Source organism: Denticeps clupeoides, chromosome 12 (assembly GCF_900700375.1).
Source record: "Denticeps clupeoides chromosome 12, fDenClu1.1, whole genome shotgun sequence".
NCBI classification, from domain to species: Eukaryota; Metazoa; Chordata; class Actinopteri; order Clupeiformes; family Denticipitidae; genus Denticeps; species Denticeps clupeoides.
In genome coordinates, this window is record NC_041718.1 from 13,528,697 (window position 1) to 13,637,602 (window position 108,906).

The 108,906-nt window shown below is 41.9% G+C and overlaps 1 protein-coding gene across 1 annotated transcript; it reads right to left on the bottom strand.

Annotated features, from left to right (window-relative positions):
• Positions 1 to 41,051: 41,051 nt before the first annotated feature.
• Positions 41,052 to 102,692, bottom strand: LOC114800707 (chemokine-like protein TAFA-2). Its single transcript, XM_028998410.1, has 5 exons — positions 102,206 to 102,692; positions 63,858 to 63,970; positions 49,187 to 49,339; positions 48,343 to 48,467; positions 41,052 to 41,735 (listed from the first exon to the last, which is right to left on the bottom strand). Exons 2-5 carry the CDS (start codon positions 63,967 to 63,969, stop codon positions 41,724 to 41,726), a joined length of 402 nt encoding a protein of 133 aa, XP_028854243.1. The 5' UTR covers position 63,970; positions 102,206 to 102,692; the 3' UTR covers positions 41,052 to 41,723.
• Between the last annotated feature and the right edge of the window lie 6,214 nt (positions 102,693 to 108,906).

Below are 108,906 nucleotides of genomic sequence, written 5' to 3' on the forward strand. Positions count from 1 at the left end.
ATATTGTACTATATTGTACTATATTAAATATAATTGCATTGCTATTTTTCTTCATTCTTGTAGTGCACAATTCTAGGCACCTTAGACTAAACAGTTTACCAGAACAGTAAGGTATTTTTTGCAGGATTTATTTGACATTAAGAGAAAAAGACAAGCTGTCTCGACTTGGCTCTGCTGCCTCTGTTCTCTGAGGTGATCAACCCAATCCTGTCTACCAGCGTTGTTTCTCAAAAGTCATAGATGTGTTAACACTCTACAGAAGCAGGGGAAGCATACAGTATCTGTTTTTCTCTCATCACTGCAGATGCCAATCATGTTTCAGAAAACAGAAATTACATTTTTGGTTTATAGTTTTAAATGTTATTTGAGGATTCATTTATTTTCCCTAGAATCAGATTTCATAAAAGGTAAGCTTATTACATGTTCTTTTTTTGTGCACTCTATATGTATTTATTAGACTTTTTATCAACACAAGAGCAACACTGAAAACTTCATGTTAATGAATAATAAAAGAAATATTATTTTACAGTGTATTAGAGTAATACTTAGCCTTAAGTATACTTAAGGCTATGACAGAGACAAGTCTGGTAAAGGAACAAGAGATTATCTGGTCATCTGTTTTCAAAAAAAAAAAAACACCAGCAAATAAATTCATGCAAATTACTTAGGTTTTCTCAGTACGCTTTTATTTTCAAATATTTCCGCCTAATGCCTGATTCAAATGATGCGCCCCGATACGCCTGATTTCCAGATTCCCACTGGCGTCCAGATGCAGGTTCATTGCAAACACAGCGTAAGCACATTACTGCCATGTTTGAGCATTAACAATGTGTCCCCATTTGAAAATAAGATGTGTCATCTGAATCAGCCCCCTCCCAAAAAGATCCTTCAGTGTCCATCGCCACCTTTATGGAGGGATTGTCCCCAGCTAGGATGAATTTTAAATCTATGTCATTGGTCAGACCCACACACAACGCATATGATATGAACTTGAACAATGACGTTTTAATGCTTTCTTAACAAGAGTAATTTCATGGTAGAAAATAATATATTATTACATATACTACTACAGATATTCTTCTCATCCTTGTTTCCAGCATTCTACATGCCTGACAAAAATGTTTGCCTTATGTAAAAAAAATAATAAATTACACCATGAGCATGCTATAGATTGCCCCTAAACCTCCAAAAACTTCTACTTCAAGGTCACTGATGTCTGTGTTGTGGCAGCATTGTTAGAGAGCAAAAAGCAGCCAAAAATAGTCAGGATTCCTGTCCTTTGTCCTGACAGGCATCTCCATTTCCCTGTGGGCTGGGGAGCGATAGAGATCTAAGAGTCGGCAGCATGATAAAGATCACACATCGACTGGGAAACCTCCCCCCGGAGTTAATTGAAGTCAAAGCCAGTCGTTGCATCTCAGATCTAAAAGATGACCCATGCAGCACTCCATCTCCTTGCACCCGCTTCATTTGATCAACATTTCGCTTTGCTCTTTAAGTGGACAATATGGGATGCCTCCCAATGTCAATGGACTTGACAGTCAGACAGACCACCTTGGTAGGTTCAACATTCCCAGTTGAGTATTACACATGAAGAAATGCTCAACACTCAAACTGAAGTAAATCCAAACTTTGTGGAACTATTGATTTGCTTGTTAACAGTAAATGATGAGAATATGGATGTGTTGTTGAAAAGTTTATTTCCAGGAAACTGTACAGAAAAATGTCTCAGACAAAATAATGTTGTGGGCCATCTGGGATTTTAAACATGTTACCTGGAGGCAAAGACAAATATGCTCAGTTATATAAACTTAAAAAAAAATATTCTGTATTATAGAATTAGAGTAACAACATTTGGTGTCCAGAGACTACAATTCTACTGTTGGGCATCCAAACAAATTGAATCTAAACCAGTGGTTAGTCTCGGAATGATCCATCTGAATAATGCATGTAACGTCCACCCGTAAATGCTTCCCAGGTTACATCGGCCCCACAGGCCATACATCCTAATGTTCCTGTGACATGCACTGAGCTGTCACTGTAGGACAAGACATCCATGATTGATGCATCTGCCGGAGTCGAGGATTGCTGTGTTGAGGTGCTTCATGCACCAATAAAGGCGCATGATGGAAACCCCTTTCAAGATGTCACAATAGGAAATGAAGATGAATTGGGTCCTGGATGGAAGTTGATGTTGAGCTGGAAGTTAAGGGCAGTTCTGTTGTTATTTCGGTGTCCCTTAGCGCAGTATGTTGATGCGTGTTGCATTACGTGCATGTCGGGTGAATTTCACATTATCTTTCTGTCTACATGAGCAGCATTGCTCAGCAGAGGACAAGTGAATTGAGCAACGAGGGCACCCTCATATGAATAATTTTACTTATTAAATGAATACCATCCAGCTGCAAACAGCAATGGCAGGGTCCAAGCACCGTGAGACCTTCATGAAGCTCAACCAGACTTGCTTACATCATAAGGGATGAGAATCATTTGAGCTTAATTAACATTTCAAATTAAAGCTCTTGATCAGACCTTTCTACTAGCTCAAGTATATGAATAAATTCTTAATAAATAAACCTAATATAAAATAAAAATAAGTAAAGCAAAAGTGTTTAAAAATGTAAACAAAATCTTTTGGATTTACTATAAAACATTATCCCATGTATTTAAAAGTTGTTTTTCTCTGGGATGAGTCCTAAAGATGTTAGATGAATTCTCCTGAGATTTGGAATGAAATGTGTAGCGAAGCCTCGGTCTGAGACAGATCCTTCTAAGGAACCTTTTAATTTGTCAAAAAGGATCAGCACTTTAGCTAGGCGACTTTAATTTGTCAAAACTGTTCTGCAGACTATTACAGCCATGTAATGCAAGAACAGACAAATAATGAAAAATATACGAATGGTAAAGGAAATAGGGACTTGCATGGAAAGATCGTTAATATGGGGAGAGGGATTCTATGCAGATTCATTATTCCAGTTTTCCTTGTAAATCAATTATGCCTACATGCAAATGCTGTGAATTCCACTGTTAAAAATGAATAATTCAAATATTTACTCAGCTAGAAAGCCGTATGACAGGGAGCAGCATGATTCTCACCCTGACTGTGAGCAATTGCCACTAACCAAACCACCTCCTTCCCCAATAGATATCAACAGATATGCTATATATTTCTGAGTTCTGGGCTTAAATCAGTTCTGAGACTTCTAGAAAAAAGTTCAAATCTGCCAACAAAATACACAATACGTTTCATAGTAAGCTGTTCCTGAACATTTTATGCATAGAAACAAAATTATTATTGAACAACCTTACATTTTGTTACAGCAACTTTCTCCCCTGTTTATATTTCAAGCTAAAGTGGTGATGAAAGTAAACAACCGATTCAATTCCTCCTCAAAGGGAGCACAGTTCAATTGTTTTGATTTTAAATTTTTTTTGCTGAGCCGGCTTTTTCTTCAGCGCAGTCACGTGACGTCTTCCACATGCTGAGTGTCAGTCCAAAGGCCCGAGTCCGACAGCAGAGCTTGGCCGGCTGTAGCAGACAGCACAAGGGAATCGATAACTGTCCTTATTCATAATCTATACATCACAGCACCGCACTTGTCCATTTACAATACCATTAAAATACCAGGCTTACTCTGGCTAAAGCGTTTTGAGTTAAACGCTATATGAAATCAGATAAAATGTACTGCTCTGTGGGCCAGGTGATCAATGCAACCAATGAGGTCAGCTGGGTGCATCGGCACAGTCATCAATCAGACGCTCACATATATAATCCATACCTCCAATCACTTTTTTTTTTACAGAGAGGCAGCCTGGAAGGATTGACTAACGTCCTGAAGGTGCTGGCATTCAAAGCAATAAAACCACATGAAACAACCTGAGGCTTTTGAAAGCCTGAAAACAAACAGCAGCGACTTAAATGTCAGGCCTGGAGCAACATGACCATGAGACCAGGCATAATTTCCACAGATTACCTGAAGTAACCAGGGGCTCAAAGATAAACAGCAGCTAAAGGGGTCAGGAGGAACTGAGCGATGTCACACGGCAATGTGATGGGGCCACGGAGCTCCATGAAACAAAGAGCAGAGATGACAAGGACACGTCTTCCTCACTGTCCTCATTTAAATCCCACGGTGCAGGCCACCACACCGAGTCAACATTCATTAGTGTCACTGGCATCTATCAGGAGGAATTAATTGCACACCTCTTAATGGCAGGGCAGGCTAATGTCTGCCTGCGATACCCATCTGTGTTCAAAGTGTCACTTAGCTGGCTGCTTTATCCACTGGACATCAGACCTCTACCTGGGGATATTTGCATTACAGGATGTAGTTTTTAAAATATAAAGAGCATCATACCTCCAGCATGATGTCGGTAAAAAGTATTTATGTTGTCATATACATATAACAGGGTTTGAATTTGTCGAAGCTCTTGTTTGACAACCCAGTAAAGGGTAAAACAACATTCTAGACATGAACACTTATTAGACACATTTATACTTGACACTTCAAATGTCATCGTCATTTTTAATTAAACATGTTGCTTACTAATCAGAAACAGAGGTTTTCTGATCTTGATCAGATTGGCCTCCAAAAACCTTGAACCTCTGTGTGTAGTGAACAAAATTTAGATGTTATTCTAAGGAATTATAAGACTCGTCATTTTTGCCAGTTGGCAAATTATTCAACTAAATATCAAGTTTCACAATTTATTCTCAGAAATTGCTATGTCCCAGCCTAAGCAGACCTTGTCCAATAGGGATTGCTACTGACTCGCCCTAACTTCACGTAATTACTATAATTTTTATTACAAATATAAATGACCAAATATTGATTAAATAATGTGAAAAAACACCTCAGACTGTTTAAGCAATTTCAGTCCAGCTCTATGTTCCTCCACTCTGTGGAAGCATCAACCAGAGCTTTGAGCTTCAGTGAGAAGACATCTGAAATAAACTTCTGAGTAGGATTTGAAGCAGGGATGAGGAAAAATGACATGATGGGGTTAATTACATTAAAGACATAGAAAGCCAGGGTGCAGACTCATTGCTTGATTCCGTTCTTCTCACAGCGAATTGTGGAGTGGTTATCAGGTCACGTAGATTGATATGATAATCCCAAGGGCACGGCATGAAAGGCAAGGCTAACGCTGCATCGGCAGCGGGCAAGGCTCAAAAAGCGAGATAGATAAAACTCCTCTGAAGTCTGAGTAACACTCGGGGCCCTGAGCACAGCTTGACTTTGAGAGAGCGCCACATTTTCACCCCATATATCCACCGCATTGCCCTCCCTTCATTAACGTCAGTGCAGATCTGCTCTAGATGGAGGTGAGCGGTGCTGTGGCACCTGAGATGACATGGAAGGGTGCAAGGCTCCTGGAGAATAGAAAAGAGCTGGGCTAATCTCTACCAGTGCGGAGGTGTTGCCGTTGGACAGGGTGGGTGAAAATGACAATGTGTGAAAGGTTCTGTGGAAAGCCAGCCTCAGTCAAAAAGCCTCTTGTGAACTAGAGGAGCATTTTATATGTATCCTAGCAATATTCATCAATCAAAAACAATATTTGCACAGACAAGGGCCCTGTTGTTCTTTTCTTCTTTTTTGCCTTTGCATTGCCACCAGAAAGATAAAAAAGAAAGTAGCCATGTGTAAAAACATAGAGAAAGCAGAAACTGTACCCTTTTTTGAGCCAATACGTGCAAAAGCAGTCATTTCCAAGGAAAGTCCAGGTAGGGGAAAAAATAATTCAGCTCAAAAGAACTGACATCAAACAAAGAACTGATACATGCCAAAACGTGTCTTGCACAAACATGGGTTCAATGGATTCAATGAGAACATAACACCCTAAATCCCAACCTTATTCTGGGTTCAAATGCATGCCCACTTCTTGTCATTGAAGGGGTGTTAATTGTCATTTCATATTTCATATTTAGATGTAGATTTTTTTTTTTTTTTTAGATTATAAAATACAACCATAATATGTGTACTATTATGTATGTTTTTGAGGTTCTATAATGCACATGAAAAGGGAAGGAACATGAAAGCTCTACTCAAGTCATGCCCAGATCAGGACTTTTTTTTTTTTTTTTGTATGGCAACTGCAATACTCCATACATGGTTTATGGATAATGGTTGAAAAGATTGCCCTACTAACGGTGCAGCATCTGAGCACTATTACCAACAGACCCCAGATTCCCATAACTGGCATTTAGATTCAGGAAAAATTGTGTATTATCATACCTGCATGATGCTTTGATACACAGCAACCTGACAGAAAAAGGAAAAATAATGATCTTTCGAAATGCAAATTACTGCTGCTTAGAATTCATTTTTAGACTGTTTGCAAACATTTTGATTGGTTCTGTTAACTATGTGTCAGCTGCAAGCCACGACCTGTCTGAATCTAGTGGAGCAACAGTGTGAATTTATATTAATGTAAGCCACCTTTCTTCATTTGTGAGTTGCAAACAAAGCTTTACTGCATTGTGTATCACTTTAAGAAACCAGAATCCAATTCAGCGGAGGAGGGCGGACATCAGAGGTTGCGTTAACCTTGATAATCTGACGCCATTAGCAATGTATTTTAACTCTTCTTTAACTCAAAATATTGAGGCATGACACAATAACTGTTACAGAAATTTGCAGTTTCTAATGTATTGACACTGATAGATTAATATTGTAATCACATTGAATTATTATATGTAAATGCTACTAATGTTACAGAAATCCCAGAATGAGAGAGAAGAAAAAAGTGAGATGGTGTAGAATTAGCAAGGAAAAAACTCTAGAGAGGGAGCAAGAACCAGACAAAATATATAAAAGAAGCATGAGGGAACAAACGAAACAGGTAGGTACTTCCTCATCCCACGGAACACCTGAATCAGCGGGATCGCCTCTCGTTTTGGTCTTAAATCAGAGGGGAAGGGTTAAAAGGGCCCAGCAGCCAAGCTGGAAATAGGAAAACACACTATCAGATGCATTTCAGACACCATGAAGTGACTCTCCTTTGGAGAGGACCAGTTCGACCTTTTCAGTATTCATCCCCAGATAGCATCTGTCAGCCGTAAACCAATCAAGGGATGGGAATTTGCAAGTCGTCGTAACCAACCACCGAGGAAAGGTCAGCTCGGAGCAGCCAAAGTGCCTAACGTGCTGAAAGCAGAGCACTTATCTAGAAGCAGAAAATAAGATGTAATATGTGCACACTGTTGGGAGCAGCTGAATTGGGCTTTTTTTTTTTTTGCAGGGGGGCTGTTAAGCAACTGGAGCAAATGGAGAGTTCCAAAATGTTAGTAAATGGAGTCATGAAATGTAAATGTTGCAGTAGAAACTTCCGTTTTATGTCATGGGGGGGGATCTTAGTTTTTATATAGTGAATTTTTTTTCTAATTCTTATGTGAACTGTCATTACTAGTTAAGATTGTGATGGTGTAGAAAATGATAATAACACATTACTGAAAATGTGTATTTAAATAATCGTAACAGCCTTATATTAGCACATTTTAGTTTTATTTAAGGCTATCAAAAAAAAGATGAATTTAAACAATCATGTTAAAATGAATGAATGAATCTTTGTTCCATCAATGCTTGACAATGGACATTTAGGACGCATGTTTCTAAATAATAAAAAAGGATGCTTAAAAAGTCTTGGACAAACTCAGAAATGCGGTTACATGACTTCTTCATTTGTAAAACTAGAATAAGGAAAGCTGTACTGCAATGGTTTATAGGTTTTGCTGAATGGTATTTATACTATATTTAAATGTCAGTGTAACTGAATAAAAATAGCCAAGCAGTGAAACCAGTAAACTTTGCCCTGTCATGTGTCTCAAAAAAAATAAATAATGGTACTTATCAAAAGAGCCTGCCGGTCAAAATCAATGCTGAGTAAGTCGAGTAAATGTCTGCCTTCATTTTGATCCTGTGTGCAGGTGGGATTCGGGGTAAGGGGGGGTTGGAGCCTCGGTGGAGAAAGGTAGGATGTTGGTTTGAGTCTCTGAAGCCTACAGGCCAGGTCAGCTCATGAAAGTGAGCCCGGGTGTTTGACCATGAGGGATTTGCGTGCTCCCTCAGCCAGGATCCATCGATCCCCCAAGCCCGAAGGTAATCACAACTCTGTCTCTACCTGTCAGGCACACTAACACATACACCATCACATACACACACACACACAAACACACACACATACCTGACCTTTGATGCCAGAGGTGCGTTATGCAGCTCCTGCCTTCCTTTCTGGGCTGTGTGTCTCACTTTGAACTCTCACCACCCATGGGGCAGCGGGTGCTTTCTGAGTTTGCTGGTTCTAAATGTGCTATTGGTCCACGATTTTCAGAACAAGACAGACTTATTTACAAAAAGCAAAGGATTAGATAGCAAGTGATGCATACTGTAAAACATTAACAGTGAAAGCATTTAGATTTTTTAAAGAACTACCTTAACACCAAAAATAAGGAAATCACATATATAATTCTAATTTGCCTTGCAGCTAGATTTGACTGATATAATTGATGTCACATGAAAAATAAAGTCTTTTGACATAATCATTAATTCATGGAAGCAAGGTGAAAGTAGATTTTCCTGCATAAAGCTAACCAACTCCGCTATTCATAAAAATACTTTCCTTCCTTTTTTTGTTCTCATTCTCTTCCCCAAAAGAATGATGCATCTTAAAATGTTTTATTCACAATTTAACAACAATTTCCTTTTTTCATATACAATTCATTTTATTTGTAAGGAGAAAAGGAGCCCTGTTGCTCGCCGAACAGTGCACTGGCCCCAGAGGCTAAATTCAAATTACCTCTGTGCATCTCTCGTTATGTATGAATTCATAGCGTATAATATCCCACCTTACCTCGGCAATCCAAGTTGCTATATTTATCCCCAGCGCCCACACTTCTGCTCTGCCGCATGCAGGTGTCAGCACACTCAGTAACCGCCCGCGATTCTAACGTCTGAGGTTACGCTCTTTTATGCCCTTACACCATTTCACCTTTTTAGCAGGACAGTCTGACGTTGGTTTGAGTGATGAAGGATAACAACACTGGACAACAGATTAAAAGCAGATGAAAGATGGGCTATGTGGAGAAGTCAAAAAGCCAATCAATCAAAAGCCAGTTTTGTAAAGTTTAAAAATATATACAGTATTTTTTCATTTACATTTACATGTACAGCATTTATCAGAACGGCTTACAATCAGTAGTTACAGGGACAGTCCCCCCCCTGGGGCACTATCTTGCTCAGGCACACAATGGTAGTAAGTGGGTCTTCTGGTTCATAGGCTTCTACCACCCTCAATTGTGTTTAATAACATATTAATAACATATCGGTAGGTTTTTGGAAGAATACGTTAAACAATTTAACATGGAAGCACAGTTTGTGCACCAATGTAAGCTTTTATGTCCAATTTCTACTTTTGCCAGTAAAGCTGAACATTGTTCTCTATAGAACATGTCTTAGCCAAAGTAAACATCTATATGGTGAGACAAGAGGATATGGTTCTTAGAGTATAAAAAAACAAGTGAAATATAGAAATGTATTTTGAATACAGATCATATTCAGGACTTGTGCGTGCTATATGCTCCAGTGGTTGTTAAAAGTGCAGTAATGATTCTCTACCCCTTTATTTAGATTAAGAGTCTGATCTTGTTAGAACAAAATAAGGAGATGGCTGCGGAGTGGCAAGCCTTGCCTATAAGGACCTGACATTCAGCGCAAGTCTCAGTAGACACTTGTAGTAGGAGGGTTTGCAATCTGCCAGCTTGCAGCCAGGTGTTACTTTGGACATCTTTTTTTATTTTCCATTTTGCAATTGTTTAATAATGGCCAAGTTTAGACAATATTTTACGTCTCAGTTTCTTACTCATTTTGAGAAATTGACTGTATAAACATGCCTCATGACCGGTATCGGAGCTATATAATGTCCTGGCCTCGGACCGGACCCATATGTGGATTTTACCCAGACACTGCTCCATCCTGCTGCGCATGAGGGAAACACAACAGCTGCACACAAAATGAGTTCCAGAGAGAGTAATAAGTGAGTGGGCAGATAAACAGTTGGAAATGAGAATCGCCGTGAGGGCGGTGAGGCTGGCAATGAGACAGGGACACGGCACACACAGAGCCGGTGACCTCCAAGTGGCAGGGCTCGGAGTCCGGAGTGGCCACTAATACTCCTCTCCCGGATATTTAATCACCTAATCAATCTTGCGTTGACAAAGGCCCCCTCAGAAAGAACATCCCTGCCCACAGTATCCACCTGACGTCTCCAGACTGATGTAGCTGTTGTCGGCGATGGCTGTCTTCTGTTTGTGTGCGTGTGTGTGAGGGAGGGGAGGTGCTTAATCTCCTGATTCACTTCCTGCCAATGCATGTCGAGCCGGCTTTCCATCAGAGAGAGGACACATGGACGGAGCATGCAGGCGAAACCTGGCAGACCATTTTCACATTTTCTCCAGACTCCTCTTTCCTTCACACTCCCCCCTTCCGCCTCACCTTCACCATGATGAAAATGAAGCCTGAAGGAAGCAAGAGCTGCTTGATACATGACAAAAGGCAGCAACCAGTTATGATCAACCAAAATGTATTTTGCTCATTAGGCAAAAAATAAAACATCACATTCATTTGATGAGATATTATTTTACGTACTGTGTTGTCTACACCAAAACACTATAGACCATAAACAACATGTTCATGTTTTTTAAAATGCCTTCATTGAGGTACTATACAAATGACAACACATATCTACAATTCCTGAGTTGCTTCTGTCATATTTTATATCATTTTTCGTAGAGAATGTCTCTATTTTCTACTCCATAACAGAATCTGAGTCTTGATGTTCATGTGAAAGCGTCATATTCTTTCAGTTTTCTTCATCTTTTCCTCATTCCTCATCTAATTTTGAGACCAGTCTCCATTATCTGTACGAGAACATCCCATACTGTGCTATTTCCTCATTCTATTAGAGGTCTCAGGTTGTTATATTTAAGATTTTTCACCTGATATGTGAACGGCAATTCAGATAGCTCTCCCAGTTCTCCGGTTTTGGTTCTAGTACAACCTGCAGCATGAAACTTTAGGGAATTCTGTACCTTTTGCCCTTTTGAAAGCTTGTCTTCCTCACCCCCACTTCTGTGGTCTGAACTGAAGTCAGGAAGGTACCTGTTCCTACCTGGGTGCTGTGGACATGATGCTCTCTTCGGTCTCTAGTGCCTTGTTAGGGTTGCATTCCAGGCTCCTGAACCTGCCCTGGTCCTTCTGTTCTGCAGATATTGAATTGGGAGGAAACACCAGGACTCCCAGTGTGATTTCAGGATTGTGGAGGTGAAGGAGAGGTATAATTCTTCCCTCACCAGGTAGAAGACCCACTCAGGCTATTTTTACTTGCCCCACAATTGCTTTTAAGCCATGCCGAGGGGCTAAGATCTGGCCAGTCTACTGCTCGTTTTCTTAAGCCACTGACATTTTTTGAAAAAGCATTAAACTATCATAAAGATGCATCAGCAGTGCAATACGTTTGAGATGAGCATAACATGAACAATGAAAAATATATTTTTTTAGATTCACAAACACAACTACCATGTTATATTGTTAATGGTTAAGTATTAAAAGTACTTCTAAATACACACACATTCTAATTCAATGCACCAATATTACAATATCACAAGGACTAAAATTAGTGCATTGATGTATACTTTCTGCATTACTTAATGCATACTTACACATTAGCCAATTTTTGTTTTAAAATACATTCTCCATTTTAATTTTGTAAATCTTTCATTTCATTTCCTGACTGCATATGACATCTGCGCATTGTATTTGCATGGAGCTGTCTGTGGTGCTGATCACACTTTTTCAAGGGTATTCAAAATAAATAAATAAAACACCTTGTATGATTAGATATTTTCATTTTGGCACTAAAATATGCATAAAACTGTGATGACAGGTGTCAAAAATCAATGATGAAGAATCTGAAACAAATGAAGTCCTGCAAGAAGAAAAAAAAAGAGTTTTACCATTAACTGAGCATTCACAAGAACTAAGCAAGGCAGCACAAAGATAATAAGGGGCAAAGCCACGCAGTTCAACACTGAGGATGCTGAACAGGATGGATTTCAAGGATGACACATTCTCATGACAGTTCCAATATGTAGAATCCTTTTTTTCTACGAGACTTTTTTCACGGATGCATCTGTCTCCTCGGTGTTCATGAAACACCCACGCAATTCTATGCAAATGACTCCTGCATACTTGCTTGACTTTTCAGCTGTGTGTTTTCTAAATTCTAAATAAGACTCTAGCCTTGCCCCTGGAGGAGCCGACTTTAAAGTACCCAACGGCTCAAGGCTTTGCACTGAATGAAGCCAGGCAGGTTGACAAGTGTCCAAGGGAACGCTTGTGATTAGTGGCCAGGGCTGTAACCAAATTTGTAACCATATTTTTTTTATCCAGCACATTTCGGTATTTTCCACATTTCAAAAAACAAAGGAGGTCTTTGTTTGTCTCTCAGGTTAATGGCCTCTTATTTAGACTATGCAGTGCTGAGATGGCAGGGACATAATCTAATACTCTGCAGCTTACTGAAGGTCCTAATTAAGAGGCTGCTGCTAGCATTGTGCCTGATGCTTTGGGCTCTGGATGTTTGCTGGCATTGTATATAGGATTTGTCGCCGGCATATGTGACTTCCTCTCAGCTTTCTCCCCAGCCCTCCATCTCAGTGCCAGCTCTTTAGCCTCTCTATAGCCACTGAACACGATTAAGTGGCTTTGAACCTGTAATGAGGACAGTTATAATTCCCAGAAGATGTCACACTATTTCACTGGCTTGAGCATTTAAATAAAAGCAAAATCTAGGCTGAGTTACTTTTTTTCTGCTTTCATGTTCTGCAATGAAAACATATCCTTCTAATTCATCTTTAAAAAACATAATTTGTTCCACATAATTGATATGTTTTAACTTTAGTTGCCTGAGATTTTGCCTCAGTGACTATAAGAAAAGCTCATACAAAAATGTGAAAACAGTCCTGGAAGACGTGTTTGACAAACCAAGAAGCGATTAATCCACATCAAACTCTATTATAAGATTAGTTTATTGCAGTGCATTGAACTCCCTGAAGGTTTTGCATGGATGTGGTTGTAAGGTCTTAAATAAAGTGACTATATTAATATTAATGTATGAAAAATGCAATGTATAATGTGAATGAATGAATTTGGCAACATTAAGATGTAACTGCCAATGTGATTCTGCTCTTTTAGTGGTGCTTAAAAAAAGTCAGTTACAAAAGGCATTGAGATTCCCCAAGGCTTCGGGGCAAATTGGGGAATAATATTAAAATGCTGCAGGTACTGATGGTCTTTTTTTCCTCCCAGTACCCATTACAAGTCAGTAAAAAGGCAGTTACAGCAATGCCCCTGGTGTACTTTTTTCATGAGGTAACGTCCTCATTTGTGTGACCAACTGCTGCCTGCATGACTTAAGGACAGTTTAATCTGAAATAAAATATTTTACCATGTAATCTATCTCTAAAATTTTTAGTTACTGGGCCTAAAATGTAAAATTTCTTGATGCCTGCATGCCTGATGGATTTTTGTCTGTGGGGTGAGGGGACATAGACCCCCTTTTTTTTATCAGCACCATGGGTGTGCATAATTGTGAGTGTAATTATAAAGACTTTCATATGTGTAAATGCTGCTGTAATGTGCATTCCTTACACTGCCATAAACTGTCTGTATGAAATGCGTATAGCTGAGCTTTTAGTATCTGATAATCATTAGCAAGCGTCAGGGCCCAGGGCTTAGATCTCTGGATGTGTGTGAATGTCTCAATTATTAATAAACAAAGAGAACACAAAATGACTCTAGCACCTCATGTAGCAACCTCCCACCACACAAAAAATAATAAAAACAGTAAGGAAACAGTGAGGAAAAGTTCCCACAGCTTGGCTTTTGGCACATTTGCTTCATGATTAACTGGGCTGCAGACAGTCGGGACTAAATAACATGAGAGAAAATTGCAGCAGCTACAGAATTATGTCAAGTTCAACTGGAAGGAGCTTTCCTGACAAATTAAAATCACATGCAAATCTCAGTCAGTGGCACTCTGGTTTATTCACAGCAATTTCACATTCTTTATATAGCCCCTGGCCATTGGAGGAAACGAGTTTATCTCATCCTCGTCCAACAATTCATCACAGATGAAGTCTAAGTGATCTGCGCCCCAGAATGAGAGGCAAGTGAGAGCCTGACAAATCAGGAAAGTGTTTACCTGCAATGCCAATCATTCAGGGAAACGCGACGCCAGACAAGGTCATTGCTGCGCTGCCCATTGCATAAGGCACTGATTTGGAAACTAAATTGACTTGTTCACTAAACGTGATAATTTTTTTTTTTACATGCAAAATGATGTTACAGTAATTAATACACCGCAGTGCATTAACCTGTCATGAAGCGAACCACATGCTTTCCTGTTCCCTCTCCAACAGCTGTAATACGGACCTTAGAGAGTTGCCATCAAAGGCTAAAAGCTCCTACCAGCTCATTACCACTCCACCCAACAACATATGAGAGTAGTAACATGAGAGAGGTTGATGAATCCAGTCCAGTAAAACTATATGAGGAACTCAGCTGCATCGCATCCATATGCCTGCATGCGCTTCGAAAGCTCCCTTATGTATCAGATTAAAGTGGTGACCCTCATTTCCTGCCGGAGCTCTTTACCGTACGCCGTTTCTGACCCCCTTCTCTCCAAAAGCCCTGCTGGAATACCAGATCATCCTGGCAGTGCGGTGCAAGATGTAAACACCCAGCAAATGCTCCCCTGAGCTCTTTTATCAGTCTGATGGGAGGTGTTATTTTTAAAGCAGACAGCCAATATCCATGCGATCTGTCAAAGAAGGGCCAAGGAAGCGCAAGGCAAGGCGGACAGCAGTCCCTGCAGTCATGGATTGATTTGCAGCATCAATAAAGTATCCAGTGATTATATAAAGGAACTGCATTATTCAATGCCCGTGGCTTTAATTGACACAATCTAATTTTGCGGCACGGCCTGATGATTCACAGTTATGGGTTTCCTACTGAAAGCTGGGTTCATGCCTAAATAATATTGGATTGACATTACCATGAGATACCACACATCTAGGCCAGTAAGTCTTGCAAACAACTTGAAAAGTCAAGACTCGCCATTTTCCACATAAGTAAAAAAAAAAAAAAAAGACAGCATTAAGAGACTTCAGGCCATTAATGCATGAGCATGAAATATGGATTTTAGCTGATGATGTCCATCAACAAGATAGAGATTAAGACACAACAGATCCTGCTGAGAGGACTCACTCAGCACAGTCAATGAAATCTTCTCCCCGCTGAATAAATGCACTGGTTGTTTATATGTAAATGTTGCTGGGGATTTTATGGATCTCACTGACCCTTTTCTTGCCCTCTTTTCTGTGGTCCTAATGCTCCCCTCTCCAAATCGATTGCATTACACTTCATAAATTTGCCTGCTGCTGAAAATCATCCGAGTAATGATTATGTGATTTACTGTGTCGTGATGTGCATTTCATTACAGGAAGGCCTGGAATGAGACAAAGGCATTCCATATGAGAGCAGTGCAATTAATACTTGTTTAAAATCAAAAGCCATTTGAAACAACAGTATGGGGAGCCTCCTGTCATATAACAAGATGATACTGAAATCATGATGCCTGTTCCCACATGAAGTCAGAAGAATGCTAGTGCAATAACAAAATATGAAGTTTAATAAACCAAAGCAAATATGGTCCCCAAAATAGTTGTAATATAAGACCCATAAAACCCATGTGCCAGAGTGGCCTCTAGTGAATGGGAGCCGCTACTGCTTATTCAGCAATTACTCAATGGTAATCTATTTAACCATATCAACTGAAAAGAAGTATTCATTCTTCAAGCACTGCATTTTTTAACTGTTCCTTCAGTTCCTCCTTATACAAAGTAAAGTATGGAGAAAAAAGACTCACAACAGTGCATGAAGGCGCTCTTCCTCGTCGCTCTTCATATTTCTTCTTCTTTCTGTCTTCCCCTCTGTGGTGGATGTCCAGGATGGGGGCCCAAGAGTGGGTGGCCTGCTGTCACCGCCCGAGGGGGATCTCAGCAGAGAGCTGGAAGTCAGGACTTCATGGTTAGCTGCTCACACAATCTGCTTAACCTCCTAAGAACAGGCCACACAGCTGGGAGGAAGGACACCAGGAGAGACGACCAGAATATCTCGGCCCTGTCCCTCTGTCTGTGAGTGACATTCAGATTTGTAAAAGAAAAAAAATGAACTACTTTCAGGCAACCACTAACAATCGTGTTGTAGCTTTGTGCCAACAATGAAGTTAAATAAATTCTATAAATGTGGGTTCTGTTCTAGAGGAAGCAACAAGCACCGGCTCCTCACCAGATGCATAATTCATGCCTTGCACCTGCTATTCTTTGTTGCATTCCTTTTCGCCGCTCGCCTTGTTTGTTAGCGCATCATGATTATTCATTACAATAGACTTCCATCTGCGGTGACAGTTTTTATTGTGACGGAGTGCGTCTCGATGTTCTCATCGCCGGCTCTTCTGCCCTCGCCGCTGAGCTGCAGCCCGTTCAGCAATGCAGGTGTGACGTAGCAACAGTTAGGCTCAAAATCCACAGAGCGCTCTCATTTTTCACACTGTCTCCGATGTACATTGTAAGTTCACAGGGAGAGGGAAAGAGGGAAAAATGGCAAAATTAGTTATTAAAGGCAAACTGAGGCATCTGGTTTGCATGCTTCGCGCCTGTAAAACTTCCAAAGACAAGCTGCAGTTTTTTTTTAGTGGCATCTGGCTGTTGGGCCTTTACATTAATGAGGAATGTATATGTGGTTGGATTATGTCACTGCATAGATACAGTGTGCTACCTGTCATCAAAGGGTCATTCCATGTCAAATCATCACATTTTCAGATCAAACACTCACTGGCATTTTACTTTTTCACTCAGCTGTCAAAAAATGTCGGCGGCGTGATTAATATTGGGATGAAAGCGCCTCCGGTCTTTTAAAAGGCTTAAAAGTTTGAGGCCCTCTGCGCTGTATCGTGGTGTCCTATAAAAGTTTACACCAGCCTGGTGTCATTTTTTTAATTAGAACTGTGTAGCACGGTGTCAGACAAGCCGTATAATGATATTTATTGGTGGCAAGTAAATATGGGGAGTGGTTGCTACAGGATAATTATGCGCAAGTCACTGGATGAAAGCAGGTTTCCATCCATGGATGAGCCCACAAGGTGCAATCCATGAACATCTGTTTACTTCTGTCATCCCTGCAAAACTGGCAAACACAGAGTGCACACAAACAAAACGACTGTATGTTTGTTGTGGTGTATTTGTCTATTTAATTTGTCTATTACTCTCTCCTTAACAAATTCATGACAATAAATACACAAGCACACACGCAAACACAAATGCACGGTCAGATGTGAAACATGAGCATAATGTTGAACACAATCACATGGTTTTTGGGGTGTAGTGACATTTTTGGTAGGGTGGTAGTAGCCTAGGGGTAACACACTCGCCTATAAACCAGAAGACCTGGGTTCAAGTCCCGCTTACTACCATTGTGTCCCTGAGCAAAACACTTAACCCTAAGTTGCTCCAGGGGGGGACTGTCCCTGTAACTACTGATTGTAAGTCGCTCTGGATAAGGGCGTCTGATAAATGCTGTAAATGTAAATTTTTCATCTCTTTCCTACAAAAGAACTATTTTGCCATGTAAGACAGAACTACAGTCATATGTAAAATGTTGGTGACAAATGTTAAGTTTTGGTGACAAAAAAAAACATCTCAAAGGTCTCCACTTCTCTCACCTACATTTAAACGACTGTTTCCAAGAATAAATTAGTTGTCACACACAGTGTGGGGCAGCAATGTGCAGATCAATAATTTAAATGCAACTGTGAGGCAACTCTCACACGCTCAGGCTGTTGTATCAAATCGGGCAAAGCGATGACAAAGTCTGTGCTCCTCTGTGATTTATTATGAAAGGGAAAAGGAGGAAGGATCCATTAACAGCGGCAGCGTCTTTAATATCCACTGTCAGCTCAACATGGCTAATGTCAGCTATTTGTGTGACATTTCATTATACCTGCTAACTGCAAGGGGGCGTAATTCATTTGAGTGATTGGGTAATGACTCAAGGTCTTATTGAATTACTAATAAATTTGCAGCTGGTCACGGCTATATTTCGGTCGCACTGGGCCTTGTAATACCTTCCTCCCCGAGCCTTTGGTAACAGTCATGTTTTATAGATGAAATAAAAAGCTAATAACTGCTGTGGCTGTTCTGCGGTTTAATTTTATTGAATGAGCTCACTCACAGGTGGGCGGAGGTGGGGTCGGGTAAAAATAACTTTGCTGAATTTTAACTTGTACCTGTGCCATTTAGAAGGGGAGGCGAGGCATTTGTTGTCCTCCAATAGCCTGTCTCCATGCTGAATAGCACAGTGGTGTGAACTCTCTGTGCTGGCTGTGACAGGACGTGTGCGAGGTAATTCCTTGACGGGCCAAGGGTCAGCACCAATCACAGACTGTTTGGTATTCTTGGGGCTCAGCTGGTCCCTGGTACCCTACTCTGGGGTCATGCGGATCAGGCGATGGGTATTGCATAGCAAAAGAGTCCTGTAGGGGTGTGTGGGTGTGTGTATGAGAGTGTGTGTTTGAGTGGGAAAGGGGGGGTTGGCAACATGGGTTTATCTTCATCAGTCTCTCTGTCAGCACGCTACAGGAAGATAAATCAGCCCGCAAGGTTCTAGAGGTGAAACTAGTATTAAGTGTTCTCTCTTTTTTTTTAGGGATCCTGTCAGTTGCTTCTGTTCGCCAAAGCTGAGGATGATGAGATTTTTTTTCTTCTTTTCACGAGCTGAATTAGATTGCAGCACTTGAAAGTGGCGAATAAGGCAGTTACTGTAAATCCATGCAGCACATTCTTGCAATGTTATAATTATCCTCCTTGAGGGAAAACATCTATTCATATTCATAGTGCCACAAGACTTATGTGGCGAGAGCTTTTACTGTTTAGTCATAAGCTGGGCTCAGTAAATTACTCATTAAAGCATTCTGCTGCGGGCCACTGATGCCTGCATCAGACAGTAATCAGCAACACAATCTATGGGATTATACAAGTAATGTATCTTGATTGCTTTAGCTCTTCTTTAAATACCTTTTTAGTGTTATCTGAAAAGATGACACCGAATACAGTTTATACTGGCATCCCACTGAACATAAATCCTGCCATGTGATGGATAAACATAATTAATCATAATTTAAATTGAACGCAAACACCGCTTTCAAAGTAGCTCTATTACTTTATTCTTTATGGCCCCTTGCACATTATTTATAGCACGTTATTAATTATTGACAATGAGCATGTCACATGGTATTGTGTGCGTTTAAATATTTTTGCGTGGCAGCGGCTGAGTGCCTTGGCTCCAGGGAGATGCCTTGGCTTCATTTGAAAATAATGTAAAACTAATTTAATGTCCGTCTCCATTTTTACAAAGCTGGCCCCATGCTACCGTTCTGTCCAAGATGATATTTAAATTAATTGCAGCAAATAAAGCATGGCTTTGAGGACCCAAAATAGATAAATAGAACATTTAAACGGTTTTTCAGACTTTTAACCAGTATAACCCTCTTCTTGAAGTTGATGTTTAGCACACCAGTCCAACACAACAAATAACTGCTTTAAGCTTCTGAGGCAGAAGCTTCAAAAAGTTCAGAAGTGCAGCTTAAGACCTTTTGCAGGAGATCAGCATGGAGGAGGCTCAGGGATGCGTGCGGACATGGCAGCATCACCTGTAGGTTGTCAGGGCAATGATCCGCATCGGAGAGCGAGCCCCGAGCGATGCTTCCTCTCGGAACGCTCATGGTCTGCACCCCCAGCCAGGAGCCCTTTCCCCTCAGATGAAAGCACAACTCACATTTCAGACTGGAGAGTCAGAGCGAAGCAGGGAGTGGAAGGTATGAAACGGGCAACATGTTTACGTCTGAGTTACTTTGAAGAGTTTTAGGTGAAATGTGCACATTTGTAGCAGATTATCCTGAACAGGTCGTTTTTATGGGGCAGTGGTGGCCTAGCAGTTAAGGCAGTGGCCCCGTAATCCGAAGGTTAAAAATCCCGATCCTCCAAGGTGCCACTGAGGTGCCACTGAGCAAAGCACCGTACCCACACACTGCTCCCCAGGCGCCTGTCATGGCTGCCCACTGCTCACCAAGGGTGATGGTTAAAAGCAGAGGACACATTTCGGTGTGTGTCACTGTGTGCTCTGCTGTAATGTATCACAATGACATTCACTTGACTTTTATGTCCCACTCCCCATTGGTGATGCAGTTATAGCTCAATACACTCTCTTGTTTTCCCAGGCCAAGAATTAACGGCTTTGTTCCTCAAGTAGGGCTTGAATGTTCTCAAAACACCCCAAAACCTATCCTTGTGACCGTTTACTTCAATGACCGAATTAAATATTATTATATATTATTTCTGCCTGGATAAAGAGCAGATGTTACCTGCTTCCTTTGAACTTGTTGAACTGTTTCCCTATATTTCCTTTATTCGGGCTGTTTCAGTCGTAGTTAAAAGCAGGATAAAGAGACAGGCTTACTGAATTCCAACATAAACCCAAGTAGAACAGTATGAGAAGAAGTAGAACATCACAAGAAATGCCACATAGAACAGGAGACAAGGAAATTCAATTTAGGATAACAATGAAACAATCATTCTCAGGTGGTGCAGTGGAGGGAGGGTGTGATCCATATCCATGCATTTAATTCACACTATCAATAATAACAATAAAAATAATGATAATACAATGAATATTGTTGAAAGCCTTTTATATTATTTAGCAACCCAACAACATTAAGTCTTCAGTTGGAACAGAAGGTAGGGTGACTCATGCACATGGATTGATAGCTGCAGGGTGAGCATATGGTGAAATAAATAAATGATATGGAACGTTCTAAATAAACAACGCTGGCTGATATTAACTTGAGGGGGCCGGACAGCAACGCCGTGCCGTTAAAGCAGAGATACCCGAAGCAAGCACATATCTAGACTCGTGTCAGGCAGATGCATAGCAATCAGCCTGTGGCCACAAAATGCAAGTTTCTCCTGATTTCTTTATCGCCTTGCTGCAAACAAACTGCCACTTTGAAGTTTTTTCAGACGAACAGACGAGTATCTGTGTCTCATCAAGTCCCACGCTATCTCCCACCCCAATGCAGGTTTTCATGCTGATATACCCTCACGTGGTGTACGCTATGTCTGAAAATGCAGTCCTCTCATGTGCAGCGAACATTTCATCAGAGTAGGCATATGTTCTTGCTGAATAATTGATGGCCAGTGGCTTCTACCTAGAATGCTGTTGGATACAGTACAGCAAAGGCCTTCGTTTAACATTGAGATATATAAAAATATAAAACTTAATTCATAAAAGGTTACAAAAATAAAGGGTAATGTTTTTTAAAAGGGAAACTTTAATCAGAGATCCTCCACTACAGCAGGTCATACATAAATGATACCAGAGTTCTCTGCTCTTGTGTCTTTAATGCAATAATTATCAGTTCCATTGAGGGTCCTGAGGCAAAGTGGGATAGAGTTGGACCCCCCCCATGCTGCTTCTCAGCGGACACAGATGGAGGTCCTCAAAAGTCCAGTGCAATAACGTAAGACTTTGAGTCCTGAATGATTTAATATTGCACTCATTTTCACCACACCACTTTCATTTGAGGGTCTCTTCAGGAGAGCTCGACCAATGAGAGACCGGGAAGTAAAGACTGAACTTGTTCTCAGGAAAAGAAACCATATAACAAAAATTGTCAGTCTGTAGAGCTAAAACGATGAACATAATTCATGTGTTGATCCATCATTGACAACAATCGAAAAGTGTGTTTTGCAAAATATTAAAACAATAAACAAAACAAAAAAAGCTTTTTCACCATATTTAAATATGAATGCACTAGAATTCTAAGTTAAGTTAAGTATTGTGATTGTCACATGTGATACACAGCAGCACAGCACACGGTGCACACAGTGAAATTTGTCCTCTGCATTTAACCCATCACCCTGAGTGAGCAGTGGGCAGCCATGACAGGCGCCCGGGGAGCAGTGTGTGGGGACGGTGCTTTGCTCAGCGGCACCTCAGTGGCACCTTGGCAGATCAGGATTCGAACCGGCAACCTTCTGATTACGGCGCCTCTTCCTTAACCGCTAGGCCACCACTGCCCCTATGTGCACATCACACGAACTTCCTCAGCATTCGTTTGAATACGCATGTTGGAGCTATGATGGAAATTCAACATCAGTGTTGTTTGATGGAAATATGATGATAACAAAATAAAAAATAAGGCACATGCCATTGTTAACAAATAAAATGAGAAAACACAGCAGCTATAGAAACACTTGGTAAGGCATTAAAAAGGTATGACATCACTAATATGATAAGAAGACTTAATTACTGAATAATGAACAAAATTTCGAATTTTTGGCGCTAAACCTGCAATGAAACATGGCTAAGAGTCATCAGACAAGTGTAATTTTTTGAATTTCTTTGTTTTTCTTATGTTCCATCAGCTTTAATCCCATGTGATGCTGTTTTTATTCGCTTGGCATTTTTGATTATCTCGCCCTAGCATCACACAGAAACATGCTAAATTATATTTGTCTGGAGCAGCACTTGCTGATTGGCTGAGCCAAGTTTCTGCACCACCTTTGTGTTTACACCTCCGATTCACTGTCCTGTTTTATTAGCCCCATGAAAATGGTGCAAATCAAAGCTAGCCAGGGTTTTTCACACATTGTGCGAAAATACACTGGCTTTGACAGCAGAACAATGGCAAGAGAAATTGGATATACAAGGACGTCTTAAAAAAAGGAAAACACTTCCTAAATTGCCAAAACCCTGAAACCTGACGAAACTCACTGTTGCAGAAACCAGCTCTTTGATCATTAGTTCCACTGCCAATCTATCTACAGTAACAGAGTACCTGCCAAGCTGTCAGAAAGCTGCCTCTGTTCATTTTCTCCTTCTCAATGTGGCCATTTAAATCTGACAGCCCTGCATTAGGAAGACTCGGACGGCGCAAGTGATGGACACAGGGACAAAATGTCTCTTACCGGGACACCGGCAGCATCTCTCAGATGAGGTATAAGGTCAAGAGGGGAGTATTGATAGTTTCTAAAAACACTCTTTCTTGGCCGGACTTTCCGAGAGCAAGTGGCTCACTGAGGAAACCGGAAACGTACATGATATTCCAGCAGGTTGAAGGCACCTGGTCCTACCACAGCGAATGTGTGAAAGAAGACCAAAAAACAACAACACAATAACCATCACCACACAATAACAACAACAACAACAACCAGAGGCTGATGAATGAGCTCTGGCGAGAGGCAGGGAATCGAAGCGATTGATCTGAGTCCAGTATCTCACTGGTGCTTTTGCCCCTTGTCAAACGTGTGCTGGAGGGAGATTGATTCTGTCTGTTCAGGCAGTGGATTAATGGAGGGGGGAGTCAGGTGGGCCTGTTACAGAGTACAACCCCATGGGCTTTTTTGTGTATGTTTGTGTGTGTGTGTGTGTGTGTGTGTGTGTGTGTGTGTGTGTGTGTATACAAAATATATATACAGACAGAGAGAGAAAGAGAAAAAGAAAATAGGGCCTGTCACATTACTGTGATTGTCATTGTGATACACAGCAATCACAGCACTCAGTGACACAACGATGTGTCCTCTGCATTTGTGTCCCCCTTGGTGAGCAGTGGGCAGCCATGACAGGCGCCCGGGGAGCAGTGTGTGGGGATGGTACTCAGTGGCACCTCAGTGGAACCTTCCGATTATGGGTCTGTTTCCTTACCATATAATGACAGGAAAGCTGTTTGAGGACACTTTTAGAATGTACATTAACATTATTTTAAAATTCAGACACACTGCACATACACTGGAATTGTTTAGATAGAGACATGATTTACAGGCCAAAAGTTTGGACACACCTTCTCATTCATTGTGTTTTCTTTGTTTTCTTTTCCATTTCCATTGGTAGATTCTCACTGAAGGCATCAAAACTATGAATGAACACATGTGGACTTATGTACTTTACAAAAAAGGTGAAAAAACAGATTTATATTCTAGTTTCTTTAAAATAGCCGCCCTTTGCTCTGATTACTGCTTTGCACACTCTTGGCATTCTCTCGATGAGCTTCAAGAGGTCGTCACCTGAAATGGTTTTCCAACAGTCTTGAAGGAGTTCCCAGAGGTGTTTAGCACTTGTTGACCCCTTTACCTTCACTCTGCGGTCCAGGTCACCCGAAACCATCTCGATTGGGTTCAGGTCCAGTGACGGTGGAGGCCAGGTCTCCGCTATTTGTTAAGTACATAACTCCACGTGTGTTCATTCATAGTTTTGATGCCTTCAGTGAGAATCTACCAACGTAAATGGTCATGAAAATAAAGAAAACAAATTGAATGAGAAGGTGTTTTGGTCTGTACTGTATAACGTTGTTTACAGCCTTTCTGGGTGCATCATCTGGATTAATAACCTATGTACTAAAATAGGTTGTACTATAGCTAAATTATGTATTTTTTTTTATTATTTATTGTCAGTGTTTTTATTTAAAAAAAAGACCAAATCATCAGCCTCTTTCCCTCACTTGTCTCTGTAATAGTTTTAAATTAGCATAATAATTACCTTTAGCCAACCAATTAAAACATGTTCTAACCTTCTGAGTCTAAACTGTGTTTGCTATTTGGTATTTATTATTAAATAAAGATTTTACATTATTACATTTGTCACACTTAAATAATTAAATTAATAATTACATCTCATAATAATGACACAATTACACAAGTTAACCCCTGGTTTATTAACACCAGTAATTAAATATATACAGACTCTGTTTGCAGGAACTGCCTAATCAGAAAATGCAACAGGGATTGTTTCATTCTTTGTACTGGTTGATTTACACATGGGCAATTTTAATTTTCTTTAAATAAAAAATTCACCCTGAGTCAAAGAGGGAAGGTAACAGTATAAGCAGATTCTCATTTTAACTTTAGTACAAAAAGCTGTTTCCTCTTTGTTCCAGAGCATTCCACAGAGAGCAGAACCAGGACTGGAGATATTGTTAGCATTCAGGAAGGCACAGTTGGCACCACTCAGCTCTGCTTCAGCAATTTCATACTGCCATGGAAGAAGTGAGAATTTTCTCAGAAATAAAAGAAAAAATTCTCTGTCAGCCCCGGAAGACAACAGGGTGTGCTCACCCTCTAGATTAATGAGGAGTAAAATGTGAACAGACAGCGATTGAATTAACAAGAGCCATTTCGGAGCACAACAGTTCTCCCTCCCTCCCTCCTCTTTACAAATTCTCATCTGCTGATATCTAATTAAAAAAAAACTGCACTGCACTATAAAATGTGCACTTCACACTTTTTTTTCTTATATCCGTCAGCTTCTGTTGCTTATAAAATTGCCATGCTGTTTTTTAGAGGTTATAGGAGAAAACATATAATATCCTATAAAATCTTTTATTTCATCTCTACTAAGAGTATGTGTTCACGGAATTGTTTAATAATCCAGATCTGTTAGCACTATGGCACTTTGTACAATCTGGCACTTGTAGGTTAATGTCAATGGCTTCTTCAGGATTTGCATGAATAAACAGTTAAACAAGAAAGAACCACTCGGTTGTAATCAATATCTTAAACTAATTAACCTTTTTGATTGTTTCTTTTACCCAAAACATGCTCTTTAATGATGTTTGTGCAAATGATACATTGGTGGGTTTGGGTCTAAGTCATCCAGAAAGGAGAAGATGATCTTTCAATCATCAGCCTTTATAAAAACTTCATTAGAGTCTGTGTTTTTGCTCAGCACCAGCTATTTTGCTTAGCACCAGTTAGAAAATAGTGAACATAGACATTATTTCTTCCTTTCTTCATGGGTACAACAGATACCATTAGAAGGTAATAAATAGCTCATGAGTTAATATTTTACAGAGAGTGCTATTTGTCGTTTTCCATCAAACTGTTGTGTTGCCCACCCATATGCAAGATATATATTTTTAATCTCAGCATCAAAACAGTCTACCTAAATATTCGTTTTCAGAGAAAGCACAGCTAAATTATGGCGGCATAGTAATGAATAAACTAATAAGGACCTGAGCTGCATCAGTATTTCTGGTTTGTCTCTGATTTCTGATATTTCATCTGAAGCTCTGCTGTCCTTTTTCAAGGCCCCCCGTCACAAGAAATAAATTGCCCTAGTCCTCAACAGGTCAAAACAACAGAGATGTCATTATTTCACAGCAATTGATCATTGCTTTGGTGACAAAAATCAATAATATCTATGATTGTTCTGAGTCTCCAACCAGACAAGTTTTTTTCACCACCACCCCCCCCCCCCTTCATTTTTTTCTAAAATGTGTTTATTTTCTTCCAAACAGAGAGGTGGTGATACAGCCTCAATCTATTAAATTAATAGGGAACAATGGTCCAACACTGGGTCTATGGCTTCAGTTTTCAGATAGTAGACTGCGATGTGATGGAGCAGATCCCAACCACACCAGTTTCCTAAAGATCCTAATGTTCCTACTCGTTACAAAAAAAAAAAAACACTTTTAACCCCTTCAATGCTGCCGGTGCCTACACAGTTCCTGGCTATGCCATAACAAGACATCCCATTCGTAAGCCATGGCTTGGATCTGCCGCACCAATGAGTCCAGGCACCATAACTCAGAGCTACACTCTGCTAAGGTCAGCTTCCATAGCCCAAGATTTGACTTCTCTGACTGATCGGCTAAGGTCAATGTCATCTGCCGCCTCCTCTGAGCATGGGTGGTGGAGTTGCTAATGCATGCACTCAAAAAAATGCACGTATTTCAATTATGACACCTGTTTCCACACATTTGAATAGGACCCTTCTATTTGCCTGCCTTAGTTCCAAATAGCATAATTCATGTATTCTTTATAATGACTGATTATTGGTTTGTTGGTTTCACATTTGAGTAATTTCAATTTTCTGTTAACAGGCATATCTAGCTGTGCGCCAACACATAATACATAAGACTGGGTTTGGAATTCACTGGGGGAATGGAATGTATTTGTAATATCCATTATCTATGTAAAATGTGCCTTTATTCTCTGATTACCTTTCCATTCTTGTATAAATCGGCAGTGCCTTTGTAAACTTTTCATTCAGCAGGCACAGAAATATATCCCTGCCTGTCAATGTTATTAGCCCCCCAAAGTAACCATCTGCTCATGTGAATTTACTTTATGCACAAAATACCAGCCGATCCTTGGCAAAAGGCCCTCACTCGCAGCTTCACATACATCAAAGCTAATTAATGAGTTACCTGAGAGAGAGCTTGAATCGATCTCTTATGCAAGCCTGATGGGAAATTAAAAATGGCTACCATCACACCAGCCAAATAGAGACTGCTGCCACAGCCTTTTTTTGGGCAGCACAGGGGGACGTACTCTTGTGTAGACACACCTACACATGCATAAGCATGCGCACACACACACACACACAACCTTAACTTTCCCTATGCCCCTGTCCCAAAGGATGTTATTAAAAATAGAGGCAGTCAGATGGAAATGAATTGGGACCCCAATTTGGCCACAAATATGGAAAGGAATATATATCATATTCCTCCTATGTTTTTCCTACCCCTGTTGAAAGAGGACAATTCCTCTAGTTAGATTCATTTCCATGGACTGATGAGATTCACATTTCGGTGTATGAACAGCATGAGGGTGATGCATTAACGGGAGAACACTGCAAAAGTCACATTTAATTCATTTGCAGCACAGCATTGTCCTACTTATTCGCTTTTCACCGCGCCAAATCATATCTTCATTGCTAAAAATATATGCTTTATCTTTTTGAATGTGCTCATATTTTTTTGAGCTATGTAATCTGCCTTGTACACATTCTGTTAAAAAAACAACAAAGCAGGGTGCTGTGTGCCTAATTGTAGGTGCTGTCACAGTTTGGGTGTAAGAGCCGGGTGCCGTGCGGTTTCTCAGCTGAGGACAGCAAACACATGACCTAATAAGAAGCAGTGACACCCCCCACACACCTACGAAGCTCTCAGTTGTGCTGTAGGGTGAGCGTCAACACAGTCTTTGAGTGTCAGGCACTTATTTCTGTGCATAAACTACATTCTGTGGCACAAACCAAAAAAAAAGTCATCACATTGTTTCGTCGACAAAAATCTGTATGAATTTATGAATTGTGCACTGAACTGAAATCTGCACCTTCCATTCAGTGGACAACAGGCTGGGTGTATCTGTATTTCTGTCATTTTCAGGAAGTCCTGTTTTTCAGCAACAGATGGTCATTTTCTTCATAGAAGGTTTTTTGCCCAGTCACAGATTCATTTTCCTTGGGTGCATGGTATGGAAAAAGCATTTTGTGAACAAAATTAAGTTCTGTAGTTGACCAGTATTCAATTTAGTGAACTGTTATTCAACCAAAAGCTTCTAGGAAATGAAATTACTTTTTATGTTGTTGACAAAATGCATTGGAGGTCAGAAAAATCTTCTTATATTAAAATACATATTTGCTCTTTCTCTACCTCTGAACATCACAGGGACCCAACACATGTAGTGCAAGTAAAGCAAATCATAATGGACACTCCCTCTGCCCATCTGTTTATTCCTTTTCCCTTAAGACACTTCAATCTTGTCTCAAGATTTTATCCATCTTCTGTTCCATTTTCCCAACCGGAACCCAAATGGGGCTCAGTCTTTCAGATGATGACCTCTTCTTAGCAGTGCTGTCACTTCATGTTACCAAGATTAAACGATCTCCCTCCTGACTGGCATGATTTGAAATATTCAAATGATGCTCTGAGCAACTTTAGCTCGAATGTGTTCTGCTTGTAAATTCCTAATTGCAAACATGAATCATTTGTGAAAATGTCTGTGGATTTAGGTGAAAAGCAGCGTAAAAATGTCATTAAGGTGTGGAAAGATTTTAAAAAGGGTTTTACTGCCGCCATTTGTGTGGATAATCAAAGTGTGTTTTTTATGCTGAGCCTGTAACAATCGGATTATATTACTGCATATGCTACATATTACTGGTGATGTGCCTCTGCCATTAACTGCTTCATTAGTGCGAACGTTTCTGTACATTTCATCCTTGCGGTGCTTCAGGTAATCGCTTTCAAGTGGGCTATTACAGCACCATTTCTGTTGCTGGCTCATTCAATATGCATATTCATTACAGGTCTCCTCCATTCATTACCACTCTACACATAATAAACCTGACCACCATTATCTCTACTCAGAATTACGATGCTCTCTGCCCAACCAGGGTCTATTAACTGATAATCCCATCATGTAATGGTGCAGAACCCTGCACCGATGGGTTTCTGCCAAATAGGATCCATATCAAGTCTATGGCAGGCGTTATTATATGTATTTTGTGGTCATCTGCTACCCCATTAACTGTGTGTTAACACAGCCATCCTGCCTACCTCCTCAGGCACTGCCCTACTGTACTCTGTGTGCCTTGGCAGAGACTGGGCAACACGCCTTCACTGCTCAAATCTGGGCAAGCCGCGTCCCTCGCAGATGGAGAACCATGCCCCAGGTACCGCAAGGCAAAGGTGGAGATGAGCAACACGGATGACCGGCCTCTCGCAGGAAGCCTGCAGCGGGCTTCGGGACTCTGCGCTACAACAGATAATTAGTGCTGAACATCTGCTGGAGGAGTTTTCCTAAACCACACCGGGGTTTTTGGATCTTAAATCACTGGCTGGACGAATCGAACGCCTTTATTACTCTCTCTATGATGAATTGTGCTGTAGCAGTGATCAGGGCTCTGGTTTAACATATGGGTAAGGAAAGTGTATCTTTAAACAAACAGGCTGCAGCTTGTGCTGACTTTACACACCGTATACCTTGCTGCAGGGGGTAAAAAGTAAAAATAGAGAGAAAAAAATCTGATAAAACATAGAATGAAATATTTCAGCCTTCTTCACTCTCTGTGAGACCTAATCTGATCTTTACAGTAGGACTTCTGATCTCACACTGGAATGAAACAGCTTCTCTTTTTTGGAATTGAACATTCTGTGACGTGATGCAATCTTCTCCTGAGTGCCGAGTGCATTGGAAAATGTTGGCACGTTATCGCTGTAAAATTACATCAAAAGGAAGAGTATCCCTCCCCACCCTGCCTCTTACATAACCAGTTTTTTTATGTGGTGAGTGGTGCAGTGTGCATGGTACTCCAACTGCAACAGAAACTGTGATTTAATTTCAATTACAACACAAGTAATTCTGAATCTCAGTGTTCCAAACCATGAATCAACAAAGCATCTATTAAGACCTTACAATGACATCTGATAGTCATCATAATTTGTTGAAAGAGAAAGTAATAGCCTCTTCATTATTTCGTTTAGTAGAAAGTGTCCATAATAAAACATTCATCCAACCATTTCATGAACTGCTTTGCCAGGTCACGGTCAGAGAAAAGATGGATCATATCCCAGCCATCTATTGGCAGCCCGGCATGACTATCCACATGTGCCTCTGTAATTCGCCTCTTTGTGACCCTGTAAGAAAACCTACATGGGACAATACATATGTCCACACAGAAAACACATGACCCAATCCAACCCAATCCCAGGTCTCCATGCAACAAAAAGCTGTGCTAATAATCTCAGATACTGTCACACCACAGAAGGGAAGACATGACCAGTGCTGATCTGCATGTATGTGTCTTAATGGAAGACTATTTAGCTTTCAAGAAAAAGTCAATATGTTTACAGCTTCTGCAAAACGTGCACCACTTTGTGCACAATTAAATGTGTTCTCTGCATTTAACCCATCACCCTTCATGAAATGCAATGACGTCCCCAGACGTCTGGGGAGCAGTGTGTGGGGATGGTGGCACCTCAGTGGTACCATGGCAGTTTGGGATTTAAACCGACAACCTTCTGAGTCCCATCCTTACCACTAGGCCAACCACTGCCCCAGTGTTATGGAACAGACAAAAACTATGCTTGCCATGGATAGGAACCTTCAGAATCGAGGTTGACGTTCCTCATGCAATCTAGACTGCAGTGAAGAGATACTGTACCAATAACATTAATGCTAACGTCATTCTGTATAAAAGCTAGAACTAAATTTAGTCAGCTAAACCGTGCATTCTGAATCTTCCATAAATGATTTAGGACCTGTCTGTTTCTACAAACAGCATGAGCAGCACATCAGGCAGCACATCATACCTGACCCACCTTATGATAACTTGTCCATTACACAAAATTGGCTTTTTCCTCAAGATCTATTTACTACATTGAAAAATAAAAAAACAAAAAAGTTAAAAATGGGGCCAAGGAGAAAAAGGATGTTAGAAAGCCATCAGATTGCCATTGCTTGTGTGTTGTGAGTGTGTGTGTCTCTTTCCCAGATAGGTATCAGCTCATTCTGTAGCTCCCATTAACCTGTTTGCATGTTGCAGAGAAAAGGAGGGAAGAATGGACAGAGTTTTTTTCCATTTTATCCCACCCCCTCATTCGCTTCCATCTCTCTCAGTACGTATCACAAAAGATCATTTCCTTTTCAAATTACACTGGCCCCTTCATCTGACCCCTGGGCATTGTGATAATGCAGTGCAGGAAAGGCAACTGGCTTTGATGAAAGCTTGAAAAGGCTTGAGGCCTGCATAGAAAACCACACCCCAGTGCATTCATTAAAGAAAGTTCACCCGCATGTTTAACAAAGCGGCTGTAAAACAGCAAAAATCACTTGGAGTGTATGGGTCATATTTCCCCCTTCACTATTGGTGTTCAAGTTTGGGATGCAATGGAATACAAACCAAATTCCATAAAAGCTGGGATGCTCCATAACTTTGAATAAAATAAAAAGTACACATTTTATGCTCAGTATGAGCTAATTTCAAATTTCAGGTTTTGGTCCCATTCTTGCATGATATAGGTTTCCAGCTGCTCAAGAGTTCGTGGTCAACGTATTTTTCATTTAATTGTGTTTTCTGTAGGTGAAAAAGCTTGACCGCAGGCAGGCTGGGGCTGTTTGACAAAGCCATGCTGTCGTAATAGCCTCAGTATGTGGATTTTCATTGTCCTGCTGAAATATTCAAGGCATTCCCTGAAATAGACATTGTATGTTGCTCTAAAACCTTTATGTACCTTTCAGCATTCATAGTTCTTTCCAAATCATGCAAGCTGCGAATGCACGTATTCACCCCTTATACCATCAGAGGTGCTAGGTTTTGAATCCACCACACAACCCAGACCCATTACCCATTAACCCATGTTATCTATTGTGAATAAAATATTGGCTCATGTGATTTGAAAGTCTTTTAGTTTTCATTTCACATGTAAGAATAAAAAAAGCACAGTTCTTGCCACAGGGTTCAGCCCCAAAAGTAGGTGTGGTGAACACTGTCACTGTGCCCACCCTCCCGCATACCACCTGCCTCAATTAAATTGCTATAATCAGCCTCGCCTCCATTTTGGTTGTGAAACAAAGCCTTGATGCTTTTTTTCTATTGGTCTATTGGTAGTTTCTATTGGTTGTTTGACCAATAGACTAATGCAACACAACACACAATTTCTAGACCAAACATAAAAATCTGACATTCAGCGAATGCACTGCTCTTGCCATGGGATTCAGCTCAAGAAGTAGGCATGACCTAGTGGCTAAGGAAGCAGACTTGTAACGAAAAGGTTGCAAAGCATCAGGGTGCCACTGAGGGGCTCTTGAGGAAGGTACCATGAACAAGGGTAGTAGCAGTCTAGTGGGTAACACATTCACCTCTTACTACCATTGTGTTCCTGAGCAAGACACTTAACCCTCAGTGCTAAGTGTCTTGGATTGTGGATTGTCCCTGTAACTACTGATTGTCGCTCTGAATAATGGTGTCTGCTAAATGCCATAAATGTAAATGTACCGCCCCACAAATTGCTTTCCGAGTGCCTTTCAAGGCTGCCCAGTCCCCACAATGTGATGGGTTAAAGGCGCCATGTGTTGACACAAAAATCACTTTCACTTTAATTTCAATACACCACACTCTAGTGAGAATCAAAATAGCATTCAGTAACAGGTAGAAGCATTTATATGCCATCATAGGCATTAAATGCCTTGCAGTCATGGCCTAAAGTTTTGAGAAATCTTTAGGCGCAATGTTTGCTGCTTCAGTGTTTTTAGATGTTTTTGTCAGTTGTTTCTGTGGTGTATTGAAGTATAATTACAAGCATTTTGCAAGTTTCAGAGGCTTTTATTGACAATTACACCAAGCTTATGCAAAGTCAATATTTGTGGTGTTGGCCCTTTTTTTCAAGACCTCTGCAGTTTGCCCTGGCATGCTGTCAATCAATGTCTGGGCCAAATCATGACTGATGCCAACCCATTCCTTCATAATCAGTGCTTGGAGTTTGTCAGATTTTTTTTTTGTCCACCCGACTCTTGAGGACTGACCACAAGTTCTAAATTGGATTAAGGTCTGGGGAGTTTCTTGGACCCGAAATTTCAATATTTTGTTCCCTGAGCCACTTAGTTCTCACTTTGGCCTTGTGGTACGGTGCTCCATCATGCTGGAAAAGGTATTGTTCTTCACCAAACTGTTCTTGGATGGTTGGGAGAAATTACTGTCGGAGGATGTTTTTGCACCATTCTTTATTCATGGCTGTGTTCTTAGGCAAAATTGTGAGTGAGTCTACTCCCTTGGATGAGAAACAGCCCCACACATGAATGGTCTCAGGATGCTGTACTGTTGGCATGAGACAGTACTGATGGTAGCACTCACCTTTTTGTCTCCAGACAATAATTTTTCCAGATGCCCCAAAAAATTGGAATGGGGCTTCTTCGGAGACTTTATGCCAATCCCGCAGCTGAATCATCTTTAGGAGGCGGTCCTGGCAGTTTGCTAGACTTTCTTGGGAACCCTGAAGCCTTCTTCACAACACTTGAACTTCTCTCCTTAAAGTTTTTGATGATCTGATAAATGGTTGATTTAGGTGCAATCTGAGCAGCAGCAACATCCTTGCCTGTGAAGCTCTTTTTATGCAACACAATGATGACTGTACATGTTTCCTCACAGGTAACCATGGTTAACAGAGGAAGAATAATGATTTCATGCATCACCCTCGTTTTAAAGCATCCAGTCTGCTATTCTAACTCAACCAGCAGGACAGAATGATCTCCAGCCTGGTCGTCAAAACTCTCACTTGCGTTTACTAAAGGATCACTGAAATGAGTAATTAAGTTTATTTTCATAGCAAAGAGGAACCTTGCAATTCATCTGATCACTCTTCATAACATTATGGAGTATATGCAAATTAACATAATAAAAACAGAAGCAGCAAACTTTGTGAAAACCAGTATTTGTGTCATTCTCTAAACTTTTGGCCACGACTGCACTGTCAAACGCTATAAAACTTAACATGATCTTCTGTGTGCCTTCCTGCCTAGTTTATTCCATAAGAGCAAGATTTCTCTGCAAGTCTGAACCAATTTCTTAGTATGAATAAACTGTGACTGAAATACCCTTAATTTTTTTTTGTCCAGTTTTCTGCCACTAATGTGCCTGTCCTTGTGGCCAAAGATTACATGCTCATGTGTTAGTGTGGGATTAACATTTTTTAATGAATGATTTAGTGAATACATTTATGATGATGCATTCAACTTTTGCATTCAATGATGGATCAACTTTTGAGCACTTTGACCCAATCCTAATGGCTGATAGCTGACCAAAAACGCTCTATCAAGCAAGCCAGTCCTTTCTGTTTAAGTCCAGAATACATGTGCAAACATGTCCCATATGCTAATTTATCTTGGGATCTCTGAAAAGAAAATGTCCAGGGCAAATGGTTATTATTCAATTTATGTGAAAAGAAAACACACTTTTTAGCATCATTGCATGTGATGCATTACAATTTGAAACGGTTCTGTTAAACTGGAATAGAAACAATGATTTGTCCGCATAACATTTTGAACATTTTTCTTCAGTTACCGTAATCCAGTTCTTTATAAAAACCCGGACCATTTTTTTCTTTTCCAAAGCACTTAAGTTGTATTTGCCTAAATATGCCAATTTATGGTTACTTGCCATATCACACATGCCATGGCAATATTGGTGGTAAGTATCATTCTGCCATGACATACCTGTAAATTTACATTTACAGCTTTTATCAGACGCCCTTATCCAGAGCGACTTACAATCAGTAGTTACAGGGACAGTCTCCCTAGAGCAACTTAGGGTTAAGTGTCTTGCTCAGGGACACAATGGTAGTAAGTGGGATTCGAAGTGGGGTCTTCTGGTTCATAGGCGAGTGTGTTACCCACCAAAATTTACCCTCATAGGTGACAAACTTGCCTTGGACAAGATGACCACAGATAAGATAATGTAATTGTAAGATAAATGGAATGTATATAAACCTTTAAAAGTGTACAATGTCATGTGAGTAATATTTAATACACAATTGAAACAACAGATGGTAAAGAAAGGCCTGCAGAATTACCAGGTTTCCTGGTGCAGTTTGCTACAGAATCCTGCAGGTAAATTACATTTGTTCCTGCAGTCAAGGAAGATGCGAAGAACAAAAAGTCAGGTGGAGCAAAATAAAGGTTGATATTAAAATTCCAAGCCATATGTCTCACTCAGAGTGAGATAATCCCATCATGCTTTGGGTCACAGTGGAATCGCCAGTGAGGCTGAACATGCTCAAAAAAATAAACAGCTTAAAACCAGAATGAACACCAGCTAGCAGCGGCCAGAATAACATCACGCCACAACTAAAACCAAATTATACATCCAATTTAGAGAACGAAAGTTATCAGGGTATTGAGGGGGGTGGAGAAGGGCAACAATTAGATCACCATGCAGCAACTTTTACGAGTCAGACATTTCCAGTTCATCTCACGCCTTTTCAGGATCCAATGGTTTTTCATTACGCTCTGTCAAGTTTTATTACAAAGTGGGAGAATCTAATTCTGTTTCGTGTATCTGACAGTATTTCAAACTAATTCATCTTGCCAAGGTGCAGCCGCGACAAACTCGCCAGATGGTGTTTATGTAAGCCAGCGCTTTGTTTTCTGCCCAGGAGTTTGTGGAAAGGGCAAGACTGTGCGCGGTACTTTGTTTAGCTCATGAGACTGCTGGTGTAACATTATATTTTTTGGCTGAGACTTTAGAGAAGCTAAGGTTCTGCTGCCAAGGGCCAGGCTAAAGCTGGCTATTTCTGTCCTTGCTGTTTCACGCAATGAACTATCATACTATTGAGGTATTCCACAATGCTGTTGATAATACATGTACTATTATAGCATCAACTGGTCACTATGCATCATGTTCCTTTGAATGACAGTTTCCTGGGTATTAACTAACCTCATTTTTGCAGAAAGTTCTGGTATGCTTGTAGGCATTTATCATAAAATTGGAGACCCTTGGCAGCCTGTACCTAACATGATTGGCTATTCTTGACTATTGAGTGTTACAGGTTTATTCATTGACTATGTGATGCCTAGGCAGTCCAGGGCGAGCCACACAAGGGTTCTAATCACCCCCAGCTTCTGATGGGATAACTTTAGAAGTTAGTTTCTCTCTCAAGCATTTGCGCCTCATCCTTTTCACTCTGTGGAATGACAGACCATTGTAGGTAATGAAGTATATTCTCAAGAATTTCAGCACAATTTATATAATTCTATTGTAAACACCCAAGAACTTTGGGATTAGGTGAAAGCATTTTGTTTCAGTCCATGTTCCATTTCCTAGCAGTGTTTAGAATCACTTTTAATTTACTGTTTAGTTTACTCTTCACCAGGCATTCCCATAAATCTTTTGAAAATAAAAAAGTGAAGTCAGGAGATCCATAGTTCTGTTGAATTATTAATGGCTTATTACATTGTGGTAAGGTGGTGCCCTGAGGGTTCTTGTTGCAACTGTGCTGGGGTTAGGAGGGGCTCAAAGATTAATTTTTCACGTCTAAGACGAAATTTTAATCCTTGTTTGTAGGTTTAAGGGAATCCTGTTTTGGGGAGATCGGCCTCTTCTGTTCTTTAGCCCATCAAAGGGATTGCGAGGTTGCTGGCTGATTAATTTTTAATGAATTATGCAAACTGATTATATCTCCTGTGATTTGAAGATGTTTTTGTATTGTTTTATTAATGCATTTCTGAATGACTCGATACATACTCCAACACAAAGCTCTGTCTGCTTAGCGGGTTTTGTTATTCACGCCTGTTTTTCATTAAATCCAAGGTGGTCTCTGGCGTATTGTGTGCCACAATGAGAAATTAGTAATTACTGTAATTTAATGACTTCTCAGCATATAAGACTGTAGCCTGGGTTGCTGAGGGTAACCGTTGAGCTGCTCTCTCCTCCTTCCTCCTTCCCCTCTCCCCAGGGTCTGATCTTTGGGAGCATGTCTCTTTAATTCCTACTTAATTAATTACATTCGTTATCGGGAGTATCCTGTGGTGAGAGCACTGTTTCAATTACAGCAGGAAGTTGACATAACCAAACAGAAAAGGGCTTGACTAATGCTCTGTGTTAAAGGCACCTGTCTGGCAAATTTGACTGCAGGGCTTCCAGATACTCACCGAAAACCCATTACAAGTTATCAAATAAGCCATTATCTGCCATGTTACCTTCTGCAAAATGGAATTTTCCATATGACAACATTGCTGAGCTTGTACAATGTCTGAATATGCTCTATCTGAGAATGCACAAAGAAAAAATTTTTTTTTTTTTTAAGACAAATAAAAGTTTCACAACAGCAACCTGACATGTGGTGTTTGAAACAGGTACGGAACAGAATTGGGAGTGTGAAATACTCACAATGAGATCATAATACCATCACTGTTGCTGTTCCGGGGTGGGATTACAGTTCATATAACTTTCCCAAGAGACAGAAGAATGATCGCCCACTCTCAATAACTTCATCTCTCCCCCCTATCCCAGCAGGGGGGGGTCACAGTATACTTCACATTGCTCCACGGCTCTTTGATCTGAGCTCAGACGGAAAGTCGGTAAACATCAACAGGCTCAGGTGCGCCTCACCCAAATCAGCTGCAGATTATGCTGCCATATCCTCTTCAACTTTTTACCCGCTCTGGCCTTTAAACGTCTTGATTGTTGCTGGCTGGACACCTGACCCCTCGGGCCGAAAGGGAACCGGAGCCGGAATAAACTGTCCCCCTCCCGCGACAGCGCCGCTGTCGTCGTCTGCGAGCGGCACAATGCAAACGGAGCGGGAAATGGGTCTGCATAGCGATAAGGATATCAAAAATGATAATAGGGGTGGAATGCATTGCTCCTGAGTCCAGGGGAGGCTGTGCCTGCACTTCACCCGCGCAGATTACGGCCGCCAGAGAGGCCGGGCAGGCCGAGCTAATCCTGCTTTTCTCCATCTCCTCCCTCCTGTGGCCCACATTGTCCCCTGTGTGAGAAGGTGTGCCTGAATTACAGAGTGAGGGTTTTCATGCATGTGCATTAGGAACCGCGGCAGGCTCACGCTCTGTATACACGCATCCGTTTAGCTGGTTGCACTCAAATTTGAACCCATAAACTTCTGGCTACGTTAAACTGGTGCTAATGAGCAAGGCACAGCGATTGCTTTAACCACCGCATCACCTCTGCACACACTGAGTAAACCAGTAGTGTATACATTCTGTTTCAGAGACTCGACAAGAGGTGGGAGGTCTTTGGAGAGCAAAACCGAACTGGATGCATCCGCTCTCCAATATAATATCTGATTAAGGCCAAGCAGAAGAGGGGAGTTAAGGGTGTCTCCAGATATTCCAATTTCAATAACAGCATTGTAAAGTGACATATCATTAGAGTAAAAGATATTTCCTCCGGGGAGCTCATCTGTTTGCAATAACAAATTTTATAAGCTGATGCTAATCAAACCTAGCATTTTCTCCAATTGCTAGGCCCGCTTGCGAGCTGCACTGTTCTATGAATATTAATATCCTGTTTCGAGCTCAAATATGTATGCAAAACACAAGCAAATTTTTTTTCATATCGCCAAATTACTTGACAGTACTTTTCAGTTTTCCACAACCTTTGTTACCCTTTGACATTTCAGTCTGTATCTTACATCTCAAGGAAAGCATATGATGGATATATTCAGGCAAACTAGGTGTGTGCATGACTTACTGAATACAAACTTTAATTCTATTCCATTTAGTTTAGTTTGGTCTATTGAAAGTGTGTCAATTATGTGTGTATGTCCCCGTACCAGTCAATGTTCCTACCTGACTTGCGTCCTCCTTCAATTACCACTTCTCTTTTGTTCTTAGTTTTTTCTCATTAGTCTTTTTCCATTCATTTAATCCATATTCATCTTTTGAGACATTCAATTGCCTTTTCTTCTGCACTTGGAGTCCACATCTCAGCTCGCAATGTACCACATTCCAGATAAAGCACTTTGTCAGCCTGCCCTGAAGTCTCTGTTAATACTATTTCAGGTTATGTCTGTCCTGGAGATTACATCATGTCTGATATGTGAAGTTCTACACCTCTTCTAGTGCAGAGCCTTCCTCCACTGTCTTCAGACTGTTTTTTTTTTTTTTTGCAGCCCAGGAATCTTTTTTTTTTTTTTGTCCCTGGCATTCCAATGATTTTGGGAAGCTGTTCTTCCTCATCTGTCATTTTCTGAAGTCACTTTTCTGCAACATTAAACTAAGATCATTGGCATATCTTATATGTTCTTGACCAGACTTACTTTACTTCTCCAAGTATTACTTTATCTTGACAGTGACTCACTTATGAGCAACTTGTTGCGACGATTTACAAAAACCCTGTGTTCCCTGTTGCTGTCTGTACTGTCAGTATCTGTTGGAAGTACAATCAGTCTCCAATCTTTTCAATCCACCCCCTTTCCTTTACAATGCCCATCATCTTACTCTACCATGTGTGTGTGTGTGTGTGTGTGTGTGTATATATATATATATAGAGAGAGAGAGAGAGAGAGAGAGAGAGATAGCGCCATTGAAGGAAAGCCTATACATATATCCCTCAGCACCCTATTGCAAGATCCTATTGCATCTTCTCCTCCTCCTGGGTCCAAAACTGATCCTGACCAGGTGTTGCCTCAATTCTTCTATCTATGTGTGACTCATTAGAATTGTCTTTGTACCTCACATTTCATTGCACCTGCTTCTTTGGGTTTTGCCATTTTGAACCCAGTGAATTCTCCCAATCTCCCAGTTGTGTGCTATTTATCTGCTGGCACATTTGGGTTACCAGGCCTGTGTCTTTCTCAGCATCTTCTCCAGAGCTCCTTTATTACCTTTAATACCTTTTCTCCCAGAATACTCAAATCAAGGTTGTCTCTTCATCTGGCTGCACTCCAATCTCCTTCTTCTTGGAGCTGAATGTACTTTTTCTGTTCCTCCCAAACTCATTTTCACCAGGTTCCAATTGTTATCCACCATCTCTGGTCTCATCTGATCATCTTCTGATTTTTGTTCTTTTATATTTGCTACTGAATTTGCTTTAATATTCTTACATCTGTCTTCTAGCCATACCTCATTTGGTTTCTCTGACTTGTTAAACTGTCAATATCTTCTCCTCTGTGTTCTGTATGTTCCTGGAATCCTTGATTGCATTGCAGTATATTTCACCTATTTGCATACAATCCAGATGAAAGTTCTCTGTGCCATCTGTCATCTTCCAACTACTCCATTTTATTCCGATGCTCCAGATTTTGATATGTTCCGGTGGCATGTCAAACTTGCTGATTGCTATTCTGCACACATAACATAATCTTTGTACAATATGCTAGCAATGTTTTCAAAATGGTACACTGTTGTATTGTCCTGCATAGATATTGTATACTATATTGGACCCAACATTGTATGCATCTGAACATTATATTGACAGGATGCATGTGACAATAAATACCACAGAAATGAAAATAATGTGTTAATAAATGTGAAACATGAAGCTGCAATAACCTTCATTATAGAGAGGAATAAAACCCACCATTTTAAAAATGGGATTTGAGGTCTGAAACCCCTACCCGTTAAGCAAGTAAATGAATAAATAGAGATATAGTCCATTGAGGTACTTTTTATTGGAGATAATACTGACACTTATTCAATAGTGGTCACCAGGGTCTTAAAAACATATATTGTCTGAAAACTGTTGCAGCACAGCGATCTCCTTTTTCTTTGGATCTGTGAACCATTGTAACTCTAAATTCACAATCCAGAACCCTGTCAGTCTGTTCCTGACCTTGCTGGCCCATGCCATGTCCAGTTTCCTGAAGCTACAACACCATCCCTAAAATCACAAACTCTATTTTCAAGTCAAAAAAATCCTCGAATAAAGAAAAAAAAGAGTTCAGGATGGATGTAAATGCTTAAGATCTGTGCAGATCTGGGACACATATTTCTGAAGTCACCATACATCTTGAGTATCTTTTACTTTGCTTAAAAAATTTTAAGTTCAGTTCTTATGGTTCTCATGTAAATACAGTATCTTACATGTCCTTCTGGTCCAATGCTGAAAAAAACCTGCACGAATGGGGGTTTGGTGGGCAAACTGAAAATAAAGCACAGGGGTCTTCTTTTGTATGTGTATGTGGTCTTCGTTAATAAGCACGTCGGTGTTCCTTTTAGAGTTCTGGTAGGTCCATTCCCTACATCCACAAATAAGTCCTCTTGTCGTAATTTCCTAATCTCTTGCCATGAAATCTATGAAGTCCATTGTTCTCATCTGAGATTACTGTGTGACCTGGGGGAACAAGAAGGAACACTTTTAGTACACTTACTGTCCTGATCATTGATAAATATGTTCCTTTATAAACATGGTTGTCATTTGAAAAGCATACAAAATGAGTTGTTAGCATTAACCCATGTTTTGTTAGGAAAAATCTGTACCAAGTTCAAGCTTTATTGTTTTGAATGATATTGTCATGTCATATCAAAAGATGATATTTATTAGTGCCAAATTATCATGTTGAAACATTCTGTAAGACAAAAGATCAGTTGGTTGTAAGTGTTGTTGTGTTTTATGTTAGATGATGTAGTAGTCACAAAAAACTGTGTTTTAAAAAAGCAACGTAAATAATCATACTTGGGTCTGTCGCTTACAATTTTGAATCCTTTTTTTGCATTTTATTTCATGATAATTGATGTAATTGACTTATTAACTTATATATTCTTAACCATTTGTCCTGGTACTCAGGGTCATGGCTGCTTAAGCGCAACCCAGGACACTGGGTGCAGGGTAGGGTGAGATGCCAGCCCTCCACAGGGCACACACACACACACACACACACACACACACCATTCACTCACACCTATAATCAAATTTTTAGGCCCCAATCTAACTAGTATTCATATCTTTGAATGCCAGGAGGAAACCAGATGTTCCCTAACACAGGGAGAACATGAAAAGAAGGTGAAATCCTCACAACCCTGGAGATGGGAAGCCACATTGCTTACTGCCATACCACTGCTCGGGCCCTTTATATAGGTTTAATGTTTTTGAATGTACAATAACTGAAAAGATACAGAATTGTATAGTTTTTGCTTGGTGCTCATCAAGTAGAGTGGATTCCACATGTTTGCACAACATAAGCTTCAAATTAAGGTCACTTCATTGCTCCAGATGGGAGGAAATGGTATTGGATAGGGATGCCTCAAGCAGCCATGTTGAGCATTACAGCAGAAATACTGGTCTGTCGGCACGCAATTGCAAAACACAACGCTGACATTAAATACCGTAGCGCAGGTTCTCACATATACTTCAGGCACACAAACAGTCCTGACTGATCTGTTTGTCATGCAAGAGTGATAAGTTCAAATGACAGTCAGGAATAATGAGACTAACGTGATTACCTAAGTGGTGACCTACAAATATTGCAACCATAACCAGAAATTTGTATTTGTTTTGAGTCTCACGCTATGTCATGACTTCCTCTGATCCCATTAAGACGTATTTTCACCCACACAGCACACTGGCATCCGTTAGTGTCATTCAACACCAACTGTCATGAGCTCAGCCACACTCACCATAAATAGCTCTTAAGTGTGAACGAGAGCGGACGGAAGTGTGGCTGCAGCTGCGGAGAGTTGCTGCCTCGCAGCACAAATGCCTGTAAACACCACGTGCCCCGGGGAGGGACGACGGTTGCAGCTGAGCCCGGTGGCCGTTTTCAGACGCCAAACGCGCTGATTGGGACAGTCCTTCACCTTCGCTACGCTCTTCGATAACAGGTGGCCAGAGGACACCGAGGTGAGGGGGTCTTCCAGTCCAGTCCAGTCCCCATCTCCCTGGAGTGCTTTCCGTAGAAAACAGATGCAGCTGGAGATGACATGCGGCTCATTACGGCGCTGGATTATATGATGCCGCCTCAGTCCAGCAGCGCATTACGCATTCTGCAATGTGACCCAGTGGGACACGTACATGCTTTATGGAATTCAAATTTATTATAAAAGGAAATACTCAGAGCAAAACGAAATAAGCACAATGCCTCATTATTACAGCACTTTCACAGGTACAGTGGCACAGCCCTACTGGCTGAGGGCAATGCTTGGAATATTGATCACTCCAATAACATCATTTCAAACATAACTGTGTGTTATGTACCTTCAGAAAAATGTCAAAACATAAGTGAAGTGAAATTGAAGTGATTGTCATTGTGAAACACTGCAGCACAGCACACGAAATGTGTCCTCTGCTTTTAACCCTTGGTGGGCAGAGGGCAGCCATGACAGGCGACTGGGGAGCAGCGTGTGGGGACGGTGCTTTGCTCAGTGGCACCTTGGCGGTTACGGTTAATATATTACGGGTTCCTTAGCCGCTAGGCCACCACTGCCCTGAATAAATTAATGCACCATCTCTTCCTGACTACTGATTGGCTAAACCACAAATCATTAATTATGTTATTTTCATACTGTCACAATATATATAATTTTGATACTGCTTCACTTTACCTAGCATTTTGATTGACTGTATTGAACTTCTGATGCATCAAACCTTAAATCACACAGTTAGCGAACTATTAAAGGATTCATTGTTTTCCATAGTTAGGCCTTTACAGATTTAAAACCACCAGTGATAAGTGACATAATAATAATAATTAATAAAGGATAAAACACCGACCCAACACACATCCACAAATGCATACTACCTCGTCAGGTAACTTTTCTTCATTCTGTATTATTTAGGAACATCTTAGACTAGATAAAAAAAACTGCAATGCAGACCGTGGTATTTATTACCATATGCATCATTCTAGGTACATCTGCTTTATCAGATCGTATTAATAGCCTGATTTTGAGTCCCCTTGCTGTCATCTGTTATCGGCTTCACTTTCTAATTCCTGTCTCCTTTTAGTTTTGGCCACCTGCCTGAATGTAAGCACCATGCTCTGTCTCTGCCTCTCTCTCCACCGACTGAATTAAATATTCCACGAAAATTGTTTGCTGTGTCTGGCCTTCATCGATCAGCGATTAAATGCCTTCATCCGCAGCAACACAATAAACAGACATTTCACCCCCAGTGCCAGTGCTCCACAGCGGTTGAGCACATATTAAAAACCTGCCCCAGCAGGTGTCATGCAGTTCCTTCCTCTTGTCCCAGCCAATATCAGTCAATCAGGAAACCCGTGCACCGTGCCGCAGAGTCCGTTTGAAAAGGCACATGTAAATGTCGTTCCTGTGCACCATTCCTGATCTTTTGATATTGAAATGTCTCAGTGGTTTTCCGCTTTACTCCGCTGATGGATAGGAAGTGAAAAGAGTTTGACTCTGTTGACATTAGCAATGGAGTTACATGATAATGAGTGAAATAGCTTCAGCCCCCACTAGTTTCAGTCACCTTCACCTCATTAAAGCAGTTGGTGGACAGAATCTTCTCCAGGACCTGTAGTATAATGTACGAGGAATATTGCCTCATAGGCAGAGCACTTAAGAGACAATGGGACTTAAGTTTAAGTTGCACCGCCCTAAGTGCAAATGTCATATGTCTAAGGCAAGAGAATGTTGGTGATATATACCAGCACACAAAGACACCATGTATGAGAAAGAATGAGCAAAGTTTGCAAAGAAATGTCCAGAAATGTCCGCAAAGTCATTTTTGTTTTGGTCTGTGGCCTAGGGCGGCATCATGGGCATCAGCAAATGAAATTTTCTTGTATTATAATTTTTTTTTTGTGTGCCGATTTTGTGGAACCACCTTTACAGAGACATTCATCAGGCATCTGGAGAGGAAGCACCATGAAAAAGATGTTGACTAGCTCTGCATTTCTTGTTATCAAACTATGAGGAAAAACTCCTAAACCTCACATAGAATGTCATGTATGCATGCATAGTGCAGTCATTTGATCGGGGGAGATATTTAGCTCACTACTATGGAGACCCTTAGTTACCATGAAATACAAAAAATGATCCTGTGTGCACAAGTTGAAAGTGAAAGTGAAGTGATTGTCCTTGTGAAATACTGAAATGTGCCCTCTGCTTTTAACCCATCACCCTTGTGAGCAGTGGGCAGCCATGAAGGGCGCCCAGGGAGCAGTGTGTGGGGACGTTGCCTTGCTCAGTGGCACCTCAGAGGCACCTTTGCTCTTAGGAATATAACAATTCTCTGTACCACAGTCTATGGGCACAAGTGTATGACCGTTATTTAATATTTCTAAAGCTGACCCCTGAGAATACATGATTCTAACTTTTTATTTGCCATTTTCTCTGCACTTTCTCTGTGAACATCCATCTACAACAATGCATTTCCCCCAGGACCTTGTACTTGTTCCTGGATGAAGTCCATAACATGACCTAAGTCTGTGTAGTCAGCTGAGCATGTTATCTTTCACTATGCACAGAAAATGAGACCGGCTGATTAGAATTCAGTGTCTATGTGAAATAGCACCAATAATATAATTGTAAGACATTCCAAAATGAAAATAAAACTTGTTAGCTGAGTCCTCTCCATAATGAGGTGTGTATCGCTTTAGAGATAGAGAGTTTTTAGTGATGTAAATGAATTTAGAGTAAATTATTTTAAATATCTTGTACGCAGTTCATGGTACTCAGGGTATCTGTCTCCTTTTGTTAGGTCTGTAGATCAGTGAACCAGCACTCTCTTACTAATTTGACAAATTCACCAGTGTGCTGTTACTTTGACAAATTCACTAGAAGAAAATGTATTTAAGAGTGTCAGTGAACATTTGAGAGCCAAATGTCCATTGTCTTCAATTTATAGCTACCCAAGGTCTCTGTTCCTGGTCTTAAGAGACTTAATATGAACTTCTTACTGGTACGTCCCATCTCTTTCCCTTGACAAGGTCTGATAAAATGGTTATAGGAGAGGATTGCTGAGAATATTATTTTCCATCAGGCCTTGTAACTGACAAATCTGGGAGATTTTAAATGAAAGACATATGGACAATATAAGTAAAAAGACAATATGAATTAGAATTTTAACGAGCAATGACACTTTACAGCGACGGCATTTTTCTCAAATTTTGATGTCGATGCCGATTCTAGCCAAGTCTGTTTTTGGTCTAGGTCTTGGTCTTGACCAGCCTTGGTCTCGGTTTCGCCTTAGTGTGTCTCGGCCTTGGTCTTAGTACCCTCAGGTCTTGGCAGTGTCTTGACATTGGTAGCCTCTGGTCTCAGCAACGTCTTGATCTCGGTTTGGATGGTCTTGTCTACAACACTAGCGTCCACTCTTTATTATTAAATGCACTCAAGAACATATTTTGCTGCATGAAACCCAACAGTTAAAAATCTATGCATGCATCTATGTGGTGAAATTAATATAGAAATATATATTTTTTACTGATGCTGTGCAGTTGGGAGGTTGTGGTAGATCTTATTCTATTTGCTGGAGCACTTCAACAAACTGGAGCACTTCAACAAACATCAAATGAAAAAGAAACGTACGGCATTACGCACCATTAACCGGCTTAATTTAAGCTAGCCCCCGTCCCCCAGCGTGAGGTAATTGACTCTCACTGCCCACCTCCTGCCTTTTTTCACTCAGAAAATACCTGCATGACTTGTATTTAAAAATAACTGTGCATAGCAATTTCTCTTTATGTATACCATCTAATGGAGCATTCAAAATGCGATCATATGACACAATTTTCGATAATTTTTAAAAAATGTGACCATGCCAGTCACAGTCCAAAATTTTCCAAAGAAAAAAATTTTCCAGGCCAAATTTTCTTGAGAATTTCTTTTTGGGATTAGTGATTTTAGTTTGAGGTGTGGACTGACTGGGGCCCACAAGCCCCCCAAATCAAAAGGGCCAAGTTGAGTAGGGTCCCACCTCGGGGGCCCCCCACTCCTGTCAGACTGTGTGCGGGAGCATGAATTATTAAGTGGGGTAAAATAAAAAGGCCTGCCTCGTGCAGCCCTTCCGCACCATGAATAATGGAGGAGGCAGCTCAAGTACAGGCGTTTGGTGAGTCAAACACCACAGTGATGGATGGCTCTGGGCCCAGTGTGTCAGCTTTCCCTTCCCCGCGGAGGGGCGGAGAGGACGGAGCACTTCAGAAACCAAAAAAAGGTGGGGAAAAAATCAGGGGCACGAAGCGGGGGGCACCACCTTTACTGAACTCACCTAGATTTGCACATCTAGCCGGTGCTCTGAGCTGGTAGGGCTCTTGCTTGTGTATGTAGAGCAACTCTTGATTTGTTCAACCTTTTTTTCAAATCTGAAGTTTTTGCCATTTCCTCCAAAAACAAGGCAATAAAATGCAAATGTGAGGCACACTCTTCATTGAATGTGTTCCACAAAATGTGTTCAACCCATCCATCTTTTACAATCTGCCACATAAAAAGTTTTTTAAAGATATTTATTTGGAGACTCAGACCAAGAACTTTTCTGTCAGACATATTACTGCTGTACATTTTCCCCCGATGCCACTGGTCAGTAAAACATACTCATCACAGGTTGATGGTCCTTCTCTCAGAACTTTTACCGTGGTTATTTTTAGGTTCTTACATAAAATTATACTGCATATGCTTACTTTGTTATTATAAAATAAAATTATATCACCAAGTGCTCTTAGGATTGTTAACTTTATTCTACTCAACATTTTATCAAAATATTGAATTCTGGAGTGCTCTGGTTCTGTGTTCGGGGCCAGAGTCTTGTGTTCGGTGTCCATATCCCTAAATTTCTGATTGTGTTTAGCTGTTGTGCTTAGTATAAATCTATCCTGGTTGCACCATGTCCAAACCTGTTATTATGAATCTGCTGTGTCCTGCCATTATTGTCTATGTGTTGTCCAGTAAATCCCACCCTGCCATGCACCAATCTATGACACATTCACTCCTGATTAGTCAAGGTTACCTTGTGTTGCCAGGTAACATGAGCAGGCTCTCACCTTGGTTGTCTTGACTTTGTTCCCTGTGCTGCAGCTCCATCCTTTGAGATCTGGCAAGACTTTGCACTCCTCCCCATCCATGCATGGCTGCATTTGGCACCACCACTTCTGAGCAACGATAGATGCTGCAACATAAATAATATGTTGCCAGAGATTTCGTTATAATGGATTCATTATGAGACACACAATAGGACCCCCTTACACACATCAATTAATCCAATTTAAAGTAAATCTTATTTTTGTATTTTTTCATATGACAGAAAAACTGTGGTCTTTAATCCACATCTAACAGCAGGCCGAAATTAAACATCAGAGGAAAAGTTGCAAAAACAAGGTCAGGGGTGGCCAAGAGCAGAGGCACAGCCCAGTAGAAGTCTTTTCTATGTGGCGTACGTGTTGTGAGGTGGGAAGGGCGGGGTGTCAGAGAGGTATTACGGAACAGAAAATAAGAGAAGCATCAAGTGTGCCCTGTTAAAAGAGCCCCTGTTGACATGTTATTAAAGGACCTGAACAGCTCACAGCAGCGAGACAGCCAGGCACTCAACAGGCCCATTACCGGACGCTAAGATGCACAGCTCTTTTCTGAATTGTGACAAACGGGTTGACGGGGTGAGATTAAAACACGCCCACAAAAGGCGCAAGGACAGATTAAATGGGCTCGTTGCATAACGCACAGGAAATCAATACTGTCACCCTGACACCCCTACTTCATCATGTCTCGAAATAAAATGAATTACTAGCAAATTTGGAATAAACAGCAAAAGCGGAGTTTTGCACTATTTGGTATGCAGGGTTTCCTGTGGTTCTCATCATTCAGAAGGGACATGGGAACATCAGCTAGTACCGTCCACGCAAGATGGCGCAGCTCTCGTCGTCCCGGCGACTTGTCCAGGGAAGCAGGAGCACTTGACAGTCTGTGAGCGCTCCTCGATCTTGTTCTTGTTGCAGCAGCGGTGGGCTGCAATGACTTCACAGGTTCCTGCCTTCACGTGTTGCACTGCAAAGACAGACAAGGACTTTTAGAACATCCAGCCACATTAAAGCAGGCTGCACATTCTTTTGTTTTTTCATCAAGACAAGTGGCAAGTTAAAGGGCAAACCAACACACACACACACACACACACAGAAGAGGCCAAAAGTTTAGACACACCTTCTCATTCAATGTGTGTCTAACATAACTCCACATGTGTTCATTCATAGTTTTGATGCCTTCAGTGAGAATCTACCAATGTAAATGGTCATGACAATAAAGAAAACACATTGAATGAGAAGGCATGTCCAAACATTTGGCCTGTACTGTATATTTTTATGGCAATATTTTTAAAGTAAGTAGTAAGTAATATTTTGTGTTAAAGGAATCTAACTGTCCTGTGGTGGTGATCAAAAGTAGTTGTCAAAAGTGTTATTTGTAATTTGCATGGAATTTATCTTTTATTCCCATAATAAATTATTTACCGCAGCCAAACATAGCATTAAATGAGCAAATGTTAACATTGATCTTATAACATTAATCAATGTAGAGAAACTTGTGCACAGAGATTGGTCATAGTCAGAGTTTACAAAATGTCACCTATGCCCATTTGCTTGTCACGGTCATAGAAAAGTACCAGAAAGCTCCACTCCTTTATTGGATTTTTTTCTCATCATTTCATTTGTATGTATAAACTGGGCACATCATCCAACACTCAGCTCTTTACAGATCCCTTGAGTTCCATCTCATTCCTTTTAATGAACAGTGCAAAAATTATATTCCCTATAGACAACATTACAAAAATGTTCAACATTGTGATCCATAAAAATGCTTTGGATAATGAGGTTGAAGTGAAATCATGGCTTTTATGCTTTTGTGATGAATTCCGGAAGCTGTTTAATACCAACTGTAACACCCAGAACATTTTAATACAATAATTCCCCACTTGCTGCAGCAAATCCATTGACCAGATATAAATTTAATTATAATAATGGATTATTTAACATTCATTTATACCCTAAACATAAAGCTAATGTATGAAAACTATGGACAATATGCTGCAAAATAGAGATGAAAAAACTCAAATAATTAAAATTATCAATTAAGGGCCACACGAGCACAAACATCTATTTCACCATTTGTTCTCATTTCTTCTATTCCGCAAAGGCAGAATGAAACATTTGTTAGTCTTTTAAAGGCTATGAATACAGCCTTTTAAATTTTAAAAGAGAGATGGGGCAAACGTTCACAGAGTTTCAGTGTTTCTTTCAGATCAGCCATAATTACGCCGGTAAAGATTTTCAATTTAGGACTTCAGCTGAAAAAAATTGATTGAAATCGGGCCTCCATATTCCCATTAGAGGCCAATCTGAAAATCTCATCAGCAACATTAAAAACATTTTGCCCGGAATCAATAAAGAGCCATTCACATTCCAACAAAAGGCCAGTCAACAACTGGCGGTTGGGCGCTTGAAAGCAAACACAAGGGGAGCAGGTGAAAGTGCTCACCCTTGACGTGATTATCGTTCAGCTCCCAGCTCTCTCTACAAAGTTGATTCACAGTTTTAAAAACTCTCATTGAATATTCAAAACACTTTCTTCCCTTTGAAACCAAAAGCCGCAGACAGGAGATGCAGAGAATGAAGGAAAGGAGGCTTTTTTGATATCGAGGCCTTTTTGATCTTGTAAACAAATATTTTTTTTTTACATATAAGAGGGAAGTATGGTAATACGTGTATTACCAAATTGTATGGTAATACAATTTTTGTGTTTTTCATTATATTATGATTTAATAATAACAATTACATGTACTTACACCCTTGGGGTTAAAAAGTAATATATTTTTATACTAGATTCATATGAGCATAAATTTAAAAAAAGCGTCTACAAATGTTTTATAGAGAATAACAATCATTCATAGTTTCATTGGAGGTAATATTCTAAATACAATATATAATAATTGTTGGTTTTAGCAGATGGGTCTTAATTTCAAATGTAAATGTACACCCTAAAGCCTAAACTTTACATCGCATTTGTGGCTGTTTGTTTGAAGGAATGAGAGTGAGACCTGCACTTATTGCTGTATGTCCAGGCTTGCCAGAATTCCTTTAAATTCCCATCCCAAATATTTTATTTGAATTCACTGCCTTTTTGGTGCATTCTGCACATTGTCAAATCTCCTGTTTTGGCACCAAGTAACCCTGATCTTGATGCTTTATTAAGATTCAGGATGAACCGCAAAGAACTGTACGACCTGCTGATTAAACCTCAAGCCCACATCATTCACCAAGGTCACTGGCAGCCAGGCCAGAGCCTGGAAGAAGAAAAGGATGTTAGAGGACAGGTCAAGGCAGCCGTGGATGCCAGCCAGTGACTTCCCACATCAAAGGCCTGTCCTAAGCTCTGCCTCTGCTGTGCATGCCCAGAGGTGCGTTGGGCAGGGAAAGTTGAAAGCTCTGTGCCATATGGACGAGCGGAGGACAGCTCTTCAAAGACACTGTGCTAATGGGCCCTATAGAGTCCATACAATGCAGATAATGCTGCCCTAGAGTTCCATTAATGGCAAAATACAGGCTTCAAGAGCGAGTGTTTGGAATATGTGTGTGGCAGAACCTGTGATCGATGTCCTTCACTTAAACTGTTTAGGATTGTCATCAGCCATAGCTGTGGTGGCTGCCTCAGCAGAGGGAAAAACATGCGGGCAGTGCTAACGCTAATGGGGACTGGCACAGTGTCCGAACCCCTGGAAGATCAATTCCACTTAGATATAGGTCTCCACTCTACCGCAACATTCATCAATTCCTGATTGGCAGAGAAGGTTGCAGGAAACTATTATGAGATGCAAGTTACTGCACCGCTAACACTCCAACAGTATAATGTTTACAAGTGTTTTATTCTAACAAAGCATTTCAGAATCACAGTATCATATTACATGCAATTCTGTGACTTCTCGCCAAAAATACTTAACGTTATTGGATGCAGTTGAAAGTTTAATTAAAAGAAAGGCCAGCAGGTCAAGCATTAGCATGCAGGAGTGAAATGAAGCAAAGTAGAGCGGAAATGGACTCACATGGTGCATTTCAGCACTCTGTAGCTCCCTGCGTAGCACACTGAACACAGGAATCAGCCTTATTAAGTAAAATTCCAAACCATAGGGAGTAAAAAACGCTCAGTTCAAAGAGAACTGTGAACTGTGTGGGGAATATGTAAACGGCGGTTCATGTTGGTGGAAGCAGATAAGGAAAATTACCCATGAGGCGATGTGACTTGCTTGAGCTAAATGCTAAAAAAAGGGAGCTTGTAAAGGAGTTCACATATTTTTGTGATCAATGTTGCGCTATTAAAAAAGTTTAAAATAATACTTTTGTTTATTGAAATGAAAAGTAATTCACATTAATTCGATAATAGTCTACACATTAAACCAATTCAAATACTCATGCTGGCTGCTGATGTACTAGCTATACAGGCAAAATGATGCACTGTTCACAAATGTTTAAAAAAAAACATTTTTTCAACTAACTTATTTAGTTGAGTAACTACTTGGGACACATGTGACTGTGTATTCCTTGGTGCTGGTCCCAAGCCTGGGTAAATGGGGACGGTCTGCGTGGACAACCAGAGTGGTTGGTGAGCTGTGGTGACACCTAACGGAGGCAACAACTCATTTAAACTGTTATGGTGCTCAATGAACAGATATTGCTGTTTGCCATTATGAAACTGCATTATAAGTAAAAACACAAAAATAATTAATGGAAATAATAAACTCCAGGTTATCTCAAAAAAGGTTATTTCACTTGCAACTGGACTTGTTATGGATCTTTGACAACGTTTCGCTGGAATGGAAGGGAGTCTGAGAAAGCCCTCTGGAATTGTAGGGGGTGAAACGCCAAGGATCCATAACAAGTCCAGCTGCCAGTGAAATAAGCTTTTTTGAGATAACCATGTGACCTGGATGACTGGGAACCTTCACAGATTGGGTGACGGGGGTAACACCTGAACATGCTCCGCCCAATTTGTAGATGTTAAAAGGACCCCCTGCCAGGATGCTTCATCCCAGCTTCCTTCATTAGGTTCAGGTGTTTCATAACACCCTAATAATGAGTGTGGCTGTTTATATGCGGGGTGGGTTGGAATGAAAACGTCCTGGCAGGTGGTCCTTCTGGAGCACTGTGCTTCTGTAGATCCTACTGGGTGGAAAGTAAAGATTCTTATCTTTTTGTTCCCTTGGCCATCACTCATATGCCCACCTTTTAATAAAAATAAATAACTCTCAGGAAACCATCAAGTGTTTTTTTTTTTTTTTTTTTGGACATTCTTTACACTTGTCAAAACGCATTAGCATCTCTGCGACTCTGCTTGGGCCCTAATTAATTCATGTTGATGGGCTGAAACATCTAACAGCCACAGTGTGACATTTTCTGCAAGGGTATAAGAAGATATTAAAAATAAAACAGACCGCAGGCTGCTGTAAGTGATGAACAAGAAGCATTTGTAGTAATTTTCAACATTTTTGTCATAGTGTTGCTTTAATCCCCATTTCTTTGAGGTGCTGTTTTGTATAAACAGTTTGCCATCACATAATTCAGGTTCAAGTGAGCTTTATTGTCATTTCAGGTACATACATGTACATACAACTTTTCTCTGGAATCAGGTGCTACATTGAACATTTAAACAAAGTTATGTACTGAAGTGCACATGTGTGACATCGATAAACCGAGCTACATAAAGTGCAAACATGGAACACAGGCAGCGCAAGAATAACATTTAAACAAACGAAACAAGTAGATGACAAGACAGACGGTGCTAAACTGTGAAATGGATAATGAAGGTGCAAAGTAAAAATACTCCAAATACTGCTGTGCAATTTGGAATAATGCAGTAACAAATAATAATATAAAAGAGGTATTGTGTGAGTGTCAGGCTCTGTATAGGCTCTGACACATATATAAACATAACTGATGTGCAAAAGGTGGGTTAGATGACAAAAATACTTTAAGCCTATACAATGCCTAACCTGCAAATGGAATAAGAAAAAGCAGAATGGCACAAACTGCATCAAGAAATTCGGAAATATTAATTAAGTAAATTACAATTAAGTATAAAATTGTCTGATAAACAGCCAGAAAAACAAGCTGACTGTAATTATTCTCAGTGAAAACCAGAGAGGTGGAGCAAAAGGCGTTGATCAACCATACTTTTCTCCAACCAGCATAGTTTTCAGAAATATCAACAACTACCACTATCTACTCACTCACGCACTATTCTTAACTGCTTAGTCCTACTCAGGGTCACAGTTGTGTTGAATCCATCCTAAAACACTCAGGATGCAGGGCAGGCCGTCAGCCCATTATAAGCCACACACGGACACCATTTACTCACACACTTCAAAGTCACACATTTGCCTAGTGTGCATGTATTTGGACGGTGAGAGGAAACTGGAGAACCTGGAGGAGACCCACAGGGGGAGCATGCACACTCCTCACAAACATTATTAGAATGGACAGGATTACAACTCATCAAATACAGGCAGCAAACATATCTGACCGTTTTTATTTAAAAAAGTACTATTGCTTACAAGTAGGCATAACTTTAAAAACAAACTTGATAAATGTATAATGTATTGCAATGATTAAGCTATGGATTAGTTATATGGACAATATGGGTAACATAATATAGATTACTGATAAATTGATCATTTTTTTCAGCTGCTTACATATAAAATTAATGTTGCGGCTATGTCAACATAACCATATAAATGCATTTTATCTTCCTGCATTTACTGCACACTGGTACCGCAACCAACCTGTAGATGCTGCAGGCGCTATATTGTGTTCCAAAATGAAAATGTTCCCCTGGGTGGACACATACAGTGAATCATAAATACAATGCCTGCTTGCTGTCAACCAGTGTTAAGTAACTAAGTAATTGATACATAATGCATCCTTGTATATGACAGTGTTTTCTGGCAGAGGAAAGTGGAACGATGGTAAGCTGTAATTCACAGCAGAAGAGGGTCACAGAGCAGCCAGAGATCAGAGAGAGCTTCTGCCTGGGCAAACCGGCCGCTGACAGAGGGCATCAGTCTCAGACATCCAGCCGACCACGGGAGTGCAGACACGCCGACAAAAGTGAGCGAGGCTAGGAATCTCATTAAAACAGCATGACAGCACTCCCAAATTTAGAACAGGACAAGAACGTTCTGCAGCCAATGTCAATATGTTCTGTGCAGAAGTGGGACGATGTTAATAGAAAAAAAAGTCTAAAGACCCCGAAAGGACATCAAGAGTAGGCATGTGTATAAGTACTGACAAATATACTGTGAAAATTGGATATTTAACCAAGGCTTATACAAGGGTTTACTCTGAACCTCTATCTACATAAAACTCTTCAAATTCCAAGCATTCCAGGAGTCCATTTAGGAAATCAGTTCCATTTTCTTTGTGTAATTTGGTGATCAACTTCACTTTCCTGAGCCTGCCTTAACACTCATTACTCACAGAGACAGCAGGGACTTGGGGGGAAAAAGCATTTTATGAGAAAAGCGCAAGAGTGGCAACCCAATTACCATAGCATCACCATGGCAATTTACAGCAAGTCACTTATGAAATTGTTATGAACTGATAGGGAACCTGGCCATCTGCGCCTCCACAAAATTGAGATCAAACAAGCAGGTTTTGACAGGGCCAGTAAAACCAATCAGAGAGCTGGAGATAGTTTTAAGAAGTCCAAATGAACGCATGTCAGAACAGACACATCAACCAGACCGTCTCACTATGGACTAAAAAGAAAAACCAGTGAGCTATCAACTGGTTTAACCTATGCCAAGGGAACAGAAGTGTGAGCATTACTGCACCATCTATCCCAATTTCCTTCCAATGATGGAATTCTGGAATAACATCCAGGATCAGGAGCCGATCCTTTTTAATAATCCAATCCGATATCATTAATGATCTTGTGCCATGTGACTTTTCCATTTAATCAGCATTTTGATTGCAGGCCGGTGCTCAGTCATTGTTCATCAATGTGGCAACTACCCGGCCCACCTCAACTCTCCCCATCTTTCCTCAACCCTGCTTCCCTCTTTGTTGTGTTTGTCATGCAAACATCAACCTCTGTGGGGGTTGCAGTGTATGCTGAACGCGCTCACAGAGTAAGTGGTGGAGACTCACCCACCACTTTACGTCAACTTGCGATTTGGATCCAAGTCTCCTCCGACATTCTCTCTTTCATCACATCAGACCACAGCCCCTTGACACCTTGCAGGTTAAGCTAAGCACAGCCACTTTAATATTCATCCAACATAAGGATGTAATAAAAAAGGGAAATCAAACAAAACAGACACATTACACTACATGGACGATGAATACGTCTACCTAATCACCCAGTTGTGTCACAATGGGATTCAAGCGGAGCACTAGCAGACAGGATGTTACAGGTGGGTGAGGCCGTCAGTGTGTTGGGGACGGTGGGGTGACGTCTCTTGTAGTACAGGAGAGAAGGAGAATGCATCGGAGAGTATGGGGGGGACATAGGGAATTTCAGGTTTTGCGCCGTCAGAGGGTATGGACAGGCCAGTGGTGGACACCCAGACCTGGTCTCCTGGGTGAAACACCAGGGTCGGCCGGTGGCAGCGATCTGCTTGACGTTGCATGGGCCCAATGGACGAGGTTCCAGGTGTTGCAAAGTAGGCGGATCCTCAGGTTAACTGCAGTGACTTAACCCTCCTCCATGTCAGCTGGGAACCAGGTTGGCTGTTGGCCCATGGAGGGTTCAGAAGGAGACAGCCCCATTACAGAGGACACATGCTGGTTACGAGCCAGTAGTGGAGGTGGGCAGACCTGGAGGTGGGATGGGCAGAGCAGTATTATCGGAGGTACTTCTCCACTTCCTTGTTGATATGCTCAGTCTGGCTACTGGACTTAAGAGTGGTATTTTACCATGAGGTTGACGGTTGTGACGGTTCTGTAGTAGACATGGGAGGACAGTGCAGACGTGTATAATATGGGTTTCTGGGTCTGGAGAGTAGATCAGGATGTCGTCTAGGTAGACAGATGAAACGGTTGAGCAGATCCCTCAGTACGTCATTGACCGCCAGTTTCTTAAATTAAGCTTCTTTAATTCGGACATTGACCTTGGGTATGTTTACTTTTGGCTTAGGTGACCCCCTTGGTCTCCCTTGCCCCCTGTAGGCCTGGTGGTGGAATGTCAACCGTGATCAATATTTATACAACAGTGGTGTAAAAACAACATGTTGTATGCCTCATTGTATTCACTGAGGCAGAAGGTCTTATTTACCTTCAAGAACATTTGGTCTATGCCTTCAAACTGAGTTATTTTTATGTTATTGAAATCAGGTCTTTATGTTTCATATTTTTTTCTAGAATACATATCAACATTCACAAGTTTGGTGTGAATGTTGATTTGACGGCATCATGAATTTTGTTGATCATTGCAACATTTTACTGTTCCTTTGTCCTCAACCAAGCTTTGCCCAGGAGAACGTTCACTTACATGGAGGGAAACAGATTACAGGGCTTGACAGCTTCTCAGCATATGGGGTCTGGCGAGCAGATGAAGTCTTTGTCAGCACTATTCATCTTCCTGCCATAACGTTCATGGGCTACTATTGACTGATCAAATCATTTCCCTTAAGAATTTATACAGCCTTGTAATGGCCTGTCTGAGTTATTAAATTCAGAAACACTGATAAAAAAAAAAAAAGTGTGATCATTTGAGTCTCACGTGGTCACTAGACAAATTAGAAACACTCTTGGAGAAGCACTGAGTGGCTCTGGACCCACAGTGTAAGTGGACTAGAAATAATGAGTGCAGTAGAGTCACTGGTTCTGCATGGTTTGACTCCATTGTAAGATCAAAAGCAGATAAAAGTGACAGAGTAGGTCAGAGACAAGCGCCAGCCCGCTTTTCTTACTTTTGTCTTCTCTCTAGGGCCTTAGCTCCACTCAAATCAAACAAAAAGGAGGCCGGGGTCTTGGATGCTGACTGCTCCATTACATAAAGACCAGATATTAAAGGCAACTGGGTTCATTGTCCCATTTTCTCACTTTGCACAGTGGGCCAATGCAGTCTGGTCAAGTGTCTGCAAATAGCTGCCATCTGCAAACTGAAAGTAATGTTGTTCGTCTTAAACAGGCTCCACTAATGCTCCTCATAGCTGAGCGTCAGGACGGATGTCACACAATGTGTCACAACATCACCAGGGACTGGGAATCAGTGACTCCTTCATCTGCACCCTCGACACACACATTACACTTTAAATTAAAATGTCACAAATGGATTTTCCACATTCAGGACAGAAAAGACAGAAATAGGCCTTCGCATCAGCCCTAGACAAAGATGCCTCCCCCTGAAAGATTTTCAGGGAGAGGCGACTCAGGATTGTCTAGCACAACCCATCGAGAGAGAACGTGAATGTGATCCAAAAACCTTAATCATCTTAGTTGCGCCAACTGACTCGGACTCAAGAGTCATTAAGCTCTGAGAAGTGAACCTGATCTCATGATTAATTCAGTGTGGGCTCTCTTCAGATCAAATGATTTCCTAATTCATCATTTAACCTTCAGCGATTTTCCACTGGTCAGTTTGGGTCACTTCACAAGAATCTTGTTCCCACCCAATTATCTTTACTTTCAATTCATTTTATTACTGTCGACTTAAAGGTCATTAATGTCATTAGTAATAGTAATATTGCAAGTAATGGTGGTTTTGATGGATTGAGAAAAATGATTGCTATCATGATAAAATGAAGATCATAATGTTTACGGGGCAGTGGTGGCCTAGCGGTTAAGGAAGCGGCCCTGTAATCAGAAGGTTGCCGGTTCGAATCTCGATCCGCCAAGGTGCCACTGAGGTGCCACTGAGCAAAGCACCATCCCCACACACTGCTCCCCGGGCGCCGGTCATGGCTGCCCACTGCTCACTCAGGGTGATGGGTTAAATGCAGAGGACAAATTTCACTGTGTGCACCGTGTGCTGTGCTGCTGTGTATCACATGTGACAATCACTTCACTTTATTATTATTTATTTATTTACCTTTATATTAAAACCTTAAAGTAACTATTAAGCTACTGCTAAATTTAAATATTGGTATGTTGCTACTGACATTCACATCCTCTACCATTTCTCATCTGTTACTACATAAAAAATATCACATAATTTTTTTTTTTAATTTTAACCCCCAATCTGTGAACACATGAGTAATTGTAGATACATACACTAAATATCTTGTTGAATGGGGCCGTCTATGGGAGTAAACGCATCAATAGAGCCACCATCATGGAATGGGGTAGAGCTCCTATTAAATGAATGAACGTCTATCAGGCCCAAACTGTTCAAGGACCGTAAACTGGCAAATTTGATAAGCAATTTTTTTTGTCTTGGTTCATTTCAAATTTCAGATATGACAGAGCCACAAATAAATTGATAGAGAAAAGGGTTTGAAAATTAAGCATAATTTGGCTGTTCATTTTAGGTTCATAATTAGATCTGCATATAGGTATTTTTTCATCTGCATGTAGGTTTTTTTTTTTCAAAATAAACTTAAAACTACACTCCTACTGCATGCAGAAGAGGCCAGCAATGTTAGCTGACAATGTCAGTAACCAATCTTCATGAGAAGATCTTCATCTTCCACTCATACAAGGAAAAACATTTTTTAATATTTAATATGAAATATGAATATCCATTATTCTGGGAAGACAGATGCTCTGGTCTGTAATATGATTAACGTTATTAGCGAACACAAAAGTTTGTAACATACAAGATGCTAGAATATTCTTACTTATGAAATATTATGCTTTGATCCTTCGTTATTACAGCTGTACACGGTGCAAAAGTCCAACATCTTCACTCGTACCATCAGGGAAGCATGGTTGAATGAGCTTGGAACCCCGTCAAAATATGTCAGCACTATTGATGCATGCTGAGAGGTTAAATACGTGTATATATCTATGCTGAGACATGCTTTTATTTATATTGTTAATTATATTATATTGAATACATAATTTTTTAGGTATTTTTAGCCAGTGCTGCTGATTTATAAACCACACTAATGCTTTTCTAATTATTGTACTGCAAAGGCTTTCTAAATAGCTAGGTTAGGCCAGGGTCATCACCCAAACACAAATACTGGCCCACTGTCAGCACTTCTTTGCTAATTACATCCATCAAAGAACATTAGTTACACCCCCCCAACTCAAACCAAAACCTGACGCTCCTTTGAGTTGAAGGAAGGCAGAGAAGAAGAATGAATTAACCTCCACTCTGTAATTAGCGTTGGGGAAGAGACGGAAGAGTTATGGAGTTTTGAAAGAGCTGCAGCGCAGCAGGATTTGATAAATGGTGGAAGCAGCCATCATGCCTGACGTTCGAACATCTGGACACAGCTTAACCCCCAGATTCTGTTTCCCTAATGCAAAGTCATGGACAAAATCATAAGTGGAACAATGAGAACCAAGATGAAGCTTAAATTGTCGGGAATTTCCTGGAAAATTGGGATCAAATAGGGACATTTGGATTCTGGAAAAATGATGTGATTGACATTGAATTACTTGAAATTGGAATCAGGGATGGCCCTGCTCTATAGCCACAAGCCGTGTCCATGGCATCTGCAACTTATCATCCACCTCCAAATGCCAAATGTAATGCAGCCACATCCAATGTCTCATACATTTCTGCTTGTCCCAAAGGAAGCTGCTCTCTGGGAAATGTCACAGTCCCAGTGACGCGATTTCTTCCTGTGCTGTACAGAAGGTTGTACCTGCATATGCAAGATTCTTCAACAGACCATGATTCTTCAACAAACAGCTAAAGTACTGATGTCGGTTGCTTGGGATAACTTCATAAAACACATTTTTCTAATCAGTGTTAACTGACAACCCTTACACACCCTACTTTTGCATTATGCATGGTTTTGCTCTCTGGATTCCTGATAATAATTCACAGGTCCAGCTGTCACAATGCGTGACACCCCTCTTTTTTCCCCTGCCTTGGTTATAGGCATCTCGGGAGCATGCATATTACCAGTGCTTTAATTCAACCACGGCAATGGCGGAACCAGTGAATGTGACATTAGTGCTCATTTCCCATGTCTTATTTATTGCATGTGAAAATGTGGCCCTCTGAGGAATATATCAAAGAGAAATGGTGCGATTTCAAGAGATATTTTCCAAATAGATGCAATATTACATGCCATTGGAAACCTGCACCTGAGCACTTGCTGATGCTAATTGGTTAGCATGTGCCTTCAAGCGGGAGAACAGCGAGAAATATCGCAGCCATGAAAAACACATTGCCTGCGTTGATTGGACTATGTGCTGGCCATGCCTTATGATGGAGGGCTCATGTCGCTGCGTTCTGCAGGTCATAAACTCTGTTACATATTTAAGTGCGTCGCAGCTCAGCATGTTGCTCGCAGATTGTGGTGCTATCGGTGAGATTTATTAAGCGGTACAGTGACACATCGAAACTCATAGCTCATTAAACACTGAATTCTAATAAGATGCTCTCCATGTTTACCTTCAACCCTAAGGTTCACCTGTTAATCATACGATGTGAATCACAGCGCTTAGCAGCACAGGTCCGGTAAAGCATTTCTGCACCTGGTTTTCTCTTTTGGGTGTGTCAATGCATATGATGTGCTATGTGATGTAAATCGTTCATATTCATATCTAAATCATAGTGTGAGTGACTCAAGACCAGATCCTTCTAAGAATGCATTTTGTCAAAAGTGAAGCAAGGCTGTCACAATTTGAATTCACCTTCAAATACAAATACTGAATAAAAAAGGAAAAAATGCTCACATAGGGGTTAACCCTACGTTCTCCTTCCTTTTAAAGCTTCAGCAAAAAAAAAATACTAGTTACTATATATATATATATATATATGTGTGTGTGTGTGTGTGTGTGTGTGTGTATGTATATATATATGTATATATATATATGTGTGTGTGTGTGTGTGTGTGTGTATATATATATATATATATATTTTTTTTTTTTTTTAATTAAGTAGTATATACTGGTATGGATACATGTTGTGACATTCGCCTTTGGTCCATATAATAAGGCCTGTATGGTCATTTTTAGTGTACACATCAGAATAGTGAGGAAGTCCTGGGATCATAGAGAATGGAGGAAAATGGAGGAGAAAGAAATGAGAAGCTAAAGTAGGGTGCTACATGGCTGTTAATAATTCCTACTAATAATTCCTAATAATTTGATGTTTCAGATTTAATTGTAGTCCTTTCAGGTTTGTCTATTTATTTTTATATGCCAGAAGACATGCACTATACCAAGCATGCACTATGGCTTACACAGATCTAGAAATATGTCTCTTATGAGTTCGTTAATCATTTTTCAGTGCATTTTGTTTTATTATACAAGTATTTCCAATTGTGTTCTTCCGTGCATAATTCTTGTAGATTTAAATCACCATCTGCGCCTTCTGTGATTGCTTTACCTTGCCCAGCTCTATACTATACACAATACAGCCATTCCCATGTTTTATTGTTTAAGGTTGTTTTAGCGAGAAGCAAAACCGCCATGACATTCTTCCTCTCCCGATCTCACAAATAGCTAACGACTCCTGGCAGCACTGCACTATCGTGAAGCTTATGGCGAGGACTCGCCTTGCCCTAGCGAAATTCCCTGTGTCAATAAGCACAGGGCTAAAGAGGCTTGTTTATAGGGCGCACCTTGGCTTGACCTCTGTGGCTGCAGGGACTAACTATGTGATTACTTCAGTGCTAACCTTGCCTTTGCTGAGCTGGCGCTGGCGAGCAGCTCCTTCCCCAAGGCTGAGTGATTGCTCGTTCCCAATGTAATCAATCTCACTCCACAGTGGTGCGACTGCACATACACCTCCACTGGGAAAAAACAGGACCTCCAAACATGTTGCTATCTGTGTCACTTTGACTGTAAAGCCAAGCAGTTTTATTTGGACCCCTCCTCCTTCTGCTCCCCTTTGGCTCAAATGCTGAGATTATTAATTGCAGTTGCCATTTTGCTTCATCCTCTTTCAAATCCTTGAGAGTGCTGGAGGGTGCATGCGGGAACCTGCTTACAAATATGGCCCACTGAGTTTGTGCATCATATTCCTTCTTTTGTTTGGATTATAGCCTGGGGTTTAGCTTCTCCAAAGTATAATTCTTGTTATGCAAAGCTATCCCTCCAGTGTACCATCAGTGTTTTTTCAGACTTATCCTCTAAAGAACATACTCATTATTTCAATGTGCATTCACAGCTTCCACCTATTGCCTTGGGACCAGTGTCTCTACATCACCCAGATATCTCTGAAGGCTTGAGTCCACCAGTGGTGGCGGTACTGCATTTTTTTTTTTCACCTAAAAAAATAAAATAACACACTGAAATTGCCCAGGTACCCAGTTGGTAAAATATCCACAAAAGGCAGCTGCCAAAGACAAATAGTCAGAAACATCTGCTGCGTTTTTTAAAAAAATTAAATTGAAGCAGCGCATATGCTCATTGCTTACTTTGATTTTGGCGAGCCAGGTGGATGGGGAACCTACCTATGTGACTCCGGGAGGATAAGGCGAGGGTGAGCTGTCCCCAGAGAGGCACCAGGCAGACAGCTACGAGCAGCACTCTTCTGCACACGCACCGCAGCTCCCTCTCCCGCATTCTGGAATACAGAACACACACAGTCAGTGGTGTTGATATGGTCCATGTACCCAAGATTCAGAGAGCCAGGAGCCAGGATCTCTCACGTGCAGTCAGGAGTCGGTCAGAACACATTCCGTTCTTGCGTTAAGGACAGGCTTTTGGTAAAAAAAGAAAAACGGCAACTTCAACCGATGGCTGAAGCACCAATCATGTTCCAGGGGAAATTTGGCCTGAAGCAAACAGATTAGAAGAACATCAAGAATTCACACCAACTAGCTCAACTCCCAAATGCATTAAACCGAGCTCAACAAGCTCCTTATTAACCGTGACCAATGACCTCAGACACTGTGCCATGTGACGCAAACCATTCTGTGACAAGCAAGTCTGCTGAAGGAAGAGAGTAGAGAAGATTCTGGAAAACATGGTTGCCAAAAAACATGCTTAGTATTTTTGTAGCAGGTGAAATTGAAGAATGTTTGATGAATAGATTTTTGAGTCGGCTCTTTTCATCGTTATGCACTGAAAAAAGAAAACATATTTTTGCAATGCCATAATGTGAATAAACCTAAATGACAGAATATTTGCTTGGTTTATTCGCATTACGGCAATGCTTAAATATTAGGTGTGACAGAACACTTGCATTTTATCACGTTGAGCCAGTGTTTGCAGTGTGGCTGCTTTGTTCACTATTGTCATCATGATCAGCTTCATGTTCACTTTAACACGAGTGAACGAATGAGAAAAGTGTTCCGAATAAACCTTCAGGACTGTTGGAAACCATCCCTGTTGGTTAACTTAAGGTGGTTAAGAGTGTGAAATGCTGCCATCACAGCAAAAGCTCCCTGCTTTGGAGAGCCTCATAAACTTGCATTTGTTATTTCACAGTCCTCTGTCTTCAGTTTTGTTCTAAAAAACGCAATACCCAAGACCCATCAACATTTGACTAGTAGCGGCTGTTTAGGCAGAATACGTTTCAGTCCTTAACAGTTCTTCTCGGGCCATCATTCAGAGAGTAGGTGGAAGTTTGGAAGTTTTGGTGTTTTGGTGATTCAGCAGTTCCAGCTCCAGCTTCCTGTTGTGGGGGGATCTTTCTTGGCCGACTTTCGGCATGTTTTCTGAATCCTTTTGTCCACCAGAACACCCACTCTCTGAGAGGGCTCCAGAGCAGAACAAACAACGTAATCAGAAGCCCATCTCCCTGCCAGCAGAGCCCATTCGAGTCGCGTGGGGGGGACAAATCGCATGAATCCTTTCAACACCCCTGCCAGAATATCTTCTCACATTAACACAAAGACTGGCTTCATGCAAGAAAGCTCATCATTCACACGCTTGGCTTAGTCTTGCCAGATTTCTCTGAGGTCGCTCCAGAAGAAAGAAGATTCTAGCTGCTGAGATGCATGCTGGAATGTGCTGAACTGAACTCCCTGGCCTTCAGTCTAAACACTCCCCCACCTTCAGAATGATAATAAAAAAAAGGCATGACAACACCGCATGGCCCACGCCCGGCGGCTATTGATTAAAGAAGGACAAGAGTCAATACAAGGAAAGAAAGACACTTCATCAACAGCCAAAGCATTCGACAAGGTTGCAGACGGAATGGCATTTTTTGGTTCGAGGGCAAAACAAACCAGTGCTGTTGTTTGTCTGGGGGGGAAAGCTGTGCCGCACACTTCTTAATATACCCTGTAAAGCAGGTCAGGGATATCAAGATCAATATGCTTATGGTTCAGGGACTAGCTGAGAGGGCCACACGGTCACGCAGCGGTTAGCAACGTGGCCTCACACCTCCTTCCACACTAGGTGGATATGGCAAAAGAGATAACAAAGACAAATTTTTGCTGTGCTGTTTATATTATGAAGAACCTGAAAATAATTCTTTAAAAAGTAAAACAAAACCTGAAGAATAGTATTAACACTGATATCACAATTAGAACAAATCTATATCAGGAAACGTCGATTTTTTTTTTCACAAAAATGTGTGAAACGGAGACACGGTGCTAGAACATCCTTCTTTCACCTGTGTGAGGTGTCACGCCGACATGCTGACGGGGGAAGGAAGCGCAGAGGCAGGATATGCTGGGAAGGGGTTTTATTATTAATAAACATTAAATACAAATAAACGACATCGCGGTGGCCAAAGACGGGAATAAAGGGTATCCACTTAAACTTGCCCGCAGGCGTGTGCCGATTGCCAGAACTCAAAATACAAAACAGAAACTGAAGTTCGTGCTCAGTCATCGAAAATGCCGTCCCTCCCGAAGGGGCGGAAATCTTCGGCTTTTATGCCTCGTCAGGATTGGCCACAGGTGATGAGCTCAGCTGCAGTCAATCCTGACATGAGGAAAAGAAAATTTATAGAAGTTCTGAGCATGAGGTTCCTCAACATGTTAGAGTGACTCAGTAATGCATGGTTCGCATTCTACCTGCCACTGTGAGTGACGAGGTTTCCAATGAGCAGTTCTGCCCACTGCATTTTAGCTAATTAGTCCCTTTGGAATCCCCTCTTACAGATGGTAAGATGTCGAACACAGTTATCTTTGTTCCTCCCGTCAAACTCCTCTCCTCTCCTTCATATCAATGGGTTAGCAGCTGAAACTTCTCAATCCCTGGGAGAGTGATGTCAGCGTGGCTCACCAGTGCTTGCTTCTAATGTGTGTGTGTGTGTGTGTGTGTGTGTGTTCTGGGTGAGGGTGTGTGAGCAGGTCTCAAGGGTATTCCTGCCACACACGCCTACAAAATGCCCGTGGTGTATATATATATATACACACACACACACACACACACACACACACATGAGGGTTTTTTGGAAGCCCACATCTCTTCTTTATTACTCTAAAAGGAAAAGACCAGTAGAATTAAACCATATTACATTTTGGTTTTAACATGTATGCAATGGAAAAAATGAAAATAAAAAACACAATTCAGTTGCCAAATACTGCATTTGTTAAGGATGGGGGTTATGAATGAATGAATTGCCATGAGTTACCATAGTTAAATTTACAATAGTGATAGCAGCCCCATAATGTGCCATATAATAAAGATAATAATAATAATAATAATCATATATCAAGCACCTAGTTTCAAGCCACTGCTCAAGCTTCACCGCCTTTGTTTCTGTCCTTCTCTGTCTTCTGTGAATTCAGTATTTTAACTTATACAAGCCTATTTACATTGAAAACAGTTATTATTCTATTCAACAAATAATCTTGTACATTTCCCCCCATTTAAAACCTTTATGTAAAACTGTGGGTAGTAGTGTTTAAAAGTGTCTCTGATCCTGATCGTTTTACTGCAAATCCGTGCCCAGACTTTATATTATGTGGGTGATGCTCTGTGGCAGAGCTGTGAAATATGTCCTGGAGTCCAGAAAAAAAGTATGCAGGAGCGCTAACGCAATTAATAACAGAGCATATGGCTCGGCTGGCAGGCAAAAATGAACCTGTGTGAATGTGAGTGTGCCTGTGTGTGTATGAGTGAGAGAAAGAGACTTGGCTGATAAGTCCAGAAACATGTAATATCAGCCAAAAATGTAAATCTGACCCCCCCCCCCCCCAAAAAAAAAATTATCTTCTACTTTACTTTCCTTGGCAACTGAGATTCACCAGCAAGTTCTAACATCAAGTGTTCAAATAAGTGGCACTGCACAGCCGGCCTGTCTGTAGAAACAGAAGGAGCCATTTCATTTATTTTAGGACCAGGCTGTGCGTGAGGTTGTCCATAGAGGAGAATATGGAGATAATGAAAGGCTTGGCCCATGTGTTCGTTCCAGAGAAATACCACAAGCAGTGCAATTTCACTTCTGAAGCACTTCGCTGAACATCAGTCAAGGAGACTGTCCCTGTAAAGAAAGAAACCCCTTCTCCTCTTGCCGCCTCATGCCAAATATTGGCCCTGCTTTGCATTTTCTGCAAAATGCAGGTGCATTTTTGAATGTCGAACTAAGTGATTTATTTTTACGCTTCCGCCACTGGAGAGAAAGAGTAAGTTCATCCACATCAAGTGATCAGAACTAAACTCCACTGCATGTGAATCGAACCGACAAGCATCTTTGTTCGTCAAGTCTTCACGCACCAACAGCCATGATGATCCACCTTGTCTCCTTTGCAGCAGACAGCATAGCCCATTCAAACACACTTCTGGCCTTTACTTTGTTTTTTCCTCCCCTGGTAAAACTGGTTAAGGTCACCGATTTATCCACTGTCATACATCAGAGAGTTTCTTTCGTATAATACCCATTGCTGTTAAAGCAAGCCACAATAATCCGAAGAAGGGCTACATGGTATTTGGGTTTTTTAGGTTGCACACCGGTGCATTTTTTTAAATATATATAATTAATTTTAGTTGTTGTAATTTAATTGTATCTTACAAAACTACAATTTAATCTTCATATGCAATTTCCCAATTGTGGGACTAATAAAGGTTTATCTTATCATATCTAAGACATGACTAAATAACTGCTCAGAAGTAAAAATGCTTGCCTGTGACATATTTTGCATTAGAATTATTCATGCCAGCGGCAGTGGGATTTTGTGACATATGTTCACTGAAAAGTTCTATTAAATTCGCAACAGCACATTCTTCAGGAAAAAAAAATATGTAAACTTCCTCCAGTGATGCTGATATCATCCTCCTACTCATGCACAGGTTGGGAAAGAGATAACGAGCTGCAGGTCTACCACAACTGTTGCGAAGAAATATCTGTGACAGCTTGAGACCCTACTGGGGATGGTGGCACTGCACAGACGTGGCAAGGGAGCAATATCTGGGGTCATATTGACCAAGAGTCTGTCCGAATGTGGGTTGTATAGTGAGTTCCCAATCCTCTTCCTAAAGCCCCTCTTCCCCTTCATCCCCTTGGTAGAGAGCTCCCCATTGCTTAATTAAAATAATGTAATTATAAAGCAATTAGTATGTAATAACCGCTTGGCTATTATAGAACAGACAGTAAATACATAAACCTATTGTGAGTGAGTCCACTCCCTTGGATAAGAAGCAGCCCCACACATGAATGGTCTCAGGATGCTTTGGCACGAGACAGGATAGATGGTAGCAACAATAATTTTTCCAGATGCTCCAAACAATCGGAAAAGGGGCTTCATCCGAGAAAATTACTTTACCCCAGTCCTAAGATGTCCAATCCCTGTAGGTTTTGCAGAATATCAGTCTGTCCTTGATGCTTTTTCTCGGAGAGAAGTGGATTCTTTGCCACCCTTCTTGAAACCAGGCCATCTTCCAAAAGTCTTGGCCTCACCATGCGTGTAGATACCCTCACACCTGCCTGCTGCCATTCCTAAGCAAGCTCTGCACTGGTGGCACCCCGATCCTGCAGCTGAATCATATTTAGGAGACGTTCTTTGTGCTTGCTGGACTTTTTTGGAAACCCTGAAGCCTTCTTCACTTGATCCTCTCTCCATTAAGTTTTTGATGATCCGATAAATGGTTTATTTAGATGCAATCTTAGTAGCAGCAATATCCTTGCCTGTGAATCCCTTTTTTATGCAACGCAATGATAACTGCACGTGTTTCCTTGCAGGTAACCATGGTTAACAGAGGAAGAACAATGATTTCCAGCATCACCCTCCTTTTAAAGCATCCAGTCTGCTATTCTAACTCACCAGCATGACAGAATGATCTCTTTAACAAGAGGATCACTTAAAAGATCTCAGCAGGTCCTTTGTGGCAGGGCTGAAATGCAGTGGAAATTGTGTTTTTTGGTATTTAGTTCATTTTTTTGAAGTGAAGTGATGACGGGGGAAGTCACTTGTGATACACAGCAACACAGCACACGATGAACACAGTGAAATTTGACCTCTGCATTTCACCCATCACCCTGAGTGAGCAGTGGGCAGCCATGACAGGCGCCCGGGCAGCAGTGTGTGGGGACGGTGCTTTGCTCAGTGGCACCTCAGTGGCATCGGATCGGGATTCGAAACGGCAACCTTCTGAATATGGGGCCGCGTCTTTAACCGCTAGGCAACCACTGCCCCTTTCTTGGGAAAGAGGGACTTTGCAATTCATCTGATCACTCTTCATAACATTCTGGACATACTAAAAATGGAAGCCGCAAGCTTAGGGAAAACCAGTATTTGTGTCATTCTCAAAGGTTTTGGCCACAACTGTAAATTGAATAATATCTAATTGTGCTGATGTGGTTGATCTGATCTGCACAACAGATCTGTATGTCCATCTTAGTTGATAGATAGTAATTGCATTCTCTGTTCAAAAGAAAGTTCCGAAAACAACAGTTCAACAGACATGCAAATTGAACGTTCCCCAAAAACACTGCATTTATCAGCACATAAATTCTTGCAGCCTCTGTAATGTGACAACCGCATGTGTGGAATGCACAGTCCCAACACCTACAACACCTCAGATGCCTTTACACAAGTTTTTAGTTTTTAGGGTTTTTTTTAAGTTAGCTACATGGCTGCCCTTGCAGTATTACGCCTGAAGAATTATTCCTACATGTAATTCACTGGCATGTTGCGTCTCATTTATATTGCCATTTACAACTAAATAGCGCACGAATCGGAGCAAAAAGTCTCTTCTCTAGTGACCGTCCCCACACACTACTCCCCGGGCGCCTGTCATGGTTGCCCACTGCTCACTCGGGGGGATGGGTTAAATGCAGAGGACAAATTTCACTGTGTGCACTGTGTGCTGTGCTACTGTGTATCACAAGTGACAATCACTTCACTTTATCACTTCACTTTATCAGAGCTATGGAAATGAGAGTGTGACTTTAAGAGCAGTTAAAATGGAAAGAACTGGGGTGGGTTGTTGGGTTTTTTTTTTTTTTTTGCTTGGCTGTAGTGTCAGTAATCATCTCCACATGACAATTTCGGACAACCCGACCTGTCTGCAAGAATCTCATCGGGCAAGAGACGGAGTTCATCTCAATCCTTCCAGACCCTTCCGCCAGAAGAGGCAATGCATGGCTCACGCACGGCTGCACACCTGGCAGGTTCTGGGCCTGATGCCTGATGTGCTTCTGGCAGTCTTCGTATTCCACATGTTTTGTTCTCTTGCTGTGCTTCTACTCCGCACACTTGTGAAGAAGAACAGTCAAAGGTCAGAGAAGAGAAAGAAGTGTCTCCGCGCTTTATGTTCATGTATAATGGAACTGGGATGTCTCCTGGCTACATGTCCTTTTGTCTATAATGCAGTATACAGTACAAGCCAAAAGTTTGGACACACCTTCTCATTCAATGTGTTTTCTTTATTTTCATGACCATTTACGTTGGTAGATTCTCACTGAAGGCATCAAAACTATGAATGAACACATGTGGATGAGAAGCTGTGTCCAAACATTTGGCCTGTACTGTATTTCACAGAATTAAGCAATTCCTGTGTGAAATTAAAAAAATCTGTTGTGTTTATGTATATATACAGCAATGTTTTTTTTATCTGCCTATTTCAAAGAAAAAGCCATATTATTGCACATTAATTTTCTTTGAGGGAGATTAAGCTACAAATTATTCAAACAAGACTTGCTAAACACATCAAATTGCTCTACTAAAAATGCCCTCAGACATTGGTTTCCCAAGCTGAATTCTGAACTGTGGATTCTTCATTAAGAACCACACAAAGGATTCTTTAATTATTTTACTCAAACACAGTATCCTCTGGTCGAAATGTGCATTTGTCAGGGGAGGAACAGCCAAGTTCGTGTCCCAGTTATTTCTCGTCCTTTTAGAAACTGCCAAATAAAAAGCCACAGAAATGGCTACATTTAAATGCAGAACAAATGCATTTGTGCCATTTAAGCTCTACACAACAACAACAACAGGAAGTGCTTGACTATGAACAGGAAAAAGGAGAGAGGCAAACATGGCAGGAACTTGAGAGAGGCCTTGAAAATGCAGTTTTGGACAGTGGAAAAGAGCCTGAGACTAGCCTGTGACTTAAAACTTTATCGCTTGTCTTTAGATGTAAGAGCAAATATATTTTTACAAATCTTTTCAGTATTTATGGCTAGCATTAATGCTGGTTGTTTGAAAGACTCATGAACAGTGAATTGGTGTAGAATGATGCTTATGTCACTCCAATCCACAAAAGCTGATGGAGTCGGCTCACCATAACCACTACCTGAGTGTGGCCCGGAACACCCAGGATGACCTCAGAAAGTCTCACGTTCAGACCCTGCTGAATTTTTCAGACATATAGGCCATACCCGTTCCATTTGCTTCACCTCTGTCCAGAAGTGGCTTTGCATGGATTCGTGAATTATTGACTGCTGCCATGGTGCATGGGAACAGGGGTGGGTGGAAGGTTCAGTGGGAAGGTAAAAACCGAGTGAGCACTTAAAAGCTCCGCAACTGGCATGAACCAGCACCCTGTGACGCAACTGGCTGGTGACAATACAAGGCCCAAAAGATCGAGAAACAGACAGAGGGGACCTGAAGCCAGGGGAGAGAAGACACAAACAAAAAAAGAGAGTTACTAATCAGGCCACAGTGTGGGGCATCCTACCAAAAGACTGAGATTGTCTGTTGTTTGCCAGAATAAAAAGATATCTTCACGTGTGTTCATTCATAGTTTTGATGCCTTCAGTGAGAATCTACCAATGTAAATGGTCATAAAAATAAAGAAAACACATTGAATGAGAAGGTGTGTCCAAACTTTTGGCCTGTACTGTATATGTATTTTTTAAGGCAGCAGTGCTGATGCACATTAATAATTTTTATTAACATTTAACATGAACTATTTAACAAGATATACAGAAAATGGGTTAAAATGTGTGTTTATTTGTGTTGCGGTTGCTGGGCAAATCGCTGTGACTTTTTGTCTTCAGTCTCATAGGCGAGTGTCTTACACACTAGGCTACTGCCACCCTAGACCAAACTATGGCCCGTCTCATTTGAACTCATCCTGTGCTTGAAACTGACAACTTTTTACACTGACTGGCGAGGTCATGAGTGCAATGTGATGAGTGGTCATGTGATGCGTTTCGACCAGCAAGAAAGATGCGGAAACTAAAGCAATGCCTGCGGTAAGATGACTTTACCCATGGTGTTCATAAATGTATAAACGACATATTCTTAAAAGAGCTGTACCATATCTCTAAACATAAACTCAGCAACAGCAGCATGGACTTGTTGTGTGGATGAGCTCAGTGGTAGGCTTTGCTTCCTGGTCCTCAACAAAAAGTTTCAATGTGTGCCTGTGTTGCCATTGATGCCTCAAAAGTCAAATATTTCTTTCTGTATATGGTGTATCGCAGTTTCTAGACTTATATGAAGACAATGATGGAACTATCAAAAAAATTACATCCAGCCTGCGTAGCAGATTATTGCAGAATTTAACTCTGCTCCATCAACCCGTTATCAAGAAATGCCAAAACTCGGCATGCAAAAGCAAACTGCTGTGATCTGTTAGTGGATACATAGTTGATTGTTTAAAAGGTCTAGAAAGTTCTACACCAGTGTCTGCTTCCCCGAGGACAAGAAGTGTGTGCAAAATCCTCCATCATGTTCGTGCATGATGACTCATGCTTCAACCAGCTGTCGATCGTCTCCTGCAAAGCCGGTCCTTTCTGAATTCATACTTCACGTCCCTTGGGGACACCTGTCCAATGGCACTGAAGAAGACTTTTCAGGATAAAAAAAAACAACAGGAGACGCTCAAATGTGTCTGGCCTTTTGTGAATCACATTTTTGAACTTGTAAAATAGATGGAGGAAATAAAGCAATGCATCACATATTTACGAAATGCTAAAGTGGAAAAATAAAGACACTTCCACGGAAACTGTGCAATTTTTTTGGATACATACACTGTCACGTAAAGAACACATGTTGGTCTAAGTTCCTTTGAACCAGATGACGCATCACTAACTTGATTGCAAACTAGCATTAGCAAAACTAGTTCCCAAGTACTGATGTACTTTAGCTTTCATCCTGGTATACTGGGCCATCCCAGATGACAATCTTGGAACAATTGGGGAAATCTCTTTGGCTGTGGCATAGGCTGTGCTTATGTCATCCCATGAGAGAGATCATTTGCTGCTATGGCCTATGTCCACACTTAGACACTATTAGACAATAAGAAATTCCCACATACAATTTTACAATGTGCATATCCAAATTACTATGGAGGTGAAGCAAAGGAATACTGGAATGTATTCTACCAGTGAAGTGGAAATGTTTGTGGGGTTTACATTCTTCTCCTCTGTTGTCTCGTCTAAGAATTTTTCTCTACTGACTTAAAAAGAACTATTGCCAGTGGACAGATGTTTACACATTCTGGCAACATTTGCCACTAGCGCTTGTGGCATATGCCGTTTTGTTCTCGCATCATAGCCTACGATTCAAAGGGTGTCATTGGACAGTCTACGCACCCAAATTAAGTAGATTGCAATGATCGTATAAGCTAATAAAATTCCACAGTCTGTAGGAGTCTTTGGGCTACTCATAGCTGAAGTTAAAGTTGCTCAAATCGAGAAATGCCCTTGGGTTGACCTTTTATTTTTCAGGGTAATTCTTTTTCATGTTATTCGGGCTATAGCTGATTTATGGGACATCTAATCACACAATACTTTTGCCTACTACACAGTTTGTTGTTAGGTTTATGATGCTCACCTGTGACCTATTTCACATTTGCCTATTTGCGTTTATTTCAGCTTCCCGGTTTGAATCTTCATTGTTGCTGACCCTACACGGCCCAATTCTTCACTTTACATTCTGTCCCTTTTACAATCTGCTGCACTGTGCTGTTTGCTCTCATTTTTGTTGTGGTTTATTTAAATGTCTGTCTCCCATTGACTCTCAATTTGTAGCAACAAAAGGCCCAAAAAAAAATGGTAATAAAAATAAAACAATTTCATTAGGCTGAAATTCAACGATTAGATGGATTATCTGCCAATCTACCCACTTACCTACACCATGCATTCATTGGTGTAGGTAAGACTAGGGAGACAAAGTAAAGTTCACCTTAGCGGCACCTTGGCGGTTCAGGACTCAAACCGGCAACCTTCTGATTACAGAATCGTTTCCTTACCTGCTAGGCCACCACTGGCCCAAAAGCACACCACACCACACACCAAAAGCAACCGACAGGACAGCAGGGTTGAAGAAGGCAGGAGAACGCATCGGGCTTACTTGAGCCGAGTCGTTGACAGACTGACGAACAATGATTGAGCACTGGACAGCTATCAGAATTCTAACTATATCGTAAATGTGTCGCCTGGTTCCATTTTCATAGTTACGCGACACACAGTGTTACCAAAGTCACGCGTTACCGGAGTTAGGCATTACACAAGTTACGTGACACAACAGCATGGAACATGCAAAATAACTGAAAAAAATGAAATGCATTTGCTATCTAGATTTTCTTTGGTTGCTGAACCATACCAGTTTTTGTAGTGGTTATAAAATATTTAGTGTTTGTCCTCGGCATTTCTCTGGCAGAGAAGGTTACATTTCCACCCCCCTCTTTTTGTTAAAAGCTCATCAGACGCACGCCAGAGTCAACTCTCTGTTATCCTCGTTTATTATTCAACAGTGATATTCCTTTAGAGAGTGGTTAATGAAAGTTGTTACACCATTTACCCCTGCGAGAGCTGCTTAACAGTAATTGGATGTATAATTGAGTTCCCTGACATGTTTGGACAAGCTAATTTTCGGCATAATTTCAAGGTTTAATTTAACTCATTACGAATTCAAAGTCCTATGCAGTCAAGCACCAAGGTTGGGCAGCTAGCGCAGTGCTGGGACCCCAGTTATTGCAGGCAGGGGTGCTGCAACACTTTACCGTACTACTGCATAAAAATGCACTTAACGCACAGATGCCAGGCAAGGGCTTGCGGAATGGCAGGCGGGGGCTCACAGCTCGTCCGTGGGACTCAGTAGTTAGCCCGCAGGAGGCCTGATTAGAGACAAGAAACTGTTGTTTTTCACAAGGGCAGTAGAGAGAATGTGCATAGTGTGGGGTGGGCTGCACTACTGCAGAAACCACTGATGCAGAAGGGATGTGCAAAACGAATCTTCTTCCAGACTTTTGGGTTTGTTTGTTATTTTTTTTGGACAGGTTGCCATGATTCCATTCTGCAGGGTCACTCAGAGAGAATCTGAGTGAGGAACAAGATGCACCCTGGAGAGGTTTATTTCTGCACAGGTCCTCTGTGTATTTCCTTGCAGAGATGGCCATTGTTTGTGCTTCCAGGACACGCTTCTGCATACTGTACTTATTAGGGCTCACATACAGTGTAAATGGGAGTGCCGCTTTCCTTACAAAAATTGCACCTGGGAATAACAGTTCATTGTATTTTGCCTATGGCCAGGCAAACTCGAACGCCGGCCCAGTGGGAGAAATGCCGAGCCTCGCTTTGCGCTTGTAATCTGGTGCTTACAGACGTTGTGTAATATATGCATTTATCTAGGCTGTGTCTCCAAAAGCCTTACTGAGGATGCAATAAGCACAACACTCATCACCGGTACAGGTACATTCATTATAGCTGCTCCCTGCATTTAGATCACAGCCTAGATGCACATATTTTAACACACAAGGCAGTGTTAAAAGGGTAAAGTATCCAATAGGCAGTCCTATTATGTTATAAACGTGAATTTATTTGCAAAATGACTATAGTGCAATGGCAAGGAAATAAAGAGATTAGGATAGTATTTATGAACTGCACTGATTTTCAATAGAGCCTTTGTTATGCAGGGAACCCATTCATTCCACAGTAAATTGCATAGTTGTGCAGAAACACCTTTCGGATTATATTTTCATGCTGTTGGCTCACCAGCCACGAGGGCGCCTGTGGTCTACAACACAAGAGGCAGGCAGACAACACAGCAGAGCCGGTGCATACAGAAACACTCTTCACATTGAATTACCGATGATTTGGTAGCTGCAGTTAACCCTTCGCAGGGTTGCTTTTGACAGGCCTGACAGCGCTGCGGTGTTAATTCAGTATTAATGAATGCTATGCTGCACAACTCCCTATGCTAATGTCTCAGTGGCAAAGGCTACAGAGGAAACCCAGGGGCTAGACAAGCGACATAAAGGGCACTATTGTTCAACTGGCACTACGTGCTCAGCATGCCGTTTATTCTATTCGGTAAGGCTAGTATATCTCCTCAGTATATAGATAGATAAATATGTATAAATGAGTGGGTTCATATTTATATTTTGGCTGTTTGTCAGAGGATTTCAGACCCTCAAAGCTTTTGAGAATGCACTACCTCCATCAATCGCAGCAAAGAAATGACCCAGTGTCCCTTTCAGTGGATCCCAGCTTTGGTGGCCCCACTGCTAACCAGCAGGGACCACTGGCTTTCCTCATTTAATGTGCTTTGTGAAGCATAGACCCTTTTCCGAGTGCCTGAAAATCAATACCACCTTGTCAGTGATGGAGAGCTATATTCCACAGCAAAATAACAGAAAAACACACACACAAATTTAACAGGCTAATTATGACCAAATAACGTGTAATTAGTCTTTGGTTCATTGACAGAGTTGAAAAATAATTTGCTGTCCTGGGATTGGAAATGGCTCGCTGATCACAGGAACAGCAGGGTCGGGAGCGATGCCACGCTTAAGAGCCCAAGCTGTTCAAGCTGCAGCTCCAGGACGTCCGTGTCCCAACCTAACCTTGGAAATGACCACCAGCAGTAAAAACATCACAGCAATCCATACCAGTGAGACACAAGACACTGCATGTATGGCCAAACAATAAACAGACTCGGGCAATACAAGGGTATTAAGTTTGAGTGTCAAAATGAGGTTATTATTTACCACTGTAGATAAAAACAGAGAAAGAATCTGCAATCTGTGATGTTATGTTGATCTTATAAGTTGTTAATAAAGTTGTTATTACCGTTATTTTAAAAAAGAGCAGCTGACACGATCTAATTAGTCTAAATTGCCTCTCAAACATGTGATTTGTTTTAGACACCTATTCATTAACTCCCTTCTGGATGCTTGTCTGAACCATATGTGATGCCCGACGACGTCCAGAGAGGCACAGATGTTGGAGGCTCCAGGAGAGGAGCGTGGGCCAGACGCCTCATCTGGGGTCCGACCCATGGAAACAGCTTGGTTTGGGATTTTGTCCGGAGGGCATGCAAGAGGGCATAGCAGACGACTGAACTCAGTCAACCTGTGGGTGAAGGAGGATCGGCACATCTGTCCAGAGAGGCTGCCAGCTATGGCACAAGCAAGATTAAAATAAACATGGCTTCTCCTCCTCTGTGGGCTCTGTGTGATCTACAGGAAATACCCAGAGTTTTATTTAGGTGGCCTAAGGTCCAGATTTCTTTTTAAGGATTAAGCAGAGACTGATGGAAGGAGGTCAGTAAGAACACTTTAAACAAACGTATCTTTAAACAAACTTCTTGCTGCTAGATGTAGCTTCTACTTACAGTTATAATTGACTGCTTGATTGTATTATGGAACAGTTTGACCCACTCCATCAGGTCCTACTGTACCTGGCAGGATTTAAAATCCCATCTGAAAACCCATCTGTTCTCCTTGGCATTTGCATCACATAGTCTTTTTAAATTAGTGCTCTTTATCTTAATGTGCTATGAAAAAGTTGTGGCAACATAAAACGATATTTAACAATACATTTTGGAGTAAGATGTAAATGACAATTCAAATTCATTCAGTTTGAGAAATTCAAACTCACAAGTTCATATGAACAACAAATGTTGATAGAATTAACAATTTACTAAATATATTGATATAAACGACTAATAACATAAAACTTAATGAGTCTGACAGACAACTGAGAACTAAGAACTGTCATTCTTAAAAATTAGAATTGCTTATCACTTGTGAATGTGGAATTGAATTTTCTCAACTTGTGTATCACCGGTGTAAAGCTAGCAAGCTAGCCAGTTAGCAAATTTCAGATTCTTTAAAAAGATTCTACATATTCTCATGTATAAGGCCACAAAAAAAGACCTGTTCTCTTTTCCATCCTTTCCAAATCCAAGATAAGACAAAAACATCAAAGGTCGCCCGTTGAGTGAAACACTGTGGTTCAGCTCCACGCAGTTAATCAAGATGTTCAACCTGTACACGTTTTAACATATAATTGAACCTTTTTCATAACTGTCATGATCCGGTCCGGCAGGGGTTACTCCAGGTCCGGAGTTCGGACCGGAGTTTCATGTTAGTCTCGTGTGATTATGATTCCTGATCGTTATCACCTGTGTCTACATGCATAAAACTATCCAGTTCGTGTCTGTTTGCCTGTCCTGTCATTGTCTGGTGATGTACCTTAATAATAACCCTGTAATGTATCACAGATTTGCAACTTTCGGCATGTTAAAAGCCCTTGGTCCTCAGTATGGGGCTGAAACATGACTCTTGTTACGTGCAAATGCTAAGACATTCACAATATGAAATCTCCAAACTTAAAAATATGTGCACATGAGCTTTGATTGAAAAGAAAAAAACTTCATGTTCTTTCGCAGCAAGCATGGAAAACAAGAGTAACACCAATCTAATGAGCCTGTTATCAGCATGCAACACTTACTTCACATGTGTCTTGTCGCCTTGCTCTGCACACATTAATGTTTCAGTGCAAACAGAACTGAATAAATGATAGGAGAAAGTTTTTGGTTTTGCTGCATGGTTTGGTCACTTTTCGAGGGGAGAGTCACTCTAAACCAGTCTGGGTGGTAGTAGCCTTTACTATTGTGTCATGGTGAACAGGTTTAGGACCCTCTGAGACCCAGTCTGAGAGAATAACTTTTGAAATGTAAATTGGATTGGTGTCCATCCTCCAGTAGAATAATAGAGACTGGTAACATGTAAAAATGGGACACCCTATTTAAGGGTGTGCGTGTGTTGTCCTGATTTTCCTAATTAACCAGAGGTGTGTTTTGGATGTAACCTACACCAATCAGAATATCACATCTGATAAGACAATTTGATTGTTAAGACAATCAAATTTTCATATCAAAGTGCATAGAGTATTTATCTGTGTGTATTTACCTGGCTGGTGTAATTCACCTGAGGAAATTGGCCTGCATGAGTGTGAACACCCATATCATGCACATTTTAATATAAAATACTATATAAACAAGTCTTCTGATTGTTTGGTTTTATTTAAATATAATGAAAAACAGCATCCTTGAGCCCACATCCTTGACCCCACACATGTTTTGCCCTAAAAAAACCACAAGACGATATGGAAAAAGTACCTTAGAAAGTCAAGATACCACCCTCTATGCTGGTGTCACAGGAGGGCTTGGGAGGCATGTGCAGATATGGTGGAGGAGGCTGGGCAATCGGGAGGACTGGAGCAGGCTTAACGGGGGCATTTGGGTTGGTGTGCACAGAAAGGAGATGAATTGGAGCAGGAGGGGTAAGTGTGGAGGAAGAGGCAGTCTCCCACGGTTGTGCTGCAAGGGGGGGGGGCGGCAGCACATAAGCAGTCTTTACCGTGGCTGTGAAGCACTGCGTGGGGGCATTTGGATTCGGTGTCTTCAGAAATGGGTCGGCACCAGCAGGATCCAGAAAACAATGGAAGAAGGCAGAAGCAGCATCAGGGGGCGGGGTTGGTCGGTATCATCAGGGTCAACAACAAGAGCGAGCGATAGCAATCCAGGAAGAAGAGTCAACAAGGCAAAGGCCTAAAAGGCAATCCAGACAAAACAGAAAAAGGCAAGTGGCGAAAAACAACATGGTGGCCGGACCTTTCTACAGGACTCCGACCTCATCTACTTCAGGGATGGACGTCCCCGGGGAGTGGCTGTGCCCAGCAGGTGCGGCAGTGACAGTTGGCGTTAAAGCACCTTATATTTACATTTACATTTATGGCATTTATCAGACGCCCTTATACAGAGCGACTTACAATCAGTAGTTACAGGGACAGTCCCCCTGGAGCAATTTAGGGTTAAGTGTCTTGCTCAGGGACACAATGGTAGTAAGCGGGATTCGAACCCGGGTCTTCTGGTTCATAGGCGAGTGTGTTACCCACTAGGCTAATACCACCCCACCTTCCTTGGTGCACCTTTCCCCTGATGTTGGATTTGCTGCTTACACTGAATCAGGCCCGTGGTGGTCCTGATGGACTGCAGCCCTATCAGTTCCATCGGCCCGATCACCCTCATCCCTTCCGCCAAGACAGATGAACTTTTGGCTCAATTAAAAATGTGGATAAATCAAGCAGCCTCGGGCCGTGACCGTGTTTCAAACCAATAAGCCTGCGGAGGGAGCCCCTCCAGCAGAGAATAAACCCAGTCACTCGCAGGAAAGTCGCCAAGGGGAACGGCACAGCGCTGGGATAAATTAAAGATGTGCGTTAATGTCTTTCGGTGAGAAGCGCCCGGCCTAGTGTGCATGTTCTGCGCCGACTCTGGTGTCGGGAGGTTAACGCAATCCGATTCCACTTCCCCCCACCCCACACTGTTCTCATCTGCTGGGGCACGAGTAATGAGACTAGCCGGTCATTTCAATCCCACGCTCCATTAATTCAGACACAGTAGCTGGTCAGCCAGTGCTCATTAAAGTATAGCATTACACTGGCTCAGGGGGAGCGATGGCTGTGGTCCGGAAAGCGGATTTCGGCTGCCTCCCCTCTGCCCTGTCCTCTTCCACAGGCCCTGGAGTTGTGGTTATCACCAGTACCCTTTCCTATTTAAAGAAGTGCAGATCCTAAAAAGCCCTCGACGCCAGGATGTTAAAGTTATACAGTACGCTATCACGGTTATGACAGGTTTATTGGGGCGTTGAGGTGGCTTGGGTGAGACTATCAATACAAGGGGAAAAAAAGTATAACTGTTACTTCAACATTGGTCATTTCTCAGCAGGACCAATGCCAGTACCATATGACCCCTGCAGACATCGTGTATATATATATATATATATATATATATATATATACACACACACACACACACACACACACACACACACACACACACACACACACACACACACATTTATATATGTGTGTACATATAAATAGATTAGTTTGAGAAGTCAACAGTCCATCAGGTTGGAGCTAAAATTTACACTCATGGCAAGAAAATCCAAGGCACCAACGGTGACCTTCAGCCCCCCAGCACCCAGGTCGTAGCTACAGCATGGGGACAGTGGGGAAGCAGCATTCTCTCATAGGGCCCGCTTTGAAGAAATGACACAAGATTAATTTAAAATGGCATCATGTAATGTCTTCATTATGCAGCGTGCTACTTAGCACAAGGTAACACCTTTCACGGCGGAGCCTCAGTGTGTGAGTGCAGACATATGGTGAGCCCTTCACACTGGTGAATAAATGAATGGAAATGAGTTGGGCGTGTCCCGTTAAAAGGGTGGCGTAACCTCAGATCATGTCAGAAGGCCAAGGCCAAGTTTGGGTGAACAGAAAACCATGTGGGTACAGAATTAATAGGCGGTGAGCGGTTTTATTCCCTGAAAGGTTTTGTCAGTTTGAAAGAGAAAAAGTGCTTTCAGATGGTTAAACGATGAAGGCTTCGATTAGAGGGAATGCAACTGTAAGGATCGTGGAGCTAGTACAAAAGTATCATTTCTCTCAGAGGTATTTCAGTGAAACGTGTAAAACTGCATAAACTCCCCAACTTCTACTTTTCGAATCTCTGATTAAATGCAGTGACATATTCACTTAATTCCGGGTTCACAGCGCTGATTAGACGAAACCCTCCTGGGTGCAGGCATAAAGGACTACAGCTAATGAGCAACCACTGGGTGCCAGAGCGCTGCAGACACGGCACATGAAACTGGAGTGAAAGCGTTTTGTCTCTCAGAAGGAAAATGACTGAGGGGGGGGGAATAAACTATATCCATTTATCTTGTATTTGCATTTGTCTGCATAAGCCGCCATTTGTAGTATATATGAATTTTAATGAATCTGCTGCAAATCGTACAAGAGGAGCGTAGCAGATGCGCCTTCCTCCTGCATTCGCATGTGGGATAACGAGAGCAAGAAACAGTTAACCCCACCAGGGGCTTACGTCTCTGCGAAACAGCTGGCATTGCAAGGAGGAGAGGAAAGAAATTATCTGAAGCTGCTGAAATGGAAGCAAGGCAAGAGCCTCAGAGGCGTTCCCTCAGACTGTGAGTCTCATTCGTCTATCACCAAATAACACGTGGAGAGCCTGGCAACAGCTAAATTTAAGTTACAAGAATCAGCTTTGCTTTTTTTTTCCCAGAACATCCCAGAGATGCTCAAGTGAACTGAGAACCGGAGAATGGTCCTGTGATGTTCCACACTCGTCTTTACAACCAGACGACCTCAAAGTCGACCTTCAAACCCCACTAACTACCATTGTGTCCATGAGCAAGACACTTAACCCTAAGTGTCTCCAGGGGGACTGTTCCTGTAACTGCTGATTGTAAGTAACTCTGGATGAGGGAGTCAGATAAATACAGTAAATGTAGGAGCTGCCAAGAACGTTGCATGGGCTTCAACAGTCTTTAGGAAGGTATAAAAGTACGTATAAAAGTCTTCTTCTCATTGTGCAACCGGCTGCCTCCCCGGTTAAAACAATGCACACAGACCCACACAATCAAGAAAATGTGACTCATCAGACGAGACAACCTGCTTCTGATCATCGTGTTTCCATTGTTTGTGACGGGGGAGGCATGGCCACCCTGACTTCTCTGCAACTTTGTAGTCCCATATGCAGCAAACTGATGCTGCTTCGCATGGATTGTTACGATAGTAGCTCTTGTGGTGGATCAGACCACCCAGGCTAAACACATCAAAGAGCCTTCAGGACCCAAGACCCTGTCCACATCTGTCCTTCCATGGGGCAGTTCGTTTTTTTGTAAAGCCACATCCAGCGCCAAACGGGTCATGAATTGGTTTCCCAGGTCAATTCATCCATTTTCTCCTCTGAGCTGATGCACTCAATCAGCATGTTAAACATATCCACCCATGAACAAGTGCCATAGTAACAAGACAATCAATGTTATTCACTCTGCCCTTCAATGATTTTTATTGGCCGATCGGTGAATACGAACTGAACGTCAGTGCATAAACCCCCCCACTCCCAAGAGACTCCCCACCTTCAGTTTCTCATTACAGCCCTCTGTAACCAGGAGACCGAGAGGAGCATGATGTTCTGTACTCATGCAAATATTTATTCATGCACCTGTAAATGCTCCAGAATCTCAGTGGATTGATATTAACCAAATGCTACGCATACCAAATAATTGGAACAACTGCAGCAGAAGGTGGGGTAGAGATCCATTGCGGAGCAGCGTGTTGGGTCCTCTCTGACGTCTCCATCCCTCAGCCTCCTGCAGTACAGGCCGCCCCTCCGTATCAGCAACTGAAAGGCTTGGGCTTCATTTCTCACCACTGTTTTGTAGCAGAGTTGGAAGATAAGGAGGAAATGGCTTATTGTGATTGCCTGACCTTTTTTCATTTCTGCATGGCAGGAGGAGCGTGTTGCTGCATTAGCATGGATCAAGCGAAGCATCTCCCTTCGTGGAAAGGTGCGTGGAGCAGAATGCCATATCTGCCCTGGCTTTGCAGCAAAATTCCAAACCCATTTTGTTTTCTTGTTTCTTGTCTTTCATTTCATTATTTCTTTCAGGTGCATCTGGTACCAACAGCAGGGAGCAGGAGGATCAAATGAAGTGGAAAAGCGTATCGGAATTTGCATGCACCTAGAGAACATGTTTTGTGTGGGGGATTTTTTTTTTATTTTCTGCACTTTTAATGAAGACATACTAAGGATCCTCTCGTTCTTCCTGCTGGTGTGTCTTTTAAAAATAAAGATTTAAAAACCACACAGTGGTTTTGCACCTGTGACATCCAACATAACACATGTGCAAAACATGGAAATTCATCAATCACTCCGATGAACAGAATATGAAACAAGGTAGTGGGCAGTAGTGGGCAACACACTCACCTATAAACCAGAGAAACACAAAGTCACAGGTTCAAACCCCACTTAGCACCATGGTGTCCCTGAGCAAGACACTTAACCCTGAGTGTCTCCAGGGGGCCTGTCCCTGTAACTACTGATTTTAAGTCTGTCTGGATAAAGTCATCTGGTAATTGCTGCAAATGAAAAAGAACACGAACTAAAGAGCCACCACAGAACTAGTGCACCTGTTGTCACCTGTTATAAACTGTTAAACATATGGTGATATCTGCAATTGATTTGTTCTCCCACAGATTTTAAACGGTTATTATACTAAAGAACAAGATATGGTGGATTGCGAGTGCTGGCTGGAAGAAACTGACTGCAGAACATGCATTGCAGTCAACAAATGATGAGATGAACTCCAGAACCACGTTTCAGTCTTGAGTTTCCTGATTTATAACCTCATGTTGTCTAGTCTGCATCGAGTCATTTTATATCTTTACCCTGTCCTGTCTAAGGTGTATTGTTATAAGTAAATCCCCTGTTATGCTGAAGTTATGCATCCTTTTCTCCTGCCCTGTCCTGCCTCCGTGTCATCCTGATATCTACAATCCTGGAGATATTTTGGCTTTTAAAGTGTACAGATATCTGGCATATCTGGATTTTTCCAGAATAAGAGAAGCATGTATTTTTCCTGCCCCATTGAGTGATTTCCATTCTACCTTCAGCCAGAGTATAAAGCAGGGTTTCATTAGATGTGTTTTCCTGAGCAGTAAACTGAGCTTCGTTCCAATTATGGTATATATTACACTCATACACACAACTAATATATGCTTATTTTTAAAGCTTTGTGATGACCTGGACAATATATGACTAGTGCAAGCTTTATAAATGACCTCAGCAACTAAAAGCAAATTGTTTTTCAGTATTTGTAATGAGATTTTATTTAGCAAATTCAAGACAAATAGCACACACAGCTGCCTTCTAATGTCAGTTGGGACGTTGGAGCTGAGCTGGTGTATCACGGCTGAAGTGGTGGGATGGAGGATGAATGCCGAGGTTTCAAACCAAAAAAAGGGTTTATTGACAGAAACCGCAGTTCTGGTTCTGTATTGGGTCTGTGGATGCTACAGACGCCCGTCCCATATAAGTCTTCTGTTCGAGCTTGACCCACGGTCACTCTGAGTCTTCTCACCTTGCAAAATACTAAGGAACTGGGACTTACCAGGGCATTGGCGGCCAGACACAACACGATGACACAGGCACAGACCCTAATACTCAAGAGGCGCCGATGCAGATGTGACATGTCTGAGGCTGTTTACATTTACATTTACGGCATTTATCAGACGGCCTTATTCCGAGTGACTTACAATCAATAGTTACAAGGACAGTTCCCCCTTGTAGCAACTTAGGGAACATTTCTTGCTCAGGGACACAATGGTAGTAAGTGGGATTTGAACCTGGATCTTCTGGTTCATAGGCGAGTGTTACCGCTAGGCTACTACCAATTGTTGTATTTTGGGATGTTACAATGACCTGGGGGGGTGTAGCACTTGGCCTTCAACTTTTCTTCCACTTTTGCCAGGTAGCTAATTCAACGGACTAAACCCTCACACTTTTATTTATTCATCATCGTTTCTTTACTTTATTTTACTTGGCAGACACTTTTATCCAAAGCGACTTACAGGAGGAAGACAATGGAGCCGGGCAAGTTGTTCCACCAGCCAATAGAGTCGATTGGGATCGGAGACCCCATGAAGAGGGAATTTTCAGTCTTCAGTTTCTGCAGCCTCTGTTTCCACAAGATGTAAGCAAAGATTCTAATTAACCTAAAAGCTATTTGTTACTGAAGAGGCACTTCAGAATTAAAAAAAATTGCCACCAGGCCACAATCTATATCTACAGAAGGAGATTTTGTTTCTTCTCTCATCAGCTACTAACTTGTGAAGTGAAAAGAACAGGTTCCCACACTAAATTCATCAATCTACCTGAAAAAAAAACACATTCTCGTGTCCATACAATGATATACTCAACAGCGTAAATACACAGTGTGTAGTGAGTGCATTTAGCACATATCTCAATGAACCAAATACAGGACTGAAAACTACAAAACAATCATACTGGGACAGCTATGAGCTAGTTTTTCTGCATGTATGAACTGGATTTAATTCCTCTCCAGAACCAGTCAACAACTTCCCTCTTATAAATCAGCTCGTCACTTTCCACTGGAGCCATGTCAGGACATGATGCTAGATTGGCAGGCGGCACATTCATGGGTTGACTCTAAATACATAATTTTGATGTGTGTGTGGTAGTTTGTCACACACAAGGTAACATGGAAACCACCAGAAGAGGTTGATCTACTTACACACCCAGCTTATTGAGAGTGGAGCGCCATCATTTACACAGATACACAAGGGACATGCGAGAAGAACAGGACCTCACACTGATCAAATCAGCAGGGACACTCATTTACACACAGGCAGCAACTAATACCTCCCAACACAACTACTGTTATCAGAAGTAACAGTAGTAGCAGTAGAATTTCTAAATTTGCCAAGGCCATTTATATGAAAACATTTCTTTTGTTGATTGGAACATAATAAATAAATATAATACATTTACATTTGGTAGTAACAATGGTAGTAAGTGGATTTAAACCTGTGATTACAGTCTAAATCAGAACAAACTTACGATGCTCAAAATCCAGAACGATCATGATTATGATCGTAATATATAATAATCACATTATAATGTAATTATTTTTGCAACTGATGTGAAATGTAGATCTTATATGTCTGCTACAGATTTTGCTTTTTACAGAATAAAGCGCAACTTTTGTGATTTTGCGATACCTTTATTAAAAATTGCAATCATTTTGTCATTAGATTATTTGTATTTGTTAGTTTGTTTATTTCTTTATGTTGTGGTGAAGTCATTACAAAATTGCCAAAAGCAACTTGTTCTAGTCAGAATAAATTAACACAGTCTTTATCTGTAATTTTGTGTCACAATTGGCTGCATGATCAGCAATACCTACCGCTGTGTACACATGCATATGATGCTGTTCAGTTTTGCATTGCTGTGTAATCTGAATTCCGATGTCTAGTGGACTGCATTCGTAAACAATTACATGATGTTTAACTAAGAAGATGGTGAATTATTAAGTTTTTCCTTCTGGTCTATGTGGATCCATAGTAGCTATGATAGGTCAACTGTGTGTTAATTGTTATATTCACAACATGCCAAAATCCCTTGGCATGGCCAAAATCCCTACCACACAATACTAACAAAACTTATATAACTAAACCTCATTTCATCAATATGAATCATTATTAGTAATGATGCTTAATGTTGGGGTTCATGGTAAATGTCTCCAATTTCAGTGTGCATAGTAATAAACAAATTCTGAATTTTTTATTGCATTTGTCCAGTCCTGCTTCCCAGTGATCAATCACATCCAGGCAATGTTCATTTTCCTGTTATTTAGAGCACACTGCATGCAAGTCCATCCATATGGCCCACCAAAATCGGCACAGTGGCACAATCCTCTTAAGTACAGAAATGAAGGAGAAATAGCCTGTCTGACACCAAAAACTTTAGTATGGCCCAGGTTGCCAAAAATGGCCTAAAATTCATAGTAAGTGCAACAGAACACAGAACAAAGTGCACAGCAGGGTAGCAATCCCACTAAATCCTGCTGCGGTGACACCAGCGCCTCATTGAAAACTTCCACGCCCGCTGCTAATTATAGCCTGCATGTTCCAATGCTCTGTAAACAATTGACATGTCATTCGCTTGTGACATTAAGACAGCCGTGTTTGACAAACATTTCAGCAATAACACTGATGACACTGAATGAGAAATGCTTCACTCACGGAAGGCTCACGGAAAGTTTTACAGCCAGACAAAGACGCTCAAGAGTCTAAAAGCAATTGCTTTCCTTTGTCTCACTCAACACGCAGAACACCATGACAGCTTGACTCGGTGCTCTGCTGTTTCACGGAACAACGGTACGGTGGATTTGCAAGGCACATATCAGAAAAGCGCTGGCATTCCTGAGGAAACGGGAACGAGAGGGCAGCTCACAGTGCTCAAGATTATTTTTTGCTGTGTTTACTGCAAAGCCCATTCAAGCAGCCTCCCTTCACCACAAATAAAGAATAAATCAAAGAAATAATGAAGGAACATCGTCAGGAACTCGCCTTGAGGAACAAACTGCATAATCACAGTCGAGTGGAACATCATTAAAGGCCCCTGTCTCGAAATTTTCACTTTGTGAGATTATTTAAGATACTAGTGCGAATATTAGTCCTTTTGCCACTCTGTTTCACCATTCGCAGAGTGGCAGTTCAGATGGCCGGATCAAGAATTTTTTTATTCTGGAAAAACACCAATATGTCCAAACATGCACCAAACATTGTGGTTGGTATGGTGTTCAAAAAGTTATTTCCGTGAATGCCCACTCAACTTCTATAGGGCACTCTCCTCCTCTTCCCGCCTCTCTCCTCCTTATTAGAATTTCAAGCTACACACACCGAAACGGCGCATCCTGGGGAAGTTTTTATCGTGGGACTGGCTCGAAGTGACAGTAATTCTGCACCAAGGCTGAATTTCAGATAGAGACTTCAAATACAGTATTAGGGGACAACTAAGGCCTGTACAAAGATGAAAAAAAAAATCATGTCAGGGGACCTTTAAGGGGCAGGACATATGTGAGGCATTAATAATACAGGAGAAGTCTTTGTCCAGGCCTGCTGTGAGATAATGCCCTTTGCGGCAGGAAAGGAACTGATGGATTTCTGGGGGGGCTGATGCATCACATCACATCTCCCCACCACGCCAGCGCACCCTGTTGGCTCGATAATTCTTCACACGAATGTCGCGGACAAAGCGGGGCTGGCGATGGCACTCATGAGCGATCATGGGCCGCCACCTGCTCCTCATAAAAGCAGATTCGTCCAAACGCCACATCTGTCGTGCTGTTACACTCCCCCTCCCGCCCAACACACACACACACACACGCACACACGCACACACACACACACACACACGCACACCTGAGACAGACCAGAATCATGACAACAGTTTCAATGTCACATTAGGCAATCATGGTGCCATAAACATAATCAGGAAGGGTCTACAATCTGTCAATCATGACTATCATGGAAATTGTATAATTTGATAAAAAAGTTCACCATTCACTCCGCTCATTCCCGGTATTCATATTGATGCCAGATGCTGGAAAATGCTGTCAAAATCAGACTGATTTCATATAATCTGATCCAAATGCATATTAATTCCCGGCTGGACTAGCTTCCCCACTCCTTCATCATATACTATATGCTATATACTATGGGATGATCAACCAGACCTGATTGGATAATACAGTTTATTCATTTTCCCACAATACTTTTTTTTTGTTGGATGTTCTTAATATTGTACACCTCGGATTGTGGCCCTTTAATTGTGTGCGTATGGTGGCATACATTTTTGTTTTTCAAGTTTCATGCTAGTGACTAGAACAGTGATTTAATTACACAGTTATGATGCACAATTACTCAGACTCTGATACTACAGATTTTAGATGATTTACAAAAAAAAAAAATCAAAAATTGCTTTTATGTCATGCAACGTAATTTTTTTGTAAAACTGAACAATTCAATCATGATGAGTAGTGATCCCATGATTTCTTGCAAGTAACAAACACCTAAAGGTCAATGTTCTAAGATGAACATACAATTATTGTCCCAACCCGAATTCAAATTTCGTTTTTACATCTCAAGCATGACGTAAGGTATTGTTGGCATGGAACTGGTATTTAGTCTAGGAATTAGACTTAAGACTACTATAATTCCTACAGCCAGTAACTATCGGAGGATCTATGACACTTCCCGATACATGTGCTGCCAAATGCCCTTCAGTCTCTCAAAACTGTCATCACAGGATCTGTGATTATTACCTTCTGATCTGACGCAAAGACAACAGAGATCAAAAAGCCCCTTCAAAAACAAAGTGTTTACGCAAGAAGACACAGCGAGAGGCTTAAATAAAGCCGTGCAGCAGCGGGTGGGGCGGAGGCTGATGTTGACACACTGTCTGCATGCCCAGCCCGGCTGATCGTGCATTATCTCACTGGGCATCGGCGAGCGGGAGGGACACAGTAGCCCGTAAAGAGGCTTTAATGAACTCGCCTGGAGCGGGGTGATGAATCGGCGTGTCTAAAACTTGGCGGCAAGTCCGCCACTCCTCAGACCGCCTCGCGCAGTCCCGTGCTCCCGCCTTCACCGCTCCTCCTTTCTCTCGCGCGCTCTCGGCTCTGGGGGAAGCTGATGTAACACAATGTCACAGCCATGCTAATGACGGAATGGCACAGGCACTGGCACTGCGGAGTGAGCAAGGAAAAACAGAGCAGGACAGATGAGATGGAATGGTAGATCATGTTGGGGACTGCAAATCAATTGGGTTGAGTTCTCTGTAGCAAGTAAACTCGGGGGAGTGTCTCAGTTAAGCAGCAACACTGCTTTAGGCACAGACACATAAGAAAAAAAAAGACCTGCGATGGTTAAAAGCCACCAAATCAACACTGATTAATTACTGGTGTATTAAAATGAACTGGCCTTTTAGATTAATTTAATAAATTTAAAATAATTGCTTTGGGAGACCACAAGGGGGCAATATTAAATCTACAGGCTTTTTATACCAGTTAGTTTTTGTTGTTTTTACATGAACTGTCAGACAGACCTTGTCTAACACTTCCTTATATAATACAGAATAGACACAGAGATAAAATGCTATAGTATATATTTCCAGAATATCACCAGGAACGTTTTCAGATTATTGATTCCATATAGCCTAGAAATTGTCACAGATTAGCATTTAAACCCCAGCTGGTCTTTGCAAGTACTTCTCATGCCTCAGCTGCTTTCTGATCTTTGTAATCAGGGGTTCGAATCCCGATCCGCCATGGTGCCACTGAGGTGCCACTGAGCAAAGCACCGTCCCCACACACTGCTCCCCGGGCTCCTGTCATGGCTGCCCACTGCTCACCAAGGGTGATGGGTTAAAAGCAGAGGACGCATTTCGTTTCAAAACGACAGTCACTTCACTTTCACTTTCATTTAAATGAAGTCTACCTCACCGCTGTCAGCAACACACGTCATGGCCACTACGACAGTCTTTATCTGAAGAATGTGAAACATTGTGCACCATTTGCCATTATCACCCCCTGTCCAGTGCGAACTCAAGACGTCACCAGAGTCCCTTGCAGGCAGCTCTGAAGAAAAAAAAAATAATAAAGCGACCCATACGTAGTCGGTTGCAGCGCCACTTCAAGTTATTTTTCCCCCGCTACTTAATTATTTATTTGTTCCTCGGCTCGCTTGGCACTCGTTTTGCCAGCGTGTGTGGGAGACAATATAATTGCTTCTGTATTTCTCCAATTGATTTTCCTGTGCACTTCTAATACAGTGCTCAGCCTGCACCAAGCTTCCCCACTGACAGCCTTTATTCTGCAAGCTTTTGTTTTTCTGTGCGTCTGTGTACTTAGCTGGAGTAAAAACCCATTTTCTGTCTCAGCCTTGTTAAAGGGTCAGGTTTACATGCACTGGAGGAAAAAAATCTCTCCTTATATGAGACGCCTGTGTCTGTGTATGACTGGATTTGTAGACTGTGGGGTTTGTGTATAGTATAATAGCATTTAGCAGTGTAATAATTCATTCATGGTCATAATGTGGCAAATAAGTAAATTGTCTGGCCACTGGTTCTCAGCCTGATACTGGGGGACTTTCATGAAAGACATCCTTCCTATTGTCCCACTTAAGTTCTTCTGCACTGAAGCTCAAGTTTACAGTTAATTAAGCCAACAAGGAGAAGAGCAACTCTTGCATGTGTCATTCTCTAATGGAGCCCGAATGTAGGGCCAGGCTCAGGAGGAAAGAAATGAGGGCAACCAACAAAATATAGAACTTTCTTTCCCCATTAAAAAAAAAAAAAAAAAAAAACATTTTACCTCAACTCAGACTCCTGTAGCCTGGCCATTCAGCCATGCCCCCTCCCTGCTACTATCTCACCAGGCCAAAGCTCTGGTCCCAGGGCACCCTACTCAAAGGAGGATTCAGAATAGAAGAAGAAAAGTCCCCCTGTTCCCCCCGTGGTGTTTTACATCGCATCCCTGGAAACGAGCATTCCCACATCAGTTACAGGGATCCAACGTTCGCTGCGGAGCCAAAGGAAAACAAGGTAAGGGAGCCCATTAGACCTCTGCCATCAATTAATGAGTGGCTCAGTGCTATGTCCATCCAAAAACACCGCACCATCAGCCGCCTGCCAGGCCCTGACACTGGTGAGAGACATTAATAATTGACACTGGAGCCTTAAAACTTTAAATGAATCATGAATAAGAAGAACTGGATAAGGGACGTAAGTAAGGGAAACGCCAGAAAATGGAGAATGGAGGTATATTGTCACATACTGGAAATGGAGGTATATTGTCACTATCCTTTGAAGAGAACCAAAAATAAATGGCAATGATCGCAGTTAATAAATATGGTATAAAGTAAATGATTACTGGCTCTGCATATGCTATTTTCTGTGATTGACAAATTGGAAAGATTCATACTCAGAGGAAGAACAATTCATGGGAACATGTTTTAAGAAGTAATGTGCCTGGTAAGAAAAGGCAAATAATAGATTTTTTCCATTGCATGGACGTAGTTTTGAAGAAAAGCTGGTGCATTGCTGTTGCTGACTCATAACTCTGGACATCCTACATCATAACAATACAAAGGTAACGTCAGAACCATTAATATCAGGCCATTCAAGTCTTGGTGTACTTCTCCCAAACTGCTTTAACAACAGTCGGATCCATGCTTTATTCAATTTATTTACAAAAATAAATGAATTTGTACATTTTATTTAATGTGAGCATTGATTTACATGAATATATGCATATGAAATTTTTACTTAATAATAATAATAAAAATAATATAAAGTGACATTTATTAAAACAATAGTATTTGCTGACTTTTGCTATTAAGTAAATGAATGTCATTTAGAATATTGCTCTGATTTTTAGTACTTATCAGAGACGTTCATAGCATTTCAAACTTTTCCCATTAATCAAATCATAAATGTGGGAAATGTTAATGCAAATGCTTTGGGCCAAGGTAAGAGCTTATTAAAGTCACTGAACTTGGTGGGCAGTCCAGCCAAATGACTGGGGAGCCTGATCACGCCCATCATAAAACAATGAAGGTCTTTGTTGCCATCTCAAATTAGCAGAAACCGTTCCTTGCAGTGTTTAGTTGACCTAAACACACTTGTAGTATGCAAGTGTGGAATAAAATAAATGATTAAATAAAGCCTACAGCGGCTGGAATATTCGACAGCGCCTATGAACAAACATTGGAAATGATCACGCAGAGCTGCAGCCCCGCAGCGCGAGCGAGTCTGGCTGTCTTAATCTGAGATGGGCGCTGCGTTAATCCGTGACAGCTCCAGTCAGTGACAGGGATGCCACACACAGGGGAGGCAAGCGCACCAGTGCTGTGAGTGACAGCCACTTTTCACTCAGCCAACGCCGACAAAGGGAGCGGAATACTGGAGGAGAAAATAAGGATGGATTTCATCAGGGCTGGCTTTTCCTTCCCGTTTCAGTGGTGGCGCTAATGGTCTGTCCATAGATTTTAGAGATCAGGAGAAAACACGGATCTGCCTGACAGGTCATTCGTTAGAGAGAGAGCAGAGAGCAGAGAGCCTGCTGCCATGACAAAGCATTTTGGGTCTCGTGTAAAAAAAGTAGAAAAGCAATGTGGGGGAGTCTTCCCAACTTAATTTCTCCTCCTCTCTTTGCCCACCCGCTCCCGTCCAAAACCCAGGAGAATTCAGTCACCTGCACAGACAGTCTGGCCCCGAGAAAGGGAGATGATTGTTTTCGCTCAATTGGCGTATAATTCTGCAAATGGATGCCATCAGAAAGTAGTCTTCTTTGGTTGAGGAGAAAAAAGTTCTTAAATGACATTTAATCTTTCAATTTCGGAATAGGCTGCAGATTGTGTCGGTCTGGAGGAAAACAACAAAACATGTAGGCTGTTCTCTGAACTCAAGAGCAGAGTGAGCGAATGCCAAGTACTTCAGACAGTGAACAAGGCCTCCTGTATGCGACTGTTATAGTAATAATGCATGCAAACAGTACATGGATCCAAACAATCTGGATCAAAACATTCTTTACTGGATATGCAACAATATAAAACCATAGTCACGTGCTCAGATTCACATCTAATTAAAGATACGTAATGTAGCATTACTTTAACATTAATGTCATAAAAAATGCCAAAAGAAAACATTTATTCATACGATTTTGAGATTGTGGTGCATTAAACTACAGGCCTTTTATACCAAGTTAAGCTGCTCACCAGACAACTTGCTTGCATGTTCACAATCACACAGCTCCATTGCTCCACTGAATACCAATAAGCCTTTGCTACTGAAAACTAGATTTTTGCATATTCATCAATTTCTTTATATTCATCAGTAATTTGTATGGAAATCATGCATACTAATCCAAAATATTATGAAGGTCATCTACCTATTCGGAACCATGATAAAAAAGTTGACCTTCACTGCCTCGCTTTAAAATAATTTGGTGTGTGATTTGGTGTATGCCCCAATGGTCTTGATGCAGCTTAGACAATATGACCCTCACATAGTCAGTTTTGATTCTGATATTTCCACAGAGACATGCAATTTCATCAATTATGGCTGTAAGAGTATATTGCTCTCCCCGTCTCTATCACACACACCATTTATGAGTGTGAAGCCAATCAAAGCCTAGAACAAGCCAATTGCCCTTCAGACTATTTTAATTTTAGGAAGGTGACTTAAGCCAAAACACTCTGCGTTGTATTTCTAATTCTGAATGCCGTGTTGGAGATCAAGGCCAAGACGATGGCTCTGTACAATAAATGTATCCACATGACTCCATGCTTTTGATGTGAGGCCTCCTTTGAAGTCCACTGTTCTTTCAAACAGGACTGAGCTAAGTAGCTTGAACAGTTTTTGAGTTGGGTCAGTATTCACTTTTGCAGGTGAAATGGTGGAAAAGAGAAGAAACGGCATGATTGTATAGGTCAAAACACACCATCGTTTTTTATCACAGTGCTGTTATATTCCTCACAGCAGAACCACCCCTCCAAGATGGGCCTGCTGAGATAGCTTCATAGTTTGTTATAATTGTGCACCAGTCCACCTACTCGGCAGGTTTATTTGGGCTTGGCTCTGCTTTCCGTGCCAACTCAGGAATAACAAGCATCAGAAGCTAATTTTCGTACACCCTAATTGCAATTTTCAGCCCCAATTGCAGCCTAATGACAGGCAAGGAGAGAGACTTGATATCCACAGTCTCGATAGAGACAAGCTGCCTGTGAGGGATGTTTTTAAAAAGAACACCACAGCATGATTGGGCAGTGGTGGCCTAGGAGAAAAGGAACCAGCACATAATCGGAAGGGTTGCCACAGTGGTGCCCACACAATACTACATGGCCGCCTGTCATGGCTTCCCACTGCTCACCAAGGGTGATGGTTAAATGCAGAGGACACATTTCGTTATGTCACCGTGTGCTGTGCTGCAGTCCTTCACAATGAAAATCACATCACTTTCACTTTCATGATCCTTCATTCATTCAATGCAGGAGTAGAGGGGAGTTTTTGGAAAAGTGAAAAAATGCCTCAACCTCATGTAAAAAAAAAAGTTCTAAATGACTTTGTGTTGTTCAGGAAAGCTAGCAGAGCTCTGCATGGACATCTTGGAAGAGCAGACACAGATGAGTGAAGCAGAACATGGAATTGCAGGGGTGGAGCAACCAGCTGTAGGAGCTAAAGCCGGTTGGTTCGTCATGCCAGCCCCCTGCCGAGACCGGTCAAGCTGGCAGAATAGCATACGCCTACTTGGGAGGGGGACAGGCCGGTATTCACTTCATTCATGGCACTGCGGTGGACGGCTGTGTGAGAAGCATACTGATCAGCTTCAGATGAGATCCTGTTAGCACAAGAGCACAGTTTTCTATATGAAATAAAGGAGAAAACCACACTGCCGTTATCAGCAAAAACTCTACCTTCTGTCCTTAAAAACATCAAGTGATGAGAATAGACCATGAACAGGTCTGTAGGGTTACCAGATAGTCCATGTCTAAGGGCACAATCGATTCAATTCAATATATTTGGATTTCACTCAAGAACTTGCTGTTATATAGTTATCACAGGAACTAAACTAAACTAAAAAAAGAGTGATTTACCAGTAGTTGGCACCAACTATGATATTTTAATTACTTTTAACTGGAGGGCTTCATACTATAACTGTGTCATGCCATTCACCTATCCAATGTCACTCTGAATAAGGGCATCTGTGAAATGCCATAAACGTAAAGGTTCCATCAATTTTACTATTTAGGATTCTGTTCTGAGAACTCGAACCTCACTGTGAGAAAAATATGTGAATTGCTACCAGCCATTGTCTTCAAAAGTCATATTTTTATTTTCTATAAAACACAAAATAATTCAAAAACAATATAACATTACCTTAAATTATTCATTACTGTGACATTTTTTTTAATTACAAAATTGAGTCAAAACAGTAATAAGCACAGCATTAGCATAATATTTAGATGATCTTCAGTTCAGCGCTGGGGGCTAAGACTGCTGATATCTTGTCCTTCTTTGAGAGATTAAGAACACTTTGAGAATGTCATATACCAGACGCCCTTATCCCGAGCAACTTACAATCAGTAGTTACAGGGACAGTCCCCCCTGGAACAACTCTGGGTGGTAAGTGGGATTTGAACCTGAGACTCTGATGTCTTCTGGTTTATTTATGGCGAGTGTATTACCCACTTGACAACTAGCCCCCGATTAGTTGTAACGCAACTAGTGTAGCAGGCAGGGGGTGAAAGGTGAACAGGGTTTCAACCAAACCCCAATAACAATCAATAAAACCCCCAAAACACCAAAAGAGCAATGTCAGATGCGTTTAAATGTAACAAGAAGCCCGATGCACCCTGAAAAAACACATTCTGTGTTCTCACATCAGATCATTCAAACAGAAGGCTACATGCCTTGCTGGATCTTCTCATACCGAGATGGAGATGCATTGCATTGTTTGTTACGGTTCATTGCAGGCAGGCCAGGCTGGGCACACGCATTTAAACGGCACGTAAAACACAAGCGCTGCTCATCCACGCCGAGGGCACCGGAGCATCCTGCCGGCGCATGTCGCTCGCTCATACCCAGCTGCACTGTTTATGCATCGTAGGCCCCTGATGAAACAAGGGACCCAGCATGCAAACTCACACAAAAGGTACAATTCAGCGTTATCTTTCAGTCTGACTTGCTTTTATCACGTCTGAGGACAAGGCCTTGTCATGTTGGCTTCTCATAACATGAGCCTTGCAATACTGTCACTCCGAATACACTTACACATCGTTAAAAACATGGATTATGCAAATATCATCATAACCTCAGACGTTCATTTAGATCTTTTTATTAGAACTAAATATTAAATATGCCAATATGTTTGGTACGTCTCCCTTTTTCAGCAGATCCCTGTGTGTTGCTGCGCCTCCTCCTCTCGCCACGGGAAGCTGGCTAAGCTCCTTCCTATATGAGCCGTCACGGCTCCCTAGATTGGACTGAATCCATTGAGAGGAGAACAGGCAGGGCCAGGTCGGGGGGGGTGGGCACCGGCGACGTCCCCTCCATGTGCTGCGGGAGTCGCACGCCCGGGCACCGTTTACCGACAGCTCTTAAAATAGCCCGACGTCTTCACACCGAGCAGTTTAATTTGCGGGGGCTTAATTAAAGCGAATGGATGGGATTTGTTCAAATTAATGGGCAGGCTTTGCCGAAGTCCTGACTGGCTACTGTGGTTTATCTGAGGAGATTCGTATGACGTTAATTAGACGTCCCAATAAACCCACGCCGAGCATGTTTCGCTGATCTTACAAGGCAAGCTGTTTAACGTGATCAAGCCGCCTGTTAATGCAACACGGCCCTGCGCGGGTTATTAGTCACGTTACGCAGCCGCAGCTGCCACAGAACCACGCGCTTCACGCGCATGCCCGGCAGCAATAAATCCCGGCGCTCGGGCTGACACCTCGCGCGCGGCTGTCAGGTGTTTGCCACTTCGCTCTTTATCGTGGCAGTGGGCCCGAGGAGCTGCAGGAACGCTCCAGTAAACCTGCGGCGAGTGAGCCTGCCCGGGGGCGTGGCGGCTCTGCTGACCTCTGACCTTTCCCGAACCGTCAGCGATTTAGTTATTTCTGGAGTGCGCGGCCAACGGGTTGTTAGGGGACTGAGGTGCCATCTCCCGATCAGCAAGAACCGACACGTGACTCCATTAGAAAATGCAGGGCGCTGTTTTCAAATGTGCCACGAGGGTCCTCAGGATAAACCTAAATAACTAGACAAAACGTTAAATGGTGCTTATGGCGGTTATCTGTGTCTGCTTTTTGTTGGCGCGTAATTATTTCTCTTACAAGATGGGAGGAGCCCAATGATTGACAGCTCTCATGCAAGCTACTCCACATTCTGGTTGATTTACCACAAAACTGTGCTTCTAATCAACTTATTTCACACGGGCAAACAAGCCCCAGGTTTTATCACATAGCGCTGCGCTCAGCGGCGGTTTGGAAAAAAGTGCCCGTGGAGTGATATTTTGACGTGTGAAAAGTGCAGACTGTTTAAGAAGATGCTAGAACCTCTCAACCTTGCAGGCCACACTGCAGGTACACAAGCCTAAATAATCTCTTCCCTCTGACGGAATGAAGCAGGTCCCAGAAGAAAATCAGTTTTGTTTTTGGGTAAACAAGGCTGTTACGATTTAACGTGGATAAACGCCATCTAGTATAATATTCAGACCTTTGATACATATTGCATTGGCAGAAAGTGGGAAAAGCCACAGAGACACATATCCACACAGACAGAAAAGGGGAATAAGTAAATGGAATATTCGAGTCAGAACCATCTCATTAGTCAGCGTTCCCCTGCTTCTGATCTCCGAAAATCAAATGCTCGCCCCTCCTGCCATTAGCACCTTTAACGCCGCAAAAGCCACTTAAAAGCATGTGCTGCAGTCATTATCATGCTGTGGTGGGAACAAGCCGGGGGAAGCTGGCAGAGGTTAACAAAGGTAGGTAATCAGGCAGTAGCGTCGCTGGTTTGTACATAGCAACGCGTTCAATGAAAGGTTCTATGCCGAAAGGTAGACATGCCAAGAGATTTCACATTAACAGGAATTGGGGGGCGGGGTCCCAGCTCAGTGCTATTCCTGGATCTAGGAAGGATCTTCTTTGGTGGGGACAGGATGGCGGCACAATAATTCAGGTGTCTTCCTCTCGCCTGATACAGAGTGACTTTTAGCTCTGCAGCCATCTACCTGAATTGGTTCTTCTCCATCCAGACCAGTGTGTTCATCCATGGAGTCACATGTCACATGACATTGCAGACCCTACACACATTCCCAGTCTACACCTGCTTCCAACCAGCATCACAACTTTGGGTTTCTTCGGGAAAATCTCAGACTCATATATTCAGGGAACACCTCCTCTTCTAAACTCAAACCTTATTTGGTTCAAATTGAAATCTCAAATGGACCAGGATTTGTCTCCCATGTTAACGCGTTAAAGCTTTTCCTCACGATCAGTTCTGTGATCCGAACAAAACTCTTCCTAGTAGATCGGGGAATAAGAAGACCATTATGATAAAAAGTGAGTCAGCACCCCATTTTGTCATATTGGTCAGCCCGAAAAGGAAAAAAAAACAAAACATTTTTTTTATAAAGTGTTAAATCCTATTTACACACAAACTGTAAAGAGTGGACTTTTATTACAGTCCAGCTCGGCCGGAAAATAATGAAATAATACCCGCCGCCGCGCCCTTTGCTCTGCCCGTCAGCACTTCCTACAAATAACACAGCACAATAAAATCAACGGAACACAGGGGCCACAGGCAGTTTCAAGGGCCGCCGACGGCAATCTATAAAACACAGTAATGGGTCACCTGTCACCGGGCGTGAAAAGCGAGGATCTACGGCGCCTCCTCCCGCTCTCCAGGGACCTCAATTAATCACGGCAGAATTGAATGAATGCGCGCAATCGGAGCTGTAAGCTAAGCCCGTTACCACCGCCGTTCCGCTGGATGAAATGCGATGATGGCACTAATTGCGAGACAGAGGGGGGAGAAGAAAAAAAAAAAACGAAAAGAAAATGTAAAAAAAGAAACGGCTGACCCACACCCGGTGGAGAAGGCTGTGGCGGGGAGCGTGGCCCGAAGGGCAGATGAAGGTTCACAGCAGAAAGGGTGAGCGCGGGACGTCAGGCCTCGGAGAGGAGGTCCGAGGAGGAGGCCACCGTCAACCCAGAACCATTTAGAGCCGCGCTGCCCAGGGGGCTAATATGGAACTGACTTACATTTACGGCATTTATCAGACGCCCTTATCCAGAGCGACTTACAATCAGTAGTTACAGGGACAGTCCCCCCCTGGAGGCGCTCAGGGTTAAGTGTCTTGCTCAGGGACACAATGGTAGTAAGTGGGATTTGAACCCGGTCCTTCTGGTTCATAGGCAAGTGTGTTACCCACTAGGCTACTACCCACTAGGCTACTTTTTACAAGAACTTAAAAACACACACAGACACGATAAGAAAACAATTTCATTCAGACATGTTGAGAATTTTGATTGGTTGTAGGAACTTGGTGCTAAAGCGCGAATGGTCAGTGGGGGTAAAAACAGCATGGGGTTTGGGGGGCATCCCCTACTGCTGGTCATGTTGGTCGACCCACTGGGTTAAACTGGTCAGATTGTTCTTGTCGCTCCATCCGGTCATAATGAAGGCTGTGACCGGGTTTTTCATGTATCTCTTTTGGACCAACCTGTAACCTGCACAAGATAAACCCCCAACATTTCTGAAACGTGTGTGTGTATGAGAGAGAGAGAGAGAGAGAGAGAGAGAGAGAGAGAGAGAGAGAGAGAGGGAGAATTCTGCCTGCAATTAAACCCTTAACAAGGACTCTGCATTTAATTACGGCTCCATTTTTACACCGAGACCCCGTCGCGAATCCTTCTCACCGTTTGCGTATCACGCATACGAACCCGGTGTCGGGATTCGGCGGGCAGCTACCGCATCGGAATCGATACCGGCGATAGATCCGTCGGTCCGAGGACCGCTCCGCTTTAGCACACGCGTGTGAAGACACGCACTTTTACACCTGGTGCCGTGGGATTTTTCTCCGGCACATTCACGGTGCGCACGCTTGTAACGTTATTATAATATTACAATTTACGATATGAAAGCACTTGCTATGTAAAAGCAGGGCAAAGAACATTTCCATTCCACATTTTCTATACCATACAGCATTTCTATAGCAGTATTTTATAAAGCGGGGAGTTTATATACGTGTATAAATAACCTACCTGTCGTTATAATGTTAACTGCTGGCGAGAAAACGACCCCTTCATTTGCTCTCCATAATCAAAGAAGAAATAATTTCCCGTGTGCCAGATCGCTCCCGGGGAGGAGAACGCATGACAGGAGCATGAATGCACGGAAACTTGCTCTGGATTCGAAGACTCCCAGACGCGCAATTCCCTGAGTCGAGAGGAGTCTGGAACAAGATCTCCGCGCCGTGTGGCAACAACTCTCCTCCTCGCGGGTCAGCCTCGCAAAAGTTCGCAACTTCGGCGCCGAGGACGAGCGTGGGTTTTTTTTTATTTATTTATTTTAGTATTATTATTATTATTATTATTATTATTATTATTTAAAGGTGGAAGTGACGCTCGGGCCCGCGGGGTTGTGCGTCCTGCGCCGCTCCTGGTGCGCCTCCGGCTGCATGCTGTCCGCCGCCTCGCTCCTCGCCCGGAAAGGAGGCGCTGGGACTGCGGTCGGGCCCGACGCGGAGGCGAGAGATCCTCGCGTCTGAAGCGCCGCCTCGGCCGCGCAGGGGGATCCGGCCGCCGATCACGGCGGTGAAATGGCGCCGCCTGGCGGCCGTCGGTGGAACTCCGGGTCCGGCATGGAGCTGGTCGGACTAGAAATCTTTAGAAGTGCCCAGAACATACAGCAGCGACATGATTGTGATGGATGCCGGTGGTGGCCTAGCGGTTAAGGAAACGGCCCCGTAATCGGAAGGTTGCTGGTTCGAAACCCGATCCGCCAAGGCATAAGGGTGGTAGTAGCCCAGTGGGTAACACACTCGCCTATGAACCAGAATACCCAGGTTCAAATCCCACTTACTACCATTGTGTCCCTGAGCAATGGTAGTGTCTGAGTGTCTCCAGGGGGACTGTCCCTGTAACTACTGGTTTTAAGTGGCTCTGGATAAGGGCGTCTGATAAATGCTCTAAATGTGCCTGTCATGGCTGCCCACTGCTCACCAAGGGTGATGGTTAAAAGCATTGTGTCACCGTGTGCTGTGCTGCAGTGTATCACAATGACAATCACTTCATATTAATCATTCATTTATTTAAAAGTGAAGATAGATTTGTACCTTGTAGATTGGTTGTCTTATTACTCGGTTGCTAATTGCGTGCAACACATCCCATCACATCATTTTAGCTTTGATTTCATTGTTGTAGTTTTTTTTTTTCAAAATTGCATTATAAGTGTAAAGTTTCATGCCTGCAAATATGACGTTTAAATCAAATTCAGCCCATAATCGAGTCACAGCAGCACTAATAAGCTAAGTCATGTGAATAAGCAAAATCTAGAGTGTAATTGTTGTTGGCACGGTGGATTTGCAACCTAATTTGAAAATTTGAAAAGCATCCAAATTAGGTGCTGTCATTTTCGGTCATTTGAGGCCACATGGTGACTAGCATTTTCCAGGCTGAAGCAATGCACATTTTAAAGCCTGCAATTAGAGATCATTACTGGCTCAAAGGTTCACCTTGAAATGGACTGGCACCCTGCCCAAGGTTTGTTTCGGTTTTGTGATTACGAGGGACAGACCCCAACCCTGACCTCAACAAGCAGGTACCATAAATTAATGGATGGGTAATGGTTACAGCACGGGATAATCTAATTCAAGATATGTGAAGATTCTCAGTCATCCATGTAAAAGTTCGAGGTATAACAGGGTATTGTTGTACCTGAAATTGACATCATAGGTTTCCAAATCATCATGATATGTGAGTGGTCTGTTCCATCCAACTGTCTCTTTGCCTTTCAGAATATGTTTCATATGAATGCTCTTCTCGTCCCCATAAAACAAATGTCAGAATGATTTCCTGTTCATTGATAAGGAGGCATAAAAGAAGGTGTGAAGAAGGAACGTAGTGTGAGGTCTTCACAATTTTAAGCTGCATTCAAATAAAGTTCTAAAATAGAATGAACAGAAAAAGGTAAATCAGTCACTAGCAGCGTCTTTTTGCAAAAGACATGTAAAAATGGGAGTTCATTTCCGCTCTGTTTCCCACCACCCCTCACTGTCCACCATGACCTTGCAATGGAAAAAAAAAAAAGAAGGGCCAAACCCAACAGGACACCGATCAAAATAACAGGGCCGGCCTGCGGCCTCCCTAGTCCTAGCCCGAAACCTTCTTTGTCTTCTCTGCAGATGCGGAGAAGACAGCCTGAAAAAAGTGTGCCGGATAAAAAGAGAGAAATGGAGCCGTAATGGTCTCAGGGATGCAATAATTGCATCCCAGGGATGAAATAATTCAAATGGCCGCTGCTGTCAATGCCCCCAGATTCAACAGGTCTTCATACTCTGCGACATGTATTTATTTGTTTATTTGTTTGTTTGTTTGTTCCTTTATTTACCCTTTTGCATAATTTCAGCTAACTAGGTTTCAATAGAAGAGGCACCTTGCAGGGTTCATGAGCGCTATGCCTTCCTTCGCTGTGGGGTAATTAAGATCATGAACCATTCACAGGGTGAGGAGTAGGCCTCTAGCTTTTATTTATTTCCACCAGTTCCCTCATAATGTTCTGAAAAATATTTAAACAGCTTGTTGACAAACTGACCACAGGGTGGTGTGTGACGGGATTTTTAAGGTTGCCCATAATGCTTGGTTTGCCTGCACCACTAGATGGTGTTGCAGGATGTAAAATAGAACTGTCTCTCGAACTGGCCTGTCACGATCCGGTCCGAAATGGGGTTAATCCGGTCCGGGATCATTGTTGTCATGTGTAATGTTCCCTAATCGTTTTCACCTGTATCAATTGTATAAAGCTGCCCTGTTCGTTTCTGTTCGCCTTCAGGTCTTTAACGATATGTTCCATGTTTACCAGTGTCAATGTCTCGGATGTCTCCCCTGTCTTGTGCTTCACCAATTAAACCCCGGTTTCGTGATGTCAGGTGAGAGCGTCCTTCATTCCTCATCTCCTCGTCACTCTTCGTCCTGCTCTCTGTGCACCCGCCTCATCATGCCCGCATGGACGTGACATGGCCAAGACGTGCTGAGACAAAATGCAATATAACTTGGGCAACCTTCATTTACAAGTGATATTAGCATCTAGTCCACCTCCAGTTCAATGTCTTAGTCAAAATTGTGAGTGAGCCTGCTTGCAACTTCATCTGTTCTTGATCTTTTTCTTGGAGAGAAGTGTTGACACCAGGCCATCCTCCAGAAGTCTTCACCTCTCTGTGCGTGCAGATCCACTCACACCTGCCTGCTGCCATTCCTGAGCAAGCTCTGCAACGATGGCACCCCGATCCAATCTTAGTAGCAGCAATATCCTTGCCTGTGAATCTCTTTTTATGCAACGCAATGATAACTGAAGGTAACCATGGTTAATAGAGGAAGAACAATGGTTTCAAGTATCACCCTCCTTTTAAAGCTGCAGTCTGTTATTCTAACTGAATGATCTGCAGCCTTGCACTTGTCAAAACTCTCAAGTGTGTTATCAACAGGATCTACAGTCCTGATCTCAGCAGGTCCTTTTGTGGCAGGGCTGAAATGCAGTGGAAATGTTTTTTGAGGGGGCAAAGGGGAACTTTGCAATTCATCTGATCACTCTTCATAACATTCTGGAGTGTATGCAAATTCATATTATAAAAAACTAAAGCAGGAAACTTGCTTGTGTCATTTTCAAAATTTTTGGCCACAACAAAGTGACTATGTAAAATGTGTAAATAATCTGCAGTTAACAGAAAAGGCCAGCAGAGAGCAGAGTTTGCTGACTGACCAAAGAAAGAGCTGCTTTCTGAATTCCTAATAAATTTCCAATGAACTTAATGCAATTTCTGCCAGACTGTGAGTAGAATAAAACCAACTGAGCTCTATAACAAGCACATATCTAAAAGCCAGTGGGCCAGAAAGTTGAATGTAATAAGTGTTACAACACTGTCATGTTCCCCACTAAAGAATGTCAGATGATGAATTTTGTAGGTCATATGGCCTGTCAAATCACAGAATGAGAAGCAATTGCATTCAGGAGCAAGGGAAATGGATTACTAGCACAAGTAATGAGAACTACGCCATCTTCTGAAATTGCTTTGCGTGTAATTATATTTACAAAATATATTGTCCCTTATCAGTGCCTGGTGATTAAAGCCATTTGTCTAAAGAGATGGAGCAAGTTAGGTGTGGCTAAGAAATTAAAAAGCCAAAATGTTTTTCACCATGCAAGCATCATCTACCAGCCATGGAACACCACAGAATGTTAATGAAACCACATTCTATATGAACCGAGATCTCTGGTAACTCAGTATTTTATTAATGTCACCGCAAACCAGTAATTACATTCTGGATGCATTTTCAGCAAAAACAATCTTACATTTTGCATGCAAGTAATAAAGTTGCACATGTTTTCTGCAATGCCACAAAAAAGCAATAGAAACAGTAAAAAGTTACTGCTCAGTTCTGAGTGCAAACAATGACAGAAGCTCACATTATTTTCATTCACATTTATAGCATTTATCAGACGCCCTTATCCAGAGCGACTTACAGGCACAATCCCCCTGGAGACACTCAGGGTTTAAGTGTCTTTCTCAGACACACATTGATAGTAAGTGAGGTTTGAACATGGGACTATTACCACATTGTATTTTTCATATTCATATGACTAATACAATTTTGTTTCATCTCATAGACTAAACAGAGCAAAATGGGTGGTGAGGCTTAAGGAATAGCTGATAAAAAATTAAGACTTTTTCAAATCAGAGAAAACTGATACCCAGTCATGGATATTGGGATATTTTAACTGTGTGTTTAATGCAGTCGTACATTTCTCCGACAAAGTGGGGTCCCCCGATCTGAGACAATTTTGGTGGTCAGTCCAGACCAGAAAGGGAGTGTCACACCTTTACAACTAGTGTCGCCTCTCCTCGAGCGCCCACTTGACCGCTAGCAGCTCACGGTCCCCCACCCCGTAACGCTCTTCCGGGAGAAGAAGCAACACAGGTGTGCAGTTTCTGGCCTAGGCCACGTTGGGAGAGGACACCACCAGCACCCATATCTGACGTGTCCTCTTCCACAAAAAAAGTGAAGGGTTTTGAATGTTGGAGGACAGGGGCGGTGGTGAAATGAAGGCACAGGGACTTGAAGGCGTGGATGGCATCTGTGGTCATGTGAAAAGGCCGTGTTGAAGGTTTGGTGAGAGCAGTGAGTGGGGCTGTGACTGTACTGTAGCCACAGATGAAGCTACAATAGAAATTCGCAAAGCCACGAAACTGTTGTTGGGGGAAGGCACATTTTTCCAGCTTACAGTACAACCGGTGAGTGAGCAATCTCTTTAGGACTGCTCTCACATGTTGGATGTGGGTTTCCAGGGTAGGTGAGTAAAGGTAGCCATACACCCACTGTCCCAGCATGTCGTGGAGAGCATAGTTGATGAACTGCTGAAAGACGGCGGGTGCATTTCACAGTCCAAAGGGGATGATAAGTGATTCAAAGTGACCGATGGGTGTGATGAATGCCACTCGTCGCCCTCTCAAATGCGGATCAGATTGTATGCCAAGCGCAGCTCCAGCTTCTTGAAATACTTGGCATCTGAGAGGGCATCAAGGGCAGTGTTGGTGAGTGGCAAGGGTGTTCGATTTTTAACTATGAAGAAGAACCCTGCCGTGGCCGGTGAGGTATATGCGCAGATGGTGCCATTCTGGAGTGCCTCTGCCACAAACTGCTTCATGGCCAATTGCTCTACTTAAGAGAAGGGAGTAGAGATGTCCTCTAGGTGGCATGGTTCCTGGTAGCAGGTCAATGGCCATGTTGCCCTTCCGATGAGTGGCATCTGGGCAGCTCTGGATGGGCTGAAGATGGCGGCTAGGTCGTGATAACAGGCAGGGACGGTGACTAGGATTGGACGTGGTGGTTCTGATGTTGACATGGAGGATGTCCACAAAGGTGGTGGTGGAGACTGCGTGCTGGTTCCACTCCAGGACGGCTGAGAGGGTGAGTCAATGAGGGGGGAGGAAGAGGCCCAGTTGATCGCGCTGCTCCAATCAACTGGGTGACCCGTTTCCTGGACGGATGGGGCAGACTGCGAGGTGGTGTGAAGCGCACACAGGCCCTCCCAAAATCATTGCTCTCTCTCCTGATCAGTGAGGAGAGCTGCATGGGTTCCCCCTGATTATCTGGATGAGTGGCAGCGGGTCGAGGGAGCCCGGTGCACGACCAGATTTGAAATGGTAGTTCTCTCAGCAGGTGGCGGGCGATACATAGAGCCAGTTGGATAAGGGCTCCATATATCCCTGGCATCTCCCGACTGACCAACTTGCCGCGGATATAATAAATCATCTGGAGGGCATGGGCGTCCAACGGAGTCTTGTTAGCCAGGGTCCGTAATTTTGCGGAGAATTGGCTGACTGATGAGGAACCCTGGCGCAGATGGTAGAGCTGCGACAAGATATTTACATTTGCAGCATTTATCATACGCCCGTATCCAGAGCAACTTACAATCAGTAGTTACAGGGACAGTCCCCCCCTGGAGCAAATTAGGGTTAAGTGTCTTGCTCAGAGACACAATGGAGGTTAGTGGGATTTGAACCTGGGTCTCCTGGTTCATAGGCGAGTGTGTTACCCACTAGGCTACTACCACCCACGTCCTTCACGCCGTCTGGATGTCAGAACATAGTTTTCAATTCTGCCACAAAGGCTGGATACGTCAGTGACATGGAAGTGGGGGCGTTAACCACAATGGCCATTCTGGGGCGGGGCCAGTCAGCAGAGAG

Coding starts and splice junctions, on each gene's coding strand:
- LOC114800707 (XM_028998410.1), bottom strand. CDS start 63,969: ATGCGGGAGAGGGAGCTGCGGTGCGTGTGCAGAAGAGTGCTGCTCGTA. Junction 49,340..63,857: donor ATCCTCCCGGAGTCACATAG/GTAGGTTCCCCA, acceptor CTGTCTTTGCAG/TGCAACACGTGAAGGCAGGA. Junction 48,468..49,186: donor TGCGCCATCTTGCGTGGACG/GTACTAGCTGAT, acceptor TTTATGTTGCAG/CATCTATCGTTGCTCAGAAG.